This window comes from Myxine glutinosa, chromosome 7 (assembly GCF_964187855.1).
Source record: "Myxine glutinosa chromosome 7, kmMyxGlut1.1, whole genome shotgun sequence".
In the NCBI taxonomy this organism is placed as follows: Eukaryota; Metazoa; Chordata; class Myxini; order Myxiniformes; family Myxinidae; genus Myxine; species Myxine glutinosa.
In genome coordinates this window covers 160,400,689-160,544,867 of record NC_136267.1, presented here as the reverse complement: position 1 = coordinate 160,544,867, position 144,179 = coordinate 160,400,689, and the positions used below count along the sequence as shown (strand labels likewise).

The 144,179-nt window shown below is 44.9% G+C and overlaps 1 protein-coding gene across 2 annotated transcripts; it reads right to left on the bottom strand.

Annotated features, from left to right (window-relative positions):
* Positions 1-35,646: 35,646 nt before the first annotated feature.
* ARPC2 (actin related protein 2/3 complex subunit 2) lies at positions 35,647-139,795 on the bottom strand. Of its 2 annotated transcripts, XM_068123479.2 has the most exons (10): positions 139,623-139,795; positions 135,015-135,049; positions 134,784-134,896; positions 127,994-128,039; positions 102,060-102,246; positions 101,782-101,875; positions 74,324-74,450; positions 70,242-70,342; positions 68,433-68,533; positions 35,647-36,025 (listed from the first exon to the last, which is right to left on the bottom strand). In XM_068123479.2, the coding sequence occupies exons 1-10, from the start codon at positions 139,694-139,696 to the stop codon at positions 36,001-36,003; spliced, it is 903 nt and encodes a 300-aa protein (XP_067979580.1). In that variant the 5' UTR covers positions 139,697-139,795; the 3' UTR covers positions 35,647-36,000. The 2 variants fall into 2 exon arrangements, with proteins under 2 accessions (XP_067979580.1, XP_067979581.1); XM_068123480.2 differs by lacking the exon at positions 35,647-36,025 and having other exon boundaries at positions 68,429-68,533; positions 139,623-139,791.
* Between the last annotated feature and the right edge of the window lie 4,384 nt (positions 139,796-144,179).

Here is a 144,179-nt window from a genome sequence, read left to right as displayed (position 1 = left end):
TAGGAGTTTTTCTTTTACCTCAACATTTATTTTGACATTTTATCATCTCACAATTATTTCAATAAATTCATTCATTGTTGCATTTCCTCCGTCTTGTCGTTTCTGTGTTTGTGGGGATCGGATAACCCCCGTGTGTGGCTCGTCCCAGGTAAGGAAGTTGTGATTTTTGTTTCCGCGCATGCGAAAAGATAATCCCTCCAAGTTCAGGTATACTCCTTGGAGTAACAACGTTTGGCTATCTGTCCAAGGCTGGTCTTCATCGGCCATGGACTTGACAATATTATTTGTTTGGTTCTGGGGCCACAAGAAACATCCTACTCGATTTTTGCACCGATTTCTAAAAGGAGAAGCATCCTCGTGTGTGTGTTTGTGTGTGTGTGTGTGTGTGTGTGTGTGTGTGTGTTTCAGATCACCAATTTGGTTTCAGACCACGTCACTCCACCTTGGACATGCTGCTTCTACTCACCCATCAATGGATGGAGGCCCTCAATGTCAGACATGTCACATTAGATCAGGGCCATCTCTCTGGACATATCTTGTGCTTTTTGATACAGTCTGTCATTGTTCTCCAGACTCTCTGCCTATGGAATCCAAGGCCAACTCCACACTTGGGTTACTGATTTCCACTACTCTCGTAGCCAATGTGTGGATCTGAACGGAATATTTTCATCTACTCTCCCTGTCAAGGCTGGCACAGGCAGTGTTCTGGGCCCAGTCCTATTCCTTATCTTCATCAATGATCTCTCTAAGTCCCCTTTACCCAATTTCAGGCATCAGCGCCTGTATTAAAAAAAATACTCTTCATCTATTTGCTGATGACTTCCCCTTCTTCAGACCTTGAAAAAATCACGAGCTGGTCAAACACTTGGAATACGTCTTTCAATCCTGACAAATCTCACACTCAATATCTTTCTCTGAAAGGACTGTCTAACAAACCCTCCCATCAACTTTCTTAACAATTCTATTAAGGAAGTTCAGTCATTAAAACTCCTGGGCAAACCGCATTTCAAAGTTGGTCTGCAAAGACAGTCGCAGACTGGGCACCCTGCGTCGTACAAAGTCCTTCCTTGGCCCACCTGAACTTCTATCCCCGACAAGGTTTTCATCCGCAGCTTTATGGAATACTGCTCTCCCCTGTGGGCTGGCGCCCCTGCATTACATCTTGCTCAGCTTGATGCTGTGTAAACCGTCTATGGGCCTATCACTTTGCCATCACAGACAGGTCGGTGGTCTCCCTGTCTTCTGCAGCCTCCTTTCTGGTCTCGCATCCTCTGCTCTCACGGTGCTTTGCCAATCCTCCCCAGATTTCTGCGGGTGCACAAGGTCCACCATCAACCCCCTTCTAATGAAACTCCCAAAATCCAGAATCACTGCTCCCCTACACTCATTCATTCCTCTTTTTTCTTGCCTGTGGAACCAACTTCCACGTTCTCTTCAATCCCATTCTTCCCACCAAATCTTCAACACAGCTGTTCACCAGCACCTCAGGTCATGCCCCATCCATACTCATGAATGATCTCTTCAACCCTCAAATTACCCCATTCCCAAGCTCCCCATTTTCCATGTTATTGTGATTTTTTCCCATCTCCCTCACCCCTTTTTGTTTGTCAGTTGTCATTTGATTTGTTCCTTTTCTGTTTCATCCCCGACTTCCCCTTGATGATGTGAAGGGGAAGTCGGGGATGAAACAGACATCCCCGACTTCCTTGAAAGCATTGATGATGTGATGCAAACCTGTGATCCAGGTTTCATTCGGTCATTCCAAATGGATGTACCCGACAGCGCTATAATGTAAGGATACGTTAACGATCCAGATGTTAAATCGGATAAAATGTTCAATATAGCAGCATTTTCAGGAATTGTTGCATCATTATACAGTATAGTATGGAGAGGCGCAAAGGTATTGCACACCTGCCTTTTAACTGGAAACCTGGGCTAAATGCTCGACCAGATTTTAACCTTTCGAATCGGATGTTCACAGGTAAGGTGTGATGGTTTGTGGGGGAATGGTGGAGGGGGTGTGGGGTAGTCGTGGATGTTATTAGCAAGAGTGATGGTGGAGGTGCGAGCTGTCCTTCATGAAGAGTGGGCTAGCAATCACCGGCACCCTGACCAAACTACAGGGTATTCATAGAATACTGTCGTGTTCCTGGTGATTAAAATCTTTCCAAGGAACGAATAGCCGAACAAGCTGTTACTCCAAGGCATTTATCAAATGTGGTGAAGTTAATAAAAGCGTGCAGGGGGGGGGGGGAGGAAGGAGGATGAGAATGCTGTAGAGCGCTTACCTGCATGGATCCCACCGGCAGTCCTCAAACCTACAGAAAATAACTCAAACCGAGGGGAGATTAAAATGTACAAAAATGCCGGCTTTATTAAACAGAATGCCGGTAATACAAAATAAAACGCGGAATAAACTAAATTCCTAAATGGGACGTCCCCACAAACAGACTTGAAAACATACGAAAGGGAAGCATAATTGAAAATAATTGTGTGTGTGTGCACTTAACTCGACTCGACCTGTGTGTCTCGTCTGAACTCTTCCAGGCCCACGGGCGCAGTCTCGACGCGGCTCTGGTGTTGGTGGGAACTCCACTCGCTCGTTGGCGGGAACCGCCCGTTCTCGCGTAGCCGGCCTCACTGTGCATCCCGAACAGCAGGTGTGCAGCTTGCTCGTCCAGCCGTACCGGTAAAACCGCAACTCCATCCCCGCTCTGCCTTTTGCCTCTGCAAGTCCACCAGCCCGCTGCCTAAACACGGGTGCTTGAGATGAATTCTCCCCGGGCACTATCGCTTTTGGAACGAGAGGCGCAAGAGGGAATGTTCGCCCTCAATGCCGAGACACCAGACGAACAGGGTAATGAGGTGAAGATGCCGGCACACAACCGTTATTGCCAGACCCAAAACCGAGAAGGGGGGAAGGAGAGGAGCACTCACGACCAATCGCTATGGCATCCAAAAACGAGAAGGAAGATGTCCGCCGCTCCAACTATTGTTACACCCCACTCTCTGACATCATCGGTCGTACTTCGCCAATCAGTGAATTGCTTCTTACTTGTCCTTTCCTTCACCAATCAGCGAGTCCCTTCTTACTTGTCCTTCCCTGTCAATCAAGAGCCCTGGCCAATCACGGCTCCTCAGGTCGTGTCTTCACAGATCTTTCATCCTGTGCGTCCTTTCCAGTCGGGGTAATCAGCCCAAGTGCATCATCTGGGTTTCCGGTTAGATTTATTATTAATTAGTGCCATTAAATGCATGATTCTAACTAGTGTCTATTGCGGTGCCACAAGAGACAAAGGAATAATCACAGAGGGAACGACATACAAGGGATAATTTACCCTTATTCCCCAAGCTAGTTAACATGCTCTGCCTCCTCGCGATGGGGACAAATATACAAGCTTAATCCAAACACACGGTCTACACAACTACTTATTACATCAAGGTTTCTACAAGACATTCGGAGCACCTACCTATACAAATCTACCTGGACTAAAGTATCCCTACCCCCACAAACATAACAATACTTACCCTGCGCAATCAACTGGGTGAGAGCTAAATCTTCTGTTTTTGAAGGTTTTTTTGATTTGATCAAATATGGCTGCCAGACCACATGGCAGATGACATCATAAATTTATATTCTCCAATATAATTGTTGCGTAGATTACGCTCAAGAAATTTCAAACTGATCAGACTCAGCGTTGTTCCTGTCGAATTATGACTCATTTATAATTAATGCACAATTATGTCATTGTTAACAACACCTATTCCCCATGCAGAGTTCTTTAAATGCACCATGTTTCAATTTTTTCCATGGAGCAGTTTCAGAGATATAGCTGTGGAAAGTTTTTCGTTTTTTTCCAAGATGGCACCTGTACCACGTGACCTATGACGTCATAATTATATCGTTAAAAATTTACAGTAGGAGGCGCTCCTATGGTGAAACTTTTGTGTCAATCGGACCAACAGTTTCAGAGAAAAAAAAATCATATTGATCGGATCAAGCGTTATACTTGTCGATGTTATGAAGTCATAAAGTACTGATGACATCATCATTAACATATGTTATTTCCCATGGGGAGTACTTGACAACGCACCGTTTCATTTTTTTCCATGGAGCAGTTTCGGAGATATGGAGGTGCAACGTTTTTCGATTTTTTTCAAGATGGTGACTGTACTACGTAACCTATGACATCATAATTATCATTAATAATTCTACAGAAGGAGGCGCTCAAATAGTCAAAATTTAGTGTCAACCGGAACAACTGTTGCCGCAAAAATGAATTTTAAAAATGCAGACACGCAAGAATGCCACACGTACGCAACCAATCGCCTAACCCTGCTTTTCGCTTTGTGAGTGCAGGGTAATGACAAATTCCTGCCCGAACTACTGCTGGGAATGCAATGGCAAACCGCCCAGTATAACCCTTGCTCGGGAAGCTGCTTTGGCGGCACAGATGCTCTGTAACAAAGATGGTACTTCCGATATCAAATAAAAGTCACAACTGAATACCGAAAGTGAAAATAAATAAATAATTAAATCCGTTTAAAAGGATAGACATGAACATACAGAGAAGGAGGGGAGTAGGGTGGGCAAGGGAAATAGGGGAGGGAGGGGAGTGAGAGTGGAGTGGGAAAAGGAGAGTGGAGTTGGAGAGAGAGGTGGCATGGGGGAGAGAGGGTAGTGGGGGAGAGAGGGGAGTGGGGGAGAGAGGATAGTGGGGGAGAGAGAGGGGAGTGGGGAAGAGAGAGGGGAGTGGAGGAGAGAGGGGGGGGAGTGGAGGAGAGAGGGGGGGGAGTGGAGGGGGAAAGAGGGTAGTGGAGGAGGGAGTGTGGTGTGGAGGGGGAGAGTGGGGAGTGGAGGGGGAGAGGGCGTGGGTGAGAGAGGGTAGTGCGGGAGGGAGTGGGGAGTGGAGGGGAGAGTGGGGAGTGGAGGGGAGAGAGGGGAGTGGAGGAGAGAGAGGGTAGTGGAGGAGAGAGGGGAGTGGAGGGGGAGAGAGGGTCGTGGAGGAGAGAGAGGGGAGTGGAGGAGAGAGAGGGGAGTGGAGGAGAGAGAGGGGAGTGGAGGGGGAGAGAGGGGAGTGGAGGAGAGAGAGGGTAGTGGAGGAGAGAGGGGAGTGGAGGAGAGAGAGGAGAGTGGAGGAGAGAGAGGTGAGTGGAGGGGGAGAGAGGGTAGTGGAGGAGAGAGAGGAGAGTGGAGGAGGAGATAGGGGAGGGAGTAGGGAGTGGAGGGGGAGAGAGGATAATGGAGGGGGAGAGAGGGGAGGGAGAGGGCGTGGGTGAGAGAGGGTAGTGGGGGAGGGAATGGGGAGTGGAGGGGAGAGAAGGTAGTGGAGGAAAGAGAGGGGAGTGGAGGAGAGAGAGGGGAGTGGAGAGGGAGAGGAGAGTGGAGGGGGAGAGGAGAGTGGAGGGGGAGAGTGGAGGGGGAGAGTGGAGGGGGAGAGTGGAGGGGGAGAGGGGGGAGGGAGTGGAGTGGGAGAGAGGGTAGTGGAGGAGAGAGAGGGGAGTGGAGGAGGGAGAGGGTAGTGGAGGAGAGAGAGGGGAGTGGAAGAGAGAGAGGGGAGTGGAAGAGACAGAGGGTGGTGGAGGAGAGAGAAGGGAGTGGAGGGGGAGAGAGGGTAGTGGAGGATAGAGAGGGGAGGGGAGGAGAGATAGAGTGGAGGGGGAGAGAGGGTAGTGGAGGAGAGAGAGGAGAGTGGAGGGGGAGAGAGGGTAGTGGAGGAGAGAGAGGAGAGTGGAGGGGGAGAGAGGGTAGTGGAGGAGAGATTGAGTGGGGGACGGAGGGAGAGAGTGGAGGGGGAGAGAGGATAGTGGAGGAGAGTGGAGGAGAGAGAGGGTAATGGAGGGGAGAGAGGGGAGTGGAGGAGAGAGAGGGGAGTGGAGGAGAGAGAGGAGAGTGGAGGAGAGAGAGGGTAATGGAGGGGAGAGAGGGGAGTGGAGGAGAGAGAGGGGAGTGGAGGAGAGAGAGGGGAGTGGAGGAGAGAGAGGAGAGAGAGGGTAATGGAGGGGAGAGAGGGGAGTGGAGGAGAGAGAGGGGAGTGGAGGAGAGAGAGGGGAGTGGAGGAGAGAGGATAGTGGAGGAGAGAGAGGGGAGGGGAGTGGAGGAGAGTGGAGGAGAGTGGAGGAGAGATTGAGTGGGGGACGGAGGGAGGGAGTGGAGGGGAATACATTTTTTAGCTTTTCCCATCACTTGGGATGTGTACACTTCATAGTGGTACATAATGAAGATAGCTGTAGTTGGGCGTTGCTGAAGGTTATTGCTGGGAAGTTAAAGTTTATCGACAACTTTGGGGAAAATAGCAACAATGACTCATGGAAAACAATTTGATCCTTGAAACGTATTGAAGCTCATTGGATTGCTTCAATAAAGTCATATTACAATTATCAATCGTACATTCGTCTATACTCTATGTAATTGATGTGATTTGGTTAACGAGTCCATATTATTGTATTACCAATCATTAACTGGTAATTAGAGCAGCAGGTGCTGCAATAGGGTGTGGTTTGAGCTGCCGTTGCCTAGCGACAGGATGATTGCACATGTGTCACATTGTTCAGGTGGCGCCGATCAGTATTCATGTGAAGGATGGATGGATGGGAAAATGAGAAAATGAGGGAAATAGGAAGAGAAGAGGAAGCGGAAGTGTCAGAGAGAGAGCGAGGATGACTGGGGTCTGGAGAGCGTGGGGGGAAATGGGCGCGAGCTTGCAGGAGGCTTTAAGGGATGTATTATGGAATGTTGGGAATTAATCAAATTGTGTCATATATTGCGTACGTAATAAATATATTCTCTGACCCCAACCCAGCGAAGGTTTACTAACTCTCGCGTTCTGCAAAGCTGTGGTTCCAGCAGGACGACATGATTATGTATCAGAATTTATTAACTTGTCCCGAGATACTTCTCACCGTATAAACATCAGAGATAGAGTTATGGGGAGGGTGGTCGAGATGGGGGGAAAAGAGGAGGGGGCGAGATGGGGAAAAAGGGGAGGGGTTTGTTTGAAACAGGAACTTGGACTCATGTTCACCAAATAAATAGTTTCCCTCCTCTCCCATACCTTCCCCCTGCTCCCACCTCCCATACCTTTCCCCCTGATCCCACCAACACCTCCCATATCTTTCCCCCTGCTCCCACCTCCCATACCTTTCCCCCTGATCCCACCAACACCTCCCATATCTTTCCCCCTGCTCCCACCTCCCATACCTTTCCCCCTGCTCTCACCTCCATCTCCCATATCTTTCCCCCTGCTCTCATCCCCACAGCCCATACCTTTGCCCTGCTCCTACCTCCGCCTCACATACATTTTCCCCTGCTCCCATCCCCACATCCCATACCTTTGCCCTGCTCCTACCTCCGCCTCACATACATTTTCCCCCTGCTCCCATCCCCACATCCCATACCTCTCCCCCTGCTCCCACCCCAACCGCCCATACCTTTTCCCCTGCTCCCACCTTCCATACCTTTCCCTCTGCTCCCACCTCCCATACCTTTCCCCCATGCTCCCACATCCCATACCTCTCCCCCTGCTCCCACCCCAACCTCCCATACCTTTTCCCCTGCTCCCACCTTCCATACCTTTCCCTCTGCTCCCACCTCCCATACCTTTCCCCCATGCTCCCACCTCCCATACCTTTCCCCCTGCTCCCACCAACACCTCCCATATCTTTCCCCCTGCTCCCACCTCCCAAACCTTTCCCCCTGCTCCCACCTCCTATACCTTTCCCCCTGCCCCCACCCCCCATACCTTTCCCCCTGATCCAACCAATACCTCCCATATCTTTCCCCCTGCTCCCACCTGCCATACCTTTCCCCCTGCTCTCACCCCCACAGCCCATACCTTTGACCTGCTCCTACCTCCGCCTCACATACCTTTTCCCCCTGCTCCCATCCCCACATCCCATACCTCTCCCCCTGCTCCCACCCCAACCACCCATACCTTTTCCCCTGCTCCCACCTTCCATACCTTTCCCTCTGCTCCCACCGCCCATACCTTTCCCCCCGGCTCCCACCTCCTCCTCCCATACCTTTCCCCCATGCTCCCACCTCCACTTCCAATACCTTTCGCCCTGCTCTCACCCCCACAGCCCATACCTTTGCCCCTGCTCTCACCTCCTCTTCCCATACCTTTTCCCCTGCTCCCACCTCCACATCCCATACCTCTCCCCCTGCTCCCACCCCGACCCTCCCATACCTTTTCCCAATGCTCCCACCCCCCATACCTTTCCCCCTGCTCCCACGTCCCATAGCTTTCCCCCTGCTCCCACCAATACCTCCTATACCTTTCCCGCTGCTCTCACCTCCATCCCCCATACCTTTCCCCATGCGCCCACCTCCTCCTCCCATACCTTTTCCCCTGCTCTCACCTCCATCTCCCATACCTCTCCCCCTGATCCCACCCCCACATCCCATACCTTTCCCCCTACTCCCACCCCCACCTCCAATACCTTTTCCCCATGCTCCCCCCTCCCATACTTTTCCCCCTACTCCCACCCCCACGTTCCATAAAATCACCCAGTATAACCCTGGCTCAGACAGCTGCTTCGGTGGCACTGATGCTCATCATCACATCGCACATCATCACATATCACGTCATTGCATCATCACATGTCACACCATCTCTATCACATCATCACATCATCTCATATCACATCATCACATCATTATATCATCACATCATCGCATCATCTCATATCCCATTCAATCCCACTCAATATCCCATCAATCCTACTCCTCCCTCCAGGTCTTTAAAACAGCTGTTCACCACGATCTCTTATCTTCCCCCATCCAAAACCTTGATCTTTTCTACCCCCGTTAATTCACCCCAGATCCACTTTTTTGAAATACCAACTTCTTTCCTGGAAGTCCTAGCAGTGTCCATGTGTTTTATACTTCTCCCACCCACATTCCCATGCCTCCTCCCCCCAAGCCCTCTCCCTCCCACAGAGCTCCCGATGTCCCTGCTCTCAAATGTTGTTCTTGTATGCTTCCCCCTTTCTCCCCAACTTGTCTACCGATCCCATTTTCATATGTTTTATGTGTCCGTTTTTTTGTTGTGATTAATGTTAGCTCTTACACGAGCCTCGATCTTGTATACAAAAAAAAAAATTAAAAAAATCCCATCATCATATCACATCATCACATTATCGCATATCACATCATCACATCATTATATCATCACATCATCGCATATCACATGTCACATCATCACATCATTATATCATCACATCATTGCATATCACATAATCACATAATCACACATCACATTATTATATCATCGCCTATTACATCATCACATCATCACATCATCGCATACCACATCACATTATCGCATCATCACATCATCACCTATCACATAATCACATCACATAACACATCATCACATCATAACATCATCGCATAAGACATCATCACATCATCGCATTATCACATCATCACCTATCACATCATCACATCATATCATCACATATCACATCATCACATCATCACATCACATCATGGCATATCACATCATCACATCATTATATCATCACATTATCGCCGATCACATCATCACATCATATCATCGCATAACACATCATCACCTATCACATCATCACATCATCGCATAATACATCATCACATCATTACATCATCGCATCATCACCTATCACATCATCACATCATATTATCACATATCACATCATCACATCATCGCATTACACATCATCACATCATCGCATCATGACATCATCGCCGATCACATCATCACATCATATCATCACATAATCGCCGATCACATCATCACATCATCACCTATCACATCATCACATCATATCATCACATATCACATCATCACATCATCACATCATTATATCATCACATATCACATCATCACATCATCGCATAACACATGATCGCCTATCACATCATCACATCATCGCATGACAAATCATCACATAATCGCATCATATCATCACATATCATATCATCACGTATATCATTATCACATCATTATATCATCACATCATCACATATCACATGATCACATCATCACATCATCGCATCATATCATCACATATCACATCATTATATCATCACATCATCACATATCACATCATTATATCATCACATCATCGCATCATATCATCACATATCACATCATCACATATCACATTATCACATCATTATATCATCACATCATCACATCACATTATCACATCATTATATCATCACATATCATATCATCACATATCATATCATTATATCATCGCATATCACATCATCATATCATCATATCATCACATCACATCATTATATCATCACATATCATATCATCACATGTCACATCATTATATCATCGCATATCACATCATGATATCATCACATCATCATATCATCACATCACATCATTATATCATCACATCATCACATCATTATATCATCACATATCACATCATTATATCATCGCATATCACATCATCATATCATCACATCATCATATCATCACATCACGTCATTATATCATCACATCATCATATCATCACATCACATCATTATATCATCACATCATCACATCATTATATCATCACATATCACATCATTATATCATCACATATCACATCATTATATCATCGCATATCACATCATCATATCATCACATCATCATATCATCACATCACGTCATTATATCATCACATCATCATATCATCACATTATCACATCATTATATCATCACATCATCACATATCACATCATCACATCATATCATCACATCATATCATCACATATCACATCATTATATCATCACATATCACATTATCACATCATTATGTCATCACATCATATCATCACATCATCACATATCACATCATCACATCACTATATCATCACATTATCACATCATTATATCATCACATCATCACATATCACATTATCACATCACTATATCATCACATCATCGCATCATTATATCATCACATCATCGCATCATATCATCACATCATCACATATCATCACTATATCATCACATATCACATTATCACATCATTATGTCATCACATCATCGCATCACATCATCACATTATCACATCATTATATCATCACATCATCACATATCACATTATCACATCATTATATCATCACATAGCATATCATCACATCATCACATATCACATCATCACATATCACATCATCACATCATCACATATCACATTATCACATCATTATATCATCACATATCATATCATCACATATCATATTATCACATCATCACATATCACATCATCGCATCATATCATCACATCATCACATCACATCATCGCATCATCACATCATCACATCATCACATTATCACATCATTATATCATCACATATCATCACATATCATATCATCACATCATCACATCATCACATATCACATCATCGCATCATATCATCACATCATCACATCACTATATCATCACATATCACATTATCAGATCATTATATCATCATATCATCGCATCATCACTTCATCACATATCACATCATCACATCCATGCATGGGGCTGGAAGTATTCCTGTAGCTTTCACGATATTCACAACGAAGATCAAGTACAACATGAACTTTGACCTTGTCTACAACACATAGACTTGCTCAATGTCTGTAATAAGACCTTTGGCTCCACCAGTGCCCGTCAGGCCTTGCCTTGAAGACTTATCCTGTCGGTGCTTCCACAACATTTTCAGGGGGAGGTTGTTCCATTCATGGATCTCCTCTTGCACAACTTTAGAAGGCCTCAGGTCGTGATGCCTTCAGTTGGTTCTCGAAGCTTCCCATGGATGAGCTTTGTATACCGTGATCATATCAACCCTGGGGTACCTGAAGTACAGCAGGTGAAGATTTAAGGTTTCCTTCCAACCACCATTCATAAGGGTGTCCTCACACCTCTAATGGCCTACCTGGCTACCTTTGAACCTTCTCAACACCAATTAGAGATCTTCTTAATAAACCAATCTCACTCCTCCAGTCTCCCTCTACCTATGCTGTGGACGGAATGACTTGTAGTGATCATGATCATATTACATCTACCTGTTGGCTGGTGTGGCCAACCACACGTCTTGGCACAACAGTGGAATGTATTCACAATGAATGCCCTCAACCGAACGTTCCCAGAGGTATGCGACCACCGTGGGAAAGAAGGTGAAGCAACGTTTCGCGCGCGTTCAGGTACAGTAGCCCCAGTTCAAAGGGAGATGTAGCTTTGAAGAATGCCAACAGGTCTTTTGTAATTATCAAAGAAGGTGTAAACCCAGGAACACCTTCAGATGTAATAATGTACCTTTAATTGTAATCTGTCTGCTTCTTCTTCTTCGTTTGTATGCAGCGCACGGCAGCATCGTTACCTGGGGGCGTAGCTGTGATACTGATGCGGTGCCCCCTGAAGGTTGGAGCAGGAATTTGGAACATGTTGGGGGTGCCGGCCATAGCTCGCCTACTCTCCACGAAGGACACAGTGGGATCTTTAACGTCCACCAACTGATGCCGGCAGACGGGATTCCCGTTTAACGTGTATCCGGGGGACGGCACACACCTTGATGAATCACCAGGATGACAGTTTATAGCTGGGTCGGGATGCTAATCCAGGGTAGACAGCTTAGAGGTAATTGTGGGTAACTCTAGGGCCGAGGCCGTCTTGTAACCTACTGAATAGCACTGAATGGCACCAAATAAATACCAACATTAAAACGGCACCTTCCTTTTAAATTAAAATATTGCGGATACTGTTGCATGGAAAAGTCCTTTGATGGTGTTTTTTTTGTTTTTCATGTTTTTGTTTTTATTAATTTATTTTCTTTGACCCTCAAAGCATTCCAGGTATATCCCCTTCCCACCAAATACAGTCGTGGCCAAAGAAATTGGCACCCTTGCACTATTTTCAAATCATTCACCATTTCTTCCAGAAAATTGTTGAAATAAAAAAACATCTTTTGGTATCCACATATTACGTATTTCTTTGGTTTTCAGCGGAACAAAACAAAAAAAGCTGAAAAAAATGACAATCTTAGCTTATTCCACACAGAAATCCTAAAATGTCCCGGACAATATTATTGGCACCTTTTAGAAGTTGTTAGAAATAATTAGATTTCAAGCAGGTGATTCCCCTCTACTTTGGAATTGAATTCACCTGTGGTGAGCTGCAGGTGCCTGCAATATAAAAATCACTCATTCAACCAGTTTGAATGGAGAAAAGGAGTCTTTCTGCTGTTTTGTGTCGCTGTGTGTACCGCAATGAGTATGGAGAAAAGAAAGAAAACCAGAGAATTGTACACAAGATTGTAGCCAAACATGGACAACCTCAAGGCTACAAGTCAAGTCCATCTCCAGAAATCTTGATGTTCCTGTGTCCACCGTACGCAATGTTATCAGGAAGATTAAGGCCGATGGCACTGTAGCCAACCTCCCTGGACTTGGCCGCAAGAGAAAACTTGATCGAAGATTGCACCAAAGGATTGTTCGAATGGTGGAGAAAGCACCTTGATCAACTGCCAAACAGATTCAATCTTACCTTCAGACACAAGGTACGACAGTTGCAACTCACACCATCCATCGCCAACTCAGTGAAAGGGGGTTCTATGGTAGGAGACCCCGGAGGACCCCACTGCTGAGAAAGCTCGACTGGAGTTTTTTAAAAATACATCTGAACAAGCCAAAGTCATTCTGAGATTATGTGCTGTGGACAGATGAAACCAAGTTAGAGCGTTTTTGTAAAGCACATCATCTCTATGTTTACAGAAAACAAAATGAAGCCTTCAAAGAAAAGAACACCTTCCCTCCAGTCAAACATGGAGGAGGTTCAGTGATGTTTGGGGTTGCTGTGCTGCCTCTGGCACTGGGTGCCTTGAATGTGTGCATGGCATCATGAAATCAGGAGATCACCAAGGCATTTTGGAGTGCAATGTTCAACCCAGTGTCAGAAAGCTGGGTCTCCATCGAAGGTCATGGGTCTTGCAGCAGGACAATGACCCCAAACACACTTTAAAAAGCACTCAGGAATGGTTCAAGACAAAACGCTGGACTGTTCTGAAGTGGTCAGCAATGAGTCCAGATCTAAATCCCATTGAACACCTGTGGGGAGATGTGAAAACAACAGTTGGGAGAAGGCACCTTTCAAATCTGGGAGAACTGGAGCAGTTTGCACAAGAGTGGGCCAAACTGCCAGCAGAGAGGTGTAGGAAGCTCATTCATGGCTATAGGAAGCGCTTGACTGCAGTTATTTTGTCCAAAGTCTGTGCTACCAAATATTAAGTCTTGGGTGTCTATAATTTTGTCAATGACATTTCTTTTTATTTTCTGATTTAAAAGGATATATTAAGTTCTGAATCAAAAACAAAGGTTCTGTAATATTAACAGTGAAATAAAGAATTGTGGAGACCAAATACTTTCGTCAATTTCAACTTATTTTCCGAGAAAATTGTGAGTTATTTGAAAAAAGTGCAAGGGTGCCAATATTTTTGGCCACGTGTGTATGTCGTGTACGTTCATACTGATTACCTTGTGTCGAAACAGGTGAGTGAATTCACCAACTTATTTGTCTTGCATTGCATTTGAGTCAATTTTCTTGCAAAATACAATGACATTATGTGTCTAATAAAAAAAATTGATTGGTCCATACATTTTTTTGGGGAAAAGGAATTGCTGGTTCGATAAATACGTCATGCGGGTTGAGTGTGGGGTACCAGGGCAGTAGTTCGTGCGAACCTCGCCCACTCTCCTGCACCCCCCTCCATGTGCCCCTTACTGTACCAACATACATTACCTTTGCTTCACGCAGGTGCAAGACTATCATACAGCAACTCCAATGATCTGTAGAAAAAGTTTTTGAAATATAAGTTTTAGGAAAGAAGTCAGGAGGCATGTGTTGGGGATGGAAATCGTCGGCCTAATTTGTGCTATTCTCGAAGTACATAGCTCAGCGTTCCAACCCAATAAGTTAGTGAAAAATTTCTGTAATTTGGAAGAAAAGTGAACGAGATGTTTCTGTAATATTAAACAGTTGCTCGATTCCATGACCTTCTCGCTCACAGAAGCGTAGATGGTATAAATGGTCCACTTAATCAGACATCTTTCATCAGACAGGTAACATAACAACAAACATGTTGAAAAGAATTACACAACAATACCATCACTACAAAAACATACAAATAGCAATCTGAAGATTCCCACCAAACTCAATACTGTTGATGTAGACAAGTTTAAGCTTGAGAAAGTTTTGAAAGCTGCGCAAGTTTCTATGTCCTCCGGCAATTGGCGGACGTGTTGAAGCAGAATCCTTGGAAGGTTGTACAAAAATGTCATAAATCAAGAGTTTGGGGTTCATCAGATCACAGGAATCTCGCCACAAGTATAAAAACACAATAGATTGTACATGAGAGTATTTGTCGACATTTATTTTTACCCCGTGCACGAAGCGAAAAGCGTGCGATTGGTTTATTTTGTTTGTCTGTCTGTCTACAAACGCCAAATTATGAACGACAAACACCCTGTTTAGATTGAATGTTATGTTTTCAACATGAATCTGAGCACAAACCTGCAGTTTAACAGTAGTTTTTGTCCCCCGTCGCACCGCGGAGCGAAAGGGGGACTATGGTTTTCCCCTCTGTCCGTCTGTCCGTCCGTCCGTCCATCCGTGCATGCGTGTGTGCGGGTGTGTGTGTGCGTGCATGCGTACATGTGTGCATGCGTAAGCGAAGGACCGCATTCGAATTTGGTGTGCGGGTGCAACCCACGCCAAAATCCAAGATGGCCGCCGCCATGTATGTCTGACGCCATATATATCTGAACCTTGTGAGCGGAATATCTTGAAAAATAAGCTAAGTACCAACTTCTAATCTGGTGTGTGGGTGTATCTAGGCATAAGGAAGAACGCTATTGAAAATTGGGTCGCCACGTCAAAATCCAAGATGGCCGCGTTGCGTCTTCCACTTTGTCAACTCACATCACTTCAACGACGGGGGACCTCGGCGTAACGCTTGTTTTTTTTTTTACCTCCACCACCGAAGGTGAATGGAGGTTATTTTTTCACTTCTGTCTGTCTGTGAACAAAATATCTCAAAACGTTGTGGACGGATTCGGACGAAATTCCGCAGAGATGTAGCGTATGTGACAAGGAGGAAATGCTTAGATTTTGGTGAAGATCCGGAATCGGATCTGGCTACTAGAATTTTTAAAGTGATTCTTCACCATTGGGAGATGGAGGCAAAAACGATACATAGCAGGATATCTCAAAAAGTTGTGGATGGATTTGGCCGAAACTTGGTGGTGTCGCTCTGAATTAATCCCGATCATCATGCCAGAGATGAATGAGATAATTATTTTAGTCTGTTTGTCTGTCTGTCTGGCAATCAAACAAAATTGAAAATCATTCCAAACAGAAAACTTACTGATAATTTATACTTTAATGACGTCATAAAGGACACAAACAACAGGCACGAAGAACTAATGTAACGTGTTAAATAAGGCGGTGTAAAAGATGCTGCGTCAACGGCGGTACATATCGGATTTTTTTTTTAAACCATTAAAATATTTTTTATTTCAATTGAATTATATACTTGAACATTAGAGAACACAAATTGCCTTTTTGACACTTTCAAACACCTTTCGTTGAGCAATACTTTGACAGAATGTTACGGCATTTTACATCATCTCGACCAATCAAATTTGCTGCTCGAAGACCCCGCCCATGTCTTTGTTTCTCAAGACTGCACGGGTTGTAGAGGTGTTCTATGAACTCTGGTTACGTATCGTTAACAAGTTAGGGGATAGAACGAGGTGTACTTGCCCACCTTTCACGTGGAATCAGTTTTGATTTTGCACCTTATGATATGTGAAACTACAAGGTGTATAGGAAACTATACATTAGAAAGTGTGTGTGTGCCTTTTCAGGGTTACACACACATTCAATGGGGGATATAAATACTTTTAATTGTTACCATGGTTTTCTATCAATATTATTTAGGTTGGCACATTATTATAATCATTAAGTTTTAATCTTGTTCAATTGTGCTCAGCACAAAAAAGCTTTTTTTTCCTTCTTTTTTTCCCCCTTTTTTGTATACAAGATCGAGGCTCGTGTAAGAGCTAACATCAATCACAAAAAAAAAAAACGGCCACACAAAACAAAAAATAAAGGGAGCGGGAGGACAAGATGGGGAGAGAGAGGGAAGCACACAAGTACAACAGCAGAGAACAGGAACATCGGAAGATCTGTGGGAGGGAGGGGGCTTGGGGGGAGGAGGCATGGGAAGGTGGGGGAGGGGGGTGGGTGCTTTAGTAAGGGGATTTTCTATTCGGCCATATGCACAGTTATCCATTATTGAAGAACGTTGTTGCAGGGAACACTCCACAGACACCACAATTATTTAAAATCTCATCCCAGTGCAAATTGGTACGGACCATATATGGTGTGAGAGAAAGCTACCTGCCGAACCTACCGAATCACCACTCAAACTCAAACGGTTTTAGTACGGTCCATATGTTTGTGTTTTCTATGTTTGGAAACCTTTGTTTGCACAGTTTATTAATTTATTTATTTATTTATTTAAGATTTCTGATACTCGGCATTCAAGGATTGCAATACAGGCAGTTCTGAGAAAACAAACATGTGACTCCACTGTAATTGTCCTGCAATGTCCCCCCTTCAGAACTGGTCTTTGGGTGGCCCCTGAATTGGGTACCATTTACTAGTGACATTGCACCGAAAAAGAAAAAGTTGAAAAAAATTAATAAAAGGTGCCCGAAAAAGGCCAACCCCCGCTCTGCGGGGAAAAATGGCCTCTAAAGGTGGTTCTTCTTCTTCTGCATTTCACCAAGTGAAAAGACATTTAAATAAGAGGAAGCGTATATTCTTAGAACATCCTTAATGTGCACGTCTGCGGACTCCGGTACATGGTTGAGGATCACGCAGACAAATTCTATGGACTAATCCACTTGGCTATTCTTGCAATGATATCGCAGCAAGTGGGACATTCGGAACCACTGGGTCCATCGTGCATCATTCCCAAAGAGTTAAGATCTCCAGGACCATGGCATACCCAGCTCATGAGACTTTGCCATTGAAAAAAGATGAGCTAGCAGAGACAACAGATTGTAGACGATCTTAGAGGACAGTTTTAAGGATATCCAACTTTCCAACTCTATCTGGAATGTCCATGGCTGAAATTGGGATGAATATTTTGCACTGAGTACAACAACAACAACAACAACAACAACAGGCATTTTAAGGCCATTTTTCCTGCAAGAGCAGGGGTTAGCCTTGCGGTCCCCAGGTTACTCAGTGAAGTAGGCAAACTAAATATTACGTTTTAGGGGGATAAAAAAGAAGGCCTCACATAGATGGGCAACTTTTTGAAGTCTCTTTTGGCATCCATGTTCATCTCTTCGGCTTTGTCTCAGGTGAAGATTCAAAGTCCAGTAGACAGAGTACGAGGAAGGATGGTTCCACAGTTTGATGGAATGGGAACAGAAGATTTGGAGGGAGAGTTGAGACATTCTGTCTCATCTCGAAGGGACTACACCGATGCCATTTGGGTTAGGGATGGGATGTATATGGAGGAGGCACCAGAAATGGACTTGCCAAGGCACCGCCATGGCTTTGGGCTGACAGGATGGCCTAGTCGAGGTATGCTATGTCCAGCCTGGTGTTTCACAGGTAGGGTCTGCCTGGTGTTACCTTAACGGTTAAGGTGGCTGGCTTAAGATCTTAGGGTCTTGAGTTTTAACCCCTATCGTTGAAATAACAGCAGTTGGGCTAACTCAGCCTGTCATCCTTCCAAGGCCGGCAACATGAGTATCAACTTACTGTAAACAAGTACCAACTTACTGAAAACAAGTAGCAACTTACTGTAAACAAGTAGCAACTTACTGTAAACAAGTACCAACTTACTGAAAACAAGTAGCAACTTACTGTAAACAAGTAGCAACTTACTGTAAACAAGTACCAACGTACTGTAAACAAGTACCAGCTTACTGTAAACAAGTACCAGCTTACTGTAAGCAAGTACCAACTTACTGAAAACAAGTAGCAACTTACTGTAAACAAGTAGCAACTTACTGTAAACAAGTACCAACGTACTGTAAACAAGTACCAGCTTACTGTAAGCAAGTACCAACTTACTGTAAACAAGTACCAACTTACTGTAAACAAATACCAACTTACTGTAAACAAGTACCAACTTACTGTAAACAAGTACCAACTTACTGTAAACAAGTACTAACTTACTGTAAACAAGTACCAACTAACTGTAAACAAGTACCAACTTACTGTAAACAAGTACCAACTTACTGAAAACAAGTAGCAACTTACTGTAAACAAGTAGCAACTTACTGTAAACAAGTACCAACGTACTGTAAACAAGTACCAGCTTACTGTAAGCAAGTACCAACTTACTGTAAACAAGTACCAACTTACTGTAAACAAATACCAACTTACTGTAAACAAGTACCAACTTACTGTAAACAAGTACCAACTTACTGTAAACAAGTACTAACTTACTGTAAACAAGTACCAACTAGCTGTAAACAAGTACCAACTTATAAAAACAAGTACCAACTTACTGTAAACAAGTACCAACTTACTGTAAACAAGTACCAACTTACTTCGAGTTTGGTGGAGTCGTGTTTTGTAAACTTGGGATTTCACGTGGAATTCCAACAGGTCTCTGGGATGGCCACCTACAGAGCTCCTGCATAATTTTCAACAAGAACAAAAAATGTAAATATTGGTTGGGAAGATTCATTCCTTCCGCATTCGGTTGAGCGATCTGAATACTTTTGGCGATACAGTGATAGTATTTTTAGCTCACCTGGAACGAACTTCAGGTGACCTTATGCGATGGCGTGTCATCCGTCCATAAACACTTGCAACTTCTTCTCTGAAACCGCTGATGAGATTGTGACCAAATTTGGCACAAATTATATTTATGTGTGACTAAAGTTTGTTCACAGAATTAAAAAATTCGGGGTCTAAGAGGGTTTACCCCGGGGGTCAAAGTGGATCCAGGTTTGACCCCCAAAAATAGGAATTTGCTTTTTTAAAATTTATTTATTTATTTATTTATTTATTATTATTATTATTTGTATACAAGATCGAGGCTCGTGAAAGAGCTAAAAGTTTTTTATTTATTTATTATTATTATTATTATTATTTTTTGTATACAAGATCGAGGCTCGTGAAAGAGCTAAAAGTTTTTTTTTTATTTATTATTATTATTATTATTTTTTTTTTGTATACAAGATCGAGGCTCGTGAAAGAGCTAAAAGTTTTTTTTCCCTCTGAAACTACAAACACCGTTTTGATGAAACTTCACCACAACCTTCATCACCCGTGATGTACCAAAGTTTGTTCAAGGCATTGGAAAAATTGGGGTCTGAAGAGGTATACGAGGTGGGGGGAGGAGAGGAGGGGGGAGGGAGGTGAATGTGAGGAAAGGGAGAGGCGGCGGGGGGCTGGATGTGAGGGGAGGAAGAGGGGTGGGGGAGGTAGCGGGATGTGAGGGGAGGACGTGGGGGAGGCAGCAGGATGTTGGGGGGGGGCGTGGGGGGGGGGGAGGGAAATGAGAGTGGGGAAGGGGGGCGGGATGTGAGGGGAGGGCATGGGGGAGAGGAAGCAGGATGTGAGGGGGCAGATGAGAGTGGGGGAGGGAGCTGGATGTGAGGAAAGGGAAAGGGGAGTGGGGGTGGAAGCGGTATGTGAGGGGAGGGCGTGGGGGAGGTAGCAGGATGTGAGGGGGGGACATGAGAGAGGGGGAGGGAGCTGGATGTGAGAGAGGCAGATGAGAGTGGGGGAGGGTGATGGATGTGAGGAGAGGGAGAGGGGTGCTGGGGAGGAAATAGGGTGTGAGGGGAGGGGGTGAGAGTGGGGGAGGGAACTGGATGTGAGGAAAGGGAAAGGGGAGTGGGGAGGAAGCGGGATGTGAGGGGAGGGCGTGGGGGCGGAAGCAGGATGTGAGGGGGGGGGGACATGAGAGAGGGGGAGGGAGCTGGATGCGAGAAGAGGGAGATGAGAGTGGGGGAGGGTGATGGATGTGAGAAGAGGGAGAGGGGTGTTGGGGAGGAAATAGGGTGTGAGGGGAGGGGGTGAGAGTGGGGGAGGGAGCTGCATGTGAGGAAAGGGAGAGTGGAGTGTGGTAGGGAGCTGGAGCTCCAGCGGCTGCCGTAGGCCCGTTGCCCATTGTATGGTCGTAGGCCCCAATGTGAATTATCCTTTAGAACTCTTTAGAATTATCCTTTATAACCCATTACAATTACCCTTTAGAACCCATTACAATTACCCTTTATTACAATTACCCTTTTAACCCAGTATAAATACCCTGTATAACCCACTATAATTACCCTTTAGAACCCACTATAATTACCCTTTATAACCCACTATAATTACCCTTTAGAACCCATTATAATTACCCTTTATAACCCACTATAATTACCCTTTATAACCCACTATAATTACCCTTTATAACCCACTATAATTACCCTTTATAACCCACTATAATTATCCTTTATAACCCACTATAATTACCATTTATAACCCACTATAATTACCCTTTATAACCCACCATAATACCCTTTATAACCCACTATAATTACCCTTTATAACCCACTATAATTACCCTTTATAACGCACAATAATTACCCTTTAGAACCCACTATAATTACCCTTTATAACCCACTATAATTACCCTTTATAACCCACTATAATTACCCTTTATAACGCACTATAATTACCCTTTATAACCCACTATAATTACCCTTTATAACCCACTATAATTACCCTTTATAACCCACTATAATTACCCGTTATAACCCACTATAATTACCCTTTATAACCCACTATAATTACCCTTTATAACCCACTATAATTACCATTTATAACCCACTATAATTACCCTTTATAACCCACCATAATTACCCTTTATAACCCACTATAATTACCCTTTATAACCCACTATAATTACCATTTATAACCCACTATAATTACCCTTTATAACCCACCATAATTACCCTTTATAACCCACTATAATTACCCTTTATAACCCACTATAATTACCCTTTATAACGCACAATAATTACCCTTTATAACCCACTAGAATTACCCTTTATAACCCACTATAATTACCCTTTATAACCCAATAATTACCCTTTATAACGCACTATAATTACCCTTTATAACCCACTATAATTACCCTTTATAACCCACTATAATTACCCTTTATAACCCACTATAATTACCCTTTAGAACCCATTATAAGTCCTGACGGTTCAGGGTGGATGGAGGGGACATTATAAAAGTGTGCGCATTATCGCGTTCTTCATCCATCGGGTTCTTTGCTCCTTCAATCAAATATATCAGCAGCACCATATTTACATGTTAAGGCAAAAGGTTTTCGGTAATGTGATCTTTACTCTTTGTTCTGTTCAACTAATAACATGAAAACAAGGTGTTTCCAAATGGAAAATTGCACTAAAAGTTGGAAAAATGCTGGAAGTTCATCTTAAAAAGTCTGATGATAAAAGAAGAATCACAACATCTTCACGTGAAAAAGTAAATAATTAGACCAAACTTTCTTTAGAATGTTTATTATCCAGATTACATTTTCTACTTCTGAAGAGTCTTTTACTGTGAAGAAGGTTTTGATCCCTGGCTTAATATACGGTGACCATCAATTTAGACTTGTGCGTGCTTCCAGCAGCATGCTGCTTGATGTACGGTAACCATCAGTTTAGACTTGTGCGTGTTTCCTGCAGCATATGCTGCTTGATATGCAGTAACAATCAATTCAGACTTGTGTGTGCTTCCTGCAGCATATGCTGCTTGATATGCAGTAACAATCAATTTAGACTTGTGCGTGCTGCCTGCAGCATATGCTGCTTGATATGCAGTAACAATCAATTCAGACTTGTGTGTGCTGCCTGCAGCATATGCTGCTTGATATGCAGTAACAATCAATTCAGACTTGTGCGTGCTGGCTGCAGCATATGCTGCTTGATATGCAGTAACAATCAATTTAGACGTGTATGTGTGCTTCCTGCAGCATATGCTGCTTGATATGCAGTAACAATCAATTCAGACTTGTGTGTGCTTCCTGCAGCATATGCTGCTTGATATGCAGTAACAATCAATTCAGACTTGTGTGTGCTTCCTGCAGCATATGCTGCTTGATATGCAGTAACAATCAATTTAGACGTGTGTGTGCTTCCTGCAGCATATGCTGCTTGATATGCAGTAAGAATCAATTCAGACTTGTGCATGCTGCCTGCAGTATATGCTGCTTGATATGCAGTAACAATCAATTTAGACTTCTGCGTGCTTCTTGCAGCATATGTTGCTTGATATGCAGTAACAATCAATTTAGACGTGTGTGTGCTTCCTGCAGCATATGCTGCTTGATATGCAGTAACAATCAATTCAGACTTGTGCGTGCTGCCTGCAGCATATGCTGCTTGATATGCAGTAACAATCAATTTAGACGTGTATGTGTGCTTCCTGCAGCATATGCTGCTTGATATGCAGTAACAATCAATTCAGACTTGTGTGTGCTTCCTGCAGCATATGCTGCTTGATATGCAGTAACAATCAATTTAGACGTGTGTGTGCTTCCTGCAGCATATGCTGCTTGATATGCAGTAAGAATCAATTCAGACTTGTGCGTGCTGCCTGCAGCATATGCTGCTTGATATGCAGTAACAATCAATTTAGACTTCTGCGTGCTTCTTGCAGCATATGCTGCTTGATATGCAGTAACAATCAATTTAGACGTGTGTGTGCTTCCTGCAGCATATGCTGCTTGATATGCAGTAACAACCAATTTAGACTTGTGCGTGTTTCCTGCAGCATATGCTGCTTGATATGCAGTAACAATCAATTTAGACTTGTGCGTGCTTCCTGCAGCATATGCTGCTTGACATGCAGTAACAATCAATTTAAACTTGTGCATGCTTCCTGCAGCATATGCTGCTTGATATGCAGTAACAATCAATTTAGACTTGTGTGTGCTTCCTGCAGCATATGCTGCTTGACATGCAGTAACAATCAATTTAAACTTGTGCGTGCTTCCTGCAGCATATGCTGCTTGATATGCAGTAACAATCAATTTAGACTTGTTCGTGCTTCCCGCAGCATTTTACGATCCCGTAAAATACGGGACACCTGGTCAGCCTGCATCATAGCCTGCTCTTCACTCCCTTCCCTCGCATTCTGCCTGTTTAAGTGGAGTCCGAAAATGTCGTGACCGATGTCCCAGGACGGTGTAAAAGAAAATCACAGTACAATAATTACCTTAAAAAAAGTGAAAATAGTAAACTTTGGATCAATTTTACCTCACGTCTGGTGGAGCGTATTATTTTCAATTTAAAAAATCGCCTTTTTCCTAATTTTGCTCCGATTTCATTCGACATTTGGACATAATTATTTCGGCCATGAGTTGTGATCGTGAAATATTGAAACATTTTGAATATCAGCTTTTAGTAAGCCTGTACGATAATCTGGCCAGGAGCCAATCACAGTGCACCTCACACCAGCCAATCAGAGCAACGGGGAACGGATGAACGGACAGCCATCCTTGTCTTATATATAAAGATGTTATTAAGAGACAATCAATCACCCTGTTGAACCCATCTGTAATTTCCAATTTTATATACTAGCGTGACTCAGCGCGCTCCACGTTCCTCACCACACGTCGTTACAGAGGGGGTAGGCATCTCTGACCATTTCGGTGTCTTTTGGGTCTTCATGGTGTTTTGGTTCTACAGGGCCATTTGGGTCTTCAGGGTATTTTGGATCCACTGGGCATTTAAGGGTATTTTGGGTCTTTGAGGTGTTTTGGGTCTTCAGGGTCTTTTGGGTCTTCAGTGTCTTCAGAGGTTTTTGGGTCTTAAGGGTGTTTTGTATCCTCTGGGTCTTTAAGAGTCTTTGGGGTGTTTTGGTTATTTGGGGTATTTAAGGGCCTTTTGGGTCTAAAGGGTCTTTAAGGGTCTTTGGGGTCTTCATGGTGTTGTGGGTCATTGGGGTCTTTTAGGTATTCGGCACCATTTGGGTATTCAGGGACTTTTGGGTCTTCGGGGTGTTTTGGGTCTTCGTGGCATTTTGGGTCTTTGTGGCGTTTTGGGTCTTCGGGGTGTTTTGGGTCTTCGGGGCGTTTTGGGTCTTCGGGGTGTTTTGGGTCTTCGGGGTGTTTTAAGTTTTCGGGGCGTTTTGGGTCTTCGGGGTATTTTGGGTCTTTGGGGGTCTTCAGGGTATTTTGGGTCTTCAGGGGTCTTGGTGGTCTGAAGGGTCTTGGGGGAATTAAAGGGTCGTCAAAGGTTTGAGGGGTCTCAGCAGTCTTAACGCAATTAAGAGGGTCAACAAGCATTCTGAGTATTGCGCTGCAATACACGTCCCCTACCAAAGTTCAAAGTGCCATAACTTTGTCAAAAATGATCGAATATGCAAATTTATGCACGGTTGATGCTGGTTTTCAAACTTGATCTGAGGTATGCTGAGACACGTGTGTGTCACGCCTCGCCTCGTTGATAAGCCCCCAAGGTCGCTCTGTGGAGCGGCCTGCACGTATTGCATTGTGTGAATTATATAATTACCAACCCACGGTCTGAAGTAGTAGCGATTCAAGATATCCATTTTTAAAAATATTTTCGTTTAATTAACGATATCTGCCAAACCACGTGCCCTATCGCAAATTCCAAAAGGACATTTTAGTAGACTGACATGCTGAACAGATCTGTGAAGTTTCCCCTCGATTGGATCAAAAATGAGGGAGGAGCTAGGTTTTAAAGGTTCATTCTTAAAAACGTCATAACTGAAACCATGTGAAGCATGACGTCATGCTCGCTGAAGTTTTTGTTCGTCATGGGTATGCGATTCTGCCTGCAAAGTTTGGCCTCGATCTGTTCAGCCGTTGCAGAGAAAAAGGGGTTTTCGTGTTTTCATGAAAAACAATACGGCGGCCGAACTACGTGACCTATGACGTCATAATTATCATTGAAATATTCCACAGACAGAGTCCCCCCCTACGGTGAAAATTTGATCTCAATCGGTCCAATTATTGCAGACAAAATGGTTTTTAAAGGAAATTAAAACTTAAAATAGCACTGACTTAAGGATCATCAGAATTCCCAAAGTTCAAAGTGCAATAACTTTGTGAAAAATGATCGAAACGTCGTGACGTTCGAACTTGATCTGTAACTTATCATGAGGAAACCATGTGCCAAGTTTGAAAACATTAGCTTTAAGAGTTTAGAAAAAAAGTCCGGAAAACTGTTCTTTGCGTGACAGACTGACGGACTGACAGACGGAGGGAGGGACGGCGTGAAAACCTATAGTCCCCTCCGGTGTGCACCGGTAGGGGACTAATAACATGTAGGTTTTTAGTTTATTTTTAGTCTTTTGACCAGAAATTTCACAATTGTTCATTGTTCTACTTCTTCCTCTCCGCCATCTCACTTGCATCCATCTTGGCTTTCAGCACATTCAAAGTATGAACCAAGTGATTGCGGGCATCCTACTATTGATTTACAAATTGGTCACTGCTCACTGGTTTCGACACCAATACAATTTTATATTACGGATCCCAGGTACCAAAAAGCTACATACACCTAAGAAACAGTTTCAAGCGGAGCACCTCGTCGCCATTAGAGCATTTAAATTGCATCAGATATGGCAATAAATGTGAATCGTTGCTCCCAGCTTGCGGGCTCGATGACAGAAGATGCCTTTTGTATTTTTGCCACCTCCATCCCAACCCCGTTTAGAATACCCTACAGGCATGGCAACTTGGGCAACTATATATGGGCTTCGGGGTGTTATATATGGGCAACTTGCTAATTGTTTTCACGTTATTTGATGTACCGTACTATTTACAATGCATTGGTCCTGCCAACGCAGTTGATGTTTACAAGGTTACACTGGGAGGTTTGCCATTGCTTTCCCAGCGTTCTCCTTATAAATGCTGAGCGTCAAACAACGAAGACCGGTCATGCAGGTATTGTTACAAATAATGTACTTTAAATTATATCAAAGAAGTTTCATCTATCGCGCCGCATGTACTCGATCATCTTTGATAAAAGTTTGTCAAATGGGAACTCCCTGTCTATGTATTCAAAATGGCAGCCCAGCACTGCACCGTGTTACATACCGTGCATGTCTCGTGACAAAGCACACCACCACCACCACCACCTCCACCACCACCCACGTCACACAGGATTCGAGGGTATCACGATTTGAGAGATCCACTCCCTAATATGTTCGCTTGCATTGTTGTGCTGATTGAAGAAGTCGATGAAACAGGACAAATGACTTCAAACAATTAGATTGCTGCCAAGGATGTTTAAATATATATATTATGACCCAAAAGGGACACCAGGGCCGGTTGCTGGAAGCCCGGATAAGCCTATATATATATATGCACACACATACAGTGCATGCAGAAAGTATTGAGACCCCTTCACATTTTGTTATGTTGCAGCCTTATGCTGAAATCGTTTAAATTCATTTTTTCCCTCATCAATCTACACTCAATACCCCATAATGACAAAGAGAAAACAGGATTTTAGAAAGTTTTGCAAATTTATTAAAAAGAAAAAACTGAAATATCACATTTACATAAGTATTCATACCCTTTGCTATGACACTTGAAATTTAGCTCATGTGACTCCCATTTCTCTTGATCATCTTTGAGATGTTTCTACACCTTGATTGGAGTCCACCTGTGGTAAATTCAAGTGATTGGACATGATTTGGAAAGGCACACACCTGTCTACATAAGGTCTCACAGCTGACAATGCATATCAGAGCAAAAACGAAGCCATGAGGTCGAAGGAACTGCCTGCAGAGCTCAGAGACAGGATTGTGTCGAGGCACAGACCTGGGGAAGCCTACAAAAAATCTCTGCTGCGTTGAAGGTTCCCAAGAGCACAGTGGCCTCCATAATTACCCTCGCCAGAGAAGAGGGTATTGCATTTGAGTCCGTTTGTTACTTGCCGGAAAATATTCCGGCAAGTATGTTGATCGGTTGGTTTGTCCGTCTGTTTGTGCGCAGCACTACGTCTACACCGTTGCACGTAGAATCGCCAAACTTTACACACATATTTATCTTGCCCTGGAATAGACTGTGCCCAATTTTTTAACTCTTTTGGCCCAAGGCCTCCATTATGACGTCATAATTTGATAATTCGACAAGTACAAAACTTCATCCAATCAAGATGCAATTTCTTGAGCGACATGACGGCATAAACTGGTGGAGAAAAAAATATAATGATGACGTCAACGGTCACGTGGTTCGGCCGCCATCTTACAAAAACCGAAAAACTTTGCACCTCTATATCTCTGAAAGTACTGAACAGAAAAAAATTGAGACATGGCTCATTGTAAAGAACTCTCCATGGGGAATAAAATATGTTAATGATGTCATAGGTGCCTCCATTATGACGTCATAATTCGACAAGTACAAAACTTCATCCGATCAAGATGAAATTTCTTGAGCATCATCAAGGAATAAATTAGTTTCGAAAACAAATAATGATGACGTCATCGGTCACGTGGTTTGGCCGCCATATTTGTCCAAAATGGCCGATTAAAAAAGTACATTCCTGCAAGTCCTTGGTCTCTGACCGATTTTTCATCTGTCTGTCTGTCTGTCTGTGTGCAGCACTACGTCTACACCGTTGCACGTAGAATCACCAAACTTTACACACATATTTGTCTTGCCCTGGAATAGACTGTGCCCAATTGATGACGTCATTGGTCAAGTGGTTCCGCCGCTATCTTGGAAAAACCGAAAAACTTTGCACCTCCATATCTCCGAAAGTGCTGAATAAAAAAAAAATTGAGACATGTCTCATTGTAAAGAACTCTCCATGGGGAATAAAATATGTTAATGATGATGTCATTGCTGCCTCCATTATGTCATAATTTGACAAGTACAAAACTTCATCCGATCAAGATGAAATTTCTTGAGCATCATCAAGGAATAAATGTTTAGAAAACAAATAATGATGACGTCATCGGTCACGTGGTTCGGCCGCCATATTTGTTCAAAATGGCCGATTAAAAAAGTACATTCCGTCAAGTCCTTGGTCTCTGGCGATTTTTCATTTGTCTGTCTGTCTGTTTGTCCGCACAGAATAAATGTGATTTTCTCTGCAACCGTTGGTCCGATCGACAGGAAATTTTCACCATATGTGCATCCCCACCTGAAGAATTTTTAAATGATAATTATGACGTCATAGGTTACGTGGTTTGGCCGCCATCTTGGAAAAACCGAAAAACTTTGCACCTCCATATCTCAGAAAGCGCTGAATAGAAAACATTGAGACATGGCTCATTCTAAAGAACTCCCCATGGGGAATAAAATATGTTGATGATGTCATCGGTGCCTCAATTATGACGTCATAATTCGACAAGTACAAAACTTCATCGATCAAGATGAAATTTCTTGAGCATCATCAAGGAATAAATTAGTTTAGAAAACAAATAATGATGACGTCATCGGTCACGTGGTTCGGCCGCCATATTTGTTCAAAATGGCCGATTAAAAAAAGTACATTCCGGCAAGTCCTCGGTCTCTGACCGATTTTTCATTTGTCTGCCTATCTGTGCGCAGCACTACGTCTACACCGTTGCACGTAGAATCACCAAACTTTACACACATATTTGTCTTGCCCTGGAATAGACTGTGCCCAATTGATGACGTCATCGGTCACGTGGTTCCGCCGCCATCTTGGAAAAACCGAAAAAATTAGCACCTCTATATCTCGGAAAGCACTGAATAGAAAACATTGAGACATGGCTCATTCTAAAGAACTCCCCATGGGGAATAAAATATGTTGATGATGATGTCATAGGTGCCTCCATTATGGCGTCATAATTCGACAAGTATAAAACTTCATCCGATCAACATTAAATTTCTTGAGCATAATCTAGGAATAAATTGGTTTAGAAAAAAAAATGATGACGTCATCGGTCACGTGGTTCGGCCGCCATCTTGGAAAAACCAAAAAACGTTGCAGCTCCATATCTCTGAAAGGGCTGAATAGAAAAAATTGAGACATGGCTCATTGTAAAGAACTCTCCATGGGGAATAAAATATATTAATGATGACATCATAGGTGCCTCCAGTATGACGTCATAATTCGACGAGTATAAAACTTCATCCGATCAACATTAAATTTCTTGAGCATAATCTAGGAATAAATTGGGTTAGAAAAAAAAAATGATGTCATCGGTCACGTGGTTCGGCCGCCATATTTGTTTTAACACAAAAGCCTTAAAAAAACACTGAAAATACATCCTGGCGAGGGTTTGCAATCTCTGATTGCTCTTTTTCTTGTTCTTAAATGGAAGAGGTTTGGAACAACCAGGACTCTTCGTAGAGCTGGCCGTCCGGCCAAACTGAGCAATCGGGAGAGAAGGGCCTTGGTAAGAGAGGTGACCAAGAACCTGATGGTCACTCTGGCTGAGCTCCAGAGATCCTGTGTGGAGATGGGAGAAACTTCCAGACGACAACCATCACTGCAACACTCCACCGATTTGGGCTTTATGGTAGCGTGGCCAGATGGAAGGCAAACAGTTCAATCTTGGTTTCATCAGACCACAGAATCTTGTTTCTCACAGTCTGAGAGTCCTTTAGGTGCTTTTTTGCAAACTCCAAGCGGGCTTTCATTTCATTATTTTTATTTTTAATAAATTTGCAAAACTTTCTAAAATCCTGTTTTCTCTTTGTCGTTATGGGGTATTGAGTGTAGATTGATGAGGGAAAAAATGACTTTAAACGATTTCAGCATAAGGCTGCAACATATAGTCAGGTTCACTATGTTTTTTCGTTCAAAATCGAGGTAGATTAGCAAACCTATACATTTTTGGAAACGTTATTACATGGAAAATCTGAAAATCAATGTTTACATTTGCCAATTCCAACCAATTCGATTCGACCAATTCGACCAATTCCATTCGACCAATTCGACTATTCGACCAATCGCTTCGATTCATCGAATTCGATTCGATCGACCATTCGACCAATTCGATTTGCCAATCAATTTGACCGACCTTTGCTTGTGTGGAACGGACTGTGAAAACGATGCGGACTATATTGTCGGATACGACACACAGGACAGTGATGGCGAACTCTAAATGGCATATTCTGTAATCGTGTATGTTTGATGCCATTGACTGCCTGTGTAGATGTGAAGTTATACTGACTGCATGTGTATGTTTGGTGATATGAATTATTGTGACACATTTTGATGTTATTAACTGCCTGTACAAAATGATAACATGTATTTGATTATGCAACTTATCGCGAATATAAAGACATTATTTTGCAATTCAAAACCTTTGATTCGTGCCTTACCATTCCCCATAGCACTAATTTGATACTTTCATTGGATTCCTTGTCCCTGAAAATATAGGTTTAGTATATTTTAAAAAGTTTTTAGGGTAATTAGAGGCAGAAATAGAACAAAATATGTATTTTACAGTGGCCATTTTGAAAATCCAAAATGGCCGCCATACAGGTATCTCTCCAAATGTAAACATTGATTTTTAGTTTCCTTATGCTATAACCTTTCCAAAAATGTATAGGTTTGCTAATCTACCATGATTTTGAACGAAATATAATTTATTGACATAGTGAACCTGACTAATAACAAAATGCGAAAAAGTGAAGGGGTCTGAATACTTTCTGAATGCACTGTATATCTTGTGGATAAATCACATATCCGGTGAATTCAATTTATCCACTGGATAGCTTCTCGCAGCCGCGGGCCCTGACCTCTAGTTTCCATCATCCTTACAGATGGTCTTTTCACTTCTGTCTCAAACATCACTGCTGTATTCAGCTTCATTACCAACGTGCATTTAAAATTAATTAAAAAAATATCATTCTCAAACCTTGCACATTTAAAAATCCAAAATCAACTTAAACAGAAAGCAAATGATCTGAAATGACGGCAATTTTTTTATCTTTACGAATGTTGGAGAAGAACAAAGATGGCCTGAAGTCCATGGAACCAAAACTTCATTCCTGTTGAGGCAGCATCTTTATTTATTTATTTTTGTGGACAGACCAGTCAAGGTTCATGGAAGAGTGAATACACTGAACGGATCAGGATGCAACGAGAGAGAGACAGAGTTAGAGAGAGATGAGAGACAGAGTTAGAGAGAGATGAGAGAGAGGCAAAGAGACAGAGAGACAGAGTTAGAGAGAGATGAGAGAGACAAAGAGACAGAGAGACAGAGAGAGAGAGAGAGGGGCAGAGAGAGAGAGAGAGGGGGAGAGAGAGAGAGAGAGAGAGAGAGAGAGAGAGAGAGAGAGAGAGAGACAGAGAGAGAGACAGAGAGAGAGAGACAGAGAGAGAGACAGAGACAGAGACAGAGACAGAGAGAGAGAGAGAGAGAGAGAGAGAGAGACAGAGACAGAGAGACAGAGAGACAGAGAGAGAGAGAGAGAGAGAGAGAGAGAGAGAGAGAGAGAGAGAGAGAGAGAGAGAGAGAGAGAGACAAAGACAGAGACAGAGACAGACGAGACAGAGACAGAGAGAGAGAGAGAGAGAGAGAGAGAGAGAGAGAGACAGAGAGAGACAGAGAGAGACAGAGAGAGAGGGAGAGATGAGAGAGAGACATATGAGAGAGAGATGAGAGAGAGACAGAGACAGAGACAGAGACAGAGACAGAGAGAGAGAGAGACAGAGACAGATATACAGGGAGATGGAGATGGAGGAGATGGAGATGGAGATGGAGATGGAGATGATGGAGGATATGGAGATGGAGATGTAGATATAGATATAGATATAGAGAGAGAGAGAGAGAGAGAGAGAGAGAGAGAGAGAGAGAGAGAGAGAGAGAGAGAGAGAGAAATAAAGAAAACACCAACAACAGGGATGAGGGACAAAATAGAGGGAGACAGACAACATTTGGTGTGGGGAAGAATTTGGGGAGGGGTAGAGGAGGACGCATGGGGTGGACAGGATGGATACAGAAGGAAGCTCTCAGGAAGGAAAAACTGGAAATTTGGAATGTTGAGGGCTGTGGTTGCGGTGTTAAACGGGCTAAGAAAATATCATGGGTTTGGATGGGGGATACAAGACGGTGGTGAACAGGTGTCTTGAAGACCTGGAGGGAAGAATGAGATTGAAGAGAATGTAGAAGTTGGTTCCACAGGTGGGAAAAAGAGGAACAAATGCGTGGAGGTGAGCAGTGATCTTGGAATTCATCTGCTTCGTCTCTAATTTATTTGGTTATTCAAAAAATCTGAGCAAGGCATGTCCTTCATCAACAAGTGGAACCACGTAAAGAGCAGACAGATGTCGTTCAGAGACATGCAGACACATGGTGCAATTCCGCACAGCCGTCGGGATACCGCGTTTGCCCAATGATAATGCGAGGTGGGAAAGCGACACACCTAGAGTTTCACACCCACCTTAAGTAGTGCATGCAGACAATGACAACACCCCAGGAGTAATGATACCACTCGGGACAATTGTTCTGCCATCGCAATGTCTGCACGAGCCGGGACACCTTGTAGACCCTCTTCTTCGTGCTTTCAATCTTTGGTGACAATAACAGATTTGGCTCCTGGTGACAAGATTCCTATTTCCTTGCAAACCCATTCTCAAATTCTTCATTTCGAACAATATTTCAGTGGAAAGCAATCGAGATGAGGAATTGAGAAAACACAGGAGCGTTCCGAGCTCAAATGACACGAAACAATTTGTTACAAACTCAAAACAGAATCTTTAAACTGGAACTTTAAATAAAAAAGGGAAAAAGGTGAGGGCTAATCTTTAGAAAATGCATGACTGACGAGGCTCAAGGCCGAACATTGATTTTCCGGTTTGTTTGCAATCAAAATTCCTCGCTCCCACCCAAGGAAAATGTCACAACAAAACATTTAGCAAACAGATGAAGTTTCACAGCACAAAATGTCGTGTTGCAGGAGTAACTACTTTTACAAGGGATAAAGGTTTAATCAACCTTAAAACGATTTATACCTTCATTTCTTACAACCGAATAAAAACGGATCAAGTAGTCATTGAGTTGTGACTGTGCCAGCAAAGCTACCCAACAGCTATCTGGTAGCGAGTCACGCACGACCTGGTAGCTTGTCACGGTTTAACTGGTAGCTTGTCACTGTTTATCTGGTAGCTTGTCATGGGCTATCTGGTAGCTTGTCACAGTTTACCTGGTAGCTTGTCATGGGCTATCTGGTAGCTTGTCACGGTTTACCTGGTAGCTTGTCACGGTTTATCTGGTAGCTTGTCATGGGCTATCTGGTAGCTTGTCACAGTTTACCTGGTAGCTTGTCACGGTTTAACTGGTAGCTTGTCACGGTTTAACTGGTAGCTTGTCACGGTTTACCTGGTAGCTTGTCACGGTTTAACTGGTAGCTTGTCATGGGCTATCTGGTAGCTTGTCACAGTTTACCTGGTAGCTTGTCATGGGCTATCTGGTAGCTTGTCACGGTTTATCTGGTAGCTTCTCATGGGCTATCTGGTAGCTTGCTAACAGTTTACCTGGTAGCTTGTCATGGGCTATCTGGTAGCTTGTCACAGTTTACCTGGTAGCTTGTCATGGGCTAGCTGGTAGCTTGTCACGGTTTACCTGGCAGCTTGTCACAGTTTACCTGGTAGCTTATCATTGTTTAACTGGTAGCTTGTCACTGTTTATCTGGTAGCTTGTCACGGTTTACCTGGTAGCTTGTCACTGTTTAACTGGTAGCTTGTCACGGTTTATCTGGTAGCTTGTCTGTTTATCTGGTAGCTTGTCACGGTTTATCTGGTAGCTTGTCGCTGTTGATCTGGTAGCTTGTCACGGGTTATCTGGTAGCTTGTCACGGTTTACCTGGTAGCTTGTCACTGTTTACAAGGTAGCTTGTCACGGTTTACCTGGTAGCTTGTCACAGTTTATCTGGTAGCTTGTCACAGTTTATCTGGTAGCTTATCACGGTTTACCTGGTAGCTTGTCACTGTTTAACTGGTAGCGTGTCACGGTTTACCTGGTAGCTTGTCGGTTTATCTGGTAGCTTGTCACAGTTTATCTGGTAGCTTGTCGCTATTTATCTGGTAGCTTGTCACGGTTTACCTGGTAGCTTGTCATGGGTTATCTGGTAGCTTGTCACAGTTTATCTGGTAGCTTGTCACTGTTTAACTGGTAGCTTGTCACGGTTTACGTGGTAGCTTGTCGCTGTTTATTCTGGTAGCTTGTCACAGTTTATCTGGTAGCTTGTCGCTGTTTATCTGGTAGCTTGCCACGGTTTAACTGGTAGCTTGTCGCGGTTTATCTGGTAGCTTGTCACGGCAATCTGGTAGCTTGTCACTTAGCTGGTAGCTTGTCATGGGCTATCTGGTAGCTTATCATGGTTTACCTGGTAGCTTGTCGCTGTTTATCTGGTAGCTTGTCACGGGCTATCTGGTAGCTTGTCACAATTTATCTGGTAGCTTGTCACGGGATATCTGGTAGCTTGTCACGGGATATCTGGTAGCTTGTCACAGTTTATCTGGTAGCTTGTCGCTGTTTATTTGGTAGCTTGTCATGGGTTTTGCCTACTTGAAGATAACAAATAATTATATCAAAGTGCAAGTTGAGGTCGAAGAGGACCAAAGCTTTCAGTTGCAGATTCACGACGAAAATAAGTCTCATCACAGGACATTTAAAATACAGAAAACTGATTTATTGCATAATCAAATTAAAGTTTATTAGTTACAACATTTTGTGAACTCAAGTAATAAACAAGGACGGGCAACACAAATCATGGAAGGGCATTTTCCGAGACGTGAGGTTTTGCGCAAATTAGATGCAATTGTTGACAATTACTTATCCAAGAGCCAATCATGACCGCAATCCTCCTGCAGAAAGAGCATGTTAAGCAATGCTGTTAATAGGAAACTGCATTTGTAGAATAAAAAATAATTAAAAACAAAAACTTCTAAATACGGTGGTTTGCTCTCGAAGCTCGCTCTTCGAGTCTGCAGCATTCAGCACGATGACGGTCAGAAAAACGTATTAGCGTGAAGCAAACGTCTTTCCCCTGCAGGAAAACAACGTTCAAGTGAAAAAAAAGACCATCCTAAAGAAGCAAACGGCATCAGAAATTGTTCAGATAAACTTCATGACACCGACAAATCATTTCAGTGAATACGAGTCAACCCAACTTATTGCAAAGCCATTAGTTTTTGCCAAGGTGTACCTTAGACAGCAACTGTTTTGTTTGTGGATATACTATCCCACCAACAGTCTTGGGACGTTCCTTTCCAGTTGTGAGAACTGACCACGTGTACAATTTGCATGACCGTCTATATCATTGATAATATTACAGTTGTGCTTTGAAGCATTCATTGAACGAATGTGACATTAAACAACATGGAAATCCAAGTACTCACAAAAGAGAACAGATGTACGTGCAATTCCGTTCACGTTACAAATAAATTTATTTTCACTGGAACATATGACATTGCTTCAAAGTAAGATTATCATTTCGTATGCAGCCTGTGACTGCTGGTTGCATAATTTCTGGGATTGCGGTTGTGCTGCTGATGCAGTTCCCCCGTTACCAATAAACTGGACCTCATTTGCCCACCTCGGAAAGATGACAGGCTGACTCAACTCACCTGGTGTAATTTAATAGTACAGTCGTGGCCAAAAATATTGGCACCCTTGCACTCTTGTCAAATAACTCACAATTTTCTATAAAAAAACAAGTTGAAATTGACAAAAGTATTTGGTCTCCACAATTTTTTATTTCATTGTTAATATTACAGAAACCTTGATTTTGATTCAGAACTTAATATATCCTTTTAAATCAGAAAATAAAAACAAATGGCATTGACAAAATTATTGACACCGTAGACTTAATATTTGGTAGCACGGCCTTTGGACAAAATAATTGCAGTCAAGCGCTTCCTATAGCCATGGATGAGCTTCCTCCACCTCTCTACTGGCAGTTTGGCCCATTCTTCTTGTGCAAACTGTTCCAGTTCTCACAGATTTGAAGGGTGCCTTCTCCCAACTGCTGGTTTAAGGATCTCCCCACAGGTGTTCAAATGAGATTGAGATCTGGACTCTGCTGGCCACTTCAGAACAGTCCAGCGTTTGGTCTTGGACCATTCCTGGGTGCTATTTGAAGTGTGTTGTTTTTTTTTTTGTTTTTTTTTGTATACAAGGTCGAGGCTCGTGAAAGAGCGAACATTAATCACACAGAAAGACAAACCGACACATAAAACATATAACATGGGGAGCGGTAGGACAAGATGGGGAGAGGGGGAAGGACACAAACACAACATTTGAGAGCAGGGACCGAGAGACATGGAGACATCGAGAGATCTGAGAGAGGGCGAGGGCTTTGGGGGGTGGGGGGGCATGGGAAGGGGCGGTGGGAGAGGTATAAAACATATGGACACTGCCAGGACTTCCAGGAAAGAAGTTGGAATTTCAAACAAGGTGGATCTGGGGTGAATTAGCGGGGGTAGAAAAGATCAAGGTTTTGGATGGGGGAAGATAAGAGATGGTGGTGAACAGCTGTTTTAAAGACCTGGTGGGAGGAGTGGGATTGAAGGGAGTGAGGGAGTTTGTTCCAGAGGCGGGAGAAAAGAGGAATGAAAGAGTGAAGGTGAGCAGAGAGCCGAGATTTTGGCAGTTTAACCATCAGAGGGTTGCTGGCAGATCTTGTGCGACCTGTAGGAATATTTGGGGGACAGAGCACAGAGAGAGCTGGGGGTGCAAGGCCGGAGAGGAGTCGGTAGAAGACAGAAAGACCACCTACCTGCCTGCGGTGAGTGAGTGAAAGGCCCTCAGATAGCATCATCGCGGGAGATTCCAATAATTCTGAAAGCTTTGGTTTCAACAGCGTGAAGCTGAGCTAGGTGTGAGGCAGGAGCACCGGCCCATAGGGGAGAACAGTATTCCATTGAGCTGCGGATGAAAGCCTTGTATGTGGTGAGGAGCTCAGGTGTGCCGAGGAAGGACTTCGCACGACGGAGGATGCCCAGTCGGCGACTGGCTTTGGAGGCCAGCTTGGAAATGTGGTTTTCCCAAGAAAGATCATGGCAGATAGTGAGACCCAAAAGCTTGAGCGACAGAACTTCTTGGAGAGGATTGTTGAGAAAGTAGATGGGAGGGTTGTCCAGTCGATCTTTTCGGAGAGACATAGTAAGAGTGTGAGATTTGTCAGGATTGAAAGACATGTTCCACTTGTTTGACCAGTCTGTGATTTTGTCCAAGTCTTCAGAGAGTGAGGAGGCTGCAGACTGCCGATCTGAGGGAAGAGGAATGGAGCGGCAGAGAGTGGAGTCATCAGCAAAGAGATAGAGAGGATTTTCAAGAGAGTCAGAGAGATCATTGATGAAGACCAGAAAAAGCACGGGGCCCAGAACACTGCCTTAGGGAACTCCAGCCTGAACAGGAAGAGGAGATGAGAGAAACCCATTCAGGGCCACACGTTGACGACGACTAGAGAGGAAGTCCACCAGCCAAGTGTGGAGATTTCCATGGATACCAAAGGAGGAGCGTTTGGTGAGCAGAGCGGGGTGCCAGACCGTGTCGAAGGCACGTGATATGTCGAGGGAGACAGCTCTAATTTCCTGTTTGGCATTGAGGACCTCCATCCATTGTTGAGACAGCAGAAGCAGCATGTCCAGAGTAGAGTGACCTGGTCTGAAACCAAATTGATGATCAGAGATCAAGCCATTGGAGAAGAGGAAAGATTTCATATCCGAAGCAATGATGGATTCCATGACTTTGCTGATAATTGGGAGAAGGCTGATTGGTCTGTAGTTGCTAGGATCTGTTTTTGCACCTTTTTTGTGCAAAGCGGTGATGTTGACTGATTTCCAAGCAGATGGCAGTTGACCTTGAGCAAAAGAGAGGGTGAAGAGAACAGGGAGAGGGTGAGATAGAGCGGCAGGCAGGATTTTAGGACCCGTGGGCTGATGCCGTCGGGTCCAGTTGCAGAATCAGAGTCGAGGGTTGACAGAAACTTTTCCACCTTGTCAGGAGGAAAGGACACGGAGTCCAAGAGCAGCAGGGTACGACTGGGTATGGTGGGTACAGAGAGGGATGGGTTTGGGACACAAGATTTAGAGGCAAGCACAGAGTTGAGGCATTCAGCTTTTTCATGTGCGGAGTCAGCTGTGTAGCCGTTTGAGGTAAGGGAGGGGATGGAGGGGGAACAAACACCAGAAACGGATTTGACCAGATGCCACCAGGATTTGGAAGAGGGAGACAGATAAGAGAGTTCGGTCTTGAGAACGGAGAGATATTGTTTCCTGGCTCTCCTGAGGGTGGACACACACTTGTTTCAGGCTTTGTGAAAGGAAATGAGATTTCCTTCCGTTGGATTTGCTTTCCAGGAGACGAAGGCAAGTTGTTTCTGGGCAACAGCCTCACCACAAGATTCCGTGTACCATGGACGGGAGGAAGGGTATGACAACTGAAGACGAGATGGGATAAATCTGTGCATGAGAGAGAGCAATTTACTTTGGAAGAATTCCCAGGATGAGTTGATGTCAGAGGTGGTAGAGATGGGAGACCAGTCCAGATGATTGATGGCTGCTTGAAGACCGTGCCAGTTGGCCTGAGTGAAATGCCAGACTCGTCGACGCTGAGCAGGCTCCCTGAGGATGGTCAGAGAGATGTCCGCTTTAACAAGGACATGATCAGATGATCCGATTGGAGCAGAAGAAGAGCAGCAGACATTTTCAGGGAAGTTAGTCATAACCAAGTCCAGGAGAGAAGATGTTCCGTTGACTGAGATCCGGGTCGGGAAATTGACAGATTGTGTCAGTCCCAGTGAGTCGCAGAAGTCCTTTGCTGAGGAGCCATGGCTGGTGAGAGAGGTACCCACACCCAGCCAACTGGCGTGATGACAGTTGAAATCACCACATATGAGGAAGAGAGAGTTGGGATGAGTAGATAGAAGTTGGTCCATATTATCAGACAGCGAGATGTAGATGGAGTCATCACTGTTTGGTGGACGGTACAACACACATATGAACAAGAGGTGGGAGCGAAGGGGAAGCCGTAGCCAGAGGTATTCCTGGGGGTGAGGTGGAGAGAGTGCAGTGCAGGGTGAGTGAGGAAGAGAGTTTTTGATAAAGATAGCAACCCCACCTCCAGGACGAGGCTCAGGTCTATCATACCGGAGGAGGGAGTAGCCCGGGAGAGATACTAAGGAATCAGAGACATCATAAAGGAGGAAAGTTTCTGTTAAGCAGATCACGTCTGGTTTGACAGAAGCAACCTGTATGGAGAGATCAGTTAAGTTTGAACGAAGGCCCCGGATGTTTGAGGTCCATACCGTTAATGAAGAGGAAGGGGGAGCATCAGATACAGAACAGGGGGGAGGAGGGGTAGGGTAAGATGTGGAAGAGGTAGGGAGAGCTGTTTAAGGTGTGTCAGAGATTTCAGAATAGCTCGGAGAAAGGGAAGGATGGGGCGGACAAAAGGTTTGATGGTGATTGGGTGAGGCACAATGAGGTGTTATTTGAGGAGGGGGAAGAGCGAGGCAGAAGGTTGGGGGAGATGGAGGTGAGAGTTGGAAGGGGGAAGAAGTGGGGAGGACGCTTTGAGGAGGGGGAGTGAGAGGGGGGAAATTGAGAAGCAATGAGGGTGGGGAGATTTGAAGGGGAGGAGCGAGGGGGGAGTTTGGGAGGGAAGGGACAAGGGGAGGGATTTGAAAGGGATGGGATATGGGGGAGATTTGGAGGGGAGGGGTGAGGGAGGAGTCTAGGAGGGGAGGGGCGAGGGGGCGTCTTGGCGGGGAGGGGTGAGGGGGTAGTTTAGGAGGGAGGGGGCAAGGGGGGAGATTTGAAAGGGATGGGTGATGGGGAAGATGGGGGGGGGGTGGGGGGTGTTTGGGGTCATTGTCCTGCTGCAAGACCCATGACCTTCGATGGAGACCCAGCTTTCTGACAATGGGTTGAACATTGTGCTCCAAAATGCCTTGGTAATCTCCTTATTTCACGATGCTAAGCACAAATTCAAGGGACCCACTGCCAGAGGCAGCACAGCAACCCCAAAACATCACTGAACCTTCTCCATGTTTGACTGTAGGGAAGGTGTTCATCACTGAACCTTCTCCATGTTTGACTGTCGGGAAGGTGTTCTTTTCTTTGAAGGCTTAATTTTGTTTTCTGTAAACATAGAGATGATGTGCTTTACCAATGAACTCTAATTCGGTCTAATCTGTCCACAGGACATTATCTCAGAAGGATTTTGACTTGGACAGGTGCGTTTTGGGAAACTCCAGTCAGGCTTTCTTCTGTCTCTCTCTCTCAGCAGTGAGGTGCATAGAACCTCCTTTCATTGAGGTGGTGACGGATAATGCGAGTTGAAACTGTCGTATCTTGTGTCCGAAGGTCAGCTTGAAGCTGTTTGCCAGTTGATCGAGGTGCTTTCTCCACCATTCGAACAATCCGTCGGTGCAATCCTCGATCAAGTTTTCTCTTGCAGCCACGCCCAGGGAGGTTGGCTGCAGTGCCATGGGTCTTAAAATTCCTGATAACATTGCGTATGGTAGACACAGGAACATCAAAGTCTCTTGAGATGGACTTGTAGCCTTGAGATTGTCCATGCTTGGCTGCAATCTTGTGTCTGACCTCCTCAGACAATTCTCTGGTTTTCTTTCTTTTCTCTATGCTCATTGTGGTACACACAGCGACACAAAACAGCAGAATGACTCCTTTTCTTTATTCAAACTGGTTGAATGAGCGATTTTTATATTGCAGGCACCTGCAACTCACCACAGGTGAGTTCAATTTCAAGGTAAAGGAGATTCACCTGCTTGAAATCTCATTATTTCTAACAACTTCTGAAAGGTGCCAATAACTGTCTGGGCCATTTTAGGATTTCTGTGTGGAATAAGCCAAGATTTCATAATTTTTTCAGCTTATTTTGTTTTGTTCCACTGCAAACCAAAGAAATACATATGTGGATACCAAAATATTTTTGAATTTAAACTATTTTCAGGTAGAAATGGTGCATTATTTGAAAAAAGTGCAAGGGTGCAAAAATTTTTTTCTTCATACACCAAGTTTTCTTTTCATACACCAAGGACTGCATGAAAGGGGGCTCAAATTCAACACCCAATATCTTAATTAAGCCAGCCATCTGAACCGTTAAGCCAACACCAGGTTTTCAAAGCAAGATACAGTAAATCCTTTAATAGGACAGGTTTAACTGTCATGGTTTCGGATATGTTTAATCTGAATAATCTGATATGTTGATGATGGTTTCGACCATTTCCAGGCAACTTCTCTATTTACCTATTCAGTTATCATGGGACTTAGTCTTCAATCATTAACGTTCTTTTTTTGTTTTTTTTAATAGCAGAGCTGTGAGTCATTGTTTGTGTACACGTGGGTGGTTATCTCACGCCAAAAGCGTTTCATAGCTTCTCTTGCATCCTGAATCGTACTAAAATACACAATTTGGTGTCTGTCTGAATTTTTGACTGCAATACATTCAGTCGTTACTTATCCAATCTCAACCAAACTTGACAGGATGACCAAGGGTTACATAATGAAGGTTGTATTGCATTCATTTGCCCTCCTCTCCAAGGGGGGTTCTCCCCCGAGTGGGTTTTCCCCACCATTGCCGTCAATGGGTTGCGTGTTGAGGTGTATAGCCATATTAAGTTACCTTTAACGTGGCGTTTTTCCAAGGCCGCTTTGAATAACAAAACTAACGATAATAGCGTAATATTAATGTGATTACAAAACAATATTAATACCATTAATATCCCACCTCCCCAAGGGGTTTTTCCGGCGAGTCAACGTATATAAATAGCTTATCATGGCCTTTTCGTGGGAGCAACGGAGCAACGGGTCACACAATGAAGGTTGTAGCGAATTCATTTGCCCCCTTCCCCCAAGGGGTTTTTGCCCAACAATGGGGACGTGTGTTGAGGCGTATATCAGTGTTAAGATAGCTTTATCGTGGCGTTTTTCCAACGTCACTTTTCATAACAAACGCAATAACAAGACTAAATATAATAGCATAATATTAATGTTACTGCAAAACAAGATTAATATAATAATATCCCGTCTCCCCAAGGGGATTTTCCTCCTTGAACAAATGCCGACATGCATAAACAGCTTATTGTGCGATTTTGTGGTAGCACCTCTACCAGAAGTAAAAATATTATAAACCACAAATACGTGTGATTACCTTTTGAAAGAGTCACTAATGCTGTTTAACACGAAATTGAAAGGGAGGAAACCCGGGGTGTGTGCAGTTAGTAAGCTGCTAGCTAGTGCTTGCCAAGTCTACTGTTCCTTATCAACGGTTTTGAATGAAGTGCTTCCTCGAATGCTTAAGCCACTTAGCGAGCACTCCACAATAAACTTGGTAAATAAACACATCCCCTATGTTCTTGAAACCCGATCCTAGATATACTGTAATCTACAGTCACGTGAAAAAGTAAGTACACCCCATGTAAAGTTTTGACTTTTTCAACATATTTCAACATACAGCTATTTGATCTTCATTTCAACAATATTGACATATAAAGGTGATGTAATATAACAAATATCATGAAACATTTACATTTTGCAGTCCATTGTATAATTTAAATACACATAAATGCAAATTTCGCATGTGGAAAAAGCAAGTACACCCCTACATTTATCACTACTTCAAATACCTAAAATTAGAATCAGGTGCACCAGCTCAGGCGCAAATGATTAGAACATCGTTAGAGAGGATCTTGGAGGAACCTGTCTTATTTAAACCTCAGACATTTAGTTTGGTTTGCTCTTTGTTGTTGAAGTGTGCGGCGTCACCATGCCTAGATCAAAAGAGCTCTCTGAGGCCTTCAGAAATAAGATTATAGATGCCTACGAGTCTGGGAAGGGATTAAAAAAGATCTCCAAACAATTTGAAATCAATCATTCGACTGTCCGGAAGATCATCTACAAGTGGAGAAGATTCCAAACAACTGCCAACTTGTTCAGGCCAGGCCGCCCCAGCAAGTTCAGCCCGAGAGCAGACCGCAAGATGCTGAAAGAAGTCTCCAAGAACCCCAGAATGTCATCACGGGACCTACAGGTAGCTCTTGCCACTGTTGATGTCAAAGTGCACGAGTCCACCATTAGAAAGAGGCTGCACAAATTTGATCTACATGGGAGGTGTGCCAGGAGGAAACCTTTGCTGTCCAGAAAGAACATCAGGGCAAGACTAAAGTTTGCCAATGAACACCTAGGCAAAGACCAGCACTTCTGGAACAATGTGCTCTGGACAGATGAGTCAAAGGTAGAGCTATTTGGCCACAGTACCAGAAGACATGTTTGGCGAAAACCAAAGACAGCATTTGACCACAAGAACCTGATACCAACTGTAAAGCATGGTTGTGGAAATATTATGGTTTGGGGCAGCTTTGTTGCATCAGGGCCTGGGCAGCTCACCATCATAGAATCCACTATGAATTCTTCATTGTACCAGAGGGTGCTTGAGGATAATGTGAGGCCATCTGTCGAAAAGTTGAAGCTCAACCCAAGGTGGACCTTGCAACATGACAATGACCCTAAACATACCAGTAAATCCACCAAGGAATGGCTGAAAAAGAAAGAAATGGAGGGTTCTGGAATGGCCAAGTCAAAGCCCGGATCTAAATCCCATCGAGATGTTGTGGAGGGATTTGAAACGAGCTGTGCATGCAAGAAACCCCTCAAACATCGCACAGCTGAAAGAATTCTGCATGGAGGAGTGGGCAAAAATTTTTCCCAGTCGATGTCAGAGACTGGTAGATAGTTATAAGAAACGCCTACTTGAGATTGTTTCTGCCAAAGGGGGCAATACCACCTATTAGAGCCAAGGGTGTACTTACTTTTTCCACATGCGAAATTTGCATTTATGTTTATTTAAATTATGCAATGGACTAGAAAATGTAAATGTTTCATGATATTTGTTATATTATATTACCTTTATCTGTCAATATTGTTGAAATGAAGATCAAATAGCTGTATGTTGAAATATGTTGAAAAAGTCAAAACTTTACATGGGGTGTACTTACTTTTTCACGTGACTTTATATACCCTAGAAAAGAGTGACCCTTCCTGTCGCTTCCGTAGGGAACGGGTGTACTCGTAATAAACAAATCTACTCTGCGGGATATCCGTAAGCGAGGCAAATATCCATGCAAGTGTTGCCGCAAGTGCTCCCCAAAGAGTTTCTTGCGCACTATTAATAACCGCGAGCAAGCGTAAACGTTAAGTGATGGACTAAAGTGAATGTAGCGCGAAAAGTGAGAGAAAAGTGATGCCCTCGTGTGGGGGAGGATGAGCTTCCTGGAAGGACGATGGGGAGCTGGTTTGCGGAGGGAACTGCAAAACAATTTAGAAAGGAAACCCATCGACAGATTACAAAGGGAAACAATTTGAAGGATTTCATAGGGTTCAAGGGTGCCAAATGGTGGCGGCTTTAGACACATAACAGAAGGGAGGGACCACCTTTAACCTGCTTTATCACAGCACGAGATTTTGTCGTAAAGTCAATTCATATATATTTTACATGTGCCTTTCAATCTGATATGTTTATTTTTGGCTGTCACTTACATTCCTCTACATTTTCTTCAAGCCCAGGAACCTTACCCCCTTTTCCCCAAAATACTGGGGAAAACTTGCCCTTGGTTTAAACTTTTGCGGGTTTTGGATATTGCGGCACTTTTCAAGAACGTAACGCCCACGATATTTAAGGGTTTACTGTATTATCTAATGATGTAGAGAGGCAATTGTAAGGTACTAACAAAGAACCTGTCCTTAAGGATGGGTTAATTCCTCCACTTTATGATTTATGACTTGTAATACCAGCTTCCACCGGGTGGTGCTCTATAATACAGATTTATATGGACTAATTGGAGTCCATCCCCCACTCTGAACCCCTGGGACTGAATTTACTTTACCTGCTAACACATTCCCCATGCACCCCCCCCCACCCCCATTATTATGTCATTCTGTCCAGCAGTTTATAAATGCATCAGAAATCAAACAAACAAACTTCTTGAATTATATATGATACTAGGAAAGTTACACGGAGTTGCTGGGCAACGCAGGATTGCTTCGCTGATGGGAATATTGAGGGAGGTGGAGAGAGTAGAAGAGCAGGAGAGGAGAGGAAGGGGATGTGGGAGATCAGGAGGAAGGTGAGGGGGGAGGAGGAAAAGAAGCAGTGAGCGGGATCAGGAGGGATAACTCGAGCACTCGAGCAAGCACTCCATTCAAAACCGTTTAAAGGGAATGGACGGCTTGGCAAGCACTAGCTAGCTGCTTGGTAACTAAACACCCATGGACATCTGGACAGTATACTGCACATACAAAACGTCAACAACAGGAGTTTCTTTTAATTAAAAAGTTTGAATATTAATCATGACGTGTACATTTAAAAGTGTATGTGGACATAACTTGTTTAAAATGTACGTGCACATAATAACTTGTAAAAGAAGAAGAAAAGAAAAAAAATCTCGGGAATTTTCCCGGCCTCCCAACTAATTAATTAAGTACGCATGAAGCATTTCACTTCCAAGTCGATTTTCATTTGTGAAATAGTTTGAAAAGCCGGGCGAAAACAAAAGGTTCAAAAAAAATTAAAGATCACTATTTCCTTTCCTCTGGATTATGAGAACGTAACTTATTTGGGCAGTGTATATTAGCCTTCTGCCGCAATTGCTCCGGACAAAACATACTATTACGGTTTTCCACCGCCCTTCTTACCCTTACTAAGGGGGGATTAAGCCCCCTGTTCTTTCTGGACCTGGCGTAACAGAGAGACTTGAAACGCCCCTTCCGGGCAAATGCGAGGTAGGGTTTCGGGACCAAGTCTCGCTCGTACCTAAATACCTGCGCCGCCACGGAAGCGGGGAACCAAGCCTCGCACGAGCCACGTGTAATTTGAGTACACCGAGCGAATTGCGTACCACGTGGTCCGTGCAGTCACCGTTAATATTGGACCCCGATTAGAGCGGTTTTACTCGTACCACGCTCAGTCAATGATGGAAATCACAAAAGCGGTAGAATCAAAGGAAGAACACAGGTTTAATTATTATTTACACGTATGTACAATTTGGTAGAAAGCAGACACAGAGCAGAACATAAGCAGTCTTATTATGATAATTCCCAGACACGGGCCCGTTCGCACTCACACAGGGAAATTGCAAGCAGGATGATGTTCAGGCCAAACACGCCGACTTGGTCGTCCAGAAATGGCCCCATCCGGCTCTCCTCGGTCACAGCACGTCCCGCGATGATGGCAAGCAGGCGGTGGAAGGATCCTCATAGCGCAACTCCCGAACAAAAGGCAGATGATGAGGCAGGAAGGCGGGAAGGAATGTACGCGTCTCTCGGCGCGGCTGGGCGGTTCCACAGTGCGTTTAGCAACCAGCGCGCTATCACTCGCGTAACCCACTGCACTATAGCGGCTCAGCTTCAAGCTCAACCAAACGTCACTTTAATATGAGCGCGTATCTTGGTTCATGCGCGTCTTTCTCCGATCTCGTATCTCTCAAACTCTACTGCTGACCGCGCTCCTTCGACTCCTCCTTTCTTCTCGTCAGTCCTCGTGGGGGCTTTGCGCGACGGGTTATATTTGCCATGCCCTGAGCCTTCTCAAACGTTCCACCACGCCCTGTGACGCAGTGCTGCAGCCACACCCTCTGAGCCCTGATTGGCGGCTCGCGCTTACAGTCAGCTTATTCGCCACCCTCATTCGGTCCCGACCCGACCCGCTAGGCCTGCCTCGTGTTAATTCACGCCAAAAAGCCAAAGGCAGTACAAAGAGGCGTAAGAGGCATAAGGCAATGGAGGCGGGATAAGGCAATGGAAGTATGAGAGTAACCTACTCTCATTATTCTACTCAAAGCAAAACTAACACAGGAAAAGGACTATTCTCACACATACTATGAAATAACTGAACTATCGCGAGGCTACGTGTTGTTGTGCGACTAACTTTGAGGGGGAAATTTAACCTTTATTATACAAAACTCAAAACCGCAACAATACATTGCCTCATTTCCTCTGCATGAGTTGCAATGAAAATGTACCCTTGTTTCCTCAAAACGGTATCTTTGTTTAATGACAGAAGATGCATTGTTCAGTCTTCAAATGTACACCAGAGGCATATGAAGTCAAAGAGCTATGTGGAGCGAAAAAAATGGCTACGTTTTCTGGCCTGCTGGAGTTTCTGGCCCACCAATTTGATTCATACACCTGCATACCAACAACAACCAACAGGCATTTTAAGGCCATTTTCCCTGCAAGAGCGGGGGTTAGCCTTGCGGTCCCCATGACAATCTTCTCAATTTTGCCCTATTTTCTGCATTTCCCCTTGTTAAGCCCCTTGCCCGCATTTCTTCTTCGACCATCTTAAGCCAAGTCTTTCTCGGTCTTCCCCGTCCTCTACTTCCTTCTACATTCATTTCCATCACTCTTCTCAACCAGTCACTTTCATCCTTCCTCAACACACGACCAAACCATCTCAACCTGTTTCTCTTCACAGCATCCATCACAGGCTCCATTCCCATCATCTTTCGCAATTCATCACCTGTCTTCCTCTCTCCCAACGACACTCCGCACATCCACCGAACCACCTGCACCTCCACCCCTTCCAGCCCTCGCTGCTGCTCTATGTTCACTACCCATGTCTCGCTCCCACAAACCACAACACTTCCCACACATGCAGCATACAACCCTCCCCCCAGCCTCAACGACACTCCCCCCCTCGTCAGCACGCCACCCAGCCCCCGAAACTCCCTCCATGCACATCCCACTCCAGCAACCGCCGCCGAGTCCGATCCACCCCCTCCACCCAGCATGTCTCCCAGGCAACAAAATGTTTTCACACCCTCCAGCTTCACGCCGTCTCCAAGATTCAACCCAACATTTCCTCCATCTGCAGCCCCCTCTGTGCACACCCCACACATGAATGTATCTGCCACACTGGTTAATGACCCTCTCAAACCACTACATTTTTGATGAACCCACTCAGCGCACATTGTACATTGAATGGAGTTCACTCCGACACCTTTCCTGCACACAGCACAGGGCCACTTCCCAGTTCTTTCCACCTCACCACATGCTTTACCACTTGCCATCACCTTCGTTTTTCCGATATTCACGTTCAGACCTTTTGTCTCCATACATTCCTTCCACTTGTTCATCTTCTCCTTCAGTCCATCCATACTTTCTGCAATCAACACCAGATCATCTGCATACAACAACTCCCACGGTAAACCCTCCTTTACGTTCCGAGCCAGCACCTCCATCACAGCTACAAATAGTAGTGGACTTAGTACCGACCCCTGATGCACTCCCACCTTCACCTCAAACTCACCACTGTTCCCGTCCTTCGTCCTTACAGCTGTGCGCGCTCTTTTGTACATTGTCATCACTACTCTGATCAACCATTCCTCCACTCCTAACTTCCTCAATGCCCATGTCACTACTTCACGTGGAACCCTATCGAATGCTTTCTCCAGATCAACAAACCCAAGAAACAACTTCTTCCTCTTCTCCATGTACTTCTCCTGCAACTGCCTCACAATAAAAAGCGTGTCTGTCGTTCCTCTTCCTGGCATAAATCCAAACTGCATTTCGTCGATCTTCACTTTCTTCCTTATCCTCCTCTCCACACCCTTTCCAATACCTTCATTCCATGCTGCAATAACTTTATCGCTCGATACGAGCCACAGTCCATAGGGTCACCTTTCCCCTTGTATAGAGGGACGAGGGTACTCAGTCCCAATCCACTGGAATGTGGCCTTCTTTCACCACCAGATTACAGATCTCTGTCATTCTCTTCACACCTCAATTTCCCACTGCCTTCAACATATCTCCCACAACTCCCGTCGGCCCTCCCGCTTTTCTACTCTTCATTGCTTTTATCGCTTCCTCAATTTCCTTCTCGGTTATCTTCTCTGCCGGTCCTAAAACTGGGTTACTCTCTATGTTGCCATCCCATTCATTCTCTGCATTCAACAGTATTTCCATATATCTCTTACATCTTCCTTTAATTCCATCTGGGTCCACAACGATTTGTCCCACTTCATCCTTCAAGCAACTCACCCCCATCACATCACACTTCTCTTCTCTTCTCTTCTCTTTCGCTATCTGCTTTGCAATCCTGAATACCGCTCTCTGACCCTCTTCCAAATCCAAGCATTCTCCGAAAATGTTCCTACATGCCTCCTGTGCCTTTGCTACCTCTTTCTTTGCAGCCTTCTTGGCTGCCTTATAACTTTCATGCTCTGCCTTTTCTGCCCCCATATCCTTCGCCTTCTGCCACTCCTTGAACTTCTTCCTCTTCTCGTCAATCTTCTTTCCAACTTCATCATCCCACCACCATGTTTCCGAGTGCCTCGGTGGTCCTTTTGTCCATCCACATACCTCACCAACGGCTCCCAACAGACTATCTTTCATTGACATCCAACCACTTTCAAGCTCAACCACATCATCCTCTACCATACTCAGCCTCTCTTTTAATGCCTTTAATGATTCATACACCTGCATGAAAAAGTAAATGTATTATAACCGATATATGTAGGGCGCCCCCTTATATGAATGTTTCAATAGCATATGAACCTGTTTGGCATTTTCTACAAGCTATGGAATGTCCCTTCTTTGCTATCCTTTGCCACATGATGCATACCATATAAAGGGGGCCTTTTCCATGCCCCTGGCATTTCCCCCAAGTGACATAAGGGTTTCCATCTGTGGCATTCTCGGATTCCCCATTTGCAGTTTCGCCATTGACTGGACTGGGTACGTTTTTGTACTAACTTTGTACTAACTAACTTTTTGTACTAACCAACATTCAGACTGGGTACGTTTTTTTGTCCAAGTCCTTCATGAACCTGCTGTCAGTGCCTGACGCTCGACTGAAAGTGGTACAGGTATGTGGAATTTATTGAAAAAAAAACAAACTTTAACATGAACATTATTTGCTAACTGGTATCCCCACCCAAGTCATACGATCCTCTTCAACTAAAGTATCAAACAAGCCCGGCTATGCCATTGTTCGACTATCGGTCTTGTTTTTTATACAAGTGGGGGTGACAGAACTATTCAGTTGACCCTGCTATTTTCACACTTGTAATTATGGACCCGTCTGCTAGCAGTAGATGGTGGATGCAAGCATCCCAAGGGATCATTCAGGGAACTCGAGGGATCTTTCAAGGAAGAGTGGTACAGTGGCAACCTGTCCAAATCCCTGTCCTAACTGTTGGAGAGGAAGGAGGGAGAGGGGGGGAACCAGCAAAGTTTTCACCTCAAAGCCTCATGGAGATGCGTTATCAGAAGCAACATGAGATCACACTCAAACACCCATCCACACCCAATTCCAACTGCCTTGCAAACTGGCTGCTTGTATGACCACAGGTACAGTGTTTACATGGCAGATAACACTGTCTTATATTTGCACGACAATGGCTGTAATGGCACACAAATGCACAACATAACAACAACTAAAAGGGGGAAAAAGACACCACACCACACCGTGTTGTATGCGACATTTCATTGATAATTTACAAGTTCCTCATTGAAGTATCAAGTGATATAGGAACATATGTATACTGTATGTATGTGTATATATGTGTATATATATGTGTATATATGTGTGTGTGTGTGTGTATATGTGTGTGCGTGTGTGTATATGTGTGTGTGTGTGTGTGTGTGTGTGTGTGTGTGTGTGTGTGTGTGTGTGTGTGTGTGTGTGTGTGTGTGTATATATATATATATATATATATATATATATATATATATATATATATATATATATATATATATATATATATATATATATATATATATATATATATATATATATATATATATATATATATATATATATATATATATATATATATATATATATATATATATATATATATATATATATATATATATATATATATATATATATTGTTACTGATCGCGGTTTAGATGTTACTTTGCCGAGCGAAGGCTCCGCGACCGAACAGTTATTCCCCGATTAGAACCCGATTCCACCCAAACGTTGGCCGGATCGCACCGCAGCTATTCAATAGGGAAAAGACAAAGGCGACACGGATGTGAAGAAGAAGAAGAAGAAGACAAAAAGGTTGGAAATACTACTAGATTTATTCCTACTATTTACATGCTCAAAGTAACCAAGGAGAAGGAAAGATAATAAAATAATATACAGAAGAATCAGAGACACAGTGCAATTATTAGCTTATACAGACTTAATTAACCCAGGGACAGAACAAACAAAACAAACTCACGTACACAAGAAGGGTGGAGGAAAGGAATGAATGCTGGAAGGAGGAATGGGAAGGTTCAGCTGGGGCAGATGGTTCGGGCTTGATCCCGCACGGGACGTCGGCTGGACCTCGACGGCCACCGATGCCACCGCTATCTGGTCCCCGCGGGGTAACGGGTTCAAGCTGCCTGGTGGAGTCAACGCTGCTTGTGGAGCCAAAGCTGCTTCTCTGGCTCACCTCAGGGCTCGTCTGCCGTCTCTGGCGCAACTGCTGGTAATTGACCTTGAACCTTCTCTCTCTTGGCCCTGGTGTCTCCTCACCACCGACAACTCAACGCAACCAACGCAACCACTGACCACTCGACGCCACCACTTCTCACCACCGACTTCTTACCGCAACCAACGCAACCACTGACCCTCCACTGACGACCAACTCCCGACCAACCCACGACCAACTCTCGACCAACTCACTTGCTTCTTGCGTGCGCGCCTTTTATAGCGCCTCCAGCGATCAAGCCGCCGGCCTTCAGGACACGCCCATCGGTGTGCTCACCTCGGCCCTGGTTGGTCACGCGACCCTCTCGCTCCGCCCTTGATGACGACGGGCGGGCACGCCTTTCTTCCCCGACTCGAGCACATGTTCAATGGTGGTTTTGGAGGGGAGGTAATTGGCAATCGAGGCTTGGCAATGACGAAAGGGGATGTGAAAGGAAATGGAGATTTTGGGGATGGGAATGAAAGGGGATCTATTCTCTTTCACTGGTGCAATGGAGTACTTCAATTAATGGGAGACACAGCCTTACCCTAAAACACAGAATAAGAGATAACTATCAAACAGGGGTATTCTATTATTTGGCTGACGTGTATGCTTGTGGACTAATTATGGGATGCCCTTTCACCTTTACACAGCTCCGGAGGCAGGGGGGCACAGAATAAACAATAATAACAATTCACACAATAAAAAAAATATACAGTTCTCATATCCGCAACAATATATATATATATATATATATATATGTGAATATATATATATGTTGATCAAGGCACCTCCTAGCTTTAATGGTGAGCACCAGCCACGGATTATGTCTCACACGGTAAATACCGCATAACCCGCAAGGAACCAACAGCCTGTCTGCCACACAGACCATCGTTCCCGCCAGTGCAAACCAAGACCAGGGGGTGCGGTGCGATCGGTGGGGATAATAATCAACGACATAACAGCGTGACGAGCGCTGTCCCGATCTCCTGTGGACCGAAGTCCTAGACCAAAGCGTCACCTCCGACCCGGAGGCCTCAGCCCGGCCACTCTGTCAACAGACAGAGATTTATTCATTGGTCCCCATTGGTTAAACATCAAGCAGACCCGCCAATCCAGATTTCGGGCTTATTGACCCTCATCAGGACGGCATACTGCAAAAAATCTAACCAATGAGGACCAAACTTGTCTCTTAAGTTGATCAACGACATAACAGCATGACGAGCAATGTCCCGATCTCCTGTGGACCGAAGTCCTAGACCAAAGCGTCACCTCCGACCCGGAGGCCTCAGCCCGGCCACTCTGTCAACAGACAGAGATTTATTCATTGGTCCCCATTGGCTAAACATCAAGCAGACCCGCCAATCCAGATTTCTGGCTTATTGACACTCATCAGGACGGCATACTGCAAAAAATCTAACCAATGAGGACCAAACTCGTCTATTAAGTTGATCAACGACATAACAGCGTGACAAGCAATGTCCCGATCTCCTGTGGACCGAAGTCCTAGACCAAAGCGTCACCTCCGACCCGGAGGCCTCAGCCCGGCCACTCTGTCAACAGACAGAGATTTATTCATTGGTCCCCATTGGCTAAACATCAAGCAGACCCGCCAATCCAGATTTCTGGCTTATTGACCCTCATCAGGACGGCATACTGCAAAAAATCTAACCAATGAGGACCAAACTCGTCTATTAAGTTGATCAACGACATAACAGCGTGACGAGCAATGTCCCGATCTCCTGTGGACCGAAGTCCGAGACCAAAGCGGCGACCCGGAGGCCTCAGCCCGGCCACTCTGTCAACAGAGATTTATTCATTGGTGTGTGTGTGTGTGTATATATGTGTATATATATATTGTTGCGGATATGAGGATTGTATTTTTTTTATTGTGTTGTATTGTAGTAAATTGTTGTGAATTATTGCTTAAGTCTGGACCCTCCTGCCTCCAGTGTTGTATAAAGGTCAAAGGGCGTTCCCGTAGTTAATTCCATAAAGCATACACGTCAGCCAATCATAGATTTCCCCCTGGTTGATAGTTATATCTTATTATGTGTATTAGGGTAAGGCCTCGTCTTCCATTAAGATGACACTCCATTGCACTGCATTAAAATTAGAGTAGATTCCTTTCATTCCCCATTCCCACTCCCAAAACTTTCATTGCCTTTCATCATTGCCAAGCCTCGATTGCCAGTTACATCCCCTCCAAAACCACCATTGAACATGTGCTCGGGTCGGGGAAGAAAGGCGTGCCCGCCCATCGTCATCAAGGGCGGAGCTAGAGGGCCGTGCCGACCAATCAGGGCCGAGGTGAGCACACCGATGGGCGTGTCCTGAAGGCCGGCGGCTTGATCGCCGGAGGCGCTATAAAAGCGCGCGCGCAAGGACGTTGTAGAGTGGAGTAGTTGCTGAGTTGTGTAAAAAGATCATCCAGGAGAACCAACTGCGAGAGTACATTGAGATCACCCAAGGAAGCTTTGTACACAGCAACGGCTGATCAAGTGGGCCGATGGTTGTTCCGGAGCTGGTGCTTTTCCGAGCAGAGTTCGAGGCTGGCATGTGAGCAAAAGAACATAGAGAACATTAAGGAGATCATCATCCAGGGAAGCACAAAGCCTGTTGTAGTCCTGGCAAAGCACGTGACGTCCACAGCAGCAGCAGCAGCAGCGGCGGCCACAGCAGCAACAACACTCAACAGCCGCTTGGGGCCTGGACGGCGGTTTTGAGCAGGGCCGCGAAGGAACGGCGGCTGCTAAACGCGCCGATCGTGCTGCAGGACCCCTAGGACCTTCCTTTCCCTCCAGCCATCCACCTCCTGCCTTTCCATCCTTCTTGTGTACGTGAGTTTGTTCTGTTTGTTTTGTCCCTGGGTATTTAATTAAGCTCGTATAAGCTAGCATTGCACTGTGTCTCTAAAAATCTTCTGTATATTATTTTATTATCTTTCCTTCTCCTTGGTTTCTTTGAGCCTGTAAATAGCAAATAAATTATATTCGTATTTCCAACCCTTTTGTCTGCTTCTTCTTCACATCCGTGTCGCCTTAGTCTTTTCCCTATTGAATATCTGTGGCGCGATCCGGCCAACGTTCGGGAATCGGGTTAGTCGGGGTAACTGTACGACCGCGGGGCCATCCGCTCGGCAAACACAACATCTTATCCGCGGGCCGTAACAATTGGTGTCAGGAGTGTCGGATTCGGACCTGGGACTAAATTTATTTAGCCCAAATTTTGGATACAATTGTACAATTGGCGTAACAATTGGTGTCAGGAGTGTCGGATTCGGACCTGGGACTAAATTTATTTAGCCCAAATTTTGGAACACCAATTGTACAATTGGCAGTAACAATTGGTGTCGGGAGCGGGGTCGGACCCGAAGCGCGCTTAACGCGCTCAAAATTACGAGCTACTGAAAATTGTTTTGTTTTACAAAACCCGAATTTTGAAATCGCGCCATGGCTGGTCAAGGCGACGGGATGTCGGTGGGAGAGATAGACGGGGTAGAATCGACCCAGGACCTGGGGGAAATGTATGTGGAGGAGGTGGTTGAGGAGGTGTCAGATGCACAAAATGGCGCTCTCGCGCACGTGGTTGAAGAGGCACAAAATGGCGCCTCGCACATGGCGGCGAGAGCCGTGCCCTCTGTACCAACGGTTGAAGACATGCAATCATTTATGGCTGGAATGGAGGCCCTTATGGCCAAGATGAGGGAGCAATTCAAAAATGACTTGGGAAACCAAATTAAAGAAATAACTGAGGGACTGGCGAGGGACAGAGCCGCATACGAGGTAAGGGAAGCGGAGAGGGACAGAGACCGCGGGTTGAGCGAGCAGGGCCCAGGGGTGCACGAGGAGGTAACGCGGGTCGAGAAGCGCTGGTTGAGCGAGGCGGAGGAAAGCGCGGGTACAATGACGGGGGTAGAAATCGCGACACGGGGTTTGGAAAAGCCGGCGACCGATGAGGTAGAGGGAATTTTATTAAAGCCAACGGTCGTCGAGGTGAGTAAAGAAAAAGTGGTAGTGGGCATTGAAATTGAAGAGACCGGGGACTTAGAAAACCACTCGCGGCGGGAGGAAAAGATGGAATATGTACAAAGTCCGTGCTCACATCACGATGCTGTGCTTAATCCTTATAAAGATTTGCAGGGTTTGGTGCAGGGAGGAAGAAGAACCCCGAAGGTGAGACGGGCTGCATGTGGTGCCGGGAGATTTTGTAAGAGGGGGTTTGGCGCGAAGAGAATTGTCGCGCGATTGGGATCGATATGGCACCCGGGCGTTGGTGAAGGGTCCCATGTGAGTAAAAATGGCACGCGCGTGAGGAAAAAGTGTGCGTCAAAGAGTGAGCGTGTTATAAAGTGTGGGAGTGAAACCGAGTGCGAGCGAGAATGCACGTCGGGGTGTACGGAGTGTGACACGAGGAGTGAGTTGGTGGTGGAGCGGGTGCGAGGATGCACGTATGGGGTGAACGGCGAGGGTGTGCGAGAAAGCACACCTGAGTTGGTAGTAGCATGAGTGCGAGGGAGCACATCGGAGCGCGGTAGTGGGTGGATGCAAGAGTGCACGCCCATGGTGAGTGTTACGGAGGACGTAACGGAGGAGAGGTGTGGACCGAAGTGTGCGAACGGTGAGTGTGCGCGAGAGGTGTGGTGTGTAACAGGGAGAGCGCTGGTGGAATGTACGGACGGCGTTGGAGCACCGAGCTCGGTGAGGGTGAAAGGGGTAGCGTATGCGTGTGAGCATGCAGGTGAAGCATCGACGGTAACCGGGTTAGCGGTTAGGGCGACGGATAGCCGATGCGAGCACTCGTGGCGCGGTGTGCTTTGTTGGATGCCAGGCCCGGCGCGGATCGAAGCTGCGTCGCTTCTCTTCGAAGCGTCGTTGCCGATTCGGGCTTGGCCCCGCCCCGCACGGTCGAGTCCGGGCCTTGTCGGGCGAGGCGACCGGTCCGGTTCAAGGGCGAAGGGGAGGAAGCGGCACGGTGCCCCCTGGCGGGGATGGGGTTCCGACTGGGCGAGCCTCAGCCATCGGGCCCGGGACCGCAAGGTACCGCGCCGAGATGGTGCGTGGAATCTCGGCCCGACCAAACCACCTCCCTTGAACCGAAAGCCGGACGGATTCAACCTGCAGGCGACCAAACCACCCGAATTCATTGCTCGGCTTTACGAAGCCGAGTTTTAATGATGTCATGACTCACCGAGGCTAGGATATAGCTGACAGTGATGATGATGATACTGATAGTGTTTTTGATCCGAAATTTAGAAAAGTGAATAGAATTGGCAGGAATTGGCAAATTTTTGATTTGTTGAATTTGGACGAGCAAAATTTATAGTGAGAGATACCCGATGTGGTGGGATGGCAACTCTGCCATCTCTCACAGCGGGGGCAAAGGAGCACTAGTCTTATGGGGTTTATGGCAGTGAAAACTAGCCCGGGAGGGTTAGGATATAATGATAGGGACCTAGAAGATGACAATAGGTAACGTTAAGATTAGGTAGTGACTGATACCTGTAGTGGGGACGCAGGTATATTAGAGTGGATGATAATGACGTGGTATGTGCTTAGTTTAAAGGGAAGACGGGGAGCACTAAGTTAGCAGGGCAACAGGTAGTTTAGATGATGCCGTGTGAGTGTTGGAAGTGTATTCAGAAGTGTATTGTGAAAAGTGTGTGAGGAACAGGTGTGATTGCACAGGTGTGCAACTGAACAGGTGGATGGAGCAGTGTATGAGTGAGTGATGGTGATGTGTGTTGTGTTGACCAAATGGTCCAGGAAGGAAGGAGGGTGCGGGTGGCACCAGGTATGATTGCACAGGTGTGCAACTGCAGGTGAATGGAGAATGGTTGTGTGGAATACATGGAGTGTGGAATATATGGAGTATTGGAATGGATGGTCGTGGAGTGAGTATGGTGGAAACTATGGAGTGGAGTGGATGGTGCGAAGGTGTGAATGGGGGAAGGATGGACCCCCATCGCGAATACCCGGGGAGGGTAGTGTAAGTGTTAGGTAGAGGGTATAGGTAAATTGTGGTTGGATATTGGCATCTGTGGTGCGGGTGAAAGAATGGTATTTGGATGGGTGCATTAGTGTTGTGGAAATGGCTGGGCGTGTAGCCTGTTAGTGTGTGTAGTTGGTTTGGGCACTCCACCACTGTGAGGATGTCGGCCAGGTGAGGCTGCAGGTGGGCTCTGGGAGCCGGTAGAGTTGTTGTGGATGGGGCCCGAGGATCCGGAGGACGGACCCGGGTAGCCCAGTGCCAGAGGGCACCGAGGGGTGACAGAGCCAGGAGGGGCCTTCCCCAGTTAGTTAGGTTAGGGTGAGGAGCTAGGTAAGCTCGGGTGGCAACTGCAGTGGTGGAGGTGTGCAGGTGGGTAGACCTGCTGGGAGAGCTACACGCCCCAGTCCTGAAATTGTGCAAGGGCACAGGGAGATGAATCGGGGGAGTGAGACCCCAAATTGAGAAGCACCACAGTTTGGTCAATGGGAATTGGTTTTTAGAACCCATAGTGTAAGTTGGCCAATGGATTGGCAGGGAAAGACCCCGGGTCGTGTAAAATGTGTTAATGTCATTTAGAGGATAGTTAGGATTGAAGTCTCCTCGCACCATCTACATCCACTCTCCTGGGATGACGTACCTCCACACCATGCCATGTTTTATTATTTTTGATGCAAATGTTTGGAATGAGAGACGCATCATGACGTGGGTGTGACATTGTGCTTGATGTTCCATCTCTCCCTCCTTATGAGGATTGATGATGAATTGGGTGATGGCAAATTTTGGTTAGAGGGATTGTGGAGACGAATTTGGTATAGAAGAAATATGGGGAAGACGTGAGAGTAGTGACGAATTTGTAAATGTGTAGATTTTGTAAATATGGGGTAAGGGCAAGGGTAGTGTAGGTGACAGGGGGGGGGGGGGGGGGTGACGTACGGTAGGGACGAGTTTTCTCACTTCGCTCTCCGTACGCACTTCACCTTGCATTGCCTTATTGATGTGTACCCTTGTGACCTTACCCCTCGCTCATCTGTCTTTCCCCCCCTTTGTCTCCCACATGAGGACCTGTGCGCCACTGGGCGCGGAGGGGAGCGTGCGTGTCCGCCATTGTGCGCCCGGAACTCCCAGAACCAGCTGTCTGCATCGATGCACCACATTATGGACCACATGTCTGTGGCTGAGCACCACTGATGGACCCCATGGGTTGGGGCATGGCCCCTCTGCTGGAACCGGCCATGAGGGCCCAAAATCTTGCTGGCGGACCTTGGCCACAGGGCACCAATGCCCCACAGGTGAACCATACATAGTCGGCCCCTGTGGGCCATAAATAAAAAGAAATGGACACGTTGGGTGCATTTTATTTTGATACAAATAGGCCGCCAGCAAAGAAGATGACAACACCAGGAAAATAATAATAGCCAGCAGAGGGAGCCGAAGAGCAAGAGACCACCTGCAGGGTTAGGGGTTGTTGTTTTTATTTTTATTCAGTGAACAATGATGACTGTGCACCGATTGGTGCTTGAGGGTGTGTTGGTGCGTTGTGGGTGCTTTCATGGTGCATTGATGCAGAGCAGACTGTCTCTCCCCCCCAAAAAGAACAATCACAGGTCCTGGGTTGCGTTTTGTAAATAAAGCAGAGTCATTGTAAATAATGCTCCCCACCGTAAATGTATAGTTTGAAGACCATTCCGCAATTCGGTTAGCTGTGGGCGTGAGTCTGTTAGGTAGGGTGCAATGGAGCAGCGGGACATCTGTATTTATGTTTTAAAACTGTCGCACTCAGGGTCAGGTTAACAGTAGAGGGAACTACACCTACGTGTCACACTAAGCTAAAGTTATAGGCCCGGGACGTGTCTAAGAGGAGGAGGGTGCAGTGTTGCGGATATGAGGATTGTATTTTTTTTATTGTGTTGTATTGTAGTAAATTGTTGTGAATTATTGCTTAAGTCTGGACCCTCCTGCCTCCAATGTTGTATAAAGGTCAAAGGGCGTTCCCGTAGTTAATTCCATAAAGCATACACGTCAGCCAATCATAGATTTCCCCCTGGTTGATAGTTATATCTTATTATGTGTATTAGGGTAAGGCCTTGTCTTCCATTAAGATGACACTCCATTGCACTGCATTAAAATAAGAGTAGATTCCTTTCATTCCCCATTCCCACTCCCAAAACTTTCATTGCCTTTCATCATTGCCAAGTCTCGATTGCCAGTTACATCCCCTCCAAAACCACCATTGAACATGTGCTCGGGTCGGGGAAGAAAGGCGTGCCCGCCCATCGTCATCAAGGGCGGAGCTAGAGGGCCGGGCCGACCAATCAGGGCCGAGGTGAGCACACCGATGGGCGTGTCCTGAAGGCCGGCGGCTTGATCGCCGGAGGCGCTATAAAAGCGCGCGCGCAAGGACGTTGTAGAGTGGAGTAGTTGCTGAGTTGTGTAAAAAGATCATCCAGGAGAACCAACTGCGAGAGTACATTGAGATCACCCAAGGAAGCTTTGTACACAGCAACGGCTGATCAAGTGGGCCGATGGTTGTTCCGGAGCTGGTGCTTTTCCGAGCAGAGTCCGAGGCTGGCATGTGAGCAAAAGAACATAGAGAACATTAAGGAGATCATCATCCAGGGAAGCACAAAGCCTGTTGTAGTCCTGGCAAAGCACGCGACGTCCACAGCAGCAGCAGCAGCAGCAGCGGCGGCCACAGCAGCAACAACACTCAACAGCCGCTTGGGGCCTGGACGGCGGTTTTGAGCAGGGCCGCGAAGGAACGGCGGCTGCTAAACGCGCCGATCGTGCTGCAGGACCCCTAGGACCTTCCTTTCCCTCCAGCCATCCACCTCCTGCCTTTCCCTCCTTCTTGTGTACATGAGTTTGTTCTGTTTGTTTTGTCCCTCGGTATTTAATTAAGCTCGTATAAGCTAGCGTTGCACTGTGTCTCTAAAAATCTTCTGTATATTATTTTATTATCTTTCCTTCTCCTTGGTTTCTTTGAGCCTGTAAATAGCAAATAAATTATATTCGTATTTCCAACCTTTTTGTCTGCTTCTTCTTCACATCCGTGTCGCCTTAGTCTTTTCCCTATTGAATATCTGTGGCGCGATCCGGCCAACGTTCGGGAATCGGGTTAGTCGGGGTAACTGTACGACCGCGGGGCCATCCGCTCGGCAAACACAACATCTTATCCGCGGGCCGTAACAATATATAGCGTGTGTGTGTGTGTGTGTGTGTGTGTGTGTGTGTGTGTGTGTGTGTGTGTGTGTGTGTGTGTGTGTGTGTGTGTGTGTGTGTGTGTGTGTGTGTGTGTGTGTGTGTGTGTGTGTGTGTGTATATATATATATATATATATATACTCTGTATATTACATACATGCTGAAGCCTGGTGTTGGCTTAGCGGTTGGGGCACAGGCTTGGGATCCTAGGATCCTGAGTTTGAATCCCAGTCGATCGCTGAATTAACGCCAGGCGGTTTAGTCAGGTTCACTGTTAACAAATATAATTTCGTTAAAAATTTTGGTAGATTAGCAAAACTATACATTTTTGGAATATTCAGAGCATGAGGAATCCAAAAATTAATGTTGACATTTGCGTAGACACCTTTGCGAAAATGACACTCAGGACAGTGATGAAGATAGTCAGGTTCACTATGTTAACAAATATAATTTCTTTCAAAATTTTGGGATTAGCAAACCTGTACATTTTTGGAATCTTCAGAGCATGGAGAATCTGAAAATCAATGTTGGCATTTGCACAGACACCTGCATGGCCGCCATTTTGGATTTTGAAAATGGCCGCCATAAAATACATATTTTGCGCGATCTCGGCTTCTAGTCAACCTAGAGACTTAATTAAATATGCTAATCCTATGTTTTTTGGGTCAAGGAATCCAATAAAGGCCTCAAAATAGTGCTCAGGATTATAGAAAAGCAACAAACAAAGGTAGTTGAAAACCATTGTCTTTATATTTGTGATATAACTGTATTACATAATACATGATATTGCAAGTCCTTTGAAGTTATAGGTATGGGTTTATAAAGCAAGAAAGCAGCCTTGTTAGTATCAGATTGAACTATAAGTCCTATACACAGGATCTATGAGGTCTATACCGTTCAGGAATATGCTTTTACAGATCTTCATCACTGTCCTGAGTGTCATTTTCGCAAAGGTGTCTACGCAAATGTCAACATTAATTTTTGGATTCCCCATGCTCTGAATATTCCAAAAATGTATAGTTTTGCTAATCTACCAAAGTTTTGAACGAAAAAACATAGTGAACCTGACTAGTTGACTCAGCCTGTCATCCTTCCGAGGTTGGCAAATTGAGTACCAGCTTGCTGGGATGAATGATACAGGTGTGTACCCCGATCTAGAATAGGTACACCATATCCCTGCGCATCGTAAGAGGCAACTAAGGGTTGGCGTCAGGAAGGGCATCCGGCCATAAAAAAAACATTGCCTCAAACAGGGAACCATGATTGTCATGGGGCCCGCAAGGCTAACCCCTGCTCTATTGGGGAAAATGGCCTTACATCGATCATTACAAACATGCTGATGCTTGACACAGATAATGACTATGCAATGCTTCAGATAGCTTGAAAGTATTTTCTGAAGAACATTATTCAAAAATCAGAAAAAAACCCAATGCAGACAAATACTTTTACATTCCGATACCTGAGAGTGATATAATTGTGGCAGTCATGACAGAATAAATGTTCAGACAACGAAAATCATTCACGTCTCCTTTATCATGGAATCTCCAATACAGCAATAAAGCTGTCGCAACGCATAATGTAGCTTCCACTGCACAAGCAACATAATGCAAAACAAAGTGCATTATTAATTCATTATTTGAAGGGAACGAAATTTATGTCAAATTATGCATTTCCTTTTAGACAAATTAAAAAGAAAAATATCTCAATACTGGGTCAAACGACCTGTAGTCGTCCTCAAACAAATTATTCACTTGCATTCACCTCTCTCCGTGATACTTAGACGCTTCTACTACTCCTTAACCTGCTTCATCCTCAACAGTAGAGAACAACATAACCTGTAATATCACATGCTGCAAGTGTACAAGGCCGAAAAGTAAAGAGTTAATGAAAGCATGCTCAAGCAAGCTCACCATAGCAAAAAGCTAGGGAAGCAACCCCTCCCACACCCTTCCACCCCCCAAAAATGTACGTTTAAACATGCACACGAACAACACAGACAGGCATGCACAAACTTGCACACTCGGGACAGAGAACCTATTAACCTGAGGAGTGCAAAAGAATACCTGGTGAGCTTGCAGGCAGGACTTGATAAATTGCAAAATACAGCAAAGCTAACAAGATTTAGTAATTGCAATTCTAAAAACTGCCACCTGTTCTTGACATACCTTTGGAACCTTGTATCCATCCATCGTTATTTACACAAGGAGCTGATATTCTAGGTCATCGCCTTTTGGGTGATATGAAGAATAGATATCTGCAATATGAAAGCTAAATGTTCAATGGTTTTTGAAATATTGCTGACACAAAAGTACTTGGACGGATGATCGGTCGGTCGGACAGAACTTATTTCAATGCCTCCTTTCTCCGACCTTGTCGGATGGGCGGGGGACAAAAATAAAACATCTACTTAGTCCCACACTAATCGAGGGGGGAGAGGGCATTTGCTTAGCTTTTTGTTTGTTTGACAACTTTCTTGAACGTACCTCAGCATATTTTATCAAAGTCTTATATGCAAGCAATTTGTTTTGACGTTACTATTGCCTCGAGGGCAGGGCCTAGACTACCAAGATAAAATGCACCTTGGTTAAGGGATAGAGTGAATAATGGAGTTATACCCAAGGAGTGAATAAAGACAGATTTGACCTAAAATGTTATGCCAAAGAGCTCTTGCACCAAGAGCCTTCTTGCACCAAGAGCCAATGAAAAAGTGGAAAAAGTAAATAACTAGAAAGCATCTGAAAATGCAAAGCCTGTCCACGTCCGTTTGCATTCAGACGTCTTCTTCATCTTGCATATGCTTAAAATAATGAAAAGTTAAAAAAAAACACAAAATTAAAATTGATGATTTTATGCAGCCTTGACCTTTAGATTTAAAAAAAACAAAAAAAAAAAACTGAAAAATCAGCTTCTAGCTTTTGATTGGTGAACCAATTCTGTGACCCAATATACAAATTCTTAAAATTTCAGGTCAATTGGATGAAAATTGATGATTTTATGTGAAGCTGACCTTTGACCTTTTGACAAAATTATTCATTTTTCTTCTCCGTATTATCATAACTAGGGCATGCCCGTACTATATATATATCTAAAATTATATCCCCCCCCTCTATTTACATGAAATGGTTTGGTCCAAAGCGAACGGCTTGCGAGTACGGTGACAATCCCCCCCCTCTATTTACATGAAATGGTTTGGTCCAAAGCGAACGGCTTGCGAGTACGGTGACAATCCCCCCCCTCTATTTACATGAAATGGTTTGGTCCAAAGCGAACGGCTTGCGGAGTTTGGTAAAGAAATCGCCATAGCGTGCACAAACGGGCAGGAAAGCGAAAGAATCGCAAATTAGTTTTAATTAGTTTTAAAACATAGTTTAACGCCAACATAGTTTGCCAACGTGAAATAAATGAATACGCTCTCAAATGTGCCGTCCGAGGCAGAGTCTGTTCGCCACGTTCGGCACACGTGATAGCTCGCTGCTCTCTGATTGGTTGAATCGTTTTTTGGACATAGCTCGGTAACTACTTGTCCGATTAATTTCAAACCTTGAAAAGGCACATCCTCGGGTCCCCAGCAATATACCTGGCAAGTTGCAAGTATATCGGACCCGTGGTTGTCGAGAAACAGCGGTCACAGACAAACAAACACACACACAGACATACACACACACACACACACAGAGATTAGTGGAATTATAGATAGATAAAGCTTTGGTGAACATTTTATGACAATAGTCCAAACGGTAAAAATGTTACGGTCCGGAAACACCCGGACATGCACGCACACACACACACATGCACGCACAAAAGTGATTGCAAAACTCCATCTCCTGTTGCACAGGGGACGGGCTAAAAAAGTTGAGCACCCCTTTTGAATGCTTGTTTCACTGGTTAATCAAAAACCATGGCAGTTAAAATCACTTCTGTTGTTTTTACAAAGACCCATGTTTAGTTGAGTTTGGTTGTCTCCCTTAAGATCTCAACACCTTTTTCATAGTCACTCAAACGTATTGTTGCGTGTATGGGGGTAGGTGATGAAATACCTTCGTCCAGATAGAATTGTATAGATTAGCATGCAACCAGCCGGTTGCCGTGCGTATGCCATGCAGCCACCTTCACCTACCCAAGTCAGGCCCGGATGTCCATGTAAGCGCCATGTGTCTCCATGGTGAGGGGTGGAGCTATGCTAATTAGTTAGGGTATAAGGGTAAATTTCCTGTGTGTAACTGCCTCTGTAGTTTTTCCCTTTGTTCTTATGACACTTACACCACCAGCCATACGATCAGCACCGAAATTAAATAACGCGATCGCCGACCGGATCTGGACACTACTACTGACACCACCCCGCAAATCTTCTCGATGGGTGCCAAGTGTGGCCGTAAGGCCATGCCCCGAAGAACGATGAGGTGAGCGAGTGGCACTCGGTGATTGGACCGCGGGTGATGTCAGAGAGAACGTTGGAGACCGAGGAGTAAAAAGGCAGGGCATCGCCATTTTCTTTCTCTCTCTTGGTCCTGGGTTTCATCGCGAGCAGTCGCATTCTCTCTTTGTCCGGGCTCTGGGCTTGATCACGAGCGGTCGCACTTCCCTGTCTCTCTCTGTTCCTGGCTGGTGGAAGTGGATGCATGTCTCTCTCGTGCTGGTTTGGTGAAAGCGGTCGCGCCATTGTTCTCTCTCTCCCTGGGCCATCGGAGGAGGAGGGATTTTGGCTACCTCGCGCGGACCGGCTGGTTGCGGCACAACTTCGTGCCCTCAGGTGTTTTCCCATGCAGGACCTGGGACCCAGTAGACGACCATCAGGATTTGGGGGTTGTGTGAGGGAGACCAGAGCCGAGTACCAGCCAACGCACCACACTATACATTTATTTTTACATTAGTTTATTTCTCCCTGTGTCGTGTAATCGAGTCTGAGCAAAGGGTCCCTCATTTAGGAATTTAGTTCTACCTTTTTATTGTATTGCATTTATTTTCATTAAACCCATTATTTGTTACATTTTCAATTCCTTGTCTTGTGCGTTTATTTGTCTGTGGGAATCGGATAACCCCAGTTGAGTCCGGCCGTGCAGGTAAGCCCTTGCTACCCTCCACCCGCTACCATGCACAAGCCATAGTTGCTATACATAGTTGCATAGTTTCTACCATGCACAAGGTACAGCCATAATTGGGTATACGCCTCGGAGTTAAAGCTCGTTTGGTCATTTGTCGCCCTGAGATCTTCAGACACACGACAGCATTTTACTTCCACCATCCTTATACCACAATGCTAGGCACTAGAACATCATAACATAACACAAATATCCTCATTCAATGATTAATAAACAAAATGCAATAAATATCGAGGCTCTCTGGCTTGTTCAGGTGTGTTTTGGCAAACACCAGTCGGCCTTTCTTATGTGACTCTCTCTCAGTCCTGGGTCTCCTACCATAGAACCTCCTTTCATTGAGGTGGTGACGGAAGATGCGAGTTTAAACTGTCGTATCTTGTGTCTGAAGGTCAGCTTGAAGCTATTTGCCAGTTGATCGAGGTGCTTTCTCCACCATTCAAACAATCCTTAGCTGCAAACTTCAATGAAGTTTTCTCTTGTGCCCACGTCCAAGGAAGTTGGCTACAGTGTCATGGGCCTTAAACTTCCTGATAACATTGTGTACGGTGGACACAGGAACACCAAGGTCTCTGGAAATGGACATGTAGCCTTGAGATTGTCCATGCTTGGCTACAATCTTGTCTGAACTCCTCAGACCATTCTCTGGTTTTCTTTCTTTTCTCCATGCTCATTGCGGTACACACAGCGACACAAAACATCAGAATGACTCCTTTTCTCCATTCAAACTGGTTGTTGAATGAGTGACTTTTATATTGCAGGCACATGCAACTCACCACAGGTGAAGTTCAATTCCAAAGTAAAGGAGAATCACCTGCTTGAAATCTAATTATTTCTAACAACTTCTAAAAGGTGCAGGTCATTTTAGGATTTGTGTGTGGATTAAGCCAATATTTAGTAATTTTTTCAGCTTTTTTTGTTTTGTTCTACAGCAATCTATAGAAATACATATGTGGATACCAAAATATTTTTTCATTTCAACATTTTCTGGAAGAAATGGTGCATTATTTGAAAGTGCAAGAGTGCCAATATTTTTGGCCACGACTGTATATATACATATATACACACACATACATACATATATATATATATATATATATATATATATATATATATATATATATACACACATATATATATATATACACACATACACATACACATACACACACTGTATGAGACAAATAATACACTGTATGAAGACAAATGATGAATTGCGAAAGATGATGGGAATAGAGCCTGTGATTGATGCTGTGAAGAGGAACAGGTTGAGATGGTTTGGTCATGTGTTCAGGAAGGATGAAAGTGACTGGTTGAGAAGAGTGATGGAAATGAATGTAGAAGGAAGTAGAAGACGGGGAAGACCGAGAAAGACTTGGCTAAAGATGGTGGAAGAAGAAATGCGGGCAAGGGGGTTGACAAGGGGAGATGCAGAAAATAGGGCAAAATGGAGAAGATGGTCATGGGGACCGCAAGGCTAACCCCCACTCTAGCAGGGAAAATAGCCTTAAAATGCATGTTGTTGTTGTTGTTGTTGTTGTTGTTGTTGTATACACTGTATACAGTATAATCTCAACTAGCTACAAGATCAATCTTCAACACAAACACAAATGTGAAAGCTTGGGCCAAAGCCTGTTTAAATGAACCTTTTTGGCCAAAATAAAAGTTACTCACGAGATGGTTTTAATTTCCTTCTTGTCAGCTTCAGGACGAGCGCGATTCAGCACCTTCAAGAAATCGGAGGTCTTGGCGCGCATCCGGGTGTGGATGTATGCCTGTGTACAATTTATGGGGAGTCACAATAGCAAGCGATTACAAAAAGTTGGCATCAATATCACACGACTAATATATACAAAGTCGAGGATCTTGGAGGCGCCAGAACACAGAACAAATCAGGAAGCAACATAACAAAATAAATGAACAGCAGAATGAGAGGGGAAAAAGACAAGAGCAGGGTTGAGGGACAAATAGAAGGACTTCGAAGATAAGGGATGTGAGGAAGAAGGAGGACTAGAAAAAAATGGAAGTGTGGAGGAAAGGGGGGTAGCAAAGGATGCAGGGAGTAGACAAGATGGCTAAAGAAGCAAACTCTGAGGAAGGAAAACAGGAAATTGGAAAGAGGTGGGCTTGGGGAGAGTTAAAGGGAGGACGGGAGGGGGTAGAAAGGATCAATGGTTCTGGATGGGGGATGATATTAGATGCCGGTGAACACTGAACAGCTGTCTTGAAAACCTGGAGGGAAGAATGAGATTTAAGAGAATGTGGAAGTTGATTCCACGAGCGGGAGAAATGAGGAAAAAAAATGAATGTAGGCGAGGAGTGATCCTGGATTGTGGGAGTTTCACAGGAAGTGGATTGTTGCCATACTTTGTGTGCCCTGCAGAAAGCTAGGGGACGTGAGGGGAGGGAGTTATGGGGGCAATGCACGGAAAGAACAGATTGTGCAAGATAAGAAATGTTGTGGTAGAAGACAGAGACCACCGACCTGTCTGTGATGTGAAAGTGATAGGCCCCTAGACTCTGCTTCATCATGGGAGATTCCAATGATCTTGTGGGCCTTGGTTTCCACAAAGTCAAGCTGAGCAAGGTGTGAGGCAGGGGTGCCAGCACAGAGGGGATAAGAGTGCTCCATTAAGCTGCGGATTATTGCAGCTCAAATCCAGAATGAAGGCAGCTTCAAGATAGCGGCCTGCCCACGGGCCACTTAGTCCCACAAATAAGAATGCTATAATAAATCCACATCGTTCTCACTCCGTAATCGACTTCTACTACAATCACAGAAGTAATGTGGATCAAATAAAAAGACCCAAGTTCAATTCAAAATTATTCTGCAAAAAATTGGATCATGGATATTCACATTTTGGATTGGATTTGTGAACAAGCTTCCAAGAGTGCAACAGACTGGAAAAGAGAAAAAACTTTGAGGAAGTTCAGTTTACAAAATGCTTTTCCATAATTGCACCACAATTATAAATTAATGCAAGTTTCCATCTGCTCTTGCTCCTCCTGCCCTCTCATACCTCTGCCTTCCCAAAGCAGATTGTGGAATCATCTCCCTATGTCTGCTGTCCCATCCTCCTCACTTCAGTCTTTCAACTGCACTGCCGATCACTACATCACGTGTTCACCAATGCACATCCAAGATCGTTTCTGCATTCGCTGATTCTTTCCCATTATGCTCCTCATTGCTACTCGTTTTTGTGAAATTCCACCTTTCGTTGTGCATTCCCAGTCTGCCTCTCCCCACACACTCAGGTAGTTTGTAATCCTGCAGCTCTGTTGTTTTAATTCCTCCATGAGCTCAGACCTTTGTATATTACAAATGTGCTTTTTATGATCCGAGTTGGTGACGGAATGAGCAGTGAACAGATAATCAATTAATGCTGCCGAAGCCCTAAACACTGGCCTCAAAGTTGCACATAAATTAATCTAATCAATTTTGTCCGAAATTTAAATCACGACACATCACAGCTAATACCTTACCTTGGAGCACTTGATATGATAGTGCAGGTAGTCACGAAATGAGTGGATGAGGTTGATCGTATTATCTCGAGCCTTGGCGTTTGTGTGGCGGGGAAACAAAACTGTGGGGGAGTACAAAAAAAGGACGACTAAATAAAAGTCACTGACCTTCAAACAATAACTAGGCCGCTTAGTACTCAAACTAAACTTGATGAAAGCGGCGGCTTAAATAAAAATGTAAAATACATTTATCAGTCTTCTCCAAATTCTCATAATAAAAGCTTGTTGCAAATTTGACAACAAATGTTCAAATGAGAAAATAAGTTCTGGTCTGGGCAGACAGAGAAGCAATTATTGCAAAACCCCATCTTCTGCTTCGCAAGGGAATTACTAACAAGATCTAACAAGCGTTACGCCTAGGTCCCCCGTCAGTGAAGTGATGCGAGTTGACAAAGTGGAAGACGCAAGGCGGCCATCTTGGATTTTGACGTGGCGACCCAATTTTCAATAGGGTTCTTCCTTATGCCCAGATACACCCACACACCAGATTAGAAGTTGGTACTTCGCTCATTTTCCAAGATATTCCGCTCACAAGGTTCAGACATACATGGCGTCAGACATACATGGCGGCGGCCATCTTGGATTTTGACATGGGTTGCACCCACACACCAAATTTGAATGCGGTCCTTCGCTTACTCACGCACGCCCGCACGCACGGACACACGGACGGAGGGGAAAACCATAGTCCCCCTTTCGCACCGAATAGGGGCAATACTCCTGGGCACTCACCTGGTAGAATAAAGCAGTATACTACACCGAATAAAGTTATGTTAAACAGAATGACGGTATTTTAAATCAATTTCAATGGTTGCTGGGAGACATGGCGGAATGTAGAATCATATTAATGTAATCACAAGACTTTAAATAAACAAACAAAAATTCCTATCTTGGGGTGCGCACCCCTCCCCCCACCACTCCTCGTAGATCCCCTTAGACTCCGATTTTTCTAATGCCATGAACAAACTTTGGTACATCACAGGTGATGAAGGTTGTGATTAAGCTTCATCAAAATTGTGTGTGTAGTTTCAGAGAATAGAGCAAATACGCATTTTGGTGGCAACCCACCCCCCTTCGTAAACCCCCTTGCACAACGAATTTCCACCATCCACGATTATCCATGATTTTTTTAATGACATGAACAAACTTTGATACAAGATGGGTGATGAAGGTTGCAGTCAAGTTTAATCAGAATTGTATGTGTAGTTTCTGAGAAGAAAGCAAATACCTATTTTGGAGGGGCAAACCCCCAGGAGACCCCCTCAGGGCCCAATTTTTAAAATTCCATGAACAAACTTTGGTACATCATGGGTGGTGAAGGTTGTGGTTAAGTTTCATCGGAATTACATGTGTAGTTTCTGAGAAGAAAGCAAATACCTTTTTTGGGGAGTCAAACCTGGACCCACTTTGACCCCCCATAGGCCCACTCAGGCTTCGATTTTCTTAGTGCCGTGAACAAACATTGGTGCATCATGGGCGATGAAGGTTGTGGTAAAGTTTCATCGAAATAGTGTGTGTACTTTCAGAGGAAAAGCATATTCCTATTTGGGGGAGGGGGGGTGGGGGGGGTACACTAAGGCCTATACGTACCGATACACTTTAATCCCAAACATTTTTCATTCAGTGTGAAACACAAACAAACCGATTGTTAAAATGACCATCAAATATCGAAAGCATCGGCGTTGGTCTCTTCCAACAATACAGTACGTATAGGCCTTAGGCATGATGACTCAACTTCGGACCGTTTCGGACTAATTAAGCCCAGGTTTCTTAATACAGTAGTGTATCGTTTCAGTAGTATCGTTTTCGTACAAATAAATCTTACTACAATTCACCACATGTCCGTCCGTCTGTTCGAAGGTACCGCAAAAACGGCTCAACCGATCGAAACGATATTTTGTGTGGGTAATCCTGGGATCTCCAGGAGTAAAATATGCTGTTTAGTTTTCCCAATTTCAGCTTTGGTCTCCAGTATTCTCAGGTTTGGACTCCCGCATAACATTCGCGTTCGCATAACGTTCATTGTGGCGATGTTCTCATTGCGACGATGTATGTGTTCACGGTAGTGTTTGACGTGACGGTGTGAACGTAATTTCGTAATGTTTTTCGTTTCGTAATCCTTTAATGAACGTTTAATGTTTAATGAACGTTTAATGCCTTTCGATGTCCGGGGCCGCACGCGCGCTACACTGGACGGGCCAGCGTGTACCTTGCCCTTCGCCGTCAGGCTCGAGTAAACCGCTGAGCCCCATCCGTGATGGGGACTGCAGCTTGAGACAGTGTCCTTCATTAAAAGTATAATAAACGCTGTCTCCATCGATCTTGCCAAGGCCGTGACAGCCGTAACGTTTAATCTCTACATGAGAGAATTCCACATAGCTATTTGGGCGGTGAATACGCTGACAGATCGCTGTCTCCATCGATCTTGTCAAGGCCGTAACAGCTATCGGCTCAAAATCCTATTAACTGTTGATTTGGTACAGTTACACATATCGGGAATTTGGTACACGTATCGGGAGTACATACGACATAGCGATTGTGAACACGATTATCGATCACGATTCACGATCACGATCATCACGATCATCACGATCATAGTGTATCGATCACGATTTGAAACACGATGGAATAATATTTACCAATATGAACAGTGATGTGGCTTTTATTGAAATTCTAAAGATACTGTTTAGATTTTGATGATTTGCGTGTGATATGATTCAACGGATGTTTCTATGAATCGTTTAAAATAAAAAAGCCTTCAATTTCTGATATTTTGCCTTTTCATTTGGGCCTCCCAATTGAAGCCCCGCCCATAGGGCGGGTACCTTTGCTGGTATCGTAAATATAACCATAACAAATTAATCCCAATGTCGTGAATGGAAAGTTAATGGATTGAAGCGGTGTATGGTTCATGATCAATGATGAGCGGTGTTCGGCACTAATATTAATCACCTCGGCATTTTTTTATGGTAATATCATTTTCGAAATAATGCTAATGTAACGTTAATATATTATAGTAAATCTAATCTTAACACTAATCCCTTCATAGTGACTGCAAACGTACTGGAAGTTAAAATATATCATGTTCTACATATTAAAGTAGCGGCAGTTTTGTGTCCGTTACGTCATTACGTCTATGATGTCATTACGGCGGCTGACTGCACCGACCGACATTTGAATTTACAAGTACACCCGCTCACTAAGGGAGCTTCAGAAAGAGCCATTCATCTTTTGGGTATATAGATTACAGTCGATCTATTGTCGGTCTCAAGAACATTGGGTGTGTTCATTTACCAAGTTTCTTGTGGAGAGATCGTCAAGTGGTTTAAGCATTCGAGCAGGCACTCCATTCAAAACCGTTAAGGAACGGCTTGGCAAGCGCTGGCTAGCTGCTTGGTGAATGAGCACACCTCCAACCCTTGTGGGATATAATCTACATTACAGTAGATCTTTGCTCAGTTCTGTAAGTAAAACTTACCTCATTGATGTCGAGATTCCTCCAAATTTCTTTGTTTAATGTTATAAACAGCATTAGTGACGGCTTGAAAATCTAATAATATGTTTGTGGTTTATAATATTTCACAAGCCCGGCTACGCCGCTGTTCGACTTTTGGTCTTGTTTTTTCTTAAAGCGAGTTGTTTATGCAAATGGAACACTCTCTTTGTACTAAAATCCGAGTATCAGAACAAATAATCAAAATAGAGATACAAATACAAAACATAGAATTTTGAAAATTAACTTTTGTTGTCATTTGCCTGACACTTGAACGGAACACTACCCAAAAACGATTATTGATTGTAGGTTTACTGCAGATACAACCATCAATATGGTGTCCAGAGAAATTGCCAAACATTGGGAAAATATGCAACAAGTTACTCAATATGGTGTTAAGTAGGATTGGATCAAAATGCAAGGAGAAGTGGGTTAATCTGGAGGGGCATCTCAAACCTCTTTTGCATGTTACTAAATACTAACCATGTCAAAAGCCCTGCCACACAAGCACAAGGTTAAAGGAACAGCAAGAAATAAAGGTTTAAGGGCTGACCAAAAGTGATGTAGCCAATGTTCTCGCCAGTGGCAGCATCGGTGTCTTTCAGCTCCAACGGCGGGTCGCGATGATTAAAGAGCACCTGAGGAGCTGTCTGGCTGGCTCTGCGCCCTTCTTTGAACTCCTGCACGCAAAAACAAAGAAACAAACAAAAAAAACACTTGCAGGTTTACAGCGGCAATGTTTGCTCTTTGGTGGAGCAGGTGTGAAAAAAAACTGTGCACTTTGAAAAAAGTGTGAAAGTTGGCAGGAGGTCGAGAGACATTTTCAGTGAGGGAGCATATCTACAATACCACCATTACGACCATGATCTTGGATTTCAAAATTCCCTTGCTTGTGCGTTCCCTAGTCTCTGCTTACGCATCATTCCGGTCATTCGTTTCTCGTGCCTCACTGCACAATTCTCAAAAAACACCAAACGTGGTAACTTGTCTCTTGTACAACAAGATCTCAAGCACAAAGCTTGGCAAGTAAATGAGTGTCTCGTAACTGGAGAGCACTCCTGCAAAGACGCATTCCAGTGTCAAAACTACGAACATCGTGACATGAGGCTCTTGTATCAATCTCGTCACAGAACATTTTGCTTCACCAAATGACTTACTGAAGGATGAGTCATTACCACTGGTATGCATAAATCATATATCATTCCAAGGTGTTTGTATCCTATGTAGATTTCCACCCATGTGCTTTGCAGTTTGGATTTACTACAAATTAGTCCAACACAAACTGCTTGTCTAATTGAGCACTCCTTTATGTGATGGTTTCTTCAATACTATACACGTAATCTAATACAGCTATATTAAAAAGCAAAACACCAAAAGAGAGTAAAGTTCTAGGTTCTCAGCCAAATATCTGGACACAGCCACTTCTTTTGGAATTTTGAAGTGAAAATTTTATACATATGCTGGGTTTTTGATGGTAGCCTTGTAAAGTCTAAGATGGCTGCCATAATAAGGTATTTCACCTTTAATTCCCTCCCTGAAAAGGTCGAGTACATATTTACTTGTCATCCTGCAATATGTAATGCTCTATCACAAAGTGCACACACAATTGCTTTGTATCACGTCACATATATGCCCAATTATTTCAAAGCATTTGGACTTCCAATGATGCTGGAGGAAGTCATTTGGCCCAACATGCCGGCATCATACCATATGCCAACAAACCATTAAATGATACATAAATTTACACATTCAACCCCATTCTTACCATTGCAATACAATTTTACATTTTACTTACATATCACACTAATCAAGCCAAGGTGCAAGCACACAACGGCAGATTTTGAGAGATAACATGTCATTGAAAACCTTAATGCAGATCTGGGACTGCTGGCTTTCCATCCCCATTCAAAGGACGTCATGCTACTTGATGCAGCACTCACTGCAGATATTGCACCATGATGCAATTGTCGTCAAACGACAGGATTGCAGTCTGCAGGAAAACATATCAATGACCGGACGCCTCGGGTGACAGAACGCTTACAAATGAAACGTATTGCCATCCCCGATAGAAAAACTCCATCTTCTTTGAAGGAATCATCCAAGTTGCAAGTTGGTTGAACTCCCTTTCGCTTGTGAGATCCAATCGGATAAGGAGCACTCAAGCTGATAAGTCGTGGGCTAATACAGGCAAAGATTGTGCACAAAAATGCAGAAAATGCCTTACTGACCTTTTTAACAGAGTGAAGTAGAAATGTCAACAAGCAAAGCCTAGAAGAACTGCCTTTTATATCTTAAACTGACATCGTTGCAAGAAATAGGTAATAATGTTGTGGCAAAAACAGAAAAAAAACCATCGAGAACAGCACTCAGTAGAGAGCAGACCTCCACCAGGTGAACAGTAGGGCAGTCCTAATTTTTTGACTTTTAAAAGTTTAAGGTCTGACCCTGCCAAAAGGTTCCATTTGCCACAAAAACACTGTGTAAAATATATTTGAAAAATATCAATATTTAGAGGTCCCCCAAGGCCTTGGAAGTTTTACCATGTAGGTGTGTAATACATGAATATGGGGAAGCTGTACAGTGCAACGGTAATGTTACACTATTCGTGTATGTCAAGTAACATCACCTATGTTTCACAGATTATTTGATGTATTAGGGTTTTAATTGTTGAATTATGCTTTTACCATACCAAGTTTTGATGAGTATATGACATACACTGACAGTGCAACATTACACAGTGCAAAAGTTTTTCGTTCACATCTTTCTTATTTGTCTTGTTCAAATATTTATTTTTTCTTCCACAGATTGTTTTGTGTCATCAAATGATGGCAGATGCTACTAGAAGAAATCACCTGAAAGTGTACCTTCTAGATTTGTACATTAAGGACGTCAGAGGGTCTAAACTTCCATCCAAAAGACAAGCTCTGGGATACTTCCTGTTTCTCCACTGTGAAAACAAGCATCCTGTCAGAAAGGCAGAAACACTAACAATTGAGAAAATCCTCGCATTTTGGCAAAAGGCGAATATTCCAGTTCGACACAAGCACGACTCAATCAAGAAGCTGGAATCCCTGTTTCTTTGATGGCAGGGTCTGAAGAAGCATGCTTCGAGGAAGACAGCCACTCAGGCAAAGAATGAGGAAGATTTCAATGACCGTTTTGATGACTTGTTTGACATTGCGCATGCACAAGCCCTGAGCATGATGACGATTGAAGAAGATAAGTAGTTCCTCATGGTGCAGCGGGAAAAGGGACGCCATGGATGTATGGATAAAGTTGATGAGGTCCTGTTGCAAAAGCAAAAAAACCATCAAGAAACTTTGGAGTAACAGAGAAAGCGATGCCTAACAGCAGAAAAAGCAGCTGAAGAAGCGGTGGCCCTGGCAATTCTAGAGGATAGCAGTTCAACCAACAAAGAATCTGCCTCTGATCGTGAGGATGAAGCTACTCCATCTGGTGCTTCTTCATTGCTGCCAAAACGAGGGCGAAAAGCCATCATAACAGCTGAACTGTCAGCAAGTCTCGACCGTACAAAGTTTCAGATCGGGCTGCCATGCTGATTGTCGGTGAAGCTGCCAAAAGCCTTGGGCACAGTATTCAAGAGCTTGCCTTGAATCGTTGTAGCATTAGGCACAACAGGCTGAAACACAGAAAGCAGTTGGCAGAAGAAATCCTGAAGAACTTCTCTCCTAATGCACCTTTGATAGTGCACTGGGATAGCAAACTTATTCCCGATTTAACTGGAAACCAGAATGTTAATCGCCTCCCTTTGCTGGTGTCTGCTCAAGGAGAAACGCAGCTCCCGTCAGTGCCCAAGCTTCCATCTGGCACAGGAGAAGCTCAAGCTCACGCTGCGTTTCATGCACTTAGAGATTGTAGCCTGCAAGAAAATGTCCAAGCAATGTGTTTTGACACCACAAGCTCAAACACCGGTCGCAATAACGGAGCCTGCATCATCATAGAACAGCTTCTGGGTCGAGATCTTCTGTATTTGGCGTGTCGCCACCACATGCTTGAACACATTGCAGGTGCTGCTTTCCAAGAACTAATGGGATCATAATCCGCACCAGATACTCTGCTTTTCAAACGTTTCAAGGAGCACTGGGAGTTCATAGATCAGGACACTTTTGAAAATTCTTCCACGGATGAGCAAGCAGCTGAAGGTATCGATAACATCAAGGAAAGACTGATAGAGTTCATCAACACAGCATTGATCATGGACAAGCAGCCTCGTGATGACTACCGAAAGCTGATAGAGCTCACCTTGCTGTTTCTTGGAGCGCCACCTCCTCGAGGAACCAGATTTTGAGCCGCAGGGGAAATGCATCATGCACGGTGGATGGCCAAAGTCATCTACACATTTAAAGTGTGGATGTTCCGCAACCAATTCCGACTGACCCTTCATGAGCAGAAGGGACTTTGTGATCTGTGTGTGTTCTTTGCATGCATCTATGTCAAAGCCTGGATCACTGCTCCACTTGCTGTGAAAGCTCCCAACAGTGACTTGTGTCTTCTCAAGAGTTTGGTGGACTATAAGTTCATCAATAAAGGCATCGCAAAGGTGACGGCCAAGAAAATGGCTCACCATTTATGGTATCTCTCAGAGGAGCTGGTGGGTCTCTCCCTATTTGATGATGACATTGCACCAGACATCAAAGACCAGATAGTGGAAGCAATGTCGAAAAATAAAGGTGAAGAGGAACCAGCAAAAAAGCACAGTGGCAATGGATACCCTGGATGGCAAAACACTGTCAACATTTGCTACTACCAACACAAGAAACTGAAGATTCCCGATTCCTTGCTCCATCTTCTAGCAGCACAGTGGGAGGAAGATGAAGACTACCAGACTGCCAGAGCTGTTGTGAAGTCACTGGTCGTGGCAAACGACCATGCAGAACGAGGCATTGCCCTCGTCCAAGACTTCTCCGGACGCTTGACGAAGGATGAGGAGCAACTGCGGTTCCTTCTTCTAGGCGTTTCCCATTACCGGAAGAAGTTTCCTCAAGCCCTCAAAAAGACGTTGACTGGGCAGTGGGCAACAATGAGTGGTTGGTCACGATGACACCCCTGTTTCAAGCAGATAATACCCACCTTTGGGTGGGAGGGGGGGGGGGGGGATGGTTTGCAACACTTAATGCTTTCACTTGGTATTAGTATGGCTTCTGTAAGTTAAAAATAGGAAAGATATGAACGATAAACTGCTGTTCTATGCAGCTTCCCCTATACACGCACATGGTAAAACTTCAAGGGCCTTGGGTGACTTCTAAATATTGATATTTTTCAAAACTATTTTACACAAAGTGTTTTTGTGGCAAATGGAGCGTTTTGGCAGGGTCAGACCTTAAACTTTTGAAAAAAAAATGTTTTCCCCCAAATAAGGACAGTTAAAAATAGTAACAGATAAAACAGACAAAATAGGAACAGTTTATGTTTTGTATCTCAGAGTAGACCAGAAAATCACAATACAGAATCACATTTAATCAAAATCATCCGTCCACAACTTTTTGAGATATCCTGCTATGTATCGTTTTTGGCACCATCTCCCAATGTTGAAGATTCACTTAAAAAATTCTACTAGCCGGATCTGAATCCATATCTTCGCCAACATCTAATCATTTCGTCCTTATTTCATACGCCACCTCTCTGCCAAATTTCGTCTGAATCCGTCCACAATTTTTTGAGATATCTTGTTCACAAATAAATTTCGTCTGAATCCGTCCACAACTTTTTGAGATATCTTGTTCACAAACAAACAGACAGACAGACAGACAGACAGGGGTGAAAACACAACCTCCATCCACCTATGGTGGCAGAGGTAATAAGACCGTTTATGATGTATTCTTATACAGCAAGGCTGTTTATGATGTATTCAAACAGTGGAGGGTGGGTGGGGAGGGTGGGAGTTGTAGACACTAAAGTGGATACTCAACAAGCAGTCCTGCTTCACCAATTAAAAACAAAGCATCCAAGAAAATGATGACCCAGGACATCACAAACCACAACATTTGTCACAGCTATGGAGCTATTTATTACCAGTGGGGCATGCTTTCAGACTGCAAGCAACTACTCGGGTGCATCCTACGGGCAGACATAATAAATACAAACTTCATATATTTGATGAAGTGGATTGTGAGCGAGATTTATGTTCTAGAGCACGGGGTTACAATGATGTGCAAGCCAATAGATAAACTAAAAATGTTGCAAATTCATAATCTTACTATAATTCACCAAATGTCCGTTCAAAGGTACCGCAAAAACGGCTCAACCGATCGCAACGATATTTTGGGTGGGTAATCCTGGGACCCATGGGAGTAAAATAGGCTATATTGTTTTTCCAATTTTTCCAAGTTTTCCAATTTTCCAGTTTTTCCAAACACGATGGAATAATATTTACCGATATGAATAGTGATGTGGCTTTTATTGAAATTCTACAAATACTGTTTAGATTTTGATGACAATTATGAACCTGCCGCGAATGCGGAAGTGGACAGATGACGGCAATGGGCGGGTTTGATAATATCCAAATACAACCGTCATGTCATTCAATCGTAATGTTAATCGTGTTAATCGTTTTGTTAAAGTATCAATTGATGATTGGAATTGAGTGAACACAATTACGATTTTGAATTCATAATTGTATTCACCCAACCGTACGGAACTTCACATCAGGATTTAAATATTTGTTTACGTCACGAATGTTGTTAAAAGTTTATTTTTTGTATTGTTATTTCATTTGTGATTGGAGTTATGCTGCTTGGAATGAAAAAGGAGATATCGAGTTCAAGTGAATGACGAAATGCCGTGACGGTTTCTACTTTCTAAATGTGAATTAGTGGATCACCATATGCAGATTTGCCATTGACTGGGTATGGAACAAACGTACCCGTTTGTTTGCCAACAGGTACGTTTTTCATGGAAGTCCTTCACGAACTTGCTGTCCATGTCTGACGTGCGACTGAAGGTGCTACAGGAATTGGAATTTATTGGTTTCATGCTTTAGCATTCGCCATTTCTGCATTGTCAGTTTGCTTGTGGCCTCACACCCGTGCGTAGCACGGGTACCTCACCAGTTAACTTAATCGAGCAATGACCAAAAAATGGCAAGTCATGTGACCCAAAATGCATTATTAAATATGCAATATTTAAAGTGTGCTATCATTCCTATGATTGCTTGATAATTAACAAATTGCTAATTACTAAAATTACTTATTAATTAGCAATATTTGAAACATATCAATACTTCTGCACATCATAGATCAGAGACAAAAACATAGGAATCGCTGGTAATTGCTTCCTTTCTAAGAATTTCAGAACTAAGAATTTCAGTCGCTTGTCATCTTTACTTCTATTGGCTCTAGGTCTGCCAGATCACTTCTTCCTTGCAGTAGAAACAGTTTTCTGGAACTGTAGACCTATTCTCTTTATGGTAGACAGAGAAATAGAATAGTTCTTCTTCAGGAGCTTGTTGATTTCAGAACATGTCTTGCCTGCTTGCCGAAGACAAGCAATTGAATTCGATTTTTAATATCCCCATCAGCATGGAACTTCTCTTTGGAGGCATTTCTAAATTGAAATACAAAAAACATGACCTACACCAACTGTAAAAAAAAATGAATGAATGATCGTTTTAAGGCCATTTTCCCCGCCAGAGCGGGGGTTAGCCTTGCGGGCCCCATGACAATCATGGTTCCCTGTTTGAGGCAATGTTTTTATGGCCGGATGCCCTTCCTGACGCCAACCCTTGGTCACGCTCTTACAATGCGCAGGGTACCTATTCTAAACCGGGGTATACACCGGGGTACACACCTACACCAACTGTGCAAGTCATAAATAAATTAGAGCAATTTAGGTACTACATATGCACGAAACAGTCGAAAAACATGACAACACTCTAAAAATGCATTGCAGATCTTTAAAAGTATACTTCTATATATTTGGCATATATATTTGACATATATATATTGTGAAACAGAACAACTCAAAACAGACTTTATCTTCCTTTCTTATATGTAAAAATTTGATCTATTTTGTCTTACCCGAGATATTGGCCTTTAAAAGATGAAAGGCAAAAATATAGAAATTTCGTAATTTTGTTTTATTTTTTGAGAACAAAACTTCTTGAAACACGGATTTTTTTCATTAAAATTTCTGTAAACCACACAGAGGGCTTTCAGCTACTGTAACACGAGTAATCAATTTAAACTGGAATATGTACTGTGCATCTAAGGCTCCAAATTTGAAAAAAACAAACAGTTTGGCTCATTTTTATTTTGCCCCGGAGTGTACTTCTCATTGTATGTGAATCATATATATATATATTTTTTTTTTAAAGAAACTAAGTAAATTCCTGCGAGGGGCTAGTGTGAAAAAATTCTGACTCAACCCGGGATTCGAACCCAGGAACCTCATCACTTACGCGGTGACAGCCCACTGAGCTATTGAGTCTCCAGGAGTGTACTCTCATTGTATGTGCAACACACACACACACACACACACACACAAACACACACACACACACACACACACACACACACACACACACACACACACACACACACACACACACACACACACACACACACACGTCCCACATGTATATATCCCACATCTATATACATGTTTAAAGTGTACGTGCCCTTCCCCCCACCCCCGCCCGGCAACGCTGGGTACTTCTGCTGGTAACTAATAAAATAAAAACGAAGAAATATCTCTCGGTTTCATGAAACTCGGTGGAATTGGATGAAATTCGCTCGGTGAATTCACTCGGTGTATTCGGTTCGGCTCGGTTCACTCGGTTTAAAGAAAAAGTGTCATGTTGGGCGGTGTATGATACTTGTTGGCTGTTGGGCGGTGATATGGTGTATTTATAAAAAATATATCTGCATTTTCCTGCATTGCTGACACCGAGTCGTTCTTCATCGACTGTGTCATTCATTTTGGAAATGGAAGTTTCCACGCAACGCATGAATTGTCACGAGTCAAGAGGAAGTGTCTCGTCATCATCAAATGACAAATATATTACATTGTGAAAATTAAAGATTTCAAATAAACCTATTTAAAGTGTATGCGCAAATAACTAATAAATAAGGAAACGAAGAAATATCTCTCGGTAATTTCCTGAACCATATTTTACTTCTGGCTAATAATGTTGAATGAAATAAAAACGAAGAAATATATGTCGTTTTGTGACGACTGTCATCAAAAGTAAACGGTGAATTCACTCGGTTTATTCGGTTCGGCTCGGTTCACTCGGTTTAAAGAAAAAGCGATAATGTCGACATGTTGCCGTCTGTCATGTTGGGCGGTGTATGATACATATTGGGCGGTTGTTGGCGGTTGGGCGGTGGGCGGTGATATGGTGTATTTTTAAAAATATATCTCTGCATTTTCCCGCGTTGCTGACACCGAGTCCAAAACCATCGATAAAAATGAAATCAGATGGTGAGTTGAATTGGAGATAAAGGCGTGAGAGAGACTCAATGGCCTTGAAGTTACAGGCCTTTGAGAATTCATTTCGTTCTATAAATGTCAACTTTCATCGGATTTTCTTCCCGTTTTTTTTCAACCGAGTCTAAAACTATGTTAGCGACTGTGAAAAATGAAATGATATATCGAATTTGATTTGAAATAAAACTGGGAGAGAGAGCAAGACACCACGGGCCTAAAAACAGGCCTCAAAGCTATGCGAGTTAATAAAATGGTGGATATTTGTTTATACAGACTTGGCATTTAATATGGAATATATATTTTTTTCTTGACTTGGGTTTACTTTCTTAACTCAGTATATCAATCTGGTGAGTTTCTTTTACACTTTGGTGATTTATTTGTTAAAAGAACCATGTCACTGATTGTCTGTCAGAGCAAGAAGTCAACAACAGGCTAATATCACATGTGGCGTGGCAAAATGTACGGACAGGTGCATTTGATGATTGGCTTCACAGTCGGGTATACAAGGGTTGTTGCGTTCTGTATTAGTGGAAAACAACTGCTGCACGTCTCCAAAAGTTATTGCCGCTTCCTCTGGAGATGGTCCGTCAACTCGACAATGCTGTTTGTCATGGAGTGGTGGCTTTACGAAATTACGGCATGAAACAGCGTGCTATTGCTCAGCAGTATGGCATCATTCAAGGTCAGGTGTCAAAGATCCTGAAACGAAATGCTCAGAGGGGTGTCCCTACTCCAATACTGAGGCCAGGACGTCCCTGCAGAACCACAAGGAGGGATGATCGCCAGCTGCACCGGTTAGTCCGCAATGGCTGTTCCAAGTCAGCTAATCGGCTTAGGGCTGAGTGGCAGAAACTGACTAATGTGCCTACATCCAGAAGGCCAGTCAACCAACGACTGGTTCAAGCAGGCTATCGTGCCAGGCGTCCCCTGAGAAAGCCACGCCTGACCAGACAACACCGCCAGCGCCGATTTCAGTGGGCCAGAGAGCACCGTCAATGGCAGCCAGGACACTGGAATCACGTGATCTTCAGTGACGAGTCAAGATTTCTGATCTATCGTCAAGATGGCCGCGTCAGAGTGTGCAGACAAGTGCATGAAACCTACAACAAAGATTGCATAGTGCCAAGAGTCCAAGCTGGAGGTGGTGGGGTGACCGTTTGGGCTGCTTTTCATGCAGGGGGCAAAACTGACCTGGTTGTTCTGAATGGAAACCTGAACCAGTTCAAGTACAGGGCCATTCTGGAAGAAACATTGCTTCCATTTGCTCGTGCAGCCTTTCGAGGAAACTTTGTCTTCCAAGATGACAATGCACGGCCTCATCGTGCTTGCATGATCCAACACTTTCTTGCTGACCGTGGTGTAGAGCATATGGAGTGGCCTGCCATGTCCCCGGATATGAATCCGATAGAGAACTTGTGGGCAGAATTAACGCGTCAAATCGACCACTTGGACCAGCATCCGTCCTCTGTGCGTGAATTGCAGCAGGCTATTGTCACTGCATGGCAAGCGATTCCTGTCCAAACCTTGGCAAATCTCGTGAACAGCATGCCTCAACGTGTACGTGCTCTCCTGAATGCTCGTGGGGGTTACACGAAGTACTGAACTGTAATTTTACTGTCCGTAATCCCAATCGTAATTTAACTTTTGTTTTTGTTAAAAAAATTTTTGGCTAATGTGCAAAATAAAGAGATACATCTGGAAAACGTACAGAAGTTTAACACAGTACTGTCCATGAATTGAGTTCGATATCAGTTTACATCACTTTCAAGGATCAATTTATTTGTTTCGAAATGTCAAATGTGGTTTTTGTTTCTTTTAAAGGTCACATTAACAAAATGTAGAATAATTTCAAGATAATTCCAATGAACTTTTGGTTCTAAGACATCTTGAAAAGTAAGTTCATCCCCACAAAAAAATATTCCATATTAAATGCCAAGTCTGTATAAAGCGAAGCCTCTCCCAGAATTGGTGGAGCTATGGGTGGAGCTACTCTGCAAACCGAGTAAGCCACACCCCGGACAGACAGAATCTACGGCTATTATAATATATATATATGTGTGTGTGTGTGTGTGTGTGTGTGTGTGTGTGTGTGTGTGTGTATGTATATATATATATATATATATATATATATATATATACAGTGGAACCTTAACTTACGAGTGCCCCAACTTACGAGTTTTTCGAGATACGAGCCGTCGCTCCGGCGGTTTATTGCTTTGAGATGCGAGCCGAGATCCGAGTTACGAGCTTTCGCCACCCGGTCACGTGGTTATCTTGCCGTTCAAGTACAGTATCTTTGTCGTATAGCGCTGCATTTTAGTTTTCGCATTTCGGTTATTTTGAGTTTTGCCGCCAGGTGGGTTCTGGTCACGTGGTTATCTGGCCGTGCACGTACAGTATCTCTATCGTATAGCGCTGCATTTTAGTTTTCGCATTTCGGTTATTTTGAGTTTTGCCGCCAGGTGGGTTCTGGTCACGTGGTTATCTGGCCGTGCACGTACAGTATCTCTATCGTATAGCGCTGCATTTTAGTTTTCGCATTTCGGTTATTTTGAGTTTTGCCGCCAGGTGGGTTCCGGTCACGTGGTTATCTGGCCGTGCACGTACAGTATCTCTATCGTATAGCGCTGCATTTTAGTTTTCGCATTTCGGTTATTTTGAGTTTTGCCGCCAGGTGGGTTCTGGTCACGTGGTTATCTGGCCGTGCACGTACAGTATCTCTATCGTATAGCGCTGCATTTTAGTTTTCGCATTTCGGTTATTTTGAGTTTTGCCGCCAGGTGGGTTCTGGTCACGTGGTTATCTGGCCGTGCACGTACAGTATCTCTATCGTATAGCGCTGCATTTTAGTTTACGCATTTCGGTTATTTTGGAAAATTTCTTAGTTTTAACCATGGGGCCTAAGAAAGTGAGTGGCAAGTGCAGTGCTGAGAAAACGACACTTGCCTCACTCATTTTCGAAACATTTTGAAAGGGAGGAAGAAACAAACCTCGTTGGACAGGTTTTTCTTTAAACGCCCTGCAAGTGAAAGCGAGGAAAGTGTGGCGAAAAAGGCAAAAGTTATCCCCTCCACCTCCGCCAGCATCTTCGTCTGATCTTCAAGGTAAATACACTTAATAAAACCAGTTTATTTCTTTACATTGTCTTTTATTATGTACAGTATATACGAGGTCGTGCTTGTTTATACATTATTTGTTATTTATAAAGTACATTTTTCTTATTTAAAAACACGTAACAAAAAAAATTGGTGTGGTTTTTGTCGGGCTGGAACGGATTAATAGCATTTCAATGCATTTCAATGGGGAAATTTGATTTGAGATACGAGCAATTTGAGTTACGAGCTCGGTCACGGAACGAATTAAACTCGTAAGTCAAGGTTCCACTGTATATATATATATATATATATATATATATATATATATATATATATATATATATATATATATATATTGTTGTGAATATGAGAATGTTTTTTTTATTTTGTGGTGGTGGTAAAATGTTGTAAAAGGTTGTTGTAAAAGGTTGTTGTAAAATATCACCCCTCCTCCCTCCGTTGTGGTTGTATAAAGGTCAAAGGGCGTTCCCGTAGTTAGTCCATAAAAAACATACATGCAGGACACGATATATCTTTTCTTTTGATAGTTATCTCTTATTCTGTGTTTTAGGATAAGGCTGTGTCTCCCATTAATTAAAAGTACTCCATTGCACCAGTGAAAGAGAATAGACCCCCTTTCCTTCCCATCCCCAAAAATCTCCCTTTCCATCCCCTCCAAAACCTCCAATGACCTCATATTACATCCCCCTCTCGTCATTGGCGAGCCTCGATTGCCCATATTACCTCCCCTCCAATAACCACCATTGACCACGAGGCTCGAGTCAGGGAAGAAAGGCGTGTCTCCACCTCGTCAGAGGAGGGGAGGGGCGCGCCCGCCCGTCGTCGTCCGGGGCGGAGCCCGAGGGTCGTGCGACCAGCCAGGGCCGAGGTGAGCGCCCCGATGGGCGTGTCCAAAGCGCCGGGGGCGTGATCGCTGGGGGGCGCTATAAAAGGGCGCAACCGGAAGTGGAGGAGGAGAAGAAGAAAGAGAGATGCACTCTGGGTTGGAAAAAGAAGGGTTGTGAAGAGAGGAGGAGTTGGTTGCAAGGAGTTGGTCACAGTCGGTTGCCAGAGAGAGGAGTCGGTGGTGAGAAGTGAGAGAAGCAAGAAAGAGTTGAGGGTTGAGGGTTGAGGGACCAGACCAGTGAGACAAGTCCTGGGAACGCAGCGGACGGAGGCCGCCGCAGCCGCGCCACCCCACCGCCAAAGGGGGCCTGAACGGCGGTTCGGAGCAGGGCCGAAACGGAACGGCGGCTGCTGAACGCGCCGGTTGTGCTGCAAGACCCCCCCTTGGACCTTTCCTCTCCCGCCAGCCATCCACCTTCTGCCATCCCTGGCATTCCCCGTGTGAGTCGTCTTTGTTTGTTCTGTCCTGGGATATAAGTTAAGTCTGTAGATAAGCTAAATTTGCACTGTGTCACCTGCGTCTTGTGCTTGTAAATAAATGTGACATCTGTCTTTTTGCTTGTGTGTAAATAGTAGGAATAAATGTGGTAGTATTTCGAACCTTTTTTTTGTCTCCGTTTTCCTCTTGCATTGCGTCGCTTTTGTCTTTTCCCTCATTGAGCAGCTAGGGTGCGATACAACCAACGTTCGGGTGGAATCGGGTGAGTTTTGTTAGGTCGCGGTTTTAAACCACCGCTCGGTCTATAACATCCTAACCGCGATCTATAACAATTGGTTGTCAGGAGTTGGATTCGAACCTGGGACTAAATTTATTTAGCCCAAATTTTGGAACACCAATTGTACTATTAGAATAACAATTGGTGTCGGGGAGTGAGATCGACCCGGAGCGCGCTTCACGCGCTCAAAATTATAAAGTACGAAATTTGTTTTGTTTTAAAGAAAGAGCCCGAATTTTGAAATCGCGCCATGGCTGTCCAAGGCGACGGGATGCCGGTGGGAGAGATAGAGGGGTTAGAAGTAACCCAGGACTTCGGGGAAGAAAGGGAGGAGGAAAATGGCAATGTGGTTGCGGGAATTTCAGGTGCACAAAATGGCGCTCTAGCGCACGTGATTACAGCGGCGCCACATTTAGCCACGCCCATGGTCGCGGTAGTCGAACCGGAGATGCCAATGGATTTGAACCTTTTTTTATACAAATGAAGGCCCTTATGGCCCAGAATAGTGAGCGATTGGAGGGCCGGATGGATGCTCAGAGTGAGCAATTGGGGGTAATGGGGAACCGGATGGATGCTCAGAGTGAGCAATTGGGGGTAATGGGGAACCAAATGGGGGTAATGGGAAACGAAATGGGGGTAATGAGGGACGAAGCGAGGGGTACCGGTGAGGGATTAGAAAAGAAATTTGAGGGATTAGACAAGAAATTTGAGGGGTTAGACAACGGGATAAAAGAGGTAAAGAATGGGTTAATGGGGGTGGAAAACAGAATGGCTGCCCAGGAGAATCAGTTAGAGGGGGTGAAAAATGGGTTAATGGGGTTAGAAAATAGGATGGAGGACAAATTGCGGGAAATAGGGGAACAATCCGCCCGGGAAATCGAACAGATGGGGAACCAGATGGAGGAAATACGACGAGGGGTGAGTGAGGAGGTTTCGGGGCTACGCGAGGAGGTAAAGCGAGGCGAAAAGCGTATAGAGAAAGAAGTGAGGAATAATACGGTTAAGTTACAAGGGGGAATAGAAGATCTGACGGAGGAGGTGGAACAGCTGACGGAGGGACAAACGAAGTTAGTGGAGCAGGTTCAAAAGAACACTGCGGTACTAGGAGGGTTGAAGGCGACACAAAAAGAAATTAAAAACGAATTAATAGCGACGCAGAGGCAATGTCAGATGGTAAGGGAGGAACTGACAATGAGGGTGGACGAGGTGACAGAGATAATGGAGACAAAGGACCGGCAGGTGAGGATGCACATAGAGACGGTCACGGTAGCCTTAGAGGACGAACTTGAGGGGACGCACCGAGAAATAAAAGAGGTTAAACAAAAATTAGAGGAAGTGGGAGAAGAGGTGAGTGAAATTAAGAAGGGACGGACAGAAACTAAGAGGGAGATGTCATGGAATATGTACAAGGTCTGTGTTCAAATCATGATGCGGTGCTCACTAACCAAATAAAAAGTTTGCAGGTGGCAAAGGAGGTGCGGGGACGAGGTGCCAAGGTGAGTGGCAATGTATATGATGTGAGGAAAGCTTCAGTCGGCTTGGGGATTGGATTGGATCCGGGTGTTCGTGAGAGGCCGTTGGTGAAGTGTGCGACAGGTCTGGTGTGCGAAAAAAGAGGTGTGCGAGAATGTCCGACCATGGGGTGTGTGAGGAAAAAGTGCACGCCGAGGAGTGAGTGTGCCGTCAGGAGTGAGTCGGTCGTAGCGCGTGTGCGAGGGAGCACAGGGAAGCGCGGTGTGGTGAGTGTTACGGAGGAGGTAACGAAAAAGTGTGCGCGGGAGGATGCGCGAGAAAGGTGTGTTACGGACGGGTGCAAGGGGAAAGCGCATGCTGTCAAGAGTAAGGGAGAATGCATGCCTGTGGTGAGTGTTACAGAGGGTGTAACGGGACAAGGTGCGGCAGAGTGTGCGCGAGAAAGGTGTGTAACGGACGGGTGCATGAGGAAAGAGTGCGCTGTCGAGAGGAAGGGTGAGTGCGCGACCGAGAGTGGAGGTGAGAGTAGTGAGAGTGAAACGGAGCGTGAGTTGGTTGTGGCAGGTGAGCGAGGATGTACACCTGGAATAGAAGGATGCACACCTGGAATGGTAGAGCGTGAGTGGGAATGCACGCTGGAATTGGTAGTGAGACACGTGGTTGGGTGTGCGGGTGAGAGCACACCTGTGATTGTCACAAAGGAGGTGACCGAGAAAGGGGCGCGAAGAGGTGTATTGGTGAGGTGTGCGAGCGACGAATGTGTGCCAAGGTGTTCGGTGGTCAGGTGTGTGACCAAGTCGATGGGCGGAGTGAGTGTACCGGGGTGTGTAAGGAAAGGTACGAGGAGAATGGGAACGGCTGCATGTATGAGCACGAAAGGGGTAGCGTATGCATGTAAGCCTGCAGGTGAGGCGTCGACGATAACCGGGTTAAAGGTTAGGTCGACTTTTAGCCGGATCGGGCCCTCGGTGCGTGCCGGGCTTCGCGTGCCGCGAGAACCGGCGGGGATCCGAACCACGGCGGTTTCGAAAGAACCGCCGTGCGCGATCCACGCTGGGCCTCGCGTGGAACGGCCGCGTCCGGGCTCCACTAGGCGGAGCGGGCAGCCCGATAGGAAGGGTCGTCATGGCGACCACTTTCTATTGAGACGTGCCGGCAGGTCGAGATCGGGACATTGGATGACTCCACGCCGAGGTGGTGCATGGGATCTCGGCCCGGGTAAGCCTCCGTCCCTGCCCCGAATGCGGGACGTATCCAGCCGCTGGCACAAAAGAACCCGCGTTCATTGCTCGGCTGTACGAAGCCGGGCTGTAGATGTGAATTGGCGCACCGAGAGGATGTAATAAGTAGACGGGTGATGGTGATAGTGATAGTGATTTAAAACGAAATTTAGAAAAGTGAATAGAATTGGCAGTAAATGGAAAATTTTTGAATTGTTGGATTTGGACGAGCGAAATTGGTAGTGAGACCCCCGATGTGGTGGGATGGCAAATCCACCATCCTTCCCATGTGGGGGGCAAAGGAGCAATAGTTTATGGGGTGTATGGCAGTGAAAACTAGCCCGGGTGGGTTAGGATATGGTGTGTAGGGATCTAGCGAAGATGACCTGAGGTAACGTTAAGCTTAGTTAGTGATTGATACCTGTAGTGGGGACGCAGGTAGATTAGTGTGGATGATAATGACGTGGGAGCGCAATAGTTTAAAGGGACGACTGGGAAGCGCAGGTTTCAGAGGGGAGTAGTTAGCTGAGATGATGCCGTGCGTGTGAGGATTGAACAGGTGAGAATTGAACAGGTGTGATTGCACAGGTGTGCAACTGAACAGGTGAATGGAGCAGTGTATGAGGGAGTAGTGGTGATTGCGTGTTGTGTTGACCAAATGGTCCAGAAAGAGGAGGAGGGTGCAGGTGGCACCAGGTGAGATTGCACAGGTGTGCAACGACAGGTGAATGGAGGACAGGTGTATGGAATAAATGGTATGGAGTATTGGAATGGATGGTCGTGGAGTGGGTATGGTGGAAATTGTGGAGTGGAGTGGATGGTGCGAAGGTGTGAATGGGGGAAGAGTGGACCCCCATCACGGATACCCGGGGCGGGTAGTGTAAGTGTTAGGTAGAGGGTGCAGGTAAATTGTGGTTGGATATTGGCATCTGTGGTGCGGGTGACAGAATGGTATGTGGATGGGTGCGTTGGTGTTGTGGAAATGGCTGGGCGTGTAACCTGTTAGTGTGTGTAGTTGGTTTGGGCACTCCACCACTGTAAGGATGTCGGCCAGGTGAGGCCGCAGGTGGGCTCTGGGAGCCGGTAGTAGTTGTGTGAATGGGGCCCGAGGATCCGGAGGACGGACCCGGGTAGCCCAGTGCCAGAGGGCACCATGGGGTGACAGAGCCAGGAGAGGGGCTGTCCCCAGGTAGTTAGGTTAGGGTGAGGAGCTAGGTAAGCTCGGGTGGCAACTACAGTGGTGGAGGTGTGCAGGTGGGTAGACCTGTTGGGAGAGCTACACGTCGCGGCCCAGAAATTGTGCGAGGGCACCGGGAGATGAATCGGGGGAGTGAGACCCCAAATTGAAGAGCACCACAGTTTGGCCAATGGGAATTGGTTTTTAGAACCCATAGTGTAAGAGGGCCAATGGTTTGGCCGAAGAAAGACCCCGGGTAGTGTAAAGTGTGTTAAAGTCATTTAGAGGATAGTTAGGATGAAGGATCTCCTCGCACCATCTGCATCCACTCACCTGAGGTGACAGGTACTCCACACCATGCCATGTTTTGATTATTTTTTATGATGCAAATGTTTGGATTGTGAGACGCATCATGACGTGGGTGTGACATTGTGCTTTGATGTTCCATCTCTGCCTCCTTATGAGGATTGATGATGAATTGATGATGGCAAATTTTTGAAGTAGAGGGATTGTGGAGACGAATTTGATATAGGGGAACTATGGGGAAGACGTGACAGTAGTGACGAATTGGTAATGTGTAGGTTTTGTACATATGGGGTAAGGGCAAGGGTGGGCTAGGTAACAGGGGGGTGACGTACGGTAGGGACGAGCTTTCTCACTTCGCCCTCCGTACGCATTTCGCCTTGCATTGCCTTTTTGATGTGTACCCTTGAGACCTTACCCCTCGCTCATCTGTCTTGTCCCCCCTTTTTGTCTCCCACATGAGGACCTGAGCGCCGTTGGGCGCCGAGGGGAGCGTGCGTGGGTCGGCCATTGTGCGCCCGAAATTCCCAGAACCAGCTGTCTGCATCGATGCACCACATTATGGACCACATGTCAGTGGCCGAGCACCACTTATGGACCCCATGGGTTGGGGCAAGGCCCCTCTGCTGGAACCGGCCATGAGGGCCCGAAATCTTGCTGGCGGACCTTGGCCACAGGGCACCGATGCCCCACAGGTGAACCACACGTAGTCGGCCCTGTGGGCCATAAATAAAGATAAATAAAATGGACACGTTTGAGCAAGCTTTATTACAAACAGGCCGCCAGTAAGCAAAGCAAATGAAAATGACAACAACTGGGAGAAATAATGATAACCAGCAGAGGGAGCCGAAGAGCAAGAGACACCTGCAGGGTTGGGTTTGTTGGTTTTATTTTATTCATTGAACAATGGGGACTGCACCGATTGGTGCTTGGGTGTGTATTGGTGCGTTTTTGGGTGCTTTAATGGTGCATTGATGCAGAGCAGACTGTCCTCCCCCCAGAAAGAACAATTACAGGTCCTGGGTTAGTTTTGTAAATAAAATTAGCGTCAGTGTAAATAATGCTCCCCACCGTCATTGTATAGTTTGAAGACCATTCCGCAATTCGGTTAACTGTGGGCGTAAGTCTGTTAGGCAGGGTGCAATGGAGCAGCGGGACACATTTATTTATGTTTTAAAACTGTCACACTCAGGGTCAGGTTAAAAGTAGAGGGAACTACACCTACATGCCACACTAAGGTAAAAGTAATAGGCCCGGGACGTGCCTAAGGGGAGGAGGGTGCAGTGTTGTGAATATGAGAATGTTTTTTTTATTTTGTGGTGGTGGTAAAATGTTGTAAAAGGTTGTTGTAAAAGGTTGTTGTAAAATATCACCCCTCCTCCCTCCGTTGTGGTTGTATAAAGGTCAAAGGGCGTTCCCGTAGTTAGTCCATAAAAAACATACATGCAGGACACGATATATCTTTTCTTTTGATAGTTATCTCTTATTCTGTGTTTTAGCATAAGGCTGTGTCTCCCATTAATTAAAAGTACTCCATTGCACCAGTGAAAGAGAATAGACCCCCTTTCCTTCCCATCCCCAAAAATCTCCCTTTCCATCCCCTCCAAAACCTCCAATGACCTCATATTACATCCCCCTCTCGTCATTGGCGAGCCTCGATTGCCCATATTACCTCCCCTCCAATAACCACCATTGACCACGAGGCTCGAGTCAGGGAAGAAAGGCGTGTCTCCACCTCGTCAGAGGAGGGGAGGGGCGCGCCCGCCCGTCGTCGTCCGGGGCGGAGCCCGAGGGTCGTGCGACCAGCCAGGGCCGAGGTGAGCGCCCCGATGGGCGTGTCCAAAGCGCCGGGGGCGTGATCACTGGGGGGCGCTATAAAAGGGCGCAACCGGAAGTGGAGGAGGAGAAGAAGAAAGAGAGATGCACTCTGGGTTGGAAAAAGAAGGGTTGTGAAGAGAGGAGGAGTTGGTTGCAAGGAGTTGGTCACAGTCGGTTGCCAGAGAGAGGAGTCGGTGGTGAGAAGTGAGAGAAGCAAGAAAGAGTTGAGGGTTGAGGGTTGAGGGACCAGACCAGTGAGACAAGTCCTGGGAACGCAGCGGACGGAGGCCGCCGCAGCCGCGCCACCCCACCGCCAAAGGGGGCCTGAACGGCGGTTCGGAGCAGGGCCGAAACGGAACGGCGGCTGCTGAACGCGCCGGTTGTGCTGCAAGACCCCCCCTTGGAACTTTCCTCTCCCGCCAGCCATCCACCTTCTGCCATCCCTGGCATTCCCCGTGTGAGTCGTCTTTGTTTGTTCTGTCCTGGGATATAAGTTAAGTCTGTAGATAAGCTAAATTTGCACTGTGTCACCTGCGTCTTGTGCTTGTAAATAAACGTGACATCTGTCTTTTTGCTTGTGTGTAAATAGTAGGAATAAATGTGGTAGTATTTCGAACCTTTTTTTTGTCTCCGTTTTCCTCTTGCATTGCGTCGCTTTTGTCTTTTCCCTCATTGAGCAGCTAGGGTGCGATACAACCAACGTTCGGGTGGAATCGGGGTGAGTTTTGTTAGGTCGCGGTTTTAAACCACCGCTCGGTCTATAACATCCTAACCGCGATCTATAACAATATATATATATATATATATATAATATATAGGAGGAGTGTCTGTGTGTGTGTGTGTGTGTGTGTGTGTGTGTCTGTCTGTCTGTCCGCTTATAACTCAAGAACTACACATCGGAGAAAAGTTTTAGACACAGATTCGGAATCAGCATAAAATCCCGGTGGTTTTAGGCTACGTTTTATTTTAATATCAATGGTTTAAAAAAAACCGCGCCAGTTGCAATTCCATGGTGTAGTTTGTGGCGGCGCTAGACGTTCGGGGTGTATTGCAATGGTTTGTCGGGTTTGGCTGTGGGTCCAGAATAGCTCCAATTTCCTTATGTTCTTCCACTTTTACTTTAATTCTTCTGTTACAACGCCTTCCTTATCTACCTTATATCCCCCCCCCCCCCCCCCCCGACGAGGCCTCTACATAATTTCATGCGGCAGAATTTCGTGCATTTTGAGTGAAAGAAGTGAGACGAAGAAGTGAGACGAAGTTGTAGGAGGAAGAAGAGGCGCGGTCACTGTGGAGGCCTTATCGTGAGTGGAAATGGCGGGAATTGCGTTTGTATCGCAAAGTAAAGGATCTGCATTCATTTCTGAACTTGCATTGGTGGATTGTTATACATCTGCATTATTTTTCATAAAAAAACTTTATGTTGAACTTGAAGGCTCAAAGCACAGACTATATATATAGCCCTCATTGAGGTAAAAATAAAAGTAAAAAGCCTGCTATCGCTTGCCAAGCCAGCCGTTCCCCCCTCCCCCTCCCCCTCCCACTCCCCCCTCACCCCCTTCCCCTCCACTCCCCCCTCCCCTCCCCCCTCTCCCTCCCCCCCTCCCCCCTCCCTCCTCCCCCCTCTCCCTCTTCTCTTCTCCCCTCTCCTCCTCCCCCTCCCTCCTCTTCTCCCCCTCCCCCCTCTTCTCCCCTCCCCCCCTCTTCTCCCCTTCCCACCCTCTCCTCCCCCCCCCCCCCCCGTTCCCCTCCCTTCCCCCGCCCGGCAATGCCGGGTACTTCCCATGGCCAGCTGTACGTGGGCTGCTCGAGGGTTGGAAAACCAAGCAATCTTTATGTCTTCGCACCAAGTAAGAAAACCAGAAATGTTGTATACCAAGAGGTTTTGAGAAATTGAACATTGACAAAACGTCATGTAGGAAATGTACTGTGATATTGCTCTAAAATATACATGTTCTTTTCATCATATATTTGTATTATTCTTATTCAACCCGGGTACCTCAGCTAGTATAAACATATATATATATACTGTATATACATATATATATATATATATATATATATATATATATATATATATATATATATATATATATATATATAATTATATATATATATATATATATATATATATATATATATATATATATGACGATAAACTCATGATCATTATCTATCCTTGTTTGTTGTAAAATAGGTTGAGTAGTTACTATGAGCAACTATTGGTTAGCAGGGTGCTTTTTTCGAATAAAGGTTCCTAAGGAAGTCTGTGTGCGCAAATGTTTGGCACCAAATGTGTATGGAGGCAAAATGTTTGGCAACAAATGCATATGTAGGCAAAATGTTGGCATAAACAAAATGAATAAAATCCACGTGAAACATTAATCTCAAATGTATACGCTGTTGCATTAATTTCCTGCCTATGGTATTAAAACAGGAAACCTGCAACGGGTCGTATTGTAGCCAATCAGGGGCTGCTGTGAAACCATCTTTTTGATTTTGGCATTATTACCTCTGCCACCGAAGGTGGACGGAGGCTATGTTTTCACCCCTGTGTATCTGCTTTTGAGCAGGATATCTCAAAAAACGTATGGACGGATTCGGACGAAATTTGGTGGACAGGTTGGGTGTGTGACAAGGAAGAATTGGTTCGATTTTGTTGAGTCTCCGGATCTGGATACGAGAATTTTTTTTTTTGTTCGTGATTCTTCACCATTGAGAGATTGAGCCCAAAAACTATCAATCTCAAAACGTTGTGGACAGATTATGACACAACATGGAGGACGAGTTGGGTAAGTGACAAGAACAAGCTGATTCGATTTTGGTTCAGGTCGATCCAGATCAGGCCTATCAGTGGGATACAAAATAAACTGTACAGCTTGGCGGAGGTATGCGCTTGACCATGTGCCGTTCTAATTTTCTATAGATTTACCTTAATCTATCCCCAAACCTTATTCAATTCAATTCAAGAAACTGTATTGTCATCCTATTCATATACAATACAGTATGAAAATGGAACGAAATGACGTTCCTCCTGGTCCTCGGTGCAATATAAACATTCAAGCAAGACTACACATATAGTGTAGCAGCATAGCAAACCTGTTGTGCATTTTGTGATACAAGCACCAAATTTGGCACAAATGTACATTAATATGTTGCGAACATTTTCAGATATTGGGCCACTTGAAATTCCGTAATTTTTTTTTTCAAATTTTTTCAAATTTCGTAATTTCAAATTTTTCGGGTGACACCGTCACAATTTCGGTCTTCGAGGCCGGCCGATATAGTGGGGCGGCTTAGCCCAAATATTCAAAAGAATTGTGCATTTTGTGATACAAGCACCAAATTTGGCACAAATGTACATTAATATGTTGCGAACATTGTGTGGTCAGCAATGAAGACGAGAGTCTGAATTACATGTATGCAAAAGACCCTGTGAACCAGTGAAGCAAATACACGGGTAAGCATGAATTAAATCTAGGGCATGATATAATTTCCATGATGTTTACCTCTACACTCAATGGTGGAAGGAGGTAATGTTTTGATCCCAGCTTGTCTGTATGTCTGTTTGTCTGTTAGTCCACAAAATTCCAGACAAAGCTTGTAGTAGTGGTAGTTGTAGTGGTAGTGGTGATAACAGAAATTGTTATATAGAACTGAACTTATATTATTATTATATGCAGAAAATAACTTCATTTCTATATGCCCTGCAGTGGACAGGTTAATTGGTTTATGCACTGAAGGGGTCACCCTGGTGTGCACTGCTGTGTTCTGCCTCACTGAGTTGTTCAGGTATGATGTACTCAGCACAAGCTTCCGGTCGGCCCGGAGGTGGGGGTGCGGGGCCTGTCACGGAACGTCAAAACAAACGGCCTGCCGGGGCCGCCCAAAAGTCGGGCGTGAGGGGCGCGTCCACTAATGGAACGCCTCTCGCTTCCCAGATCGAGGGCCACGTGGTCAGGAGAACCTCGTCCCTTCCGGTCACACTTTACCTATCGGCCGGCCTTGAAGACCGAAATTGTGACGGTGTCACCCGAAAAATTTGAAATTACGAAATTTGAAAAAATTTGAAAAAAAAAATTACGGAATTTCAAGTGGCCCAATATCTGAAAATGTTCGCAACATATTAATGTACATTTGTGCCAAATTTGGTGCTTGTTTCACAAAATGCACAATTCTTTTGAATATTTGGGCTAAGCCGCCCCACTAATAGTGCGATTGGACATGACAAGTGTAACGCAATACCAAAAATACACAGAACAATACTATAAATACACAGGATAGTATACAGTAAATACACAATGAATATCCATGGCAATACGAGTATATCCAAGACAACATAAAATTAATATTTTAACCAAAATGTATAGAGTTGAACAGTTGACTATAGGTAGGTTGCATCTGATAAGTAAACCATTTATGTAGCAACATATTATGTATAGCAGCATATGAAATATGTAGTGCAAGTCGGAGGGGGGAGGGGGGATGGTGGGACGGGGGGTGGGAAGGGCGTTTAGAACCTGTTAGTTAAATTAAAGCGGGTGGTGGAAGATAACAGGGTGTTGAGGAGCCTGACAGCCTGGAGGAAGAAGCTGTTACAGAGTCTAGCAGATCTGGCCAGGATGCTGCGGTACCTTTTCCCAAACGACGGGAGGGCAAAAAGTCCATAGGAACCACCTTTAGAGGCCATTTTTCCCCACAGAGCAGGGGTTGGCCTTTTTCAGGCACTGTGGTCCCCTTTTTGAAGCAATGTTTTACAGCCGGATGCCCTTCCTGCCACCAATCCTGTTAGTTGACTCTTGCGACACACAGGGAATTACCAGTGAATTGGTACTCAATTTGCCGACCTTGGAAGGATGACAGGCTGAGTAAACCCCCATGGCGTTAATTCAGCGATCGACCGGGATTCGCACCCAGGATCCCAAGCCACCACCTCAACCGCTAACCCAACACCAGGCTACAAAAAAGTCCATAGGACGGGTGGAAATGGTCGTCAGCTATGCTGGCGGCCTTGCGCGTGCAGTGTTTGTAATAGATATCCTGCATTGAGGGGAGAGAGACCCCAAAGATGTTTTCAGCTGTCTTCACTATCCGTTGCAGAGTCTGGCGGTCCGAGACATTGCAATTCCCGTACCAGACAGTGATACAGCTGGTCAGGACGTTCTCAATGGTACCCCTGTAGAATAAGTTGAGGATGGAGGGGGGAAGGCTTGCCTTCCTCATATGTCGCAGGAAATGGAGACGCTGCTGTGCTCTCTTGGCTAGGGAAGTGGTGTTGAAGGACCATTTGAGGTCATTTGTGATGTGCACACCAAGAAACTTGGTGCTCCTAACCATCTCCACGGTGGAACCGTTGATGTACCGTGGGGAGTGGTCAGCGCAGGCCTTCCTGAAATCCACAGTCATCTTTTGTTTTATCCACATTAAGAGACAGATTATTGTTACTACACCAGACTGCTAGCCGCTCCACCTCCTCTCTGTATGCTGACTCATCATTGTTGCTGATGAGAGCCACCACTGTCGTGTCGTCAGCAAACTTGATGATATGATTTGAACTGCCTTGGCAGAACAGTCATGAGTCAGCAATGTGAACAGCAGTGGACTGAGCACACAGCCCTGGGGGGCACCTGTGCTTAGTGTGGTGATGCCGGAGATGTTATTTCCGATCCGGACTGTCTGAGGTCTCTCAGTCAGGAAGTCCAGGATCCAATTACAGAGGGAGGTGTTCAAGCCCAACAGGCCCAACTTCCCTATCAACTTCTGGGGGATAATTGTATTAAATGCTGAACTGAAATCACTCCTGGGGATAATTGTATCATATGCTAAATGCTGAAAAGGGAGGCGCTTTGCCTCCCTAATGGCATGGGACAGGTTGGCCCTCGCTGTTCTGAGGGATGCCTTGTCACCTGATTTGGAGGCAGCATCATGGGTTTTCAGCAGCGCACGGACCTCTGTAAACATACATGGCTTCTGGTTGGCTCGTGTAATGATGGACTAGGAGACAGTGACGTCATCAATACGCTTACTGATGTAACCAGTCACAGATGCCGCATACTCCTCCAAGTTAGTGAGATGATCATGGGTAGCAGCCTCCTTGAACATACTCCAATCTGTGTGATCGACCTGTAATGTCACTGGTATCCTTACTGATGTAACAGTCCTGTAATGCTGAGGTAGCTCCTACTGGCCACACTCTGATCTGTTTCAGAACCGGCTTGCTACGTTTAAACTTTAAAGCAATGGTCTGTACGCTGGGATTAGCACAAGAGAGATGTGGTCTGAGTAGCCACGGTGGGGGCGGGGTACAGCCTTGTATACATCGCGAATGTTCGTGTAAACTAGGTCCAAAGTGTTCACCCCTCGAGTTGCAAAGTTAACATATTGATGGAATTTAGGGAGAACTGACGAGATTTGCGTGGTTAAAATCCCCAGCGGCTTATGTTATTAATTTGCACACAGTTTGCATCTCTTTTCGCTCAACTTGCAGTTAGTCACCTGTCTTCTTGCTCAATTACCTAATTATTACCAGTACCTCAATTTCTTAGAAGGGTCTTTCTCAGCAAGGAAATGGCCTGAACTAATACCATTGTAAATGAAACCATTAAACCAGGTACATTTGATTGCAGAAAGGAATGCTGGATTCCCCTCCTCTCTGAAGAATGACAGGAGGAAAAATGCAACATGCCTTGGAGGCACTGCACCAGAACAGCATTCTTTGTAGAATCAATTAGATTGCTAGGGATCCACTGAAACACCAGATAACTCATGAGAATGGTAAATGGTTCCAAATGCCTGCTACCTATTATGCTCAATTGACCCTGGTGTTGGGCTCGCGGCTAGGGTGCCGGCTTAGGATCCGAGGATCCTGGGTTTGAATCCCGGTCGATCGCTGAATTAACGCCAGGGGGGTTGACTCAGCCTGTCATCCTTCCGAGGTCGGCTAATTGAGTACCAGTTCACTGGTAATTCCCTGTTTGTCGTTAAAGGTGGCAAAAAGGGTTGGTGTCAGGAAGGGCATCCGGCCGTAAAACATTGCTTCAAAAAGGGGACCAAAAAACAACAACAACCACGGTTCCCGAAAAAGGCCAACCCCCGCTTTGCGGGGAAAAATGGCCTCTAAAGGTGGTTTTAATATGGTGGCAGGAAAATGGAAAACCTCCACCCAACCTTCTCATCCACGTCCACATAGTCCTCCCTCCCCCCTCTTAATATTGGCGATGGTGCTTATCTGCTTTTCATGCAGAGATATATAGTAGTTTCATCTCTCCCCCACTTCTGGCACCTTCATACTGCCACCATTCTCTCGATGCACTCATTGTTTTCCCAAAGTTTAACATCGATGGAATACACATCGTTGGAGAAAACACAAATGTTTTGAGTTCAATCAAAATTTCAGGCTAATAAGCGTTCAACAGTGCAAGGCATCAATGTGTGTACCATTCCTCCAAGAGACAAACTCACCTCAGATGGACGTCCCATCTGCCGGCATGAGTTGGTGGATGTTAAAGATCCCACTGTGTCCTTTGTGCAGAGTAGGCGAGCTATCACCAGCACCATGGATAAGTCACAAATTCCAGCCCAAACCTACCCAGTCGAATATCAGGCCGGGCTGGATGGTTTGTGAAAGGCTCGAGCAAACACTTTCCCAGGCTAACCCCACCAGGTCAGAATAATTGTGGCAATTCAAGACCGAAGTTGTAAAAGTTCATGGTTTTTGTCCAAAGGGAGTTACATTTTATTTCTGGTTTTCAAACACTGCCTTGTTATCGGTCACAAGAAACCACGTTTTCTTTTAACTCTATAAATGAGTGGGCACAGCAACATCAGCTTAACGATAAGAGCTTGGCACAACTCACCTGCATGAAGACCTTGCCGATGACGACGTCATCATCATCCTTGAATACAGTACTGAATACCACTGTAACACGGTCTTTTTTTGCCTCCACATACCTGTAGATACGGGTTGGGGGAGAGCGTAGTTTTATTCCAAAACATTCTAATACAATGGAATATTCCCAACTTTAAAAAGAGCAGTTCACACCAAACAAGTTACAAACAGCATCCTTTCAGCTCTTAATGAGCATTAATGCAGCAGAAGGCAAAATCCGAGAGTTCATGAGATGCGGTCACTCACATAGTCTCATCGTTACGATAATGGATGACAGCACGCTTCTCCCCCTCCATGCCTTTTTCCTGGAACTCAAAGTATTTCTCAAAGACGGAGGCAAAGCAGAAGCGCTTGAGCAGGCTGGCCTTGGCGATCACGGTATCTTTGTCTTGTGGGATGTTTTCCAAGTCATAGATCAGAGATATGTTAAATCCTGCCGGCACAAGCAGCTCCAACATTTATCTGGGGCATAAATCGCAGCATTACACTTGGTAAACAGTATAATTTTATTTCGCAAACAATTTTGCAGAATGAGGATGAGCCATTTTCTTGAAGGCAGAAATATTAATAATTAAAAAAAAACATCTCAAAATGTCGTTTGAAGGGCACAAATAAAAGCATGAGCGTAGTTGGGACACCGTGTTCAAAAAGTTCTGAAATCTCAAAATGGCAACCATCGTCAGAAAATTCAGAAGAATAATCAAATATTGTGACTACTATGGTTTTCATCAATTTGAAATTTAATTAACCCTTTTAGAGGATAAAAACCAAAAAACAATACACGATGGAAGCACCACACTATGTGTAGTCGACATTTGTTTTGCAATTCACTTAACATTAGCAGTGACAGGTGATGTGAAATCAAGAACTTTAACTTTTGCTTTGAATCACTCCTATATCTCACATTCACACTTGTACTTTCATCCATACCTAAGATTTATACTACCTCCACTAATCTTACTTGACTCAATCCTCATCTCATCCCTCTCCAATGCCTCTGTCATTTCGCTCCTCCATGACCGTAGATCCCATGACAATAAAAAGTACAAAATTGAGTTGTCACAGCATGCTGAACATTCTCATTATAAGTGAAACCGTCTCCTTTGAACTTGGATGTCAACATCAGGAGCAACAAGTCAGAATGGACTGAGCGAGCAGGGAGGGTGGAAGTGGTACATTGCTCTCATATTCACCCATAGTAGATTCCCCCGTTTTGAGTGGTCGATTCCCTCCAGACGAGCAGTTGCAATGTGACAAAGTTTAATCTACTGTACTGTTCTCTGTTTGGAAATTGGTCTCCCACACGCAGAAATTCCAGACAGCTAAGTGAACTCGGCTGGTGATGCTGCTCATATCGTTGAATCGAGAGATATCCGAACCTTGTGGGACTTTTTAACGTTTGATATATCCGTTTAAACATGCCCTTGATGACGTTTCACCTGTGATAGCAACCTCATCACAATTCAACTGACTTCGTCTGAGCTTCAACTTTGGGAATAATCATGGGAATATCATGAGTGTGGAAACATTTCTGCCCCAATATGGTGTCTCAACATTATTTATTGAGTCATTGTGCAGCTTCACCGTGCTCTGTGGATTTCTGAGCGCAGTTTTCTTCTGAGATCTCAGATCCAGAAAGTGCATAGTAAGGATAGCTCTGCAGGCCCCAAAAAACGAGCAGCACCATCTTCCTGCCTCACTTAGCTATGCAGAAAGTTTTGGGTGGTGAAGAATCTGAATGGCATTTCCAAATCGAGTACAGTAGTTTGAACTTTGGCATATTGCAAATATTATCCTGGATGAGAGGAGTGTTACCACATAATCTCCAATCCCACAGTCGCACTCGGATGTGACTTATCACCGTTCTTGATGTTGAAGTCAAAGCTCAACAGGACATCCTTTCACATCCAATGAGAATATTCATCATGCGGTAACACTATACGTACTTCGTACGACTATCTATTAAAAGATGGTTTGCAGACACCATTAGATGCACATGTTCAACGTCATTCAGAAGTTATTTTGAAAAGAGCACAAGTCATCGAAGACGACAACTGCTGAATATTTTACAACATTGGCATTAATATCAATATGAACATCTACTTAAGATGAATCAGAACAAATAACAAAGCAAGTAATAGTAATAACAAAGCAATTTTTTTTTTTTTGGCACAGAGGTAACGCCATGAAACGTTTGGCATTGAATAACGTTGCTACAGCGTCACTGGAAGAGTGCAGACGATGACTCGAATAAAAACTGTCCAACATGTAGTGCATTCAATGCTGGATGGAAAAAAAGATAGGAATTTTTTTTTTTACTGCAATGATGTCACTGGGTAGGGATGGGGAGGTGAGGGAGTTAGGGAGCGTGTGGAGAGTCAACCAAATTTTATCAGATATTAATGGAACATTCACAATGGTAGTTGATGGTTGATGTGAAATTTTATAAAACCACCTTTGGAGGCCATTTTTCCCCGCAGAGCAGGGGGTTGGCCTTTTTTGGGCACCGTGGTCCCCTTTTTGAAGCAATGTTTTACGGCCGGATGCCCTTTCTGCCGCCAACTCTGTTAGTCGTGATGTGGAATTTTATGTTAATAAATAAACAAAAACAGAGGGATTGTTGAAAGTTTTTTTTTTTGGTTTTTTTTGCAGAATCAAAGCTCGTGAAAGAGCTAACATTTATCACACAAACAAATCAAACAGACAAACAAAGTATACAAGCGTTACGCCTAGGTCCCCCATCGGGGAAGTGATGTGAGTTGACAAAGTGGAACACGCAGAAAACATGCTATGATATGATATTTCGCTCACATACGTGGAGGCAGCCATCTTGGATTTTGACGTGGCGACCCAATTTTCAATAGCGTTCTTCCTTATGCCGAGATACACCCACACACCAGAAGGTACTTCGCTTATTTTTCAAGATATTTCGCTCACAAGGTTCAGACATATATATGGTGGCGGCCATCTTGGATTTTGACGTGGCAACCCAATTTACAATAGCGGTCTTCCTTATGCCGAGATACACCCACACACCAAATTAGAAGTTGGTACTTCGCTTATCTTTCAAGATATTCATCTCACAAGGTTCAGACATATATATGGTGGCGGCCATCTTGGATTTTGACGTGGCGACCCAATGTTCAATAGCGTTCTTCCTTATGCCTAGATACACCCACACACCAGATTAGAAGTTGGTCCTTCGCTTATTTTTCAAGATATTTCGCTCACAAGGTTAGACATATATATGGTGGCGGCCATCTTGGATTTTGACGTGGCGACCCAATTTTCAATAGCGTTCTTCCTTATGGCGAGATACACCCACACACCAGATTAGAAGTTGGTACTTCGCTTATTTTTCAAGATATTCATCTCACAAGGTTCGGACATACATGGCGGTGGCCATCTTGGATTTTGACGTGGCGACCCAATAGATACACCCACACACCACATTAGACGTTGGTACTTCGCTTATTGTTCGAGATATTTCGCTCACAAGTTTCAGACATATATATGGTGGCGGCCATCTTGGATTTTGACGTGACGACCCAATTTTCAACAGCGTTCATCCTTATGCCGAGGTACACCCACGCACCAAATTAGAAGTTGCTACTTCGCTTATTTTTCAAGATATTCATCTCACAAGGTTCAGACATACATGGCGGCGGCCATCTTGGATTTTGACGTGGCGACCCAATTTTGAATAGCGTTCTTTCTTATGCCTAGATACACCCACACACCAGATTATAAGATGGTACTTCGCTTATTTTTCAAGATATGCAGGTTACAAGGTTCAGACATACATGGCATCAGACATACATGGCGGCGGCCATCTTGGATTTTGACGTGGCGACACAATTTTAAACAGCCTTCTTGCTTGTGCCGAGATACACGCACACACCAGATTAGAAGTTGGTACTTCGCTTCTTTTTCGAGTTATTTCGCTCACAAGGTTCAGACATATACATGGCGGTGGCCATCTTGGATTTTGACGTGGCGACCCAATTTTCAATAGCGTTCTTGCTTGTGCCTAGATACACCCACACACCAGATTAGAAGTTGGTACTTCGCTTATTTTTCAAGATATGCAGGTTACAAGGTTCAGACATACATGGCATCAGACATACATGGTGGCGGCCATCTTGGATTTTGACGTGGGTTGCACCCACACACCAAATTCGAATGCGGTCCTTCGCTTACGCATGCACGTCCGCACGGACGGACGGACAGACACACGGACGGAGGGGAAAGCCATAGTCCCCCTTTCGCTCCGCTGTGTGACGGGGGACAATAAAAAGGGGAGTGGTAGACAAGATGGGGAGAGAAGGGGAAGCACATAAACACAACATTTGAGGGCAGAGACATCGGGAGATCTGTAGGAGGGAGAGGGCTTGGGGGGAGGAGGCATGGGAGCGGGGGGGGGGGGGGGGGGGGGAGGACGGGGACGTGGGAGAAGTATAAAACACAAGAACACCAAGGACTTCCAGGACAGAAGTTGGTATTTCAAAAAAGTGGATTTGGGGTGAAATTAGCGGGGGTAGAAAAGATCAAGGTTTTGGATGGGGGAAGATAAGAGATGGTGGTGAACAGTCATTTGGTCAGATAAAGTGTAAAATACGTCACGTGTCCGCACGCTGGCGATGTGTGTATATATATATATATGTATATATATATATATATATATATATATATATATATATATATATATATATATATATATATATATATATATATATATATATATATATACAGTGGGGAGAACAAGTATTTGATACACTGCCGATTTTGCAGGTTTTCCCACTTACAAAGCACGTCAAGGTCTGTAATTTTTATCATAGGTACACTTCAACTGTGGAAGACGGAATCTAAAACAAAAATCCTGAAAATCACATTGTATGATTTTTAAGTAATTAATTTGCATTTTATTGCATGAAATAAGTATTTGATACATCAGAAAAACAGAACTTAATATTTGGTACAGAAACCTTTGTTTGCAATTACAGAGATCAGACGTTTCCTGTAGTTCTTAACCAGGTTTGCACACACTGCAGCAGGGATTTTGGCCCACTCCTCCATACAGATCTTCACCAGATCCTTCAGGTTTCGGGGCTGTCGCTGCGCAACACAGACTTTCAGCTCCCTCCAAAGATTTTCTATTGGGTTCAGGTCTGGAGACTGGCTAGGCCACTCCAGGACCTTGAGATGCTTCGTACGGAGCCACTCCTTAGTTGCCCTGGCTGTGTGTTTCGGGTCGTTGTCATGCTGGAAGACCCAGCCACGCCCCATCTTCAATGCTCTTATTGAGGGAAGGAGATTGTTGGCCAAGATCTCGCGATACATGGCCCCATCCATCCTCCCCTCAATACGGTGCAGTCGTCCTGTCCCCTTTGCAGAAAAGCATCCCCAAAGAATGATGTTTCCACCTCCATGCTTCACGGTTGGGATGGTGTTCTTGGGGTTGTACTCATCCTTCTTCTTCCTCCAAACACGGCGAGTGGAGTTTAAACCAAAAAGCTATATTTTGGTCTCATCAGACCACATGACCTTCTCCCATTCCTCCTCTGGATCATCCAGATGGTCATTGGCAAACTTCAGACGGGCCTGGACATGCGCTGGCTTGAGCAGAGGGACCTTGCGTGCGCTGCAGGATTTTAATCCATGACGGCGTAGTGTGTTACTTATGGTTTTCTTTGATACTGTGGTCCCAGCTCTCTTCAGGTCATTGACCAGGTCCTGCCGTGTAGTTCTGGGCTGATCCCTCACCTTTCTCATGATCATTGAGGCTCCACGAGGTGAGATCTTGCATGGAGCCCCAGACCGAGGGAGATTGACTGTCATCTTGACCTTCTTCCATTTTCTAATAATTGCGCCAACAGTTGTTGCCTTCTCACCAAGCTGCTTGCCTATTGTCCTGTAGCCCATCCCAGCCTTGTGCAGGTCTACAAATTTGTCCCTGATGTCCTTAGACAGCTCTCTGGTCTTGCCCATTGTGGAGAGGTTGGAGTCTGATTGATTGAGTGTGGACAGGTCTGGAGACGGCTTTGCGGTCGGTCTTTGCGGTCTTTGTGGTCGGAGACGGTCTGGAGACGTCTTTTATGCAGATAACGAGTTCAAACAGGTGCAGTTAATACAGGTAATGAGTGGAGAATGGGAGGGCTTCTTAATGAAAAAACTAACAGGTCTGTGAGAGCCGGAATTCTTACTGGTTGGTAGGTGATCAAATACTTATTTCATGCAATAAAATGCAAATTAATTACTTAAAAATCATACAATGTGATTTTCAGGATTTTTGTTTTAGATTCCGTCTTCCACAGTTGAAGTGTACCTATGATAAAAATTACAGACCTTTACGTGCTTTGTAAGTGGGAAAACCTGCAAAATCGGCAGTGTATCAAATACTTGTTCTCCCCAATATATATATATATATATATATATATATATATATATATATATATATATATATGGCGTACCTTACAGTTCATTGTACATCTTGGTAGATATAATCAGTCGCACTGCTATTGTAGAAGATGACCGGTGACAATGACCAACTAACTGTGCAGGAAGCAAGGAGAAGCTGACAATTCGGGTGTTAACTCTTCGGACTTTTAAAATTGAAAACACCCGAAACATCAGCTACTCCTTCCTTCCCCTGGTGGTTCGCATACCTGCTCATTCTATCCATCATTCTACCTGTCTGCCGATGCAGATGGACGCTAACCTTAAGCAGCATGACAAGTTTCTTCATTCCAACTGTTCAAGAACAGTAGATTCTCAAACTCCATTCCTACCTCGGATTTCTTTACAACAGCCGAAAACGACATTTTAGCACTTATTAACAGAGATAATCAAACAAAAATGGATTCGGCAATTTGTTGGTTAAGGTTTGGTGATCGCAGGCAGGTAAGGCACACCTTTTTCATCCAAGGAGAACCGTTTCTGGTTCAGGCATAATAATGTTCAGCGGTGAGCTCACACACCACCCGGAGAATGTTATAATGGAGACATTCCGTGGCTCGATAAAAATCAAGGTTGGAGGTGTGGTAGAAATAACTTCATGCTGAAGTGACATTTGATAAGTGAATGAAATTTGTTTGGCAAAACATTTGCAATTCCATGGCGATAAAAGCATGCGATTGGCATCAGTATGGACAGTAAAAATAAAAACAACTAAAGCATGGGTGTAAATGTACCACCTGTGATGAACAAATGTCCCAGGCCTTCGATTACATTTAATTTGGGTAAAAACTCCTCCATGATGCGTGCTTTCACTTACCCCCCCCCCCCTCCCCCCCTCTGCTCACAAAATAAATAGTTATTTTCCCAATAATCTCTCACATCATGGCAGCGTGACAAGTTGCCAGTCTGTCGTTTGCTATCCTGCTACCGTGCCGCCTTTCAACATTTCTACTGGAAGGATGGCCCGGCTCTGCTCGTATCAACATATATATAAATTTTCTCAACTGTGAAAACACTTTCCGCAGTCTCTTAAATTCCATCCTTCCCTTCAGGGCTTCAAAATGGTTGTTCACCACTCATGACCTTTTCTACCCTCATTAACCATCCCAAAGCTTACACTTTTCTTGCCAAGTTATTGTGTTTTCCCCTCTCTTCATCACCCTTCTTTCTGTTTGGTACATATAATTTTTTTCTCTTCTTCTTCTTGCTCCTGCCTTTGACCTTGTGTCGAGAGCTTGTTCACCCCATTCCTCCTCCCCCATTTAATCTCATTCTTCCCCCAAGCGTCTCTCTACCTCGCTGTTGGTATGATGCAATATATATATATATATATATATATATATATATATACAGATATATATATATATATATATATATATATATATATATATATATATATATATATATATATATATATATATATATTGTCGTGTCGCCAGTGATTAAAATCACTGGTGACGGATTGCCGAAAGTGTTTTTTACTCCCGAGGCGGCAGCCGAAAATGTTGGTTATGCGCATGCGTGATGGAACGCTGCGAGACGTTTCGCTGAACGGAACACATGGGTTTATTCCGAAACCACAAAACAGGCAAACATGACCGCACATACTCACGTACACACTCGCACTCTCACACACACACACACACACACACACACACACACACACACACACACACACACACACACACACACACACACACACACACACACACACACACACACACACACACACACACACACACACACACACACACACACACACACACACACACACACACACACACACACACACACACACACACACACACACACACCCCTTGTTGATCACCAGTCAGCGATTGGATGGGATCAAAAATGTCAAACAAGAAACAACACGTCTGCAATGAGATGTGGTGTGGGAGATGCCCAGGCAATAACAAACGGTTGCAGGGTCTTGGTAACCCGAACACAATGGAATGCTACAGGGCATCCCTCCCTCATTAGGTGCTCGCAGGGAGGTTGCATTGGCTTGTGTCCCACAATGCATAAAAAACAAATGCACAGAGTGGCCCAAATGTCTTGTTAATCACACTTATTTTTTATCCCCACTGAAATCTATTCCATCGCTGAAAACTATGTATGTACTACACTTTTCATTCACAACACAAACAAACTTCGTGAGCACAAGTGACAGAATAGTTTATTTTATTATTTGTGAGCATAGTGTAACAAGACATATGGACCACAGCCATATAATTTGCTCTTCAAAGACGCTGCTTTTTTTTGTACACAGAATCGAGGCTCGTGTAAAAGCTAGCACATTGAACATGAAAAACATAAGGAAGCACACAAGCACAACAACAGAAGAGAACAGGGACGCCGGTAGATCTGTGGAAGGGGGAGGGCTGGGGGGGAGGACGGAGGAGTAAACGGTACAAAGCAAATGAACACCACTAGGTACCAGAGGGAAAAAGCTGGGGAAACCCTTGACTGACTGATTCGAGATCAAGTTTTTACATTCTTAAACAATATGGAAGTCAAATAATTTAGTATTCCTCATACCAATTAAGTGGGTTGGCCTGTTGGGCATTCCTAGCTGATCATGTGGGTGTTTGTTTGTACAACCCTTTTTTAATCAATGACACGAATTTAACCTTCAGTGCAATGGAAGAATTCTCCCTTCTCTCTGAAAGGACCTCAGATAGTCAACCTGAACACTACTGGAGCCTGGCATGGTTGTCGAGATAATTTCCCCCACAGCCAAGTTAGTCACCCGCTACCAAACCATCGAAGGTTGGTAAGGTCACTCTGCTTTATTCTTCCTCAACGCAGGCATTGCTCGAATTCCACTCTTTCCTGTCTCTGCCGCACCGGCTCGATAGGGCTGCACATATTCCTCCATCACATTTTGCTTCCCATTTTGAATTTTGCGCAGCGGTGCCTCTCGTGCTACCGGTCTCTGGACTGGAACAAACAATGTTCCATCTTGGTTTCCCTCGAGGTACACGCACAAATGTTCTTCTTGAAGTGCACAGACAGAGGGTGGAGAAAAACTCAATGTGAGATATCACAGAGATATCGAGATGCTAATGTGCAGCAGACTGGAAATCCTGTCGGGAAGGACTCAGGAAATCAGTCTCAGGTGGGAAAAGAGGAATACCACAGACACAGATGAGCATAGACTTTATAATTTGGAGGATGAAGAAGGAACAACAACAACATGCATTTCAAGGCCATTTTCCCTGCGAGAGCGGGGGTTAACCTTGCGGTCCCCATGACAATCTTCTCCATTTTGCCCTATTTTCTGCATCTCTCCTTGTTAAACCCCTTTGCCCGCATTTCTTCTGCCACCATCTTTAGCCAAGTCTTTCTTGGTCTTCCCCCATCCTCGACCTCCTTCTACATTCATTTCCATCACTCTTCTCAACCAGTCACTTTCATCCTTCCTCAACACATGACCAAACCATCTCAACCTGTTCCTCTTCACAGCATCAATCACAGGCTCTATTCCCATCATCTTTCGCAATTCATCATTTGTTTTCCTTTCTCTCAACGATACTCCGCAAATCCGTCGAACCATTCGCATTTCCACCCTTTCCAGCCTTCGTTGCTGCTCTACGTTCATTACCCATCTCTCACTCCCATAAATCGTAACACTTCTCACACATGCAGCATACACCTTTCCCTTCGGCTTCAACGACACTCCCCTCCTCGTCAGCACGCCACTCAGTTCACGAAACTTCTTCCATGCACATCTCACTCCAGCAACCGTTGCCGAGTCTGATCCACCTTCTCCATTCAGCATGTCTCCGAGGTAGCAAAATGTTTTCACACATTCCAGCTTCACGCCGTCTCCAAGATCCAACTCAACATTTCCTCCATCTGCAGCTCCCTCTGTGCACACCTTACATTTGAATGTAGCTGCCACACTGGTTAATGACCCTCTCAGACCACTACATTTTTGATGAACCCACTCAGCGCACATTGTACATTGAATGGAGTTCACTCCGACACACTTCCTGCACACAGCACATGGCCACTTCCCAGTTCTTTCCACCTCACCACATGCTCTACCACTTGCCATCAACTTCGTCTTTGCGATATTCACCTTCAGACCTTTTGTCTCCATACATTCCTTCCACTTGTTCATCTTTTCCTTCAGTCCATCCATACTTTCCGGAATCAACACCAGATCATCTGCATACAACAACTCCCACGGTAAACCCTCCTTTACGTTCTGAGCAAGCACCTCCATCACAGCTACAAATAGTAGTGGACTTAGTACCGACCCCTAATGCACTCCCTCCTTCACCTCAAACTCACCACTGTTCCCGTCCTTCGTCCTTACAGCTGTGCGCGCTCTTTTGTACATCGCCATCACTACTCTGATCAACCATTCCTCCACTCCTTACTTCCTCAATGCCCATGTCAATACTTCGCGTGGAACCCTATCGAATGCTTTCTCCAGATGAACAAACACAAGAAACAACTTCTTCCTCTTCTCCATGTATCTCCAGGATTAAGAAGGAAGAACGCAGTATTAGACTTTGCTCAGGTACTTTCAATTGGTTAAAGCAATGAGCTCTTCACGAGGCAGACTTCATAGACTTCTGTTACACATCAATGAGAAATTCAAAATATTTATTGCACATGGAAAAATAAATTCCAGCCAAAGGTCAGGAAACTTCTCTTATGTGGCTAGGCTCATGAGTATTCCACATATCCAAATACCCATTTGATCAGGATGTCTACTGAGAATAGAGCAGTCATCAATTTGTACGAAGTTAGCCTCACGTTACACAGCAGCATTAATAACGAGGCAGAGGGATCAATGCAGCAGCAAATACACTCCAGTGCAACAAAAAACGAAAGAAACAAGACCGACACTCTTCGACGTCACGACGTCGAATGATATGCCTCCGCCCACATTATTACATCATTATTATACTTTTTTTTTTGGGGATACAGAATCGAGGCTCGAGGAGAGCCAACACATTGAACATGAAAACATCCACAGACACATAAAACATGCAATGAAGGGAGCGGGAGACAAGAGGGGAGGAGAGGGAAGCACAACAACAGGGTCAGCGGTAGATCTGTGGAAGGGGGAGGGCTGGGGGAAGGGGGAGGGGTAAACGGTATAAAGGAAATGAACACTTCTCGGAATTTCAGGATGGAAGTTGGGGATTGAAAGAGGCGGATTTAGGGTGTTTTAACGGGGGTAGAAAAGATCAAGGTTTTGGATGGGGGAAGAGTGTGGGAGTTCGTTCCAGAGGCAGGAGAAAAGAGGAATGAAAGAGTTAAGGTGAGCAAAGAGTCTTGATTTTGGCAGTTTCACCAGAAGAGGGTTGCTGGCAGATATTGTGCATCCTGCAGGAATATTTGGGGGACAGAGAACAGACAGAAAAGGGGGAGCAAGGCCGGAGAGGAGACGGTAGAAGACATAAAGGCTCCCGACCTGCCTGCGGTGAGAGAGAGAGAAAGGCCCTCAGAATCAGCTTCATCGCGGGAGATTCCAATGATTCTGAACACTTTGCTTTCAACAGCGTGAAGACGAGCTCGGTGTGAGGCAGGAGCACCAGCCCAGAGGGGAGAGCAGTATTCCATTGAGCTGTGGATAGCCTTGTATGTGGTGAGGAGCTCAGGTATGGCAAGGAAGGACTTCGCACGACGGAGGATGCCCAGTCGGCGACTGGCTTTGGAGGCCAGATTTGAAATGTGGTTTTCCCAGGAAAGATCATGGCAGATAGTGAGACCCAAAAGCTTGAGTGACAGAACTTCTTGGAGAGGATTATTCAGAAAGTGAATGGGAGGGTTGTCCAGTCGGTCTTTTCGGAGAGACATCGTAAGAGTGTGAGATTTGTCAGGATTGAAAGACATGTTCCACTTCTTTGCCCAGTCTGATTTTGTCCAGGTCTGCAGAGTGAGGAGGCTGCAGACTGCCGATCTGAGGGATGAGGAATGGAGTGACAGAGAGTAGAGTCATCAGCAAAGAGATAGAGAGGATTTTCAAGAGAGTCAGAGAGATCATTGATGAAGACCAGAAAAAGCACAGGGCCCAGAACACTGCCTTGGGGAACTCCAGCCTGAACAGGAAGAGGAGATGAGAGAAATCCATTCAGGGCCACACGTTGACTAAGACTAGAGAGGAAGTCCGCCAGCCATGCGTGGAGATTTCCATGGATACCAAAGGAGGAGGGTTTGGTGAGCAGAGCGGGGTGCCAGACCGTATCGAAGGCATGTGATATGTCAAGGGAGACACCTCTAATTTCCTGTTTGGCATTGAGGACCTCCATCCATTGTTGAGAAAGCAGAAGCAGCATGTCCAGAGTAGAGTGACCAGGTCTGAAACCAAATTGATGATCAGAGATCAAGCCATTGAAGAAGAGGAAAGATTTCATATCCGAAGCAATGATGGATTCCATGACTTTGCTGATAATTGGGAGAAGGCTGATTGGTCTGTAGTTGCTAGGATCTGTTTTTGCACCTTTTTTGTGCAAAGCGGTGATGTTGGCTGATTTCCAAGCAGATGGCAGATGACCTTGAGCAAAAGAGAGGGTGAAGAGAACAGAGAGAGGGAGTGAAAGAGCGGAAGAACAGGATTTTAGGACCCGTGGGCTGATGCCGTCAGGTCCAGTTGCAGAATCAGAGTCGAGGGTTGACAGAAACTTTTCCACCTTGTCAGGAGGAAAGGACACAGAGTCCAGGAGCAGCTGGGTAAGATTGGGTACGGTGGGTACAGAGAGGGATGGGTTTGGGACACATGATTTAGAGGCAAACACAGAGTTGAGACATTCAGCTTTTTCACGTGCGGAGTCAGCCGTGTAGCCGTTTGAGGTGAGGGAGGGGATGGAGGGGGAACAAACACCAGAAACAGATTTGACCAGACGCCACCAGGATTTGGAAGAGGGAAACAGATAAGAGAGTTCTGTCCTGAGAACGGAGAGATATTGTTTCCTGGCTCTCCTGAAGGTGGACACACACTTGTTTCGGGCTTTGTGAAAGGAAATGAGATTTCCTTCCATTGGATTTGCTTTCCAGGAGACGAAGGCAAGTTGTTTCTGGGCAACAGCCTCACCACAAGATTCTGTGTACCATGGACTGGAGGAAGGGTATTTTTTTTTTTTTTTTTTGTGTACTATGACAACTGAAGACGAGATGGGATAAATCTGTGCATGAGAGAGAGTAATTTACTTTGGAAGAATTCCCAGGATGAGTTGATGTCAGAGGCGGTAGAGATGGGAGGCCAGTCCAGATGATTGATGGTTGCTTGAAGACCGTGCCAGTTGGCCTGAGTAAAATGCCAGACTCGTCGACGCTGAGGAGGCTCTCTGAGAATGGTCAGAGAGATGTCCTCTTTAACAAGCACATGATCAGATGAGCCGATTGGAGCAGAAGAGCAGCAGGCATTTTCAGGGAAGTTAGTCATAACCAAGTCCAGAAGAGAAGATGCTCCGTTGACTGAGATCCGGGTCGGAAAATTGACAGATTGTGTCAGTCCCAGTGAGTCGCAGAAGTCCTTTGCTGAAGAGCCATGGCTGGTGAGAGACGTACCCACACCCAGCCAACTGGCGTGGTGACAATTGAAATCACCACATATGAGGAAGAGAGAGTTGGGATGGGTAGATAGAAGTTGGTCCATATTATCAGACAGCGAGATGTAGATGGAGTCATCACTGTTTGGTGGACGGTACAACACACATATGAACAAAAGGTGGGAGCGAAGGGGAAGCCGTAGCCAAAGGTATTCCTGGGGGTGAGGTGGAGAGAGGGCAGTGCAGGGGGAGTGAGGAAGAGAGTTTTTTTTATAAAGATAGCAACCCCACCTCCAGGACGAGGCTCAGGTCTATCATACCGGAGGAGGGAGTAACCTGGGAGAGATACCAAGGAATCAGAGACATCATGAAGGACGAAAGTTTCTGTTAAGCTAAGCAGATCACGTCTGGATTGTCAGAAGCAACCTGTATGGAGAGATCAGTCAAGTTTGAGCGAAGGCCCAGGAGGTTTGAGGTCCATACCGTTGATGAAGAGGACGGGGGAGCATCGGATACAGAACAGGAGGAGGGGGGGGGGGTAAGATGTGGAAGAGGAGGAAGTGGTAGGGAGAGCTGTTGAAGGTGTGTCAGAGATTTCAGAATAGCTTGGAGAAAGGGTAGACTGGGGCGGACAAAAGGTTTGATGGTGATTGGGTGAGGCATCGTGAGGTGTTATTTGAGGAGGGGGAAGTGCGGGCAGAAGGTTGGGGGAGATGAAGGTGAAAGTTGGAAGGGGGAAGAAGCGGGGAGGATGCTTTGAGGAGGAGGGGTGAGAGGGGAGTGTTGGAGGGGAGGAGCGAGGGAGAGTCTCGGAGGGGAGGTGTGTGGGGGGAGTTTAGGAGGGGAGAGGCAAAGGGGTAGATTTGGAGGGGAGGGGTGATGGGGAAGATTTGGAGGGGAGGGGCAAGGGGGTATATTTGGAGGGGAGGGGTGATGGGGAAGTTTTGGAGGGGAGGGGTGATGGGGAAGATTTGGAGGGGAGGGGTGATGGGGAAGATTTGAAAGGGATGGGTGATGGGGAAGATTTGGAGGGGAGGGGCAAAGGGGAAGATTTGAAAGAGATGGGTGATGGGGAAGATTTGGAGGGGAGGGGCAAGGGGGTAGATTTGGAGGGGAGGGGTGACGGGAAAGTTTTGGAGGGGAGGGGTGATGGGGAAGTTTTGGAGGGAAGGGGTGATGGGGAAGATTTGGAGGGGAGGGGTGAGATTGGATTTTAGAAAGTGTACGATTAATGGGAAACGAACATTTATTGCAAAAAGAACCTTTCTTGTGTAAAGCGGTAATGTTGGCCGATTTCCAAGGTGATGGCAGATGACATTGAGCAAAAGAGAGGGTGAAGATAATTGAAAGAGGATGTGACCGAGCGGCAGAGCAGGATTTTAGGACCCGTGGGCTGATGCAGTCTGGTCCAGTTGCAGAATCAGAGTCGAGGGTTGACAGAAACTTCTCCACCTTGTCAGGAGGAAAGGACACAGAGTCCAGGAGCAGCTGGTTTGACTGGGTAAGGTGGGTACAGAGAGAGATGGGTTTGGGACACAAGATTTTGAGGCAAACACAGAGTTGAGGCATTCGGCTTTGTCACGTGCGGCGTAGGCTGTGAAGCCGTTTGAGGTAAGGGAGGGGATGGAAGGGGAACAAACACCAGAAACAGATTTGACCAGACGCCACCAGGATTTGGAGGAGGGAGACAGGTTTTTAGTTCAGTCTTGGGAGTAGAGAGATATTGTTTCCTGGCTCTCCTGAGGGTAGACACAAACTTGTTCCGAGCTTTGTGAAAGGAACTGAGATTGCCTTCAGTTGGATTCGCCTTCCATGAGGTGAAGGCAAATTGTTTCAGGGCAACTGCCTCACCAATACTTGTACCAAGTTTGCTTTAAATCCATTCAGCTGTTCTCAAGATATCACATTTTTACCTGACATGACCTCTGACCTTTGACCTCTTGACCCTAAAATTAAATCAGTTCATCTTTACAACATTATACATACCTGTACCAAGTTTGAAATAGATCACTTCAGCCGTTCTCAAGTTATAGACATATTACAGACTTTGACCTTTGACCTTTTGACCCAAAAATCTCATCAGTTCATCTTTACATCATTCTACATAAGTGTACCAAATTTGGTCAGAATCCCATCACCGGTTCACAAGTTTTCACGGTAACAGTATTCTTTTATGCCTCCGCCGACAAAGTAACCCGCTGGAGGCATTATGTTTTCGGCTTGTCCATCTGTCCGTCCTTGCGTCCGTCTGTCCGGGCTAAATCTCGTTTTTCTCAGCAACCATATGTCCGATTGAGACAAAACTTTCAGTGTAGGAGTGACACACAAGCAGAATGTTTTTATGATAATTGCGACGTCATCGGTCATGTGGTATAGCAGCCATCTTGGATTAAAAGCAAATAATTAAAAAAAAAAATCTCGGAAACTGTTGAATGGAATTTTTTTTAAACTTGGCACATTGTCAAGTTCTCCCAATGGGGAACAAAAGCATGATAATGATGACATCATAGGTGAAGTGGTATACCAGCCAAAAATGTTTTAATCGAATTCCTTATCTGAAAAATCTGAAATTGCATGCACATGATCTATGACCCATTTGTATTGAAATATGAAATTTATGACATCATAGGTCACATGGTTTGGCAGCCATATTGGATTGAACGAAAATATTAAATAATTATATCTCTGAAACCGCTCACCCTGTCGATACGAAATTTTACAAATATCATTAAAACAGCACTGTTGCATATAGTTTGAAAATGATGATGTCATAGGTCACGTGGTTTGGCATCCATCTTAGATAGAAAAACGAACCTTATCCGATCAACATGAAACTTCACAAACGTGATCCCCTACCAATACATATGCAGAGTGATGGCATCTACCTGTTGTGGGAGTATGCGGAGGCATATTGGCGACAGTTGCATTGTTCTACTTTTACCTAACATGACCTCTGACCTTTGTCCTTTGACCGCATGACCCCAAATTCTAATCAGTTCATCTTTACCTCATTATACATACCTGCACCAAGTTTGACTAAGATCCCTTCAGCCGTTCCCAAGTTATCGCGGTAACGAAAACCTATCACGGACGGATGGACAGCCGGACGGACAACCTGAAAACATAATGCCTTCGGCAACTTCGTCGGCGGAGGCATAAAAAGTTTCACCACGAAAAATAAATCAACAACATTAAAGGGAAGTTAATGGCACGCTATCGTAAATCCCCACCTAAAGCAAAGTTGAAAGAGGGCAAAAAGTTCCACCAGGAATGACCCTATACCAAATTTTGAGTTAAAAAAAATCTTCCATTTTGACACATGTGACCCGAAGTCTACATTCCCTGGGACATGAACCAGGGGTCAAATACAAAAAATCGTCACATATTTCATGCACTCTCCCACCTATGTTGATTGCATACACAAAGTTTCTTTTAAAATGTGCCCGTAATGATTTTTATTTATTTATATTATTGAAGTTTTTACCCTGCCACAGGGAGCAGAGCCAAAATTATACTCATCTGGCACCTTTGTGCCATGTGATGATCATAACTACCATGATTGGTGAATTTCTGTACAACCGTTTAGGACAGGGGTTCCCAACCTTTTTTGTGTTGTGCAACCTTTTTTGTGTTATGGCCCCCTTGGCTCCCAGAGCACATCCCCAGCACCCCCTCCCTTTCGCGAGGGTCGAGTGGCAGAGCATGTGTAAGCAGGCTCGGAGGGTCTGGGGGCATGCCCCCCAGAAAAATTTGATTTCTAGATGCTCTGTGGTGCATTCTGAGAGGTGTTTTTTCTTTTAATTGGCTATTTTGTTTGTATGAGAATTGGTAAATTATTACACAGAAAATGAGGAATTCCAAGTAGCCAACATGAACATTTAGTTCCATAGTTTTTTTCTGTTCCTTACTGGCTCCCAACTACATCGTTTTTGGAAGAAGCAAACAAAGCAACGTCGCTCGAATGATGCATGTTTGATATGAGATTTAAAAAATTATCAGTAGCAACACTATGGACAGCATAAAATAGAACTGTCACACAAGAAAACAGTATGAAAAGGTTCCAAGTCAAGAATATGTGAAAATTAAAAACCTCTGGTGTGTCTGTATTTAACGCAGTGTGTTATAATCTCACAAAAAGAAACTCAATTCGACAACAACTCAGGTTCCCCCAAACAGTGATGACTCCATCTACATTTCAATGTCTGACAACATGGACCAACTTCTATCCACTCATCCCAACTCTCTCTTCCTCATATGTGGTGACTTCAACTGTCATCATGCCACCTGGTTGGGTGTGGGTTCCTCTCTCACTAGTCATGGCACCTCAGCAAAGGACTTCTGTGACTCACTGGGATTGACACAATCTGTCAATTTCCCGACCCGGATCTCAGCCAATGGAGTATCTTCTCTTCTAGACTTGGTTATGACAAACTTCCCTGCTAATGTCTGCTGCTCTTCTTCTGCTCCAATCGGTTCTTCTGATCATGTGCTTGTCAAAGTGGACATCTCTCTGGCCATTCTCAGAGAGCCTCCTCAGCGTCGACGAGTCTGGCATTTCACTCAGGCCGACTGGGACGGTCTTCAAGCAGCCATCAATCGTCTGGATTGGTCTCCCATCTCCACTGCCTCTGACATCAATTCTTCCTGGGAATTCTTCCAAAGCAAACTGATCTCTCTCATGCACAGATTTATCCCATCTCGCCTTCAATTGTCTTACCCTTCCTCCCGTCCATGGTACACTGAATCTTGTGGTGAGGCAGTTGCCCTGAAACAACTTGCCTTTGCCTCTTGGAAGGCTAATCCAACTGAAGGAAATCTCAGTTCCTTCCACCAAGCTCGGAACAAGTGTGTGTCTACCCTCAGGAGTGCCAGGAAGCACTATCTCTCCTCACTCAAGAATGAACTCTCAAACCTGTCTCCTTCCTCCAAATCCTGGTGGCGTCTGGTCAAATCCGTTTCTGGTGTTTGTTCCCCCTCCATCCCCTCCCTTACCTCAAATGGCCACACAGTTGACATCGCACGTGACAAAGCCGAATGCCTCAACTCTGTGTTCGCCTCAAAATCCTTAGTCCCAAACCCATCTCTCTCTGTTCCCACCTTTCCCAGTCGAACCCAACTGCTCCTGGACTCTGTGTCCTTCTCTCCTGACAAGGTGGAGGAGTTTTTGTCAAACCTCGACTCTGATTCTGCAACTGGACCAGACGGCATCAGCCCACGGGTCCTAAAATCCTGCTCTGCCGCTCTATCTCACCCTCTCTCTGTTCTTTTCACCCTATCTTTTGCTCAAGGTCATCTGCCAGCATCCTGGAAATCAGCTAACATTACCGCTTTACACAAAAAAGGTGCAAAAACAGATCCTTGCAACTACAGACCAATCAGCCTGCTCCCAATTATCAGCAAAGTCATGGAATCCATCATTGCTTCGGATATGAAATCTTTCCTCTTCTCCAATGGCTTGATCTCTGATCATCAATTTGGTTTCAGACCAGGTCACTCTACTCTGGACATGCTGCTTCTGCTGTCTCAACAATGGATGGAGGTCCTCAATGCCAAACAGGAAATCAGAGCTGTCTCCCTTGACATATCAAGGGCCTTTGATACGGTCTGGCACCCAGCTCTGCTCACCAAACTCTCCTCCTATGGTATCCATGGAAATCTCCATGCATGGCTTGCGGACTTCCTCTCTGGTCGTAGTCAACGTGTGGCCCTGAATGGATTTCTCTCATCTCCCCTTCCTGTTCAGGCTGGAGTTCCCCAAGGAAGTGTGCTGGGCCCTGTGCTTTTTCTGGTCTTTATCAATGATCTCTCTGACTCTCTGGAAAATCCTCTCTATCTCTTTGCTGATGACTCCACTCTCTGCCGCTCCATTCCTCTTCCCTCAGATCGGCAGTCTGCAGCCTCCTCACTCTCTGAAGACCTGGACAAAATCACAGACTGGTCAAACAACTGGAACATGTCTTTCAATCCTGACAAATCTCACTCTCTTACTATGTCTCTCCGAAAAGATCGACTGGACAACCCTCCCATCTACTTTCTCAACAATCCTCTCCAAGAAGTTCTGTCACTCAAGCTTTTGGGTCTCACTATCTGCCATGATCTTTCTTGGGAAAACCACATTTCCAAGCTGGCCTCCAAAGCCAGTCGCCGACTGGGCATCCTCCGTCGTGCGAAGTCCTTCCTCGGCACACCTGAGCTCCTCACCACATACAAGGCTTTCATCCGCAGCTCAATGGAATACTGTTCTCCCCTATGGGCTGGTGCTCCTGCCTCACACCTGGCTCGGCTTCACGCTGTTGAATCCAAAGCTTTCAAAATCATTGGAATCTCCCGCGATGAAGCTATCTCTGAGGGCCTTTCACTCACTCACCGCAGGCAGGTAGGTGGCCTTTCTGTCTTCTACCGACTCCTCTCCAGCCTTGCTCCCCCAGCTCTCTCTGTGCTCTGTCCCCCAAATATTCCTACAGGTCGCACAAGATCTGCCAGCAACCCTCTGATGGTTAAACTGCCGAAATCTCGGCTCTCTGCTCACCTTCACTCTTTCATTCCTCTTTTCTCCCGCCTGTGGAACAAACTCCCACACTCCCTTCAATCCCTCTCCTCCCTCCAGGTCTTTAAAACAGCTGTTCACCACCATCTCTTATCTTCCCCCATCCATAACCTTGATCTTTTCTACCCCCACTAATTCACCCCAGATCCACCTTGTTTGAAATTCCAACTTCTTTCCTGGAAATCCTGGCAGTGTCCATATGTTTATACCTCTCCCACCCCCCCCCCCTTCACATGCCTCCCCCCCTTCACATGCCTCCCCCCCAAAGCCCTCTCCCTCCCACAGATCTCTCGATGTCTCCATGTCTCTCGGTCCCTGCTCTCAAATGTTGTGTTTGTGTCCTTCCCCCTCTCTCCCCATCTTGTCTACCGCTCCCGATGTTATTTGTTTTATGTGTCTGTTTGTCTTTCTGTGTGATTAATATTCGCTCTTTCACGAGCCTCGATCTTGTATACAAAAAAAAAAAAAAAAAAAAAAAAAATCAAAACTAGGGACGCGGTGCATGCGCCATAAAAGTGAATTAAAAACTCAGTGGGATGGCTATTATTGCATTTTAGCACACATTGTGGTTTCTCTTGGCCAGACACCGTAATGGACATGAATCCAAGCTTTATGTATTCGTCAAGATACTTTCTTTTTTTACTCCCAGAAGCCATAACGTCAAATCTGCAATAGGAAAAAAAAAAACAATATCAAAAACAAAACAAAACAAAACAAAACAATATTTAATTTTTATTATGGTTCAAATTACCCCATGGCCCCCGAGAAATACACCATGTCCCCCAGGGGGCAATGGCCCCAAGGTTGGGAACCACGAGTTTAGGAGATAGCGAGACGGATGGACGGAACCCGATTACAATATTCCTGTTTTTCTTTTTTCTTTTCAAAAAGCGTTTGGATAATGAGTCAATCATCTGTATGGCAACTAGACATTTGGTGAATATGCATGGGCATGATGGAAGCCCACAAAGAACATGCTTTAGATTTTCATTCCTGCGGTACGAAGGATGTTCCTCGTACATGAATCGAAGAGAGAACAAAAAAGAAGAACAGTTAGGAAACACCTACAATGGTTGTACAATTACCATTTTGAAAGAAGGTTGTTGAACGTGGTTCTATTGTGGTGAAAATACAAACAAACTTTGAAAATGAGGATACTTACTTTACTATCAGAGCAGCAAATCGCGAGGTACGACGGCGAAAGATGTGCAAGATATTTACTGTATTGCCTCAAGCTAGGGCAGGTGTGGGTTGTATCAACAAAGCAAACAAAACCCTTCACTTGGGGAACATGGGTGTGTTTGACAATCAATCTGACAAGCCATGGCCAAAAAGGGCAAGGCACTTTGAAAAACCGATTACCGCATGAGAAAATGGCTGCCTTAAAAGCAAAATGAAACAGCAACGTGACATTTTTTGCTTAAATACAAAAAAAACAAAACGTGTTCATGTAAAGTGTATTTAATGTAATGCGTGCTGGAATATCGAAACTTTACTTTCACACAAGGTGCACAATGTTCCCATTAAATGGTACAAGAGATCATGTTGGTCATTTGTTTGGTGCAAAAACAAATAGTACAATGGCTTGCAGTCATCAGTTTACCCACAATTATTTGCAAATCAGGCATCGGAAACTCAGCATTTGCCACGTTCAGACATTCGTTGTTGGAAAGAAAGAATGTGAACAAACATGGGAGTGCTCGCTTACTGGAATGCCAAGGTCCCATTTTTTTCCATAGCAATCAATTCTGAACCGCCTTACAAAGGAATGTGCACAGAAACACCTCCACCTTTGACAGAAAAATAAAGCAAGATTTGAATGGCACAACTGGCTTATCTACACCTTTTGCAGACTAATTGGCACTTGTTTTTATTAATGTACATAGTTCATCCACAGGTGTCCTGCGGAAGGGAAGGTACAGTCGTGGCCAAAATATTGGCACCGTTGCACTTTTTTTCAAAAATAATGCACCATTTCTTCCAGAAAATTGTTGAAATGAAAAAATATTTGGGTATCCACAAATGTATTTCTTTGGTTTGCAGTGGAACAAAACAAAAAAGCTGAAAAAAATTACTAAATCCTAGCTTATTCCACACAGAAATCCTAAAATGGCCAGGACAATATTATTGGCACCATTCAGAAGTTTTTTTAGAAATAATTAGAATTCAAGCAGGTGATTCTCCTTTACTTTGGAATTGAACTCACCTGTGGTGAATTGCAGGTGCCTGCAATATAAAAATCACTCATTCAACCAGTTTGAATAGAGAAAAGGAGTCATTCTGCTGTTTTGTGTCACTGTGTGTACCGCAATGAGCATGGAGAAAAGAAAGAAAACCAGAGAATTGTCTGAAGAGTTCAGACACAAGATTGTAGCCAAACATGGACAACCTCAAGGCTACAAGTCAAGTCCATCTCCAGAGACCTCGATGTTTCTGTGTCCACCGTACGCAATGTTATCAGGAAGATTAAGGCCGATGGCACTGCAGCCAACCTCCCTGGATGTGGCCACAAGAGAAAACTTGATCAAATATTGCAGCGAAGGATTGTTCGAATGGTGGAGAAAGCACTTCAAACAACTGCCAAACAGATTCAAGCTGATCTTCAGACACAAGGTATGACAGTATCAACTCGCACCATCCGTCGCCAACTCAATGAAAGGGGGTTTTATGATAGGAGTATCCGGAGGACCCCACTGCTGAGAGACATAAGAAAGGCTGACTGGAGTTTTCAAAACACACTGAACAAGCCAAAATTCTTCTGGGAGAATGTCCTGTGGACAGACGGGACCAAATTAGAGCTTTTTGGGAAAGCACATCATCTCTATGTTTACAGAAAACAAAATTAAGCCTTCAAAGAAAAGAACACCTTCCCTACAGCCAAACATGGAGGAGGTCCAGTGATGTTTTGGGGCTGCTCTGCTGCCTCTGGCACTTGGTGCCTTGAATGTGTGCATGGCATCATGAAATCAGGAGATTACCAAGGCATTTTGGAGCGCAATGTTCAACCCAGTGTCAGAAAGCTGGGTCTCTGTCAAAGGTGCTGGGTCTTGCAGCAGGACAATGACCCCAAACACACTTCAAAAAGCACCCAGGAATGGTTCAAGGCAAAATGCTGGACTGTTCTGAAGTGGCCAGTAATGAGTCCAGATCTAAATCCCGTTGAACACCTGTGGGGAGATCTGAAAACAGCAGTTGGGAGAAGGCACCCTTCAAATCTAGGAGAACTGGAGCAGTTTGCACAAGAGGAATGGGCCAACCTGCCAGTATAGATGTGTAGGAAGCTCATTCATGGCTGCAGGAAGCGCTTGACTGCAGTTATTTTGTCCAAAGGCCGTGCTACCAAACATTAAGTCAAGGGTGTCAATAATTTTGTCAATGCCATTTCTTTTTATTTTCTGATTTAAAAGGATATATTAAGTTCTGAATCAAAAACAAAGGTTTTGTAATATGAACAGTGAAATAAAGAATTGTGGAGACCAAATACTTTCTTCAATTTCAAGTTATGTTTTAGAGAAAATTGTGAGTTATTTGAAAAAGTTATTTGAAAATGCTAATATTTTTGGCCACGACTGTAGGTGCTCCTCAGAGGGCCACAATGAGTCGTAATGGGACATCAATCTTGTGAATCTTTGGTAACCCATAGAAGCGTGGAATGACGTAGTCGTTTGGTCTCATCACGACCCATTCTTGTTTTGTGAGGAAGTTTACATCTCGTAGTTTCTGTAAAGTCGTAGAAGTGAAGTAGAACAAGATGGGTCTCTACCATTCATGGATGCACATCTTTCCAGGGGCAAAAATGGCAAATTACACACGCAGGTGTACTGTAAACCTACGAACACGGACAAATATTGGATTACCGTAGTGGCCATCCCACCTGCCACGAAAGAAGTTGTGTTCGCAGCTTAGTAGATCGTGCAAAACACACAGCAGTGACCATGAACAACGCCAGATTGAAATGCTGCACATCACTCGACTACTGCGAGAAAACCACTACCCACGTGCATTTATCAAATCTTGTCGCCGAAAATCCAACTCCAGCAACAACAATCCAACCACACCTACACATACGGTGGCACTTCCATACAACACGCTTCTGAAACCACAAGCCGCATACTATGTGAGTATAACATCAACATCACCCACCAACCACACCACAAACATCCTTACGAGCACAGCTATCAAAGCCAAAAGATTAGGTGAACAAATTTGACAGAAAGAATGTCATCTACAACATACAATGTGAAGATTGTGAAGCCAATTATGTGGGCCAAACATCCAAATGCTTAACCACAAGGCGAACTGAACACCAACGTGCTGCAAGACGACAAGACAGGTTGTCCTTGGTTGTGACACACACACACACACACACACACACACACACACACACACACACACACACACACACACACACACACACACACACACACACACACACACACACACACACACACACACACACACACACACACACACACACACACACACACACACACACACACACACACACACACACCTTTCAGCTGGTGAACATCACAAATGTCACACTCACTATCTCCGAAAGGACCATCTTCCCATTTCCACATATTGACTTTCTTAACAATCCTCTTGGATATGACAGGATTGCATGGTGTTTCGGTGGCAAGATATAATATGAAAAAGGTCCTTCTCCCTTGTTGATGTTATCATATCTTGCCACCGAAACACCATGCAATCCTGTCATATCCATTACTTTCTTACAGAATGGTACCACCGATTCACAGTGAATGGAAACAAAATGGCAAACATGGCCAAAATTTCCCAGATGCACCATGTCAGGACTCTCTATACAGGGACATAAGTCCCCGCCCCCACCCCGCCCCTCCCCCCTCCCCCCCAGGTATTTGTAGGGCACATGCAGTCCACTATCAACCTCCTCCTGGTGAAACTCTCAAAATCCAAATGTGACCAGAACCTCAGCTCTGATTGGTGGACGCTTGTGAGGGACATACAAAGATACATACATACATACATACACTGGACGGACAAACGCTGCTCCAGACAGCATAACCCTATGGGCTAAGCTGTAAAAAGTTAAGAGATGATGGTCAAAAGCAGGGGAAGTACAGATAAAGATAAACAGTGAACGTGATGAATGAGTGAACATGAAATCAATAATTATGAGGAGAAAAAGAATGACAATTAAATAGAGCAACTGTATTTAAATTGTATTTGGCCATCAAGAAAAAGGTCTCTCTCCCATGTTGATGTTGTTATCATATCTTGCCACCAAAACACCATGCAATCCTGTCATATTCATTACTTTCTCACAGAATGGTACCACCGATTCGCAGTGAATGGAAACAAAATGGCAAACATGGCCAAAATTTTCTGGATGAACCATTTCAGGACTCCCTATACAGGGATTTATCCCCCCCCCCCCCCCCTGGGCTCCTCCACCCCTACCCCCAGGTATTTGTAGGGCACACGAAGTCCACCATCAACCTCCTCCTGAAAAACTCCCAAAATCCAAGATCACTGCTCCCCTTCACTCATTCATTCCTCTTCCTGCCTGTGGAAGCAAATTCCACATTCTCTTTAATCTCATAATTTCCTCCAAGTCTTCAAGACAGCTGTTCATTCAAGACAGCTTCAAGACAAGTTCATATCATATAAATATAACTTACCAGATTCAGGCTGCACCAACTTGCTGCCATACTCCCTCTTTAGAAGCTGAAAGGAAAGGTAGAGGAGTTAAAAAAAAAAAAAAGTGTCAGAAATCTCTGTCTCTGTCTGTCACACACACACACACACACACACACACACACACACACACACACACACACACACACACACACACACACACACACACACACACACACACACACACACACACACACACACACACACACACACACACACACACACACACACACACACACACACACACACACACACACACGGTTTTGAGAACCCACACAGGTAACATCATTAAAAGTTAAAGATTGCACCCCATAGTTAGGCCACAAGCAACACGTAGGTCACCTTAGAACGTTAGTTATTTCATAGTATGTGTTTAGGATAAGGCCATTTCCAATAGTTGCATCTGCGTTGTGTAAAACAAATAAGAGTAGGCCCCGTTCAGTTTGCACCCTCCCTCCAATCACCTCCATTGAGCACTATCCAGTCTGCACCCCATTGCCCCCCGTGGTTTGTTATGCGTTGGGCCGGTAGCGTTCGCTGCCCTTGGGCTTTCGCTTGAACCAGCCCAAATGCCACGAGGTAAGGCCCGAAAAGGGGGCGGAGCGCAAGGGTGGGGGTGTGGCCACGTCAGGCAGCCATCAAGGGCAGAGCCGGTAAGACCTCATCAACCAATCAGGGCTGAGGCGACGTCGCCTGACAGGGTGTGGCTCGAGATTCCAGAGGGTTCGCTGGGCGTGGCAATAAAACCCGTTGCGCAAGGCCCCCACCTCAGTTACGAGAAGGGAAAGGCACTTGTTGAGTTATGAGGAGAAACGCGCTGTGGGCTTCAGTTATGAGCCGGGGTCCTCTGTTGAACGAGTTATGGGAAGGGAAAGGCAGGCGCTCGAGTATTGAGAAGGACTGCAGCGTTGTGAAGGACTCGTGAGGGAAGCCAAGCATTGGCAGTCGTGCAGAAGGACTCGTGTGAAAGGATTGTCGCGGTTGGCATTCGTGCAGAAGGACTTTTGTGGAAGGCACCAGTATTGAAGGATTTACATGGCATTGCGGAGGACTTGGGGAAGTGGCGCATTGTACCAAGTTAGACCGGGAGCACGTATACGGCGCCGGTACAACTATTACATACGCAGTATAATCGCCAACCTGGAAGGAAATTTCCTGGAAGGAAATCTCATTTCCTTTCACAAAGCCCGAAACAAGTGTGTGTCCACCCTCAGGAGAGCCAGGAAACAATATCTCACCATTCTCAAGACCGAACTCTCTTATCTGTCTCCCTCTTCCAAATCCTGGTGGCGTCTGGTCAAATCTGTTTCTGGTGTTTGTTCCCCCTCCATCCCCTCCCTCACCTCAAACGGCTTAACGGCTGACTCCGCACGTGAAAAAGCTGAATGCCTCAACTCTGTGTTTGCCTCTAAATCTTGTGTCCCAAACCCATCCCTCTCTGTACCCACCGTACCCAGTCGTACCCAGCTGCTCCTGGACTCTGTGTCCTTTCCTCCTGACAAGGTGGAAAAGTTTCTGTCAACCCTCGACTCTGATTCTGCAACTGGTCCTGACGGCATCAGCCCACGGGTCCTAAAATCATGTTCTTCTGCTCTTTCACTCCCTCTTTCTGTTCTCTTCACCCTCTCTTTTGCTCAAGGTCATCTGCCATCTGCTTGGAAATCAGCCAACATCACCGCTTTGCACAAAAAAGGTGCAAAAACAGATCCCAGCAACTACAGACCAATCAGCCTTCTCCCAATTATCAGCAAAGTCATGGAATCCATCATTGCTTCAGATATTAAATCTTTCCTCTTCTCCAATGGCTTGATCTCTGATCATCAATTTGGTTTCAGACCTGGTCACTCTACTCTGGACATGCTGCTTCTGCTTTCTCAACAATGGATGGAGGTCCTCAACGCCAAACAGGAAATTAGAGCTGTCTCCCTTGACATTTCACGTGCCTTCGATACGGTCTGGCACCCTGCTCTGCTCTCCAAACTCTCCTCCTTTGGTATCCATGGAAATCTCCACGCATGGCTGGCGGACTTCCTCTCTGGTCGTAGTCAACGTGTGGCCCTGAATGGGTTTCTCTCATCTCCTCTTCCTGTTCAGGCTGGAGTTCCCCAAGGTAGTGTTCTGGGCCCTGTGCTTTTTCTGGTCTTCATCAATGATCTCTCTGACTCTCTTGAAAATCCTCTCTATCTCTTTGCTGACGACTCTACTCTCTGTCGCTCCATTCCTCATCCCTCAGATCGGCAGTCTGCAGCCTCCTCACTCTCTGCAGACCTGGACAAAATCACAGACTGGTCAAACAAGTGGAACATGTCTTTCAATCCTGACAAATCTCACACTCTTACAATGTCTCTCCGAAAGGACCGACTGGACAACCCTCCCATCTACTTTCTCAACAATCCTCTCCAAGAAGTTCTGTCGCTCAAGCTTTTGGGTCTCACTATCTGCCATGATCTTTCTTGGGAAAACCACATTTCCAAGCTGGCCTCCAAAGCCAGTCGCCGACTGGGCATCCTCCGTCGTGCGAAGTCCTTCCTTGGCACACCTGAGCTCCTCACCACATACAAGGCTTTCATCCGCAGCTCAATGGAATACTGTTCCCCCCTCTGGGCTGGTGCTCCTGCCTCACACCTTGCTCGGCTTCACGCTGTTGAGGCCAAAGCTTTCAGAATCATTGGAATCTACTGCGATGTAGTCAACGCCGAGGGCCTTTCACTCACTCACCGCAGGCAGGTTGGTGGTCTTTCTGTCTTCTACCGACTCCTCTCCGGCCTTGCTCCCCCAGCTCTCTCTGTGCTCTGTCCCCCCAATATTCCTACAGGTCGCACAAGATCTGCCAGCAACCCTCTGATGGTAAACTGCCGAAATCTTGGCTCTCTGCTCACCTTCACTCTTTCATTCCCCTTTTCTCCCGCCTCTGGAACAAACTCCCCCACTCCCTTCAATCCCACTCCTCCCTCCAGGTCTTTAAAACAGCTGTTCACCACCATCTCTTATCTTCCCCCATCGAAAACCTTGATCTTTTCTACCCCCGGTAATTCACCCCAGAGTCCTTGCAGTGTTCATATGTTTTAATCCTCTCCCACCTCCCCCCAAGTCCTCCCGATGACCCTGCTCTCAAATGTTGTGTTTGTGTCCTTCCCCTTCTTCCCCCTCTCTTTTGTGTCCTCCCCCCTCTCTCCCCATCTTGTCTGCCGCTCCCCTTGTTTTTTGTGTTTTGTGTGTCGGTTTGTCTTTTTGTGTGATTAATGTTTGCTCTTTCACGAGCCTCGATGTTGTATACAAAAAAAAAAAAAAAAAAAAAAAAAAAAAAAAAAAAACCTACCTACCCCCCCAGTATAATTGTCCGATCCGCGCCACCGACACGCGGCAATCTCGCCCGCCGTCTATCATCACCAGATGCTTCGTGGTACGAGTCGGGGACAGGAGCAAGCTGTGGACGCCATCGGTGGACCCTCAACCCGACCATCTACAACCCCGTGTGAGTCTGAGTGCGAACAGGCCCGTGTCCAGGGATAAGTAAAAGACTGAATAAGGCTGCCCTGTGTATCTGCTTCTTCCTCTTCCCTGTACTTTGCTTCTTTTTCTTCCTCTTCTTTGTACAAGTGTAAATAAATTACCTGTTCTTCCTGGTTTCCTCTTAATTCGACCGTCTTAGTGATTTCTCCATTGGGTAAGCGTGGCATGATCAGAACCGCTCCAATCGGGTTAGTTTCCGTTAACGGCCCGAATCGCGGCTCGCTTCGCTCGGCGTGTCCACTAACGCCGTGGTTGGGGTGGGGTTATTTCCTTGCTTCACGGCCGGTGTTAGTACTTAGGTAATAAGACTAATTCGGCTTACAACCCTATTTAACACCGACCGGAAGGAACGTGATAGCCCCGGAGTCGCGTCGGCTAGTAAAAAGACAAGGGGATTAATCCCCCCTTGATAAGGGGGATGCCGACGTTGGAGATCTGCAACAATTGGTGTCAGGAGTGGGATTTGGAACCTGGGACTAATTTTTTTAGACCAAATTTTGGACACCAATTTTGCACATTGGCCGCAACAATTGGTGTCGGGGAGTGGGATTTGACCCGAAGTGCGCCTAACGCACTCAAAATTACGAGCGGCCGAAATTGTAGTAACAACAACAACACAACATGCATTTTAAGGCCATTTTCCCTGCTAGAGCGGGGGTTAGCCTTGCGGTCCCCATGACAATCTTTTCCATTTTGCCCTATTTTCTGCATCTCTCCTTGTTAGCCCCCTTGCCCGCATTTCTTCTTCCACCATCTTTAGCCAAGTCTTTCTCGGTCTTCCCCGTCCTCTACTTCCTTCCACATTCATTTCCATCACTCTTCTCAACCAGTCACTTTCATCCTTCCTCAACACATGACCAAACCATCTCAACCTGTTCCTCTTCACAGCATCAATCACAGGATCTATTCCCATCATCTTTCGCAATTCATCATTTGTCTTCCTCTCTCTCAACGATACTCCGCACATCCATCGAACCATTCGCATTTCCACCCTTTCCAGCCTTCGTTGCTGCTCTACGTTCATTACCCATGTGTCGCTCCCATAAATCATAACACTTCTCACACATGCAGCATACACCTTTCCCTTCAGCTTCAACGACACTCCCCTCCTCATCAGCACGCCACTCAGTTCCCGAAACTTCTTCCATGCACATCTCACTCTAGCAACCGTTGCCGAGTCTGATCCACCTTCTCCATTCAGCATGTCTCCGAGGTAGCAAAATGTTTTCACACCTTCCAGCTTCACGCCGTCTCCAAGATCCAACTCAACATTTCCTCCATCTGCAGCTCCCTCTGTGCACACCTTACATTTGAATGTAGCTGCCACACTGGTTAATGACCCTCTCAGACCACTACATTTTTGATGAACCCACTCAGCGCACATTGTACATTGAACGGAGTTCACTCCGACACCCTTCCTGCACACAGCACAGGGCCACTTCCCAGTCCTTCCCACCTCACCACATGCTTTACCACTTGCCATCACCTTCGTCTTTCCGATATTCACCTTCAGACCTTTTGTCTCCATACATTCCTTCCACTTGTTCATCTTTTCCTTCAGTCCATCCATACTTTCCGCAAACACCAGATCATCTGCATACAACTCCCACGGTAAACCCTCCTTTACGTTCTGAGCCAGCACCTCCATCACAGCTACAAATAGTAGTGGACTTAGTACCGACCCCTGATGCACTCCCACCTTCACCTCAAACTCACCACTGTTCCCGTCCTTCGTCCTTACAGCTGTGCGTGCTCTTTTGTACATTGCCATCACTGCTCTGATAAACCATTCCTCCACTCCTAACTTCCTCAATGGCCATGTCAATACTTCGTGTGGAACCCTATCGAATGCTTTCTCCAGATCAACAAATGCAAGAGACAACTTCTTCTTCTTCTCCATGTTCATCTCCTGCAACTGCCTCACAATAAAAAGCGCGTCTGTCGTTCCTCTTCCTGGCATAAATCCAAACTGCATTTTGTCGATCTTCACTTTCTTCCTTATCCTCCTCTGCAACACCCTTTCCAATACCTTCATTCCATGCTCCAATAACTTTATCGCTTGATACGAGCCACAGTCCAGGGGGTCACCTTTACCCTTGTATAGAGGGACGAGGGTACTCAGTTCCCAATCCACTGGAATGCGGCCTTCTTTCACCACCAGATTGCAGATCTCTGTCATTCTCTTCAAACCTCAATATTTGTAATGCAGTGAACAAACTTGAGTTGCAGCATACCAAACATAATTTCGGCCAAGTTTGGTCACAATCCCATCAGCAGTTTCAGAGAAGTTGCAAGTGTTTACGGACTGACAACGCGCCATCCCACAAGCTCCCTGGAACTACGTTCAAGGTGAGCTAAAAAAAGGTAAGTGCTGCTTTGTTGCTTAATGCTCAGCACTTAAAAGGATAGAGCACGGACATTCCCCATTGGTTGGCATCCTTGGGGAAGAGGAAATGCCCCACCGAGTGCAGTGAGAAATGCGGCGTCATTGTTGTGATGTCGATGGTACCCACAGTATTTCCGTCAATGAGAACACTTCCTCCAAGCTCAGTGGCTGTTTTAAGTGTTTGTTTCTTCAGTATGTGCATGTGTGCGTGGGTGGCAGCTTCATTACGAGCCTTAGATCTTGTATCAAAATAATTGTTTCTTTCATTGTGACAATTTTTTTAAATTTTTTTGTATACGTAGCCAAGGCTTGTGGAAGAGCTGGGAGAAGCATTGAGATTGACGAAGATTCATGGATCAGCTATTGTGCTCACTTGTCGGTCATAAAGCAATTTGCATGTGGCATTACAGTATTTAGCAATACCTGGTGTTGGCTTAGCGGTTAGGGTGCCGGCTTGGGATCCTAGGATCCTGGGTTCGAATCCCGGTCGATCGCTGAATTAACGCCAGGGGGGTTGACTCAGCCTGCCATCCTTCCGAGGTCGGCAAATTGAGTACCAGTTCACTGGTAATGCCCTGTGTGTCGCAAGAGGCGACCAACAAGGTTGGCGGCAGGAAGGGCATCCGGCCATAAAACATTGCTTCAAAAAGGGGACTACGGTGCCCGAAAAAGGCCAACCCCTGCTCTGTGGGGAAAAATGGCCTCTAAAAGGTGGGTTTTTTTTATTACAGTATTTAGTGAAGGCCTTTAATTTATCTGAAGAATGGAATGAGAATGGAGCACATCAAATGAATGAAACGAGCGAACATCACAACTGTAGATGTTCGACGAGCGATCGCAGCGAACAAAATAATGATATTTCAAGGATTAATTACCTCATCCGCACCGTGCTTCTGGAGTTCAGTGTAGAACTTCAGAGAAATGCTCACCATCACTTTGGACTTGTCACCATCAGGATTAGAAATGTGATAAAGAACGCCATCAAAGTCTGCAAAGTGGAAGAAATGGCATCTTCTTCAAAGTTTGTACACGATACGTATATAGCCAGTTGAAGCAAACATGTTACATGTTAAACACTAAAAAAAATGAACAATGCATCACATTACCTGCGAATGTTATGTCGACAGATTCCGGCTTGTTTCTGGAAAAAAAATGATAATACAAATGAGCCAATGGGCAAAGGTTGCTGTTGTTGTCTCCTACCCCTCCAACGAGATCGGAGACTGAGACATTAAAATAAGCTCTGTCCGACCGACCGATCATCTGTTCATGTAGTTTTGTGTACGCGATATTTCAAAAACTGCTGAACATTTAGCTTTTATATTACAGATGCCTATTCCTCATGGCAGTATTACAACCTGATTAGATTACAGCTGTTATTGGCAGATTTTTGTTTCCATGGCAACCATCTCATCAACATGGCTTGTGTACATATTTAAAAAACTGTTCAAAATTTAGCTTTCAGATTACACCGATCTATTCCTCATACAACCAAAAAGGTGAGGGACTGAGGTTAGGAAGGAATTTGTTGAGGGTGCGGACGATACCTCCTCTCGTCTTCACAATGGAAATGGTGGCAATAAAGATTGCGGATAAGGATGGATGATGACATGAGATGGTGGGACACTGCTTGATTAAAGCTATGGAGGGAAGAGTGTGATGGAATAGGAAAAATATGATTATGGGAAGAATTACATGAAGAAGAATGAGGAAGAGGACTAAAAGAACCTAATGGGAAGATTCACTTCACTTCACTTCACATTCAATAAGATCACTTCCACTTCCGGTTTTGCCGGTGGGGTCATGTGTTTTTCCAAGCTCTCCACGCAACCAAATAATTTTTTTGATTTGTATTTTTGTCAAAACTATTTCAATTTTTAAATATTATATTATTTTTATTTTAATCAAACCATCAAACCTTTTGCCCTCCTCATCCTTCCCTTTCTCCCAACTCTTCTGTAATCTCTGACACTATCAACAGCTCTCCCCAACTCCCCCTCTCACCATTCATCTTACCCTGCCCCTCCCCTATCCTGTCCTGTATCCGATGCTCCCCCTTCTTCTTCCTTAACGGTATGGACCTCAAACATCCGGGGCCTTCGCTCGAAACCTGATTGATCTCTCCATACAGGTTGCTTCTGACAAACCAGACTTAATCTGCTCAACAGAAACTTTCCTCCTTCAAGATGTCTCTGATTCCTTAATATCTCTCCCTGGTTACTCCCTCCTCCGGTATGATAGACCTGAGCCTCGTCCTGGAGGTGGGGTTGCTATGTTTATCAAAAACTCTCTTCCTCACTCTCCCTGCACTGCCCTCTCTCCACCTCACCCCCAGGAGTACCTCTGGCTATGGCTTCCCCTTCGCTCCCACCTCTTCCTCATATGTGTGTTGTCATATGCGTCACCACCAAACAGTGATGACTCCATTTACATCTCGCTATCTGATAACATGGACTAACTTCTATCTACTCATCCCAACTCTCTCTTCCTCATTTGTGGTGATTTCAACTGTCATCATGTCAGCTGGCTGGGTGTGGGTACCTCTCTCACCAGCCATGGCACCTCAGCAAAGGACTTCTGCGACTCACTGGGACTGACACAATCTGTCAATTTCCCGACCCGGATATCAGTCAACAGAGCATCTTCTCTTCAAGACTTGGTTATGACAAACTTCCCTGCAAATATCTGCTGCTCTTCTTTTGCTCCAATCAGTTTATCTGACCATATGCTTGTTAAAGTGGACATCTCTCTGGCCATTTCAGAGAGCCTTCTCAGCGTCGACGAGTCTGGCATTTCACTCAGGCCAACTGGCATGGTCTTCAAGCAGCCATCAATCATCTGGACTGGTCTCCCATCTCTACTGCCTCTGAAATCAACTCATCCTAGGAATTCTTCCAAAGTAAATAGCTCTCTGTCGTGGACAGATTTATCCCATCTCGTCTTCAGTTGTCATACCCTTCCTCCCGTCCATGGTACATGGAATCTTGTGGTGAGGCTGTTGCCCAGAAACAACTTGCCTTCGTCTCCTGGAAAGCAAATCCAACGGAAGGAAATCTCATTTCCTTCACAAAGCCAGAAACAAGTGTGTGTGTCCACCCTCAGGAGACCCAGGAAACAATATCTCTCCGTTCTCAAGACCGAACTCTCTTATCTGTCTCCCTCTTCCAAATCCTGGTGGCATTTTGTCAAATCTGTTTCTGGTGTTTGTTCCCCCTCCATCCCCTTCCTTACCTCAAACGGCCACACAGCTGACTCCGCACGTGAAAAAGCCGAATGCCTTAACTCTGTGTTTGCCTCAAAATCTGTTGTCCAAAATTCGTCTTTCTGTAACCACCTTACCCAGTCGTACCCAGTTGCTCCTGGACTCTGTGTCGTTCTCTCCTGACAAAGTGGAGAAGTTTCTGTCAAACCTCGACTCTGATTCTGCAAATGGACCAGACGGCATCAGCCCACGGGTCCTAAAATCCTGCAACTACAGACCAATCAGCCTGCTCTCAATTATCAGCAAAGTCATGGATTCCATAATTGCTTCGGATATCAAATCCTTCCTCTTCTCCAACGGCTTCATCTCTGATCATCAATTTGGATTCAGACCAGGTCACTCTACTCTGGGCATGCTGCTTCTGCTGTCTCAACAATGGAGGGAGGTCCTCAATGCCAAACAGGAAATCAGAGCCGTCTCCCTTGACATATCACGTGCCTTCGATACGGTCTGGCACCCTGCTCTGCTCACCAAACACTCCTCCTATGGTATCCATGGAAATCTCCACGCATGGCTGGCGGACTTCCTCTCTGGTCGTAGTGAACGTGTGGTCCTGAATGGGTTTGTCTCATCTCCTCTTCCTGTTCAAGCTGGAGTTCCCCAAGGCAGTGTTCTGAGCCTTGTGCTTTTTCTGGTCTTCATCAATGATCTCTCTGACTCTCTGGAAAATCCTCTCCATCTCTTTGCTGATGACTCTACTCTCTGCCGCTCCATACCTCATCCCTCAGATTGGCAGTCTGCAGCCTCCTCACTCTCTGCAGACCTGGATAAAATCACAGACTAGTCAAACAAGTGGAACATGTCTTTCAATCCTGACAAATCTCACACTCTTACTCTGTCTCTCCTAAAAGACCATGTGGACAATCCTCCCATCTACTTTCTCAACAACCCTCTCCAAGAAGTTATGTCACTCAAGCTTTTGGGTCTCACAATCTACCATGATCTTTCCTGGGAAAACCACATTTCCAAGATGGCCTCCAAAGCCAGTCGCCAACTGGGTATCCTCCGTCATGTGAAGTCCGTCCTTGGCACACCTGAGCTCCTCGCCACATAAAAGGCTTTCATCCGCAGTTCAATTGAATACTGCTCTCCCCTCTGGGCTGGTGCTCACCTAGCTCGGCTTCACACTGTTGAAACCAAAGCTTTCAGAATAATTGGAATCTCCTGCTATGAAGCTAACTCTGAGGGCCTTTCACTCACTCACTGCAGGCTGGTAGTCTTTCTGTCTTCTACCTACTCCTCTCTGGCCTAGCCCCCCACACCACAACCCTGTCTGTGCTCTGTCCCCCAAATTCTCCTGCACGTCACACAAGATTGGCGAGCAACCCTCTTCTGGTGAAACTGCCAAACTCAAGACTCTCTGCTCACCTTCTGTCTTTCATTCCTCTTTTCTCCCACCTTTGGAACAAACTCCCTCACTCTCTTCAATCCCACCATCTATCTTCCCCCCTCCAAAACCTTGACCTTTTCTACCCCCATTAATTCCCCCCAGATCCACTTTTCTGAAATACTGACTTCTTTCCTGGACGTCCTAGCTGTGCCCATGTGTTTTTTTTTAGCTCTCCCACCGTCACCCCCACCCCCTTCCCACGCCTCCTCCGCTCAAGCCCTCTCCCTCCCACAGATCTCTCGATGTCCCTGCTCTCAAATGTTGTGTTTGTGTGCTTCCCCCTGTCGTCTCCAGCTCCTTTTATTATGTCTTATGTATCCGTTCGTTTTTTTTGTCATTACTGTTAGCTCTTAAACGAGCCTCGATCTTGTATACAAAAAAAAAAAAAAAAATTACATGAGGAGTTAGAAGAGGATTGGAAGGATCAATGCGGGCAGCATGGATTGGCTGGGGAATGCCGAAGAGGTGAGAGTGAGAAGAGGGAAGTGGAACGGGAGAGACAATAAATGCAGGATGACATTGGGAAATGCGAATGGGCTACAGGTTTTTCATGAATTACAACGATATTAATTTGGATAATGGCATTTTAATTTTAACCTGCGCGACCCCAGCATCATGAGCTGGTGCCAAAGAGGTCCTCATTTAACCCTTCGTTGTCCTCAATCAGGCCGATTCCTACTCATTCGACCAGATATTGATAAGGTGTAAAATGCGTCATGTGACCAAGCGCTGGCGATTTGTTTCGCAAAAACAAGGCGGTAAATGCACATTTCACACAGAATACAAACGGGAGGAATAAAGACGAAAAATAAATTATATAAACAAGGAAACTGCGACGACTCTTCAAATATAATCAGAGCAGGGAGAGAAATCCTATTTGCCAAAAATCAACTTTCACTCATTTGCATCGAGACACAGGAGCATAAGTCGGACAACGACGCCAGGCATCGACACTGAGCACGTTCGGACAACAATCCCGCTGTTGCCGGCGGCGACGCCCAGGATTCCCGCCCGAACGGACCGTCGCCTCGTCCTTCAGAACACCTCAAATCCCGCACTCACCCCAACTCCGCGTTTTCAAACTTCAGTTTGAGTGCGTCCTCAATAATACGGTTATTAATCTCTAACAAAATCATTCTGCGGCCGTTAAACCTTCAACAATTACACAAACACTTCCGCATAAACGACGCCGCTCAGTCGAACCGGAAGTGGCGGAAAGCGGAAAATAAAAAACCTGCACGTCTATCTTTTTTTTTGTGACTAACATGATGACTTGTTCCGACTTTTGGTCCTTTTTGCGATTAAAATGCCTTGTTCCGACTTTTATAGTTATTTTACGAAAAAATATATTTCCTCACAGGCCAAATGTTTCTTCATTGGATTACGTTCATGTCAATTTTTCTGCATTTAATTTTTCGTCGTTGCTCGTGTATTCGGACATCGATATGCAACAATAAGCCGATATTGACATTTATGCCTGAAATGAATAACCCCGTTTTTTAAAATTAAAAAAGCAGCAATACGTTGTCTTCAACCATACACCGCCTAAACCTAACATCTCGCCTGGCCCCTCCACCACTGATCTCCATACCTACTAACTGGATTTTTTTTTTTTGTTGTATACAGAGTCGAGGCTCGTGAAAGAGCTAACATTTATCAAGCAAACAAATCAAACAAACAAGCAAACAAAGTATATAAAAAGGGGAGCGGTCGACAAGATGGGGAGCGCAGGGGAGGAAGCACACAAACACAACATTTGAGAGCAGGGACATCGGGAGATGTGTGGGAGGGAGAGGGCCTGGGGGGAGGCAGGATAGGTATAAAACGCAAGGACACCAAGGACTTCCAGGAAAGAAGACAAAAGTCACCTCAAAAAAGTGGTTTTGCGGTGAAATTAGCGGGGGTAGAAAAGATCAAGGTTTTGGATTGGGGAAGATAAGAGATGGTGGTGAACAGCCGTTTTAAAGACCTGGAGGGAGGGTTGGGATTGAAGAGAGTGAGGGAGTTTGTTCCAGAGGCGGGAGAAAAGAGGAATGAAGGAGTGAAGGTGAGCAGAGAGTCTTGATTTTGGCAGTTAACCATAAGAGGGTTGCAGGCAGATCTTGTGCGACCTGCAGGAATATTTGGGGGACAGGGCCCAGAGAGAGCTGGGGGAGCAAGACCGGAGAGGAGTCGGTAGAAGACGGAAAGACCACCAACCTGCCTGCGGTGAGTAAGTGAGAGGCCCTCGGAGATAGCGTCATCGCGGGAGATTCCAATGATTCTGAACGCTCTGGTTTCAACAGCGTGAAGACGAGCTAGGTGTGAGGCAGGAGCACCAGCCCAGAGGGGAGAGCAGTATTCCATTGAGCTGTGGATGAAAGCCTTGTATGTGGTGAGGAGCTCAGGTTTGCCAAGGAAGGACTTCGCACGACGGAGGATGCCCAGTCGGCGACTGGCTTTGGAGGCCAGCTTGGAAATGTGGTTTTCCCTGGAAAGATCATGGCAGATAGTGAGACCCAAAAGCTTGGGTGACAGAACTTCTTGGAGAGGATTATTCAGAAAGTAGATGGGAGGGTTGTCCAGTCGGTCTTTTCGGAGAGACATCGTAAGAGTGTGAGATTTGTCAGGATTGAAAGACATGTTCCACTTGGTTGCCTAGTCTGTGATTTTGTCCAGGTCTGCAGAGAGTGAGGAGGCTGCAGACTGTAGATCTGAGGGATGAGGAATCGAGCGGCAGAGAGTGGAGTCGTCAGCAAAGAGATAGAGAGGATTTTCAAGAGAGTCAGAGAGATCATTGATGAAGACCAGAAAAAGCACATGGCCCAGAACACTGCCTTGGGGAACTCCAGCCTGAACAGGAAGAGGAGATGAGAGAAACCCATTCAGGGCCACACGTTGACTACGACTAGAGAGGAAGTCCGCCAGCCATGCGTGGAGATTTCCATGGATAACAAAGGAGGAGAGTTTGGTGAGCAGAGCGGGGAGCCAGACTGTATCGAAGGCACGTGATATGTCGAGGGAGACAGCTCTAATTTCCTGTTTGGCATTGAGGACCTCCATTGAGGACATTTTTTACATGATGTCGCATTAGGAGGCGCTTGTAGGTCGACTGAAATTGACGAGCCGTAGGATTGTTGTTACATCCTCCACATGAACGTACCGCTGTGAAGAAAAGTTCCAGATGGCCTTGACTGAATTTGTACGTCAGTAGATACTTCATGGGGGTATCCGCACTGTGTACAAGTTCTGAAAACAATTTTCTCATGCTTTCCATACTCGCCACAAAGCCGATGAAGGCAGTCCTCCTCGGCCCTTGATACATTGGAGTCCCAGCGCCATCTTTCAAACCAAGAAGGAATTTACTTGTGCGTTGAAGGATACCCTGCCACCTGTCCATGTTCGTCTTCCTCATGGGTGCCTTGAAACCATTAGCAAGAGGGTTGCGACTGTTAAGAACATCAAATGCACTATCTACAAGCCTGAGAAATTCAACAGTTGTTTGACAACCTCTGAACTGAGGCAGTTTCAGCTCGCTATTACAATATTCAAGGGCATCTGCAACGCTGGCACTGAAAACTTGGGAAGCAAGATTAACTTTCATCGTCTGCTTCTTCCACGGCATGTGAGCGTTTCTGAGCTTATTTCCAAGTCTCAGTCCTTCTGCGTCCTGAAGCTTGTTGAGTTCCTCGATGTACTGCCATCTTAGTCTTTCCATCGTGGGTCTTGAACAGTCCTCCATCTGCTAATGAGTTACGAATGAGCTTCAGCATATGGCATACATCAAGAATGTCAAGAATTACATTAATTCTCTGTGTACTATCAGCTGGATGGGGAAAGGACGGGTCCATGCCATTGACGTTCACATTTGCTCCCAAATGGCGCCTCATTGTGAAGTGACAGGAAAGTCCATCACAGGTGAGTGAGACTGCACTAACACCTACATCATGCAGCTTGTGAAGACACTGCTGGATCAACTTTGCCCGATCTTCTCCACTCATTCCATTGATGAGGAAGTAGCCAAGGGGGATCTTCCATGATTCGTCCACCGATACTGCCATTACCGGTAACACTAACGCATCTTTGGCTACTGTTGTTGTGTCATCAGACTTGCCAGTCCCAATGTCCACATATCCATGGAATTGCCCATTTCATCCAACATCACAGCGCGCACAGTCTCTTTTCCTTTAGCTTGATTGTCCTTAGCCCGTGCTTCAAGAGCAGCAAATGCTGCTTTGGTGAAGCCTGGTTGGCCATCTACACCACTGTCCCATGCTCTAATATGACGAGGATGTGGCAAAGCCAGTTCGAATGTCTCTCTAACATATTAACATGTCAGTCCTTTTTCTCTTCTTTGCCCGCGCTCATCCCGGTTCTACATCCATACGCTGTACAGGACGGCATCTTTCCTCACAGCAACTTGCTCTCTAAAGTCAATTTGAATCGAATGTTTTGTTGAAATTTCGATTAAATTATTTCATAAAATATAGCAGGCATTGTCTTTTGATAAAGACAATGAACGGACGCAGATTTTCTGGGGGAACCAATATGGCGACGAATCTACTTCCGGTGACTTCACAGCGAATGGACGGATGAGCGTTGATTTGGCGTCGAGCCTCCAATCCAGTTGGTATAGAGATCAGTGCCCTCCACATAGGAATACTTTTTATAGAGCTCTGTCTGTCAATCTGGCGTATACTCACAAATGCAATTCATGAAATTATTCAGCAGCACCTGGAGAATGTTTTCAGCAAGTTGGAAAATCCGATTGAACGATGTATTACGAAAGAAACATTTGATTGAACGGTATTGAGGAAAACGCTATGAAGTATACTCGCACGCATCATTCGTAGTTTCTTTCTATCATTTGTACATCAAAGTCTACAAAGGTTCAAGGTTGCACAAGGATTTTATGGACACCTTGTGTGTACATATTGTTGAGGGAATGATCTTTAAGGGTTAATAAAATTGTGTGGGACAACGATATAGTTATTACCTCCGCCACCAAAGGTGGATGGACATTATGTTTTCACTCCAGTATATTTGTTTGTCCGTTTGCGAACAAGATGTCGCAAAAAGTTGTGGACAGATTCGGACGAAATTTGGCAGAGATGTAGCGTATGAGACAAGGACGATTCGATTTTGGTGAAGATCTGATTATGGATTAGGACATGAGAATTATTTAATTTTTTAAGTGATTCTTCACCTTTGGGAGATCGGGACAAAAACGATACATGTCAGGATATCTTAAAAAGTTATGGACAGATTCGGACGAAATTTGGCAGAGATGTAGCGTATGAGACAAGGACGATTCGATTTTGGTGAAGATCTGATTATGGATTAGGACATGAGAATTATTTAATTTTTTAAGTGATTCTTCACCATTGGGAGATCGGGCCAAAAACGATACATAGCAGGATATCTTAAAAAGTTATGGATGGATTTGGACAAAACTTGTTGCACAGGTTGTGTGATGTATGTGTGACAAGGACGAATCGAATCAATTTTAGTGAAGATCTGAATATGGATTAGGATATGATAATTATTTAATTTGTAAGTGATTCTTCACCATTGGGAGATCGGGCCAAAAACGATACATGGCAGGATATCTCAAAAAGCTAAGGATGCATTTGGACAATA

Bases quoted from the DNA above. Each gene is read 5' to 3' on its own strand.
- ARPC2 (XM_068123479.2), bottom strand. From the start codon at position 139,696: ATGATTTTGTTAGAGATTAATAACCGTATTATTGAGGACGCACTCAAA. The intron at 102,247-127,993 runs GTAAGTTATATT...TTGTGCCGGCAG, and splicing joins GTTGGTGCAGCCTGAATCTG to GATTTAACATATCTCTGATC. The intron at 101,876-102,059 runs GTGAGTGACCGC...CCGTATCTACAG, and splicing joins TATCGTAACGATGAGACTAT to GTATGTGGAGGCAAAAAAAG.